General features: G+C 47.1%; 4 protein-coding genes, 1 long non-coding RNA gene and 1 pseudogene across 15 annotated transcripts; 4 read left to right on the forward strand and 2 right to left on the reverse strand.

Moving 5' to 3' along the window:
* The first annotated feature begins 886 nt into the window (after positions 1-886).
* LOC308252273 lies at positions 887-20,107 on the forward strand. Its single transcript, XR_013961013.1, has 4 exons — positions 887-1,080; positions 14,466-14,592; positions 15,002-15,182; positions 15,810-20,107. It is a non-coding gene; the product is annotated as an uncharacterized lncRNA (long non-coding RNA).
* Positions 20,108-31,822: 11,715 nt separating this feature from the next.
* On the forward strand, positions 31,823-37,361 carry LOC308252275 (zinc finger protein 77-like). The gene is made up of 4 exons (XM_080676640.1): positions 31,823-31,934; positions 34,263-34,389; positions 35,259-35,439; positions 35,835-37,361. The coding sequence occupies exons 1-4, from the start codon at positions 31,932-31,934 to the stop codon at positions 36,940-36,942; spliced, it is 1,419 nt and encodes a 472-aa protein (XP_080532766.1). The 5' UTR covers positions 31,823-31,931; the 3' UTR covers positions 36,943-37,361.
* On the reverse strand, positions 32,307-67,538 carry LOC308252274 (zinc finger protein 77-like). Of its 7 annotated transcripts, none has more exons than XM_080676638.1 (6): positions 67,413-67,528; positions 57,027-57,165; positions 54,599-54,725; positions 53,368-53,557; positions 52,617-53,029; positions 32,307-32,377 (listed from the first exon to the last, which is right to left on the reverse strand). In XM_080676638.1, exons 1-6 carry the CDS (start codon positions 67,505-67,507, stop codon positions 32,322-32,324), a joined length of 1,020 nt encoding a protein of 339 aa, XP_080532764.1. In that variant the 5' UTR covers positions 67,508-67,528; the 3' UTR covers positions 32,307-32,321. The 7 variants fall into 7 exon arrangements, with proteins under 7 accessions (XP_080532764.1, XP_080532765.1, XP_080532761.1 ...); XM_080676639.1 differs by lacking the exon at positions 32,307-32,377 and adding an exon at positions 43,449-43,541; XM_080676635.1 differs by lacking the exon at positions 32,307-32,377 and adding an exon at positions 61,747-61,816 and having other exon boundaries at positions 49,646-53,029; positions 54,599-54,833; positions 67,413-67,538.
* Positions 67,539-96,301: 28,763 nt separating this feature from the next.
* TLE6 (TLE family member 6, subcortical maternal complex member) lies at positions 96,302-108,920 on the forward strand. Its single transcript, XM_080673882.1, has 17 exons — positions 96,302-96,433; positions 97,043-97,136; positions 98,111-98,184; positions 98,563-98,608; positions 99,838-99,879; positions 104,277-104,339; positions 104,451-104,739; positions 104,857-104,879; positions 105,149-105,209; positions 105,344-105,408; positions 105,523-105,560; positions 106,629-106,881; positions 106,977-107,227; positions 107,527-107,665; positions 108,067-108,217; positions 108,479-108,555; positions 108,701-108,920. The coding sequence occupies exons 2-17, from the start codon at positions 97,068-97,070 to the stop codon at positions 108,803-108,805; spliced, it is 1,746 nt and encodes a 581-aa protein (XP_080530008.1). The 5' UTR covers positions 96,302-96,433; positions 97,043-97,067; the 3' UTR covers positions 108,806-108,920.
* A 1,659-nt stretch (positions 108,921-110,579) lies between these two features.
* On the reverse strand, positions 110,580-133,192 carry TLE2 (TLE family member 2, transcriptional corepressor). 4 transcript variants are annotated; one of them, XM_080676516.1, is made up of 21 exons: positions 133,115-133,192; positions 132,559-132,666; positions 132,389-132,486; positions 131,957-132,020; positions 131,475-131,519; positions 127,787-127,849; positions 126,420-126,494; positions 126,037-126,220; positions 125,661-125,680; positions 124,576-124,683; positions 122,998-123,042; positions 122,285-122,434; positions 120,418-120,556; positions 119,428-119,588; positions 117,833-117,909; positions 116,768-117,017; positions 116,054-116,301; positions 115,775-115,922; positions 113,345-113,495; positions 112,600-112,676; positions 110,580-110,950 (listed from the first exon to the last, which is right to left on the reverse strand). In XM_080676516.1, exons 2-21 carry the CDS (start codon positions 132,580-132,582, stop codon positions 110,843-110,845), a joined length of 2,235 nt encoding a protein of 744 aa, XP_080532642.1. In that variant the 5' UTR covers positions 132,583-132,666; positions 133,115-133,192; the 3' UTR covers positions 110,580-110,842. The 4 variants fall into 4 exon arrangements, 3 of the variants coding, with proteins under 3 accessions (XP_080532642.1, XP_080532644.1, XP_080532643.1); XM_080676518.1 differs by lacking the exon at positions 133,115-133,192 and having other exon boundaries at positions 132,559-132,760; XM_080676517.1 differs by lacking the exon at positions 133,115-133,192 and having other exon boundaries at positions 126,037-126,217; positions 132,559-132,714.
* LOC308250589 (transmembrane and ubiquitin-like domain-containing protein 1) lies at positions 128,291-129,304 on the forward strand (annotated as a pseudogene). Its single transcript has one exon. The product of its transcript is annotated as a transmembrane and ubiquitin-like domain-containing protein 1 (transcript).
* Positions 133,193-140,581: the final 7,389 nt, after the last annotated feature.

Raw genomic sequence — 140,581 nt, forward strand, 5'->3', positions numbered from 1 at the left:
TACCAGTTAAAATAGGAATTCAATTGCCTTAGGGGTAGCATTGCCTTTTTAAAAAGAAAAACTTTTAAAAATTTGTGGTAAAATACACATAATATAGTTCAACATCTCAACCATTTTTAAGCGTACAGTTCAGTGATATGAGGTACATTCATACTGTTGTGCAGTACCAGAGCTCTTTCATTTTCAAAATTCTCTTGGAATACACTGAAAACCTGATCTGACAGAAATTTCCTTGCAGCGTAAATGCATTCTGAGAATTCTAACATCTCATCTATGGCTGTGCTGAGAGGAGCCCTGTGTGCAGGTTGGGGCCACAGGGTCCCACTTCCTACTTTGGGGGCAAAGGAACCGGGGCCTCGGATTGCTGACCTCAAGCCCCATAGTGAGGGCAGAGGGCGGGGTCTCCCAGTGTCAAAGGTCACAAGTCAAAATCTAGCGGGACCCTGCTGTGCACTCGGAGACGTCACTATTGTCTTTGTTTTTAAACAAAGCGCACAGATCAACGGTGCTCCGCCCTGGGCTGACCCCAGATCATGAGACCCTCCTGTTCTGTCCCAGCTCCGCACCGAGAACGCTCCAAGAAGATACTGAATTAGAACTTCCCGATCCAGGAGGAGGATTCAGACCGGGCTGCGGAGCTGCGGATAGATCCCATACCCACAGGAAAAGGATCCTACTCTGAACCCACGTCCTGGGCTGTGGCCAGCCGAGTGTCCTGACGGCCTGTCACTCAGACGTGGGGGCGGGGCCTGAGAGAACTGTCCAATCAGAGCTATTAGGGCGGTGCATAGGGAACAATCAGGATGCAGGGGCGGATCCCGGAGAACTGTCCAATCAGAGGTTCCAGGGCGGGTCTCGAGTACTGTCTCGTCAGAGGCCCACGGATGTGGGCGTGCCAGAACACGGTCCACTCAAGACGCAGGATCCCGAACAAGATCCAATCAGAGATCCCGTGGAAGGAAGAGGGCGTAGACGTCGCTCTCCGCAGATTGCGGCGTTGGTGCGCACCTGCCCTGCGCAGCCCCAGGTAGCTCACACCTGCGTGGGCCAAGGAGAGGACCCCTTGAGAGCCCGGAGATGGTGAGTACGTAGGGCCGGGCCGAGACTCGGAGGGGCTGGAAGCGGCCGCCGGCCGGATCTCCCCGCACGCCCCGGGTCCCGACCTGAGTCTCCTCCTTCGGCTCGGGGTGGAGCCTTGGAGCCCTGTCCGGCCCCTGCGCTGAGTCCTGGGTCTCAGAATCTGGGCTTCGGGAGACTCAGATGCACATTGCTGCATCCCCCCGGGGGGCGGGGAATATCACCCCTGGTCGGCTTCTCTCAGAGGACAGCCAACGGGATGGGCGGCGAGTCTGGGGAGAACTTGGGTGTGGGCCCCAAATTAGGACGGATCTACTGACCCCGACCCCAGTTTTTAATCCTTGGAGGACTGACAGGACTCTGGTATCTAGGAGAAAGATGGAAATGATTCGGGCCCCTGAAGGGAGAGAATCTAACCCAGAAGACTGGGAAAGCTCACCCAGTGAGGTGTAGCAGTCACCTGCAAAGCCACCTGTACTTGGGACTCATTGTGTCCTTTGTTCAGGGATCACATGCGGGAGGGGTCTCCCACGTGATAGGATGGATCATTGAAATCTTGAGTTTTAAGTCATCTGTGTTTATGTTCCAGTTAAGCACTGCCCCTACCTGGGCTTGTCCCCTTGAAAAGTTGTACATATTCACTTATTGGAGCCTCAGTTTTTCAGCAAAATATAAAATACTTTTAATTAATAGAACAAGAAAGTTAATATTTCCTAAAAGATGAATTTCATTAGGGGGAGTGTCTTTCTTTCCATTTGTTAAACCTTCTTCTGTTCCTTTGAGTTATATAAGAAAAAGAATTTGAGGGCTTAGCCTTGAAAGTCCTACTGGGGAAATGACTGTCAGAGAAACAGAAAACCCCTTCCGTTAGGGTCTCCGAAAGAGGAACGCCCGAGGCCAAAATGGGTAAAGAATTTTAAATTTATTATTACATCTGCTAGCAGGAGGGCTGAGACCAAAACGGCATCAGCGGGGCAGAGTAGGGGGAGCAGGATATTATGTCACTTGTAAGGGTCAGAGTAACCGGTGGGACCAGGTGCAGGTGGAGGCCAGGTGGAGGCGGTCCCCTGGAAACTGGGTGAGGTAGTTCACTGGAAGACAAAGGCCGTTAATCATGAGACCTAGAATGAGAATAACAGGACAATCGTGGGGAGGAGCAAGCAGAGCATAATGGAGTGCAAGAATGTGCCTAACACCTTCCAATATGGCAGCAGAGAAATGAATACATTTCCACATAGTGTGGTAGGTGAATTGATGAACTATAGAGACTCACCAAAGTATCAGTTCTTTTCCTGGGCCAGGTGGAGAATTTGTGACAGTAGGTACACTGTTGTTTACTGTTATCGGTAATACACTTTGCTTTAATCTACAGCAAATTGATATTGTCTGTGGAAGAGATGGGAGTAAAGCATCCTTGTTATTTAGATAACTTTTGTCACTGTCTCATGTATTAGTTTTTAATTTCTGCCACTGTTCTGTGGCTGCCCTGTTGTGAATTAACAGACAAGGGCCCACTTCAGGTTGTTCCTTTCCATGGATTTAGTTGTCCATTCCTCTTCTAATTCCATCATGTCAGGATTACTATGGCTTTAAAATCCTCACTTTATGATAAGCAGGCCCCTGCCTTGTTCTTCAGAACATTTTGGCTCTTTTTGTTCTTCCTGTTAGGTTTATAAAATTAGTATTTTTCAAGTCCTAAAAAAAAAAATCTGGCTTGGGGATTTAATGGAATTTTTTGAAGACTTTAGATTAGGCCTTTTTTCGGAGGGTTATTTTGCTAACACTGAGTTCTCCATGTTAAGAACATGTGCAATCTTTTCATTTTACTTTGTTATTTTTCTTAATGTTTTTCTTAACCAAATTTTTCCATTTGGTTATTTTGATAGCCTTCTTTATACTTGTTTAGTACCAATTAAATTTTTTTATATTGAATTTTTATTCTTGTTAAAAATCTTATTCTGTGATTACTTTTTTGTTCTGTTGGTGTCCTACACATACAATTGATAGAGGTAGGCATAAAGACACGGTGTTTTTCTCTTTTAGTTCTTGTACATTTGTTTTCTGCTGAGTTTGGATTGAGTCCCTAGTATGTTGACCAGGAAGGAGGTCCTGAGCATACTTGTTTGTCCCTAATTGTTTGGAGAAAACAACATTGTACCATTTATATGTTCTTTGTTTTTTTAATATTCTTTTTTTTTAATTTAATTTTAATTTTTTTTATTTTAATAAATCTTTATTCAGATTATTACAATTGTTTCTCCTTTTTCCCCCCATAGCTCCCCTCTACCCGGTTCCCACCCGACCTTCTGCCCTTACCCCCCCCCCCACTCTCCTCATCCATAGGTGTATGATTTTTGTCCAGTCTCTTCCTGAATCCCCCCATACCCCTTTCCCCCTGAGAATTATCATTCCACTCCCTTTCTATGCCCCTGATTCTATTATATTCACCAGATTATTCTGTTCCTCAGGTTTTTAATTCACTTGATTTTTAGGTTCACTTGTTGATAGATATGTATTTGTTGTTCATAATTTTTATCTTTACTTTTTTCTTCTTCCTCTTCTTTAAGAATACCTTTCAGCATTTCATATAATACTGGTTTGGTGGTGATGAACTCCTTTAGCTTTTTATTATCTGTGAAGCTCTTTATCTGCCCTTCAATTCTGAATGATAGCTTTGCTGGGTAGAGTAATCTTGGTTGTAGGTTCTTGCTATTCATCACATTGAAAATTTCTTGCCACTCCCATCTGGCCTGCATAGTTTCTATTGAGAAATCAGCTGACAGTCGTATGGGTGCTCCCTTGTAGGTAACTAACTGTTTTTCTCTTGCCGCTTTTAATATTCTCTCTTTGTCTTTTGCTCTTGGCATTTTAATTATGATGTGTCTTGGTGTGGTCCTCTTTGGATTCCTTTTGTTTGGGGTTCTGTGCACTTCCTGGACTTGTAAGTCTATTTCTTTCACCAGGTGGGGGAAGTTTTCGGTCATTATTTCTTCAAATAGGTTTTCAGTATCTTGCTCTCTCTCTTCTTCTGGCACCCCCATAATTCTGATGTTGGTACGCTTGAAGTTGTCCCAGAGTCTTCTTACACTATCTTCAACTTTTTGGATTTTTTTTTTTGCTTTTTGCCTTTTCGGTTGAGTGTTTTTTGCTTCTTTGTATTTCAGTTCTTTGACTTGATTCTTGTGTTCCTCTAGTCTGTTTTTGGGTCTCTGTATAATATTTTTTATTTCAGTCAGTGTATGTTTAATTTCTAGTTGGTCCTTTTTCATATCTTCGAGGGTCTCGTTATATTTATCGGCCTTTTCTAGGATATTCTTGAAAAGCCTTATAACCGTGGTTTTGAATTCTATATCCAGTCGTTTGTTTTCCTCCATTTCTTTCGTTTGTGATCTGTTTCTTTGACGTCGCATTTTCACTGCTTCCCTGAGTTGGTAGGGTAGATTTGTGTGCTAGGTTTTCTATATGGCCCAGTGGGTCGGCCTGCCCAGTTAACCTGAGGTGGACACTCTTGGTGCACCCCTTTGTGGACTGTGTGTACAGCCTTGTTGTAATTAAGTCTTGATTGTTGTTGGTATCACTGGGAGGAATTGACCTCCAGGCCAGTTGGCTGTAAGGATCAGCTGTGTCTATGCTTGGAGAAGTTTGGTGCTGGAGACAGCCTTATAGGATTAGACTTGCCAAATTGCAATAGCCTCTGTGCTCAGCTTGGGTGGGGTGGAGTCTCAGGGCGGAGCAGACAGTCTTGGCTTCCCGTCAGCCTTGCCCTTGCACGCACGCGCGCCCCTTCAGACCTCTGACTTCCCCGGCTCCCGAGTCTCCGCCTGAGAGTCCAGATTCCCCCCACAAGAGCGTGGGTCCCCAGGGGCTCGCCTGGAACTGGAGTTCAGTGCAGTCAGAACTGGAGCTCAGTGCAGTCAGGAGCTTCTGACTCCCTTCCACTAGGGAAAGCCTGTGGCAATCTCCGCAGCCTTTGTGCGCACTGGCACGCGCGCGCCCCCAGACCTCTGCCTTCCCCGGCTCCCGAGTCTCTGCCCGAGAGTCCAGATTCCCCCCATAAGAGCGTGGGTCCCCAGGGGCTTGCCTGGAACTGGGGTTCAGTGCAGTCAGAACTGGGGTTCAGTGCGGTCGGGGGCTTCCTTCCCCCTTCCGCCAGAGAAAGTCAGCCAGGCTCTCAGCCGCCCTTCCTCTCTGCGCGTACAAAGACCCTTTGCCGTACCTCCAATTCTCTGTGAGCTTTTCTCTTTCCTTCTAGTTGTAGAATTTTCACTCGGCAGCTTTCCTGTGGTTCTGGATGGTGTCCGTTCTGTCTTTTAGTTGTAGTTTTGAAATTGTTGTGCGAGGCAGCAGTTTAGGTGCTTACCTATGCCGCCATCTTGGTTTTCCCTTTTAATATTCTTTTATCAGTTTCCTTTATCAGGTTATGTACATTACCATCTATTCCCCAATCATGTTAGGAACTGCTGAAAACTGTTTTATAATATTCAACATTCTGATGTATGAATGTTGAATATTATAAGAGTTTTCAGCAGTTCCTAACATGATTACAGGCAAATCATATGAATTGTTTTTAGAGTTTTCTATTGTATAAGATAATATCAGTGTAGGAAAATGTATATGACATATGTACAGTCGACAGATATTAAAAAATAATCATCTGTGAAATGAAATTCAGCCCTAAATGTAGAACAAGCTTTCACACCAGGTACCCCACTTGAAATGAACCCCAATGGCAGGTTCTCTCACTCTGATGTGTGTAACCAATATGTTGGCATAAAGATACATATATATATGTGTGTGTATCTATAATACATATATGTAATATACGTATATATTTTTAAGCAATTTAGGTATCAATCTGCAGTGTTATTTCAAAGGGTTATTTTATTGTTCTTTACCTTTCAGTCAGTCATTCATATTTATATTGATACTGATATATACACACATACACAAAGGAACATGTGAAGATCTATATCTCCCTCCTGATCCCCTCACTATGCCACATTTTCCTTAGTGCTTATATTTGATTTGCTCATTTGTTGTTTTCCTCTGAAGGAATTTAAGATCCACATGATTCAGAATTTTTTGGTCAGTGCTGTAGCCCAAGTGCCTGCAAGTACTAGGATCCAGGTCACTGTAACCTAAATCAACTTTACTAAGTGAAAGAGCCAGAGGTCAGATCTTCAAACAAAGCAGGGGATCGATACCAGGCTTCACCAGGGAAGGACCATGAGGATGTAAGCATGGAGCAGGATGCTTCTGTTGGCTCAAAGTGCTGGGGAAAATCTAGCTTCTCTCCTTACCACACTGGGAACAAAACAGCTGTAAGATGCATGTGAAAGACATGCACGTGGTAGGAGTTTGTGTGATGTTATGCATGGACTGTTCTGTGTTTCCTCTATTATGAACCAGTTTTAATAATGTCTGCTTTACAGAGTTATTATAAGGCTCTAGGAGCTAATGTATGTGTATAAAAACTCTTTGCAACGTTTTTTGCATATAATGAGTGCTCAGTGACACTTTTTAAAAAATATATATTTTATTGATTTTCTACAGAGAGGAAGGGAGAGGGATAGAGAGTTAGAAACATCGATGAGAGAGAAACATCGATCAGCTGCCTCCTGCACACTCCCTACTGGGTATGTGCCCGCAACCAAGGCACATGCCCTTGACCGGAATCAAACCTGGGACCCTTGAGTCCGCAGGCTGACGCTCTATCCACTGAGCCAAACCCGTTAGGGCATCAGTGGCACTTTTTAAAAATGAATGTTGTAGAGTGTTAAAGTATTTGATGGTTTCAAGTAGGGTGTATTGGGAGTTCCTGTTTTAGTCAGCTGGGCCGCTATAACAAAAATACCACAGACTAGGGTTTTGTAAACAAACGTTTATTTGTCACAGTTCTGGAGGCTGGGAAGTCCAAGATCAAGGTGCTGACAGTTTTGGTGTTTGTTGAAGGCCAGCTTCCTGGTTTATAGATAGCTGCCTCTTTACTGTCCTCACATGGAGGAAGGGTCCAGGAAGCTCTCTTGGGTCTCTGTTACAAGGGCACTAATTCCATTCATGAGGACTAGGAGGACTCCCAGGACTCAGCCTGTAATCTTGCTCATGGCCATGATTTACTGCAATGCAAGAGTAAAGCAGTCAGTCCAGAAGAAAGGTGCCCAAGGCCCAGTACTAAGGAGAATAGGTCCAGGGTCCCCTCTAGTGACATCACAAAGCAGCCAGGTGTGACAGCACATTTGAAAAGCCGACCAGGATAGTTAACGAGAGACTCAGTAACAGGGTTTTTACTGGGGGCTAGTCATGTAGACAGCTTCTTCCTGGCCCGAACAAGAATTCAGACTCGTAGAAGGAGAGCAGGTCTTTGGCAGAAGTCTGATTGTTTGTATAAAAAGGCCGAGGGAGCTACTTGTATCAGGGTGCTGGGAACTCTCCCTACATCCAAGTTCTCACATGCCCGCCAAGGGCCAACCTCGCAAGCAGGACTTCTGAGGACTTTCTCAGGCCAGCTCGGCTAACACTTCAGCACAATCTGTTCCCTTGGCCCTTGAACAAGGCATCTTTAAAAACACACACACACATTTTTATTGACTTTTAGAGAGAGAGGAAAGGAGAGGGAGACATAGAAACATCAATGAGGGAGAAACATCAATGGGCTGCCTCCTGCACGCCCCTACTAGGGATCGAGCAGGCAACCTGGGCATGTGCCCTGACTGGGAATTTAATGAACGGTGACCGCTTGGTGTATGGGTTGACACTCAACTACTGAGGCACACCAGCTGGGCTGCACAAGATATCTTTATAGCAAAATTATTAGTAGGATCCTCTACAGTAGGGTGAGAACCACCTGCAGTATTGGTTTTCATTATGCCCTTTAGGAGTCCTGGACTTAGCCAGTTCAAGTAAATCCCATTAACCGTAAAGGTCTTAGAAAGCTGGGAGTGGGGGTGGCAGTGGTCTTCCTCAAATATCTGTATTCTGTTGTTTTTAACCTGGCTTCAGGTCAATTCCCGCACCGCACAACTCTGGCCAGTAAGTTGAAGCTGACCTGAGTGCCTTATCCACAAATAAGACAGTGTCCTGATGGGACACACACCCTAGAAGTACAGTCCCAGAGGTCACACTTGCTCCCCCGGAAACTCTGAATTTACAGTAGTCAGGGCACCCCAGCAGGACATGCTATTGAACTGGTGACCTCTTGGTGCATGGGTTGATGCTCAGGCAGGCAGCCAGGTCAACAGGCCCCCACTGTATCCTCAGAATTCTCAGTGCAGACCCAATAATTCAGTCTAGTCCTTGTTTCAGAGGGACTGCTGAGGTGGTCCGTTTCAGACAGTTTTGTTTAGCCACGGCACCCGTTCGTCCACCTCAGCAGTGCAGATGGCATCTGAAGGTGATCTGCCAGTGTGGAAGCTAACAGTTGTGACATGAGCCACAGATGATCCTATCGTAGAACAAAGCCTTTGTCATAGACAACGGTAAGTGATCCCACCAGACCCACTTGCATCCATGAGGTTTTCACAGTTTAGGACCTCACAGAGACCTGTTCAAAATCTTCCACGTTCCAGAGCTGAAGTCCTGTTCATGGAGCTTCTACCTGCTTTCAGGCCAGTACAGTGTGTACGGAGGCCGAAACAGCCCATCATGGACACTGTTGGGTTTTAGCTCACAGTCAGGTCCAGGAATTGTAAATGCAAGTGTTGTGAATTCAGAATGCCATCAAACACCAGGACCTTTTCTTCTCAGTAGGAAGGCTGAGACACTGAAGGGGCAGACAACTGTGGCCCAAGTGCAAGTAGAAATGAGACGGTCCTAAGCCCTTTTTGTTTTGTCTGAGAGTCCAAATTGACTGCTGGACAATTGTCAGCCTCTACAGGTCATCAGAAATAGGTTTTTATGCCCTGACCGGTTTGGCTCAGTGGATAGAGCATCGGCCTGTGGACCAAAGGGTCCCAGGTTCGATTCTGGTCAAGGGCATGTACCTTGGTTGCGGGCACATCCCCAGTAGGAGGTGTGCAGGAGGCAGCTGATCGATGTTTCTCTCTCATTGATGTTTCTAACTCTCTATCCTTCTCCCATCCTCTCTGTAAAAAAATCAATAAAATATATATATAAAAAAAGAAATAGGTTTTTATAAGAATTCTTTAGCAAACTGGAAACTTTTACTTAACACATTGCGCACCAGTAGTCTTATTGCTAGCTTTACCCAGTGGCGAGATAAGTTTCTATTGAACAAGTACAAAAACGTTTTACGAAGTATCATACTTTAAAAAGATATTAGCTTGTAAGAACATGTAATAAATAACTTCAAAATGCAATGGGTATTTAATTTTAAGGCATACCTTTAACATTTATGTAAATCACTATGTAATACGAAAGCACGAGAATGCTTGTGATCCGCCCGCAATGTGTTAAAATTCCAAAAGTCTACCTCCCATTTAGTGATTGCCTATCTTTTCATTTTCATTCTTTCTTTTTTGAACGTAGGTAAAAATCATAGTAAAAAGTCATCAGTTATGGAGACCTAATCTTGTTTCTAATATTTAAAGTTTACATTCCAACCCATGCACAGTAAGTAGCAAAAAGCAAGGAAGTTGTGTCTCACTGATACTTTTTTCTTTGTACAGATTGGGGTGATCCCACTAGCACTGGTGAAGTTATATGGATATACCATTTGCATCAGTTTTTATCATACATGCAAGTGCAGGAATCACACATTTTAAGTAAAAAATCTCCTCCCCCTTTATTCTCACTGCAAATTCACTCACACCCTGTATGAGTTTCCTAGGGCTGCCATAGGACGCAACCACAGTGTGGGGGCCTTAAAATTTTGTTCTCTTACAATTCTGGAGGCTGAAGTCCAAAATCAAGTTATTGATAGTATCATGCCCCCCAGAACCCTTGTTCTAGGAACATTCCTTGTCTGTCACAGCTTCTGGCATTCCAGGCTTGTGGCAGTTCCAGTCTCTGCGTTCCTATTCACGTGGCCATTTCCCCTGTGCTTCTCTGTCCTCATATGTCATTTTCCTCTTCTAAGGACATTGGATTTGGACCCATTGTAATGACCTCATTGTAACTTGATTATACTTGCAAATACCTTATTTCCAAGTAAAATTACATTCATAAGTACCAGGGATTAGTATTTCAACGTATCTTTTTTTGGGAGAACATAGTTCAATCCATAATAAAGCCCTAGTTATAAACTCAGCGTTTACAGAGATAAAATTACAGCTGTCAGGGAAGGTCCTGGCCAGAATGCAAGGGTGGGTCAGGAGGCTACAGCAGTCCCGGCTGGCTGAGTCTCCTACCCCCTTCCCCTTGGTTTATCTAAAGTTTTGCTCCAACTCTGGGAACTGATTTAACTTTTCTTCTCTCTTGATATAATGCAAACTTTTAGCACTTTTGCCCATCCAAAGGTCACCTTTGGGAACTCAGGGTTTTTGGTTTTTTTCCTTGCTAAAGGAGAGAACAAAATCAAAGGCCTCACCAAGACTATCTTTTTTCTTTTTCTTTTTCTTTTTCACATAGCCAGCAGGGCCAGAAGCAGCCTACCTATCCAGTGAGCTAGCCCACCTGGAGTCAGATCTGCCTTTTTTACCTCTGTGAACTTTATCTCCCATCAGACAGCAACTCAGCAGTTCTTTCAGACCACGGACAGCTCCAAAGCCACGCTGGCACCAGAGTACCATCCCCTCCCTCTTCATCCTTCCTCCCCAGACAGTGCTTTTACCATATTTCAGTGAGTTGGGGTTTTCTGGCAAATCTACTTGTGTGTCTCAAACACAACCCCCAGGCCCTGTTGGTGGGAGTCTCCCAACTCAGCCTATAGTTGCACTCATGACTATGATTTGTGACCACAAAAGGACATGGACAAATCTGCAAAGGGAAAAGGTGCATGGCGGGGAAAGCTGGAGGAAACCGGGGGAAGTGGTTAAGAGTCCTTCCCCAGGAGTCACACAGAGTGCACCCAGCAGCAGTGAGTTGTGACAACATGTGAAATGTCATCTACCAGGGAGGCTCACAGAGACCCAGTGCCTAGGAGTTTTACTGCAGCTGATGATAAGAGCTTCGTCTGCTAGCATGTCTCCAAGCTCCAGACTCCTGGAAGGAAAGCAGGTGTTCAGCATCAATGCTGTTGTCTGCACAGTCAGTGTAGAGTAGACAGTGTGAGGGATATCAGTTCGGGTGGTATGAAACCTCCGAGTCCGAGGTCCCAGACACAGCCGGGCCAGCTGTGCCTCAGTAGTTTCTAAGGATAAAAAGCTCAGGCCTGAGCTGTCAACCTCTTCTTCTGCACAGTGTGCAAGGGAATCAATTAGAGGAAACACTACTGATAACTAGTGTTCTAACAGCAGTTCAGCTGACTCTGGGACCTCCTGTCATTCCCTGTACCAACAACAGGGATAGTCCGACTATGCTGTTACTCTGTTGAATAGGTAAGTACTGGCAGCAGAATTGACTGAGAGTGTTTTCTGTCTCCTGTTCATGGGTGGCAGTGGGTTAATACTCTTTTTTAAAAAAAACAAGGGCTTAGCCCAGCTGGCATGGCTCAGTAGTTGAGCATTTACCTAGGCACCAACACAGTCAAGGCATAAGTCCAGGTTGCGAGCTTAATCCCCAGTGTGGGACGTGCAGGAGGCAGCCAATCAATGATACTCTCTCATCGTTGATATTTCTCTCTCTCCCTCTCCCTTCCTCCCTGAAATCAATAAAAATGTTTTAAAAAATAGATAAATAAGTAAAAAACAAGGGCTTAAAGAAAGTGCAGCACTGGCCAGCATGGCTCAGTGGTTAGAGTGTTGGTCTGCTCACTGGAGGGTTGTGGGTTCAATTGCCAGTCAAGGGCACATACCTGGGTTGCATGTTTGATCCCTACCCCTGGTTGGGGCATCAATGTTTCTCTCTCTTTCTCTCCCTCCCCCCTCCCCTTCATCTCTCTCTAAAAATCAGTGGGGAAAAAATAACCTCACTCCTCAGATGAGGATTATAAAATAAAATAAAGGAAGTGTGTAGCTCAGTGGTTCATGAGCTTAGGGGTTGACCTGACATACTCTTGGGCTCAGAGGGGGGGATATGAAAATGAGAGACATTGGAAGTGCAGCCTCTAAATTGTGCAGGGAATCAGCTTTCTCCTGGAATCTGAGATGAGGAAGTGTTTCCTTTGTAGGAAGGCACTGGCGAATCTTTTATCTGTTTTTTAATCAAAGGCAGATTTACCATTGGATGTTTTTTACTTCAGTTAACTCCTTGGCAAAAAGGGACTCTTAACCTTGCCCTCAAGGTCAGCAAGAGTACTCTTATGAGAAATCCAAAACACTAATTCAAAATGACATATGCACCCCTATGTTCATTGCAGCATGGTTTGCAGTGGCCAGGATATGGAAGCAATCTAAGTGTCCATTGACAGATGAATGGGTAAAGACATGGTACATAGAGACAATGGAATATTGTTTAGCCATAAAAAGAATGAAAACTTACCATTTGTGGCCATATGGATGGACCCAGAGGGTATTATGCTAAGTGAAATAAGTCAGAGAAAGACAAAATACTATATGATCTCACTTATATGTAAAATCTAAAAAACAAAATAAGCAAACACTCATAGATACAGAGAACAAACTGACAGTTGCCAGGTGGGAAGGGGGTTGGGTTAAAAGGGGAAGAGATTAAGAAGTGCAAATTGGGCCCTGGCTGGTGTGGTTCGGTAATTAGCGCAGGGGTGGGGCCCTTCCAGCCTGTTTAAGGTCCAAGAAATCGTTTGGTCTGGCCCTGCCAAGGCATTAGGGGTGAGTTAATTAAATGTTTGACCAAATATAGCAGGCTAATTTTTTTTTTAAATATATTTTATTGATTTTTTACAGAGAGGAAGGGAGAGGGAGAGAGAGTTAGAAACATCAATGAGAGAGAAACATCGATCAGCTGCCTCCTGCACACTCCCTACTGGGGATGTGCCCACAACCAAGGTACATGCCCTTGACCAGAATCGAACCTGGGACCTTTCAGTCCGCAAGCCGACGATCTATCCACTGAGCCAAACCGGTCAGGGCAGCAGGCTAATTTTTAAGTTGATAGTTTCATATGGCCTACAAATGATGTTATAAATATCCAAATGGCTGGTGGCAGAAAAAAGGTTCCCCACTCCTGAGTTAGAGTGTTGGCCCACACACTGAAGGGTCTTGGGTTCTATTCCCAGTCAAGGGCACGTACCTGGGTTGCAGGTTTAATCCCCAGCCCTAGTTGGGGTGTGTTCAGGAGGCAACTGATCGGCATGTCTCATCAATATTCCTCTCTCTCTTTCTCCCTCCCTCCTCCTCTCCCTCCCCCTTCTTCCCTCCATTCCACTAAAAAAATAAAATCAATGGAAAAATATCCTTGGGTGAGGATTAACAAAAACAAAATTAAAAAAATAAAAGTACAAATTGGTAGTTACAAGGGAATGTAAAGTATAGCGTAGGGAATCTATATATATATAAGCCTAAGCAATTGGCTGACTGGCCAGCGTGCAGTGACCACCAGGGGACAGATGCTCAACACAGGAGCTGCCGAGCAACAGCAACTTTGTGGAGTGCTCTCTCACACTCGGGGACCCCTTGGGGGACGTTGGACTGCCGGTTTTGGCCTGATCCCCGCAGGCCAGGCTGAGGAACCCCACCTGCCAGAGGGACCCCGCTCACTCCACAGATGGCCTTCAAGCCTCGGTGCTGCCCCAGGTGCAGCTGGCCGGGGAGGGACTGCAAGAGGTTGGCTCCAGCGCATGTCTGGCCTGTCTCGTCCAGTCCCGCCCCGCCGGCCACCTTCTAATCAATGTGCACAAATCCATGCACCAGGCCTCTAATTTAGTCAATAATATTGTAATATAACTATGTATGCTGTCAGGAGGGTACTTATCAGGGTGATCACTTGGTAAGTTATATTAATGTCTAATCACTATGCTGTACACCTGAAACTAATATAGTATTGTATGTCAACTGTAATTGAAAAATAAAATTTTTTTTAAAAAAAATGTAAGCCCTCATCTAGGTTTTACTTTGGGCTTCACATAGTACTGAGTGATATGGTATGCAGTAGGGAAGGAGCTGAAGCTGTTTGTGTCACATGGGATTGGTGGTTCATAAAGTCTGAATATTTGTTTAATTTGCATAGAATTTCTTTAATTTCCTTAATGTGGTCTGAACCCTTTGGTTAGAGAATAAGTTTTGATGTGAACACAGTAAAAATGTAGACGTAGGTTTATTGTGTTAGTGGCACTTTAAATCTATGAGAAGTTGAGTGTGGACATGGAGTATGAGGTTCTGATGATGAGTCATAGACTAGATGTTAGGTGAATTGAGCCCAGATGCTCAGGACTGTGAGTCTCACTCATCCTCCTGCACATATATTGGATGTTTCAGGACTCAGTGGTCTTTGAGGATGTGGCTTTGGACTTCTCCCAGGAGGAGTGGGCTTTGCTGGATGCTGCCCAGAGGGAGCTCTACAGAGATGTGATGCTGGAAACCTTTAGAAACCTGGCATCCGTGGGTAAGAATGACATTGTTCCTTCCCTTAGTCACTGAGGAAACATGCATTTTTTTTGCATATCAAGACTGTTCCCAGATTTGGAATGTGGAAAGGGAATACATTAATTATTAAGAAAGACATTGTCATAACTGTCATAGAGCTAGAATCTAATAGCTCCTCTATGAAAATAAGAATCTGTGTATTAGACTGAGTTTTTCTTTTCCTGTAAGAAAAGTGTTATCAGTGGATATAGGTTTCATGGGTTATTAGGCCGCCCAGTAAAGTTTGTTTTTGTAACTTTGTGAGAATTTTACTGTTTATTAAATTGCTTACCATTTTGACCTCTTGTACTTGTTATTGATGAAGTCCTGACACAGCTAACCTCCTCAGTGTCACATTTGACTAACATTTGTTCCCTTTCTGTTTTCAGATGATGAGACTCAATTTAGGTTCAATGGGTCAGTTTCTCAGCAGGATATTTATGTGAATAAAATGTCCAAGGAAGATAAAATAGCAAAGTTCACCAGAAATTCTTGGGTCTCCATCTTAGGAAAAATTTGGGAAGAACTTAGCATTGAAGATCAGCACACAAACCAGTGGAGAGATCTGAGGTGAGTTGCATTCCTGGAGGAATCTTAGTATGTCTTGAAATTTAAAAAGCAAACAAACTAACAACCCACATAAGCCTAGATGAAATTTGTTTATTCAGATTTTCACACACAAAAGAAACACCTTTATTAAATATGACTTAGATGTTGTTAGAAACAGTTGAAAAGAATTAGGAGAAAAGCCCATGTTTAGGAAACACTGTTTTCATAATGGCTGTGGGCAATCCATTCTGTTCATTCCACTTTAAAACAAATTACTTAGGGTAGAAAACAACATATTTACTGAAATTGGTGAGAATGTAATTCTAATATTAATAAATATTAATTATTATTTATTTTTATGTTTTGTTAATCCTCACCTGAGGATATTTCTTCCATTGATTTTTAGAGCGAGTGGAAGGGAATGGGTGGCAGGGGGGAGAACACTGATTGGTCGCCTCCCACACGTGCCCTGACTGGGACTGGGAATCAAGCCTTTGAGCCTGTAACTGAGGTTTGTGTCCTTGACTGGAATTGAACTTGAGACCCTTCAGTCTGTGGGCCAACGCTCTAACCATTGAGCAAAGCCCACTAGGGCAAGAAATCATTATTAGTCAAACTATTGATAACACGTTTCTCATTTTTTAATAGAAATTATGTGGTGGAGAGACTCTGTGAAAGTAATGATCAATGTGGGGAAGGCTTCAGTCAGACTTCAAATCTTAATCTGTACCAGAAAACCTTTACTGACGTAAAACAGAATGAATGCAGTGCATATGCAAAAGTCTTCATGCATCATTCATCTCTACAGAGTCACATTGCCATTCACACTAGACACAAACCGTATCAATGTCAGGAATGTGGGAAGGCCTACAGTTGTTCTTCAGACCTAAGAGTGCATGTGAGAAGCCACAAAGGAGAGAGGCCCTATGCATGTAAGTTATGTGGAAAAACCTTTCCTCGTACTTCTTCCCTCAACCGGCATATAAGGATTCATACTGCGGAGAAAACCTATGAATGTCAGCAATGTGGGAAAGCCTTCATTGATTTTTCAAGTCTTACTAGTCATCTGAGATCCCACACTGGAGAGAAGCCCTATAAATGTAAGGAATGTGGGAAAGCCTTCAGTTATTCCTCAACTTTTCGAAGACATATGATCACACACACTGGAGAGAAGCCCTATAAATGTAAGGAATGTGGGGAAGTCTTCAGGTATTCCTCAACTTTTCGAAGACACATGATATCACACACTGGGGAGACACCACATAAATGTAAGGAATGTGGAGAAGCGTTCAGTTATTTCTCAGCTTTTCGAAGACACATGATATCACACACTGGAGAGAAACCCTATGAATGTAAACAGTGTGGGAAAACCTTCATTTATCTCCAATCCTTTAGAAGACATGAAAGGATTCACACTGGAGAGAAACCCTATGAATGCCAACAGTGTGGGAAAACCTTTATTTACCTCCAGTCATTCCGAAGGCATGAAAGAACTCACGGTGGAGAGAAACCCTATGAATGTAACCAATGTGGGAAAGCATTTAGCCATCCCTCATCCTTTCAAGGACATATTAGAGTGCACACTGGAGAGAAGCCTTATGAATGCACTCTATGTGGAAAAAGTTTCAACTGGCCCGTATCCTTACGAAAACATATGAGAACACACACTAAAGAGAAGCCCTATGAATGTAAACAATGTGGAAAACCCTTCAATTTGCCTGCTTGCTTTCGAGAACATGTGAGAATGCATCCTGGAGACAAACCGTATGAATGCAAACTATGTGGGAAAGTTTTCTATTGTCATATATCCTTACAAAAACATATGAAAAGGCACACTGCCGAAAAACTCTATAAATGCAAGCAATGTGGGAAAGCTTTCAGTTGGCCTGAACTTTTGCAACAGCATGTGCGAAAACACTCTGCAGAGAAACCTTATGAGTGTAAGGAATGTGGGAAAGTCTTCAAATGGCCATCATCGTTACCAATACATATGAGAATGCATACTGGAGAGAAACCTTATGAATGTAAGCAATGTGGAAAAGCCTTCAGTTGTTCCTCATCCTTAAGAAGACATACGAGAACACACACTACAGAAAAACACTGCATATATAATGTGGGAAGTCCTCCTGCAAGTGAATTCATGCACAGTGCTTCAGAAAATTCACACTAGGAGGGAAATCTTATGAAAGCTGTAAATATGGTGTTGCCTTTATGAGTATCTCATTATTAAAATGGACCCATAGGTATTATATTTCCAGTTCTTTTGCAAATAAACATTTTGGTGAAAAATAATTCTCCAAGTACTCTTAGCTATAGTACATAAAATTTGCATGTGTTTTTTTCTTACATTTCAGCAAACAAAACTTTTATCTTTAGTTTGTGGACTTTAAATGGTCCTCTAAGGGGTTATTGGAACAATGACACTTTGTTATTTGTTGGATGTTTTTTACTGACTTAATGTGGCAGATACGGATATCAACCATCATATATTTTCTTTCTTATTGAGAGTCTTTATTTCTTTTTGGCCAGAGGAGTCTTCCATTTTTCTTGTAACTAGTTTTTGTAATTATGAAATTATATGAATTGTTGTTTTCAGCTTTTGCCTGTCCCTGTTGTTCTTGCTCATGATTGGGAATTGGACAGTAGGCATTTACTTAAGAAACGCTTGTAATACCACCATGAGAGAGAGAGTTTGAGATGGTTCTGTTGGTTTGTGCTATGTCACTGTGGCCAATAGGAACTGCAGGTCCCAGAATCCTTTATGATTTCGTGTTCTAATTCACCAGTAGCCTAATTTGGCATCAGATTTGGAAGGCAGAAGTGAAGAAGCCATTACTTTTTGGAGCCACTTGAAAGTGTGATAGATATATAAGGACTTCTAGATCCCAGCTTTCAGCCCCTCTCCCTGGTTTCTTTGCCCGACTGATAGAGTATCATCAAAAGAAACGCAAGTGCTTGACTTCCACTTTCCGCAGAGGTACAGGCTTCCACAGACACCTCCGTGAGCTCTCTCGGTATCAAGGATCCAGACACTTGTGTAGTCAGGTACTCACAACCTGTATTTTCCCAGAAACTGTAAGGTGTCCTTCAGACCACTAATCCACTCATGGTTAGTGACTCTAATACTATGATTCACCCTCTTATCTAGATGGTAACATAGTTCATAAAGTCTAATTTGTATAGCAAACACTGTTATTAATACTTTCAGTGGTTCTCTGATCCTGCCTCCACCACAAAAACTACAGTGTTGCAGCAAAATGAAACACTTGGGGCTTCGTTGATCTATTGAATTTTTAAGTGTGCTGACCCAGCTCTTTGTGAGAACAAACACCTTCCTCATCTAGTAGCTTTGGGGAGATTTCTGTTACACAGAATTAAGTGCAGTTCTTTCATATGAGTTTAATTTTTAAAAATGTGTATTTTATTTTCAAGAAAAATTAACTGGATGGCTTGGGACAACAGAAAATTTTGTCTCCTCGTTCTGTAGGCAGAAGTCCAAAATCAAGGTGTTGGCAGGACCAGCTTGCTCTGAAAGTGCCAGGGAAGCATGTGTTCCAGCTCTTCCCAGCTTTTGGAAATTCATTGGCTTGAGGCAGCTTCACTCGAATCTTCACAGGGCAGCCTTCTCCCTGTGTGCATGCCTGTCTTTTCATATGGCCTAGTTTTTGTAATTATTGGATTAGGGCCCACCTTTCTCCAGTATGACCTCATCTTCTACAACAACCCTGTTTTCTTCCCATGACCCATCCAAGGCTCCAGAGCCACCTGCCACTGCCCATGTCCACTTCTAACGCCTGTGCTCTGCATAGTCTCAACCCCAGTGGCCTGTGGGAAATGGAGATCTCAGAGTCTCCGCAGACACCCCGCAGCCTTTTAAGAAGTTCTGCAGAGATACCTAGGGGCTCAGCCTTATTGGAAGTATGCAGGGTAGGTCAGGGGGGCAGAGACTCGGAGAAGAGGCTGCATAGGGAAAAAGGGAAGCTCAGTTCCTCCCCTGGGTCCTGCGAAAGCCACCTCTGTGGCTGAGCTTCAGAAGTGGCCACCCGCTGTCTCACTAAGGATTTGGGGCCGCTCAGGGCAGATGGAGCCAGCACATGAGACCAGCAGGCGTAGGGGACTCAGGGAGGACAGCAAAGTGACAAAGGGTCAATGTGATGAGTGCATTTCTAGAAGACTCCTAAAGCTGCAGGGGTAGCCTGGAACATCAGAATCCCAGCCACAGTGGGCCCCTGACACTTCTCGCTCAGGTCCGCCTCCTGTGGTTCTGATGAAGAGAGGCTTCTTGCACTGTTGAGGTTCAGGAGTGTCATGTCCCATTCCAGGAGGAGAGAGAGAAGTACATGATGTTGGCTCATTAAGAGGAGATAAGTGCTGTCGCATGGGTGCTGCAGAGGGCCTGGCTGTGTGTCTCTGGAGACATCACCTTTGTCAGTGTGTCTGTCTGTGTCTGGGTGTGCCCACATGCATGCCCCGTGACAAAGTTTGTGTCACGTCACCCTGTGTGTATGTTTGAGAGAGTTTGGGTGTTTGAATGGTGGTTCCCTTGTCCTGGCAGGAGCCTTTGTGATTGTCTGTGTGTTTTAATGCAAGACTGTAGTATTTCCTCAGTGTGTTTCCTGAAACCCAAATATACAGTAAGCCCACAGAGATTTACAAGTGACTTGTATTTAACTTTTAAGATGTAGATAGTTATTAGAATATTAAATTCTGATGAATTATTAAAAAGTAGAAAGTTTCGCCCTAGCCGATTTGGCTCAGTGGATAGATAGAGCGTCAGCCTGTGGACGGAAGGGTCCCGGGTTCGATTCCGATCATGGGCACATGCCAGGGTTGCAGGCTTGATCCCCAGTAGGGGGTGTGCAGGAAGCAGCTGATCAATGATTCTCATCATTGATGTTTCTGTCTCTCTCTCCCTCTCCCTCTTTGAAATCAATAAAAATCTATTTAAAAATAATTTAAGTAGAAAGTTTGTTATTTTTAGTGGGTTTTCATGAATTCCAACATTTCAGAGTGCTTCCTTTTACGGTAACAGAATGACACATGCTGGCAGTAATTTGAACCTCTCTAGTTTTTCTCACAATCTAAATTTCTTTCCAAATATTGCTTTTTTACTCTAGTTTTCTAACCTACAGTAGTTCCACCAGATGAACTCCTGATGGTAATTGTCATATGAAATATTTTCGATTGTGATAATTGTTAAAGGAAAAGAACAGATGACACCAGAATGGCTCCCAAAGTGGATATAATGTAATGTAGTTAATACAATGCCATCTTGTTTTTCTGTAAAACACCCAAGTGAAACTGCTATGTAGCAAGAGTATGGACACAATTTACATTTCAATTTGGATTTATTCAATCTTCCTATCATTTCAGTACAGTTTTGTTTCCAAATATTTAAATTTACATCGTCTTGTTTGCATAAACTAAAGAAATGCAAGCACCCACTGACCATTCCTGCATGAAGACTTTCTTGATCCTTTGTCAGTCTTATAAATTCTCGACTTTCTCTGACCTACCAGATCAGTAGTGGAGCAGAAAGGGAAGAGCAGAGCGCACAGAAAATTTCTACTTAATAAGCAGCATGTTTTGCCTGACATTAACTTGTTGATTGTGTAATTGTTAAATTAACTGTAATTGTGTAAATGACTATTAGTCCAATTTTGTTTCTTACATGCTGCAATAAACATTTCTGTTCATGCTCACAGTTTGGCCATAGGCTTGGGTAGGTTACCCAAGTGATGGGTCTTCAAGTCCTTTCTGGAAGCTGAACTGGCTCTGATCCAAGTATGTCCATTTTGGGGCTGAAGCTTAATCCATAGCACCTTGGGGAAGGTTCCTCATGACAGGTCACTCGAGGCACAGAGGGAAGCCAAATGCACAAACACATTTCAGGATTTTTTCCTTATAACATTTGCTCACCTAGCACTGACTTAAGCAAGTTGCATGGCTCACACTGAAAGGGAGAAGAATTAGGGCCTTGCTGCCATGAGCAGACCATTTCCTGGGGGATTAAAAATCAATAATGAATCCACAACATCACCTTTTAGAAAAGAAGTTGCATTACACAGCATCATTATAGAGAATTTAAAGATCCATTTGTAAGTAGTTCTCCATTGTTTATTTTCAGTATTTTATTTTGGGAAAATTCATACTTTGTGTAAATAGAGAGAATGGTTTCAGAAAATCTCATAATATCTATTACCAGCCTTCAACCATTTTCCATCAAGTGTCTTCCCTACAACACCCAGTTCCCTCTGGATAATTTTTGAGACATTTTTAAGCATATAATTTTATCCTTGAATATTTGGAATATATCTGTTTGCTTAACATAACAGTAACCAATGCTATTATCACACCTAACAATTATCCTTTAACATATTCAAATATATAGGCAGTGGCCCATTTCCCTAATGGACGACATAATTTTAAAACCTTTGCTGTTAAGAGTTTTTGCATTGGGATCCAATAAAATCCATACATTTAAATTTATTCTCTCCTTTATATCTCCTTTAAAAAAGTTTCCTTTTTTTTTCTTTGTAATGTAATTGTGGAATATAATAAGTCACATGGACATTTTCATAGGTTTTCTAATTGCATCTCTCTGCTATTATTTAACACTTCCTTCTGTTCCTTATATTTGCAGATAATTGTAAATTAGATCTGGAGGGGTGACCATATCCAGATCTGATATTTTAATGAGAACAATCCAAAGGTTGTTTGTATATTCCAGCAAGAGGCACAAAGAATCTGGAAGTGTTATATGCATGAGACAAAAACAGCCTCTGTATATTGGCCCTGTGTGGTTCATTCTTTACCACAAAGCATTGGTTCAAAAGCCCACTGGCGCTAAACTCAAAATTTCACACATCTAGTTGTTTTCGACATAGCCCAAATGAGCAGATTTTAGCTATTTGAAGCATGCTTGCTTTTCATACCCATAGAACTGTGCCCAACAGCTGCTAACCATAAATAAGATAATCCCTGTAGCCATAAAAGAACCAGGCTGCTGCTGCCCTTTGGAGCTCTCTGATCCAAAGACTTCCCTCTGGGCTGCAGAGGGACATCACCTAAACATGTAAGCCCCTCTCTGATTCCCTTCTCCCCAGAGAGTTTCCTTTCACCCCTCCCCTTTTGGGCAGCGTGGTCCCCTTGCCTTTGTCTCTGGACAGTCTCATGCTATGGGGGACTTCCCCCCACATGCCAACCTGTCAAAGTATTGCCTGAAAAGCTCAGGTGTGCTACTGCCTCCTGTGCTCTTATCTTTTTCCTGGATCAGCCTGAAAGTCTCAAAAAGGAGGTGATTTGCCCCAGCTGGTGTGACTCAGTGGTTGAGCTTCGACCTATGAACCAGGAGGTTACAGTTCAATTCCCAGGCCAGCACATGCATTTGCTTGGGTTGCGGGCTCAATCCCCAGTGTGGGGCATGCAGGAGGCAGCCGATCCGTGACCTCTCTCATCATTGATGTTTCTCTCTCTCCCTCTTCCTTCCTCTCTGAAATCAATAAAAAATACATTTTGTTAAAAGGAGGTGATTTATTCTTTTGTGATGTAGCTGGCTTTGATGATCATTACCTGGAGCATTTATAACTTGTGAAGAGTTACATGGAAAAGAGGGCATGTATTTCTAGAATGTGGTGCAAATCACTGAACTAGGTGGCTTACATTTACTCTCTCACAGTTTTGGAGGCTAGATGCCTGAAATCAATGTGTCAGCAGGGCCACGCTCCCTCTGGGACTCTAGGTAGAATCCTTCCGTGCCACTTCCTGGCCTCTGGTGGGGGCCCTCAAGCCTTGGCATTGCTTGGCTTGGCTTGCATCACTCCAGTCTCCGCCTCTGTCATCACATGGCCTTCTCCCTCTGTATCTGCCTTCACATGAAATGATCCTCTCCTTATAAGGACTTAATTCCTGTTGGATTAGAACCCACTTTAATGGCTTCATCTTAACTTGATTACCTCTGCAAAGATCCTAATTCCAAAAAAGATCACATTTTTTATTGGGATGTTTTCATTATTGTTTCCTTCATGTATTCCTGACACAGTGTTTTATCAGATATATGATTCGAGAATAGTTCTTTGGGTTCCATGGCTTGTCTTTTTCATAGTCTTAAATGGTGTCTTTGGGAAAGCAGTTTTTAATTTAGATGGAACAGTCTTAGAAAAAGTTATGGCAAATGTTTTATGCCTTCAGAATATAGAGGATTTTCTTATATAAGAAAAAAATAGTAACCTACCAAGGAAGAAATTGATAAATTTAACTCTTAAAACTAAGAGCAATATACTGAATGAAGAATAAAGGGACAACAGATAAACCACAGTCTGGGAGAAAATATTTACAGTATCTACAATTGAAAAATATCCATATCCAGACTATGTGGTATGGAGAAATGAGACAGAACCAATAAACATACAAATGAAATAAAAGGAGTGATAAGTATTTCATAGGAGATGAAAGACATATAAGAAATGCTAAATAGCTTTGGTACTTAGTAAAAAGCATAATAAGGCAATTCCATTTCACACATACTAGAAAAGGCAAAAATTACTAAGTTCAGCAATTCCAATGTCAATCATGTAGAATAAATAAACTTATGCAGGAATGGTGGGAAGATGAATTCACACACTCATTTGGCATTTCCTGTAAATTTGAAATTATCCATAGTCTACAACTTAGTAATTTTCCTACAATGTACAGAGAATTTGTTACTCATGGGCACTGGAAACTGAAACAGGATGGATAGCAGCAGTGTTTTTCACAAGAGCAAAAAACAAAAAAACACCCCAAAACGTGAAACATCTCCCAAACCATGATCACTGGAATGCATGAGTAAACTGTGTGACCCACAACCTCAGACACCAGCATGTGTGAAACACACTGAGGAAAATAAACCAGTGATGTCCATGTTGAGGTAATTTACATCCTTTCATAAAAAAAATCTCAAAAGGGGCAAAATTAAAACACTACTTGGTGACAAATAATAGATGGTAAAGCTATAAAGAATGGCCCTAAAACTCTCAACAGTGTTCACGTGGGAGTAGGATGGAAATGAAGTCAGAGTGGACACACTGGGGAGTCTAATATGTACCCAAAGTCTGTTGATGGTTCGTGCCCCGTCTACAGAGTTTATATAAGAGGCCCGATGCACGAAGATTCATGCAAGAATGGGCCTTCCTTCCCCTGGCTGCCAGCACCGCCTTCACTCTGGCCCAAGCTGCCTTTTTGTTCTGGCCCGGAGCCGTTTTTCTGCCTTCCCACGCTGCCCAGAGGCCCGGAGTGGCTGGGGCAGTGCGGAGTGCCTGCATCGTCACCATGATGACGACACAAGTGTCCTGCCCCGCCCCGGCCACTCATCGCCTGTGTATGCAAATTAACCCACCATCTTTGTTGTGTTAATTTGCATACTCACTCCTGATTGGCTGGTGGGCATCGCAAAGGTACAGTCAATTTGCATCTTACTCTTTTATTAGTGTAGATTAATATAAAATGTTCAATTCTTTGTATATATAATATCTCACTACAGAAATTTAAATAATTATGTGATTTACACTTTAAAAAATGTACACTTAAAAATATTTATTTTACCATATTATCTGACTACCTACCCAGTTTTTATTTCAGTTTGGAAGTGATGCTCAAGTCTTTTATACTGGATCTATTTACATTTACCATTATCTTAATTTGAGCAGGATTTGAGCAGCAAAAGATTGGGGATGAATCCAGTATCTACTAAGATGGAACTAGTTACATAAAAGTATCATCATTTACATCTTTATAAAAATTAAGGACGCCACTTATTGATATAAGAGCTGCAGGACTTATTTCTAACGGAACAAAGTGTATATTGATGTGTAAATGATGTTGCCTTGGTATGTCAAAGAGAAAAACATGGAATTGAAATCGCTTTTTTGCATAAAGGAACATGGGCCATAGGTACAAGACACTGACATGACTGGAACTTAGGGGATCGTGGAGCAAATGGACATGAATGCTAGATAATATGCTAGAGCAAGTTTTAATGTAGACTTGTAAATCTGAAGCTAATTTTTTTAAAACTTGGCATTCATTTTTTAAAAACAACAAGAACGTGTTAGCTGTATTTTTTTTTTTTTTTTTTTTTTTTTTTTTTTTTGTTAGCTGTATTTTTAATACTTTATAAACTAGCTCTGGCAGGGTCGTTCAGCTGGTTAGAATGCCATCTGGATACACCAAGGTTTCAGATTTGATCCCAGTGAGGGCATATACAAGAAACACCAATGAATGCATAAATAAGTGAAACAACAAATTAATGTCTCTCTTTTAAAAATCAATAAACATTAATTTTAAAAAGTTTAATTGATTTTAGAGGGAGAGAGAGAGAAATGAGGGGAAGAAACATGGATGTGAGAGAGAAACATGGAACGTGGATCCATTGCCTCCCACATGCACCCCAACTGCGGATCGAACCCACACCCGGATATGTGCCCTGACCGGAATGGAACCTGCCACCTTTTGGTGTATGGGAGGACACTCTAACCCAGTGGTCGGCAAACTCATTAGTCAACAGAGCCAAATATCAACAGTACAACAATTGAAATTTCTTTTGAGAGCCAAATTTTTTAAACTTAAACTTCTTCTAAGGCCACTTCTTCAAAATAGACTTGCCCAGGCCATGGTATTTTGTGGAAGAGCCACACTCAAGGGGCCAAAGAGCTGCATGTGGCTCATGAGCCGCGGTTTGACAACCACTGCTCTAACCAATTGAGCCACACTGGCCAGGAGTGGGGGAGAGCTTTCAGTTATTCTTCATCACTGCAACGGCACATGAGAAACCACAGTCAAGACAAACCCATGAGTAAGGAACGTGGGAAAGCCTTCTCTTGTCATGTCTCCCTTTGAATACATGCAAGTGTGCACACTGAGGAGAAACCCTAGTATACAAGCAGTAAAGGAAAGTGTCTGTTCTCCCCCGCACCTTTGAGAACATGTGAGAATACACACTGCAGAGAAAAATCTTATGAATGGAAGGAATGTGCCAAAATCTTCAGTGTCTCAGTTTGTACGTGAAAACTCAGCAAAAAAGTAATCTTATAACTGGTATAAATAAGGTCTTGCTTTTGTAAGTGCCTCATCATTAATCGGGATCCTAGTCCATTTCTAGTTCAGATTCTTTTTTAAAATATATTTTACTGATTTTTACAGAGAGGAAGGGAGAGATATAGTTAGAAACATCGATGAGAGAGAAACATTGATCAGCTGCCTCCTGCACAACCCCTACTGGGAAATGATCCTGCAACCAAGGTACATGCCCTTGACCAGAATCGAACCCAGGACCCTTTAGTCCACAGGCTGATGCTCTATCCACTGGGCCAAACCAGTTAGGGCTCTAGTTCATATTCTTGATTGAATATTTAATGACTGTGCTTCAATATCCCCTCTCTTCCGTGCTAATGTTTTGTTTAAATAATTGTATAGTCATATAAAACTAGTCTCATTTTTATTGATCTTGACGACCTCTCATCCTGTTATCCCCTTCATCTCCCATCTGCTAATTACATGATATCTGTAGGCATCTTGGGTTTCTATTGGTAGATTTGTTTCTTTCATCCACCCTGATGTTACAGAAGACTGGAGAAAAACCAAGCAATGTGTAGAGAAAGGGGAATTACATTTTATTATAATTATGCACAGGCCCAGAGAAAAATGGGTCTTTCAAATTCTGAGCCCCCAACATGGAGGAAGCCCTTCCTATTTATACTTTTTCCAGTTCTTTGTCTTCCAAATTTGGAATGAGACTTCCGGACCTTTTGAGAAAGAAGGCCTGTGTGCTGAGAAGGGGCCATGAGACCATATCTCAAGACCTGGCCTGGTGCCAGCACTGACAACTCTGTCTGGGGCATAGTTTATGGCCTCTCTGGAATGGGAGTAGTCTTATTTTCCTTATTTTAAAGCAAGCAAGCATTTATAGAAGCTAAAATAGCAGGGTTAAAATTTCAAACAGCAGTTTTTTTTTTATCTAAGATGGATGCTTCACTGATATATTTAATGTTGATAAATGCAGCAAATTCAGTTCCCAGGTTGCATTGCCGAGAGGCTGCACTGAACCTGCATTTCTTCATTCTGGGTATTTCCAGGACTGAAAAAAGCATTGTGACTACATTTGGCACTTAGTGGAAGTTTTTCCTACAGCTGACTGCTATCTAAATGATAAACCCAGTATGTTTCATTACATTCAATTTATACATGTGATTATCCAGTGTTTCATTTTTTAAATGTAATTCAAACAATCTCTGTTTTTGGTTAAATGTTGTTTTCTACATTGCTTCTGAAAAACATGTAGGTTTCTCTATCAGTTGTATCCTTGCAAGTATTATTATGTTTCCTTAAAAGGATATATTCAAATATCCCATTCTGAAGGATTAACTGTTCATATAATTGTGTCAATATTCTGTATATGTTCTAGTGTGGTAGTACTAAAGACATACACCTTTTGGCACTTTTTCTTTTTGGTGTATTTTTCTTTAATGTCTATGCAGCTACCATTTTCTTTCTCTAAAATGACTTAATTATCCTAACATAAAAACCTAAATATTGCTTATATCAATGGTCACCAGGCAAAGAACAAGAGGACTCATGCTTCTGCAGCTCCACAGAGTGGAAGGGAAACTGGACATGTGTCTTCCTCAGTTGTCTGGGACAATTAGGACAAAGGTTTTCTAGGCCAGGTGAGCACCTTAGTTGTGGTGGGAATGAGTTAGGAGATGGACTTTCAGTTTATAGGTGTAAGTGCTTTGAGGAAACTCTCCTAATTTCTGAAATGCTGCTTCTAGGTGTTTTCAAATACCTCTTAGATAATTAATTGAAAATCAAAAATAGAATGGAAATATCTTCCTGTCTTACATCTTGTTGCTAGTAGTTTTGCTGAATATTGACAAGATGATTCTTCCTATATTGTATAGTAATTGATTAATAATGTTACTGCTGCCCTTGCTGGGTGGCTCAGTTGTTTGGAGCATTGCCTGCTACACAAAAGGTTGCGGGCTCAATTCCAGGTCAGGGCACATACCTAGGTTGTGGGTTTGATCCCTGGTTAGGGCACATAGGGGAGGCAACCAATTAAATGTTTCTCACATCTATGTTTCTCTCTCTCTCTCTCTCTCTCTCTCTCTCTCTCTCTCTCTCCCTCCTCCTCCTCCTCACTATCTTCCTCTATCCTTTCTTCTCTCTAAAAACATATCCTTGGGCCGAAGCCGGTTTGGCTCAGTGGATAGAGCGTCGGCCTGCGGACTAAGGGGTCCCGGGTTCGATTCCGGTCAGGGGCATGTACCTTGGTTGCGGGCACATCCCCAGTGGGGGGTGTGCAGGAGGTGGCTGATCGATGTTTCTCTCTCATCGATGTTTCTGGCTCTCTATCCCTCTCCCTTCCTCTCTGTAAAATATCAATAAAGTATATAAAAATAAATAAAAATAAATAAAAACATATCCTCGGGTGAGGGTTAAAAAATTAAATAATGCTACTGTCCACTTATGGTCCCTATATTTCCACTGGATAAAGAATGGACCGATCTTTTCTCTTCACTCCATTCATTTATGTTTCTTTGTTCTGCCCCCAAGTGGCAAAGCTCAGTTTTTGTCTGTGTCAGATGTCCTCCAGTCTACTTCTCTGTCCTTGTGCATCCTGGGAGTAAGGTGACTGGTCCCTGAAGGACTTGAGAGGAAATGGTCGGTAAAGATCCCTGTAGAGCCAGCCTTTCCAGAGTGGAAGCTTGTACCTAAGCAATTCCACCCTTTGTCAGAATGGGCCTTGCTGTCTAGTGTCATCGACTCACCAATGAATATAATTATTCACAGGGACACCAACACACTAATACTTCGTATAGTTTCACTGAACTTTCACAGCATGGAAGGTGTGTATCACAGCCATATACAGTGGGATTCCACCATGAGCAGAAAAGAGTCCATCCTTGACCTTTTCATGGGATTCTTGCTTTTTCATATCAGAACCATGAAGTCCCCTCTTTTGACCATTTTCTACACACAGTTAATTTTTGTGCACACACACAGGATGTTTTCTTCTGCAGTTGAGGTGTTCTGCCTGCAGTGCTCTTCGGAATCTGAAGTTTTGGAGGGCTGAGGGTCTGGAGATTATGAATAGGCATGTGTCCCTGTGCAAGTAGGAGACGGATATGCATGTGTCCTGTGTTCTTTTAGGGTATGGCCAGTCCTGCAGGCACAGGAAGGCTCAGGAAACAGTCGATGACACTGAGGTCCTAGAGAGACATGCACTATATGCACAATAGGGGAGATGCTGGGGGAATGTCAAAGGAGCAGGTGTGAACAAGCTGATTGCGAGTGGAGGGCAAGGACCCATGGCAAGTGCCTGCAGTGCTTGTACGTGTGGAGAGTAATCATTTGTTTTGAGCCTAAAGTATAAAGCACATAAGGGATGCTCAGAAGTTAGCATCAGACAGTGAGTGTGGATTCTAAGAAAGGCTTGATTTGAAAAGTGGTCCATGTTGGATTCTTTTTATTTTGAGGAATTACCAATATTTATAATCAACAGTTAACTCATCCAAGGAGACAATAAATTATGTACGTTATGGAGTTTGGTGAGGAGGAATATTTATAAACAGGGTGTGGCAAAAAGAGCTTTACAGTTGTGAGTATGCAAAACACAGTTTCTTATATTATTTACTAGAGGCCCCATGCACAAAATCCGTGCAAGAGTAGGCCTTCCTTCCCTGGCTGCCGGCACCGGCTTCCCTCTGGCATCTGGGACCCGGGCTTCCCTCGCAGCCCCAGCTTCATCTGGAAGGTTGTCCGGAAGGATGTCTGGTCTAATTAGCATATTACGCTTTTATTGTTATAGAAAATTGTATTTTCCATACAAACTGTAAACCTACTTTTGCCCAACATTGTCTCTTAACTTAGTTACCATATATAAAATATTAAAATGGTGCTTAATACACAGTAAGAAATATTTCAGTGTTTACATAGTAATGAGAACAGCAACGCAGCCTCAGACAACTGGAAGCTGGCCTGGCCCGCACTGCTGGGCTGTGATTTTTTTCACATCAAAACAACTTTTCCCACCACCACCAGATGCAATTCCCTGAGTGATACAAAGGGAAAGCATGCTATCATCATGTCTTTAAAAAGATGAAATATGGAACAGAATCAAATCACAACGATAACTAAAAATGCACCAATTCTTGCTAATGTGAGTGGTGTCTCTTTTCCAATCACTGTTAGGTACACTTCACTCTGCTTTTAGACAAGAACAGTTAAGGTATTCAATCATAAAATTGCTCACATCCCACAGCATCTACTCCAGTATAAAATGACACTCTTTTTAACACTCAAGTTCTTTAACACAAGTTTAAATGCTGGACATATATCCAAATCTGTCCAAAAGCCCTATGTCCTAATATGTTCTTACTGACACACCCTACATCTCCAATGCTCTAAAAGCCAATACCCCACAGTTTCTTTTTTTTTTTAATACTCACCTGAGGATATGTTTTTATTGATTTTAGTTTGTAAGCCCACCATGCAGGCCTCCCCTGAGCTTGTCATGTTTAGTATGTGGCCCCTTTTCGTGCACACCATTTATATAAAAAATTCAAAGAGACAAAATATTTTAGTGGTAGCCAGGGGGTAGGGTTATTTATCATGGCTATTATGGCCTTAAAAATTTGTAATGGAGATATACTAATTCACATACCCTAACATTCACAGTTTTAAGCGTAAAACTCAGTGGTGTTTGTACATCACAAACTGGAGAAATATCACTATATAATCTATATAAGGAAATACTGCCTTTTACATTTCAAAATTCTCTGTGGGCTGACAGAACCTGATCGGACATAAATTTCTTTGCAGCAAAATGTACATAAGAATTCTAACATGTCACACCAGTGTCTGTGCTGAGAGGAGTCCTGCGCATAGACCGGGGTCGCCGGGTCGCCCTTTACACTGGGCAAAGGACGGTCACCACCTACCTTAAGCCCCAACTGAGGGGTACAGATGCAGAGTGGGGGCCTCCCAGTGTCAAAAGTCATGCATCAAAACCTGTAATGGACTCTGTTGCACTTGTTGACGTCACTAGTGTGTTTTTGTTCTTTAAAAGCACAGAACTAAGGTGAACTTGCCCCTGGACGGATCTCTGATCTCGAAGGTCAGCAGGACAGTCTGCCCAGTCCTGCCCAGTCTCGACTCCGTGCAGGGGATGCTCCATGGAAAACTGAGTCAGGACGCCCCGCTCCAGGAGGAGCGCTCAGTCGCGGCCACCGGCCCTGTGGGCGGACGCAGGGTTCATCCTGCCGGGAGCGCGTTCCGCTGAGAACTAAAGTTCAGGGCGGGCAGGTCCGGATCAGCAGAAGAAGACAGGCAGGGAAGGGCTGAGGCCCAGAACTGGCAGTTCCGCCCGGCTCAGTCACGTGACCCCAGCCTCCGCCTATGATTCGGGTTCAGAATGTAGCGGTCCTATCAGGGAATATAGAGGCGGGGGCGGGGCCTCGGAATTGCCCACTCCAGGGACAGTAGAAAGGCATGGCCCCCTTTCCATTCCGCGAGCCAGGAGTTCCGTCCAATCAGGCAGCGGGAACCCGAAACATGGTCCAATCAGGGCACGGGGCAGGTCCTCTCGCTGGCCTCGTGTGACTTCCCTCAGTGTGACGCAACACTTGCCGGTAACCGCTCCTCCGGGCTCCACGGGTTGGACGTGCCTGTTGCTCTCGCCTGCCCAGCCTGCGGAGCCGCTGGTGGACTCTCTGGACTGTTCTGAGCCCCGAGATGGTGAGCGCATTGGTCTTGTCCCCAGTTCCGGGAGGGCCTGGTTCATACGACCCGATGCGAATGGAAGCGGCGTGGGCCGGGTCTCCCCAAGTCCCCGGGAGGTCCTCGCCCTCGGCTGCAGTGGGTCCCGGCGTCCAATCCCGTCCCCCGGTGAGAGTCCCAGTGTCCCTACCCGAGTCTGGCTGTGGGACGGACGGAGGGCGAACGATCACCAGCGCCGCGTGTCGGGCTGGGGGCTGGAGGTGGAGGGGAGCCTGTTGCAGCAGGGTCAAGTCTGAGATCTCTGGTGTGCCCGAGTCTCCAATCAGACAGAAAAGGGCTTTTCTTTCCTGTGGAAGGAGGGTGAGCAGGAAGGGCCTCTTTCTGGTCAACTGTCTTGTCTGCATGTCAGTGCTTGTTCACATAGGGAGGGAGGCAGTGTCTGGGCCTGTGAGAACAGAAGCCTGGATAAAAGATAGGAAAATTTGAACACTGGGTCAAGCCCGTGGAAAATTTAAAATCCAAGCTTTGTAACCAGAGACTTTCACTCAAAAGAATTATCCCAAGGGGTGGGGGAGAAGGGATTGTGCACTCGGGCATGGGCTGTGCAAATAGGGAGAATGCTCCGACCATGCCATCCAGAAGCTTTCTAAGTTTTGCTTTTAAATAGGAGTAAACAACACACACACACACACACACACACACACACACACACACGCACACCTTTCCTCCCTGTGTATTTTCTCCACATGTTTGCCAGCACTTAAATCATCTAACTTAATTTTTGTCCATGTAATGTGTGATCCAGAATCTCCTTATGGTGACATAGGGTTTTACTGGTCATCACTGAGGCATATCATGTGGTGTCCCATCTTCTGTGAATCAGTTTTCAGTCTTGTAGTCGCCTTTAATTCATTTCCATGTTTATTGATGTCTGATGTTTTCTTAGATCCTTTGGGCAGGAATCCACTTTTCATGTGCAGGTGGAGTACATATTTTTTTCAAGAGTGGTTTATCTTTTCATTCTCTTTATTCTGTGTTGGTGAATGAATTTTTAATGTTACTAGAATTGAATTGTTTCCTTTCACCCTTTTGTATTCCTGAATTCTGTTGTTTTTGAAGAAAAATTGCCGTTAATTTAAGAATATATTTTCAGCTTGTCAAAACTATTTTTCAGCAGCTTTGAGATATCATTTAAATACCATAAAGTATACCTGTTTAACATAACAGTATTTCATTCATTTACAGAATTGCACCACCACCCCCATAGTCTTCTTTGAAACATTTTTGTCATGCCATAAAGAAACCTGTGTCTATTGGCAGTCACTCCGCATCCAGTCTTCCCCCTGCCCCTCATGCTTCATCTATTTTCTGTCTCTATAGTTTGGCTTCTGTACCACACTATCTGTGGTCTTCGTGAAGCCTGGTAAAAATGTACTTACGGGTCATTGATTTTGTGCCATGAATCACAACTTTATTTCTCTTATTATCACATATATTGCATTGCATGAATATTTCCACATTTTGCTTATCCGAATCACTTAATGTTGTTTCCACTTTCTGGCTATTATGAATCAACCTGGGCATGTGCCCTGACCTGGAATCAAACCAGTGACCTCTTGGTTCCTGTGTCAATGCCCAACCACCGAGCCACACTGGCTGGGTTCAGTGACTCTTCTTTGAATGACCATTTTCCTTGAATTCAGGCACTGCATTGTTGATCTGAGAGGCTCCGCTGGCCTGTCAGATCCTTTAGGAACTTGGCTCATCTCTTACCCGACAGGTATCCCAGGCCCTGAGCCCTGGCCTATGTCAGTGCCCACAGTGTCCACCTCCTCCTGGAAGGGGTCTTGTCTCTACCTCTGTTGGATATAAAAGGACTAGATCAGGCTCCTTGGCGCTGTTGACTTCCAAGGCAAGAATTGTTAAGATCAAGCAGCTCTGGGAATCTCGAGTGCTCATGACTTGCTGACATGCTGGTTTCGGGTCTTGGAGGCCACAAGGAAGTCACCTTTGAGCAAGCCCAGTATTCATTTCCACTTATCTGAATGATAATTTTATTTTTCAGTCTTCAGCTTACCGTAGAATCTGTTCTACATTAAAATCCTTCTTTTTAATTATGTGTGTATAAATTCCTATTAGTTGTTGTCACACTTGGCTTCAATGTTCCAAGCATTTACCATCACTGAGTGTACTGCATTTGGTTTGCTTACTGATTGTCATTTCCCATGAGAATGTGAGCTCAGGAGTCCTAGGAATGGAGTTCTGTTCCCTGTCAGCCTCCCCCATCCTCCTGCACATGCTGGTGAAGAGATGCCTTGTTGAAATAGAGCACATGGGATGTTTCAGAACTCAGTGGTCTTTGCGGATGTGGCTGTGAACTTCACCCGGGAAGAGTGGGCTTTGCTGGATGGTGCTCAGAGGGAGCTCTACAGAGAAGTGATGCTGGAGACCTGCAGGAACCTGGCCTCAGTGGGTAAGGATCATCCCTTCCCTTAGGGAAGAGATATTTTGTACAATATCCATGCCTTATTGGGGCCAAAGAATAGGTTGAAAAGGAGGATAGACACAGTTCAAGCCTTCGTGGACCGTACCTAGAGTCAAATGGCTTTCCCATGAGAAAGTTTCATGTATGAAATGGATGTTTTATTTCTCTTAAATAAAAGTCTGAGGTTCTTGCCTGTTCAGTTTAGCTCATGTCAGTGCTTATTTAGTCAATAAAAGTATTTTTTTGTAAAAAAATGAAGTTTGGAGGTCATGGTTGGATTCCTGGTCATGGCACATGCCCAGGTTGTGAGTTCAATCCCTAGTCCGGGGTGTGTAGGAGGCAGCTGATCAATGATTCTCATAGATGTTTCTATCTCTATCCCTCTCCGCCTCTCTCTCAAATCAATAAAAACATATTTTAAAAAACATGTGGCTCCGTCTGTTGAAGCATCATGCTGTACACCAAAAGGTTGCAGGTTTGATCCATAGTTGGGATGCATATGGGAGGGCAACTGATCAATGTTTCTCATATCAGTGTTTCTCTCTCTCTCTTCCCCTCTCTCTAAAATCAATGAGCATGTCTTTTAGTGAGGATTTTTAAAAGTTAAATTTATACTATACTGTAGTCTATTGAGTGTGTGATGACATTATGTCAAAAAAATCCACAAAACCTACATGCTTCAGTTAAAAATACTTTATTGCTACCAAATGCTAACCATTATCCCAGACTTCAACAAGTCATAATCTTTGCTGACGGAGGTTCTTGCCTTCAATTTGTAGAAAAGGCAGTATCTGCATAGCACAATCAAGCACAGTGCAATAAAACATGATATGCCCATGTACTATTCATTGTTGCAGCTTGTTGCACTCAAGTCAAAACCAGTGAATCAAGCCCTGGGCAGGAAAACCTGGAGACTGAAATATCCAGTGAAGACAATAGAGTAAGATTGACAAGAAATGATCCCTGGTCTGTTTTTGGAGAAAAGTGGACATTTCGTAATATCATAGATGAGCACCAAACCCAGAAGAGGTATTTGGGGTGAGTACCATTCCCACAGGAGAAGGGGGATCTAGGCAGAGTGTTAGACTAAATTGAAATTAAAGAAAAAGTATAAACCTAGCTAGACAATTTGTACTTAAAGAATGATCGCCAGGCAGTATTTTCATAAACGTGATGTAGATATCGAGTGTCTAAGCAGAATTCAGTTGGAAACAATGATAGGGAAATGCCAGATGTAAGACACACTAAAAATTATTGCTCTGAGCTTAGCCAGAGCACTAAGCTTATGCCACAGTGTAGACAGCATAGAAAACATACCCATTTGTTGAAGATTGTAAATATATACTCACCGTAACCATTAACAACCATCTATAAATTATGAGTAGAGAAATCCCTTATTATATCCCTAATTATATGCTTTTTCTTTTGAACAGAAGTCAGGTGCTGGAGACTCCCTGTGAGAGTAATGAAGGAAGTCAAGGTGGAGACACCGGGAACCAGATCACAGATCTTCCTGTGCATGAGAGACATCCGACTGGAGTTAAGCACTGTGGGTGTGCTAAGCGTGAGAATGCCTGCACGGATTGTTCTCTCCTTAAGAATCTACAGAGATCTCCCATTAGACACAAACCTCATCCATGTGAGGAATGTGGACAAGCCTGCAGGTGTGTGTCATGTCTGAGCACTCAGGTGGAAACAGACCTGGTGGAGAAACCCCATCGATGTCAGGATACGGGGACAGCATCTGAGAGAGATGTACAGAGTCTGAGTAGTGAAAATTCTACCGAGTGTAAGAAATGTGGAAAAGCTTTCACTTGCTACTCATCCTTTCAGGGACATATGAGAGGTCCGTGTGGACAGAAGATCCACATGTGTGAAGTGTGTGGGAAAGCCTTTGTGTTTGGGTGCCACCTCAGACGACATGTAAGAACTCACACTGGAGAGAAGCCCTACGAATGTAAGGAATGTGGGAAAGCCTTCAGCTGTAACTCCTACCTACGAGAACATGTGAGAATGCACACTGGGGAGAAACCCTATGAATGTCAGCACTGTGGGAAAGCATTTCGATTTTACTCCTACCTTCGAGAACACGTGAGGATGCACACTGGAGAGAGACCTTATGAATGTCAGCAGTGTGGCAAAGCCTTCCGGCACCTACCATCCCTGCGATCACACGAGAGGACGCACACTGGGGAGAAACCGTATGAGTGTAAGGAATGTGGGAGGGGCTTCCGTTGTCCCAAATACTTTAGAAAACATGTGAAAATGCACAGTGAAAGGAAATGCTATGAATGTACAGAATGTGGGAAAGCCTTCCATTATTCCTCATCCCTTCGAGAGCACATGAGAACACACAGTGAAGAGAGGCCCTATGACTGTAAGGTGTGTGGGAAAGCGTTCAGGTGTCCCTCAGCCCTGCAAAGACACATGCGAATACACACCGGGGAGAAACCCTATGAATGTCCAAAATGTGGTGAGGCCTTCAAGCATTACGCATCCTTGCGAAGACATGGGAGGACACACACTGGACCGAAGCTCTGAATACAGGGACTGTATTTATTTTTCCTTAAAACCTCATAACTGAGGAAACACTGGAGAGTGGGAAGTAGGTGGGAGATGTTTAGATCTTTACTTACCTTGTGCATGAAAACTCAGGGCAGTACAGAAATCTTTTGTTACAAATACGGTTTTCCTTGTAAGTGCCTCACCCTGAAGAGGGATTCTTGTGTGTTAATTTCTAGTTTGTGTTACTGATGTGAACACTTAAGATACAATTACCCCCCTCTGTCCCCTTCATCTGTACTGCATGCATTTTTCTACATTTGAGTTTAATTAATTGTACAGTTATATGAAACTTGTCGCACTTCTTTTGACTCAGGGGTGATAGGTGTTTTCTTGTTTTGTCCTTTTTAGTGCAACTTGATATTTTTTTAATAAAAGTTTTTTTTATACTTTCCATTATATTCCTAGTATGAGATCATGAGACGAGTCTTACATTGTTGAAATTTCTTCTCTGGTTTACTGCTGCAGATACTGGAATTCTCTGACTCGGTATCTATGCTCGCCCTCAGTCTTTATTACTGAAAGATGTATCTTCCACATGTGTTGCTAGTGGCTGCCACACGTGTTCTACACAGAAATTACAAGTGTAGGAAGAAGACAGTCTCATCTGATTATGTTCATAATTTGACCTCTGCTTATCATGCTTAATCTTGGTTGGAAACTGGACACAATGCATTTCGTTAAGAAGAGAGACCTTGTGCCACGAAGATAAAGATGGTGTCCGATGGTTCCACTGAATTGTGTGATCCTCTGGGTGAGGTGGGAAACCAAATCACCTTGTCCTCTGGGCTAGCGGTCACAGGAAGGGGAAGATGCATGAGGTTTGGAGGCAGAAGTGAAGAAGCCATGACTCTCAGATCTGTACCATCAGGAGACATGCCTGGGAACCCAGTGGGCCCGAGGTACAGCACATTCGTCTGACTTGCTCTGCCCACCTGGAAGAGCCCCACCCAAACACATACATGTTTGGCCTTAGTTCCCTCATAGGCAGAAGATTCCACAGACCGTTCCCAGGCTCCCACGTCATGGACCCTCTTAGGTGTCCATCAGGCCACTTCAGCTACAGGCCCTACTGGTTGATCATTCATATGTATTAGATCACAGGACAGTATTAAGTCCACCGGACAAGGTGGTGTTACTGTTCATTGGATCAGCTGATCCAATATTCCTTTTTTCTTTTTCTAACGGTCCTGCTGCTTGGGGGTTATATGATGGAACCTCCATTCAATGTCATGTTCTTTTACTAGTTTTGAAGTATGACCCCTGTCACTGTCTATTCAACAAGGGAATTTATACATAGTATTCAGCTTTTCCAACCCCCTGATGGTGGCGTTCTGGTTTGTGTGGCTACAGAGGAAAGTGTGGGTTGGGCCAGACACAATGTGCACACAAACCCAGGCATATTTAGAACCCTCACTCGCAGGACGGGGCCTGACATGTCCATTTGTCCATCCTTCACCAGTTGGGAGCTCTGGTTCTGGACAGCTGTTCTTTTGGCAGTTGTCTAGGGTGTTGTTAGGACACACAGGAAATGTGTTGCTGTGTTAGGTCACTGTCGTTCAAAGGCAGTTGGCATCCATGGCGATACGCCATCCCACCTGGGCACCTCGGTGGCCACCCTTTCCATGCACCTAATCTGTTGTATCTAGTGAAGGGTCGACTGCAGGGCTCATAGCCGGGCCAGAGCATCTGCTTCCAAAGGTCAGGGGGTGTCAGTGCCTCATGAGTCTGGATGTGGGAGAGTGAGGACTACCTCAGGCTCTTGCAGGTGAACCCAACTGTGTCCCCACACATCCTGACCCCACAAGTCACGCTCATGATCGTCCACCCCTCGGCTTCCCATTGTCCAAACCACTGGATTGATTCCTTTAAAGCTGCCCAGTTGTCAGTGCAAAGGGTGAGTCTCCAGAACTCTTGATGAGTCACCGCCCAGACAGCTCTGCCTTCTGCCCAGTGAGCTGCGGATCATTCCTTTGTGAGAGGCTCCACCTGCAGGAGGACTGTGGACACTGCCAGAGGCTGTTCCTTTGTGGGCGCGTCAGGTTTCCATCCGTTGCCTCCAGAGCTGGGACCCATCTGAGGGGTACTGTCTCCTGTGGTCTCTGCCACAGTGCCCGGCCCATATCATCCAGAGTCCCAGACAAGTGGGATGGTAGCCCTGCTTGCAAAATGCCTAGAGCTGTAATCAGCTTTGCCAGTATTCCTTTTCTTCGCAGCGGTGGCTTGTAGGCTGATCTCTTGTCCCATGTGTGCTCTTTCTTTACCAGGTGGCATAAGGGACAGAGGCACGGTGCCAGGTGGGGAATAAAGTCTTCCCAGGCCTGGCCAGTGTGGCCCAGTTGGTTGGGAATTGTCCTGTGCACCAAAAGGTTGCTGGTTTGGTTCCTGGTCAAGGGCACATGCCTGGGTTGTGGGCTCTCTCCGCTGCAGCTGACTGATGTTTCTCTCTCTCTCTAAAAATCCATAAAGTGCCAAATCTCTAAAGGCTGGCACCCCTTTCGCATTTCCAGGGGCTGGATAGGCTTGCACCCCATCAAACACAGCCTCTGGGGCAGCACACATCTCACCCGACCAAGGACACCCAAACCTCAGGGCGGTGCCTGGGTCTTGAATTTTCTGTGTTCACAGCCCTTCTCCTTCCCAGATGGTCCAGCAAAGCCTGTAGCACCCTGCAACAGAGGCCTGTCTCCCATGTTAACGTGACTTCTTCCATGTTACAGGCTGTGTATTGATGCGGGCAAGATCAGGATAGGCCTGGGGCTACCACCTGGGCCATATTGTGGGGCTGTGCAGGGAGCCTTGGGGAAGCTCTTGGAAGATGGATCATTGTCCCTCCCACGTGAAGGCAAATTGGCCTTAATTATTAGAAGCCTGTACTTGTCAAAGTCTTTATGAATCTCCCTGAAGAGGAAGCACTGTTGCAGGAACAATTCTTGTCTAAATATCAAAGTAAAACAAACAAACAAAAAATATCAGAGTAAAACTAATTTTAAAAGACTTAGAACTGGCCAAGATCTGATGACAGGGCATTATAACGCAATTGACAATGAAATTTTGTTATTTCTGTAACATGCATTTCTAAATGTCGACTAATAACATACCAGAACATAACAGATTTTTTTTTAAATAAATCTTTATTCAGATTATTACAATTATTTCTCCTTTTTCCCCCCATAGCTCCCCTCCACCCCTTTCCCACCCCACCTTCTGCCCTTACCTCCCCCTCACTGTCCTCATCCAAAGGTGTATGATTTTTGTCCATTCTCTTCATGAACCCCCCATACCCCTTTCCCCCTGAGAATTATCAGTCCACTCCCTTTCTATGCCCCTGATTCTATTATATTCACCAGATTATTCTGCTCCTCAGGTTTTTAATTCACTTGATTTTTAGGTTCGCTTGTTGATAGATATGTATTTGTTGTTCATAATTTTTCTCTTTACTTTTTTCTTCTTCCTCTTCTTTAAGAATACCTTTCAGCATTTCATATAATACTGGTTTGGTGGTGATGAACTCCTTCAGCTTTTTCTTATCTGTGAAGCTCTTTATCTGCCCTTCAATTCTGAATGATAGCTTTGCTGGGTAGAGTAATCTTGGTTGTAGGTTCTTGCTATTCATCACATTGAAAATTTCTTGCCACTCCCGTCTGGCCTGCATAGTTTCTGTTGAGAAGTCAGCTGACAGTCGTATGGGTGCTCCCTTGTAGGTAATTAACTGTTTTTCTCTTGCTGCTTTTAATATTCTCTCTTTGTCTTTTGCTCTTGGCATTTTAATTATGATGTGTCTTGGTGTGGTCCTCTTTGGATTCCTTTTGTTTGGGGTTCTGTGCACTTCCTGGACTTGTAAGTCTATTTCTTTCACCAGGTGGGGGAAGTTTTCGGTCATTATTTCTTCAAATAGGTTTTCAGTATCTTGCTCTCTCTCTTCTTCTGGCACCCCCATAATTCTGATGTTGGTACACTTGAAGTTGTCCCAGAGTCTTCTTACATTATCTTCAACTTTTTGGATTTTTTTTTTTGCTTTTTGCTTTTTCGGTTGAGTGTTTTTTGCTTCTTTGTATTTCACTTCTTTGACTTGATTCTTGTGTTCCTCTATTCTGTTTCTGGGTCTCTGTATAATATTTTTTATTTCAGTCAGTGTATGTTTAATTTCTAGTTGGTCCTTTTTCATATCTTCGAGGGTCTCGTTATATTTATCGGCCTTTTCTAGGATATTCTTAAATAGTCTTATAACGGTGGTTTTGAATTCTATATCCAGTTGTTTGTTTTCCTCCATTTCTTTCGTTTGTGATCTGATTCTTTGACCCCACATTTTTACTGATTCCCTGAGTTGGTAAGGTAGATATTTGTGCTAGGTTTATGGCCCAGTGGGTCTGCTTCCCCAGTTAACCTGAGGTGGACACTCTTGGTGCACCCCTTTGTGGACTGTGTGTACAGCCTTGTTGTAATTAAGTCTTTATTGTTGTTGGCATCACTGGGAAGAATTGACCTCCGGGTCAGTTGGCTGTAAGGATCAGCTGTGTCTATGCTGGGAGAAGCCCGGTGCTGGAGACAGCCCTATAGGATTAGACTTGCCAAACTGCAATAGCCTCTGTGCTCAGCTTGGATGGGGTGGAGCCTCAGTCTTGGCTTCCTGTCAGCCCCGCCCCTGCGCGCACGTGCGCTTTCAGTCCTCCGCCTTCCCCGGCTCACGAGTCTCCGCCGGAGAGTCCAGACTCCCCCCACAAGAGCGTGGGTCCCCAGGGGCTCGCCTGGAACTGGGGTTCAGTGCAGTCAGAACTGGGGTTCAGTGCGGTCGGAGGCTTCCTTCCCCCTTCCGCCAGAGAAAGTCAGCCAGGCTCTCAGCCGCCCTTCCTCTCTGCGCGCACAAAGCCCCTTTGCCGTACCTCCAATTCTCTGTGAGCTTTTCTCCTTCCTTCTAGTTGTAGAATTTTCACTCAGCCTGCTTTCCTGTGGTTCTGGATGGTGTCCGTTCTGTCTTTTAGTTGTAGTTTTGAAATTGTTGTGCTAGGCAGCAGTTTAGGTGTTTACCTATGCCGCCATCTTGGTTTCTCCCAGAACATAACAGATTTTTTAAAAATATATCTTATTGATTTTTTACAGAGAGGAAGGGAGAGGGATAGAGAGTTAGAAACATCGATGAGAGAGAAACATCGATCAGCTGCCTCCTGCACACCTCCCACTGGGGATGTGCCCGCAACCAAGGTACATGCCCTTGACCGGAATCGGACCTTTCAGTCCGCAGGCCGACGCTCTATCCACTGAGCCAAACCAGCCAGGGCAACATAACAGATTTTTAGAAATTTCATACAATATACCCTAAAGAGACTAGCATTTTTATGTAAAAAAAAACAAACCCTAATTTTAATAGATAATAATAGCACAATAAAAGACACCATATTCCGAAGAAACTCTAAAAGTTATGAGATTAAAGCTCTAGCTGGTTTGGCTCAGTGGCTAGAGCATCGGCCAGCGGACCAAAGGGTCCGGGTTCGATTCTGGTCAATGGCATGTACCTCAATTGCAGGCTCCTCCCTGGTCCGGGCCCTGGTCAGGGCTCATGCAGGAAGCAACCAATCAATGTGTCTCTCTCACATCGATGTTTCTGTTTCTCCCCCTCCCACTCTCTAAAAATCAATGGAAAAATATCCTCAAGTGAGGATTAACAAAAATAATAATAATAAAATAAAAATTATGAGATTAAGAATGGGGGAAGTTCAGCCCTGGCCAGTGTGGTTCAGTGGCTAGAGTGTTGGCCCAGTCACAGAAGGGTAGTGGGTTCAATTCCCAGTCAAGGGCATGTACCTGGGTTTGCAGAGTCAATCCCTGGCCCCATTGGTGCATGTGGGAGGCAACCAATCGATGTGTCTCTCTGACATTGATGTTTTTCTCTCCCTCCCCATCTGCCTCCCTCCTTCCCATTCTCTCTAAACACAAATAGAAAAAATATCCTCTGATGGGGATTAACAAAAAATAAAAAAGAATAGGGGAAATTCAGGTGTTCTACAGTATCCATTTCCTTGAAACTGCAAGAGACAAGGATTCCAACCCACAGGTTAACATTTACATACTTATGAGTGGCTACATTGATGACTTAAAAATAATAACCGCCAATTCTCAGTCAGGGCACATGGCCAGGTTTCAGCTTGGTCCCAGGTGTGGGGTGTGCAGGAGGCTGCTGATTGATGGTTCTCTCTCATCATTGATGTTTCTCTCTCTCTCTCCCTTCCTCTCTGAAATCAATAAAAATATATGTACTTTAAAATAACAATCAGGAATTAGATATGGAGAGGGGTGGGAAAGAACAGCTTTGAACAGTTTTGTGGGGGAAAGAACTCTGTCAATGCAGAAAAAATTTACTGACTATCAAATTAAAGAATAAAAGAAGTTCCCATAGCAAACACTAGAGGGATAAAAATAATCAGTAATTGAGGATTTGATGCTCTCAAATGAAGAAGCTTTTCTGATAATACTTATATAAGCTGGTAGCTTGAGATTTGCTCATTGGGTCTATAAGGAAGATTTACAAATGCCTCAGCAAACCCCAAAAGATGATCAGGTTGGTGTCTCCGAATAAATTTCTAGGAGGTAAAAAAACAAACAACAAAAAAACACGTTAGATACAGATGTTTTATGCATGCTCAGGGCCAGCTTAAAAATACTCCAGTGATGTCTTAACAAAGAAAAAAAAAAACCTGTCATAATCCACCTCTTGCCATTCAACTTGTCAGATGGTGAAAATCAAAACAGAATGTTTCATCAGTTTTAATTTCTAAATGTTATTGTCGCAGTGGGAAAATGAAATAAACAGTAAAATAAATTGTACAAAGGCAAAGTAGAATGTTTTACTAAAATATAAGATTTACAAAAGTTTCCAGACAAGTTATACAAAATGGTCACAAGCTTTTTCTTTTTTTTTTTTCTTTTTTTTTTTTTTTAAATATATTTTATTGATTTTTTACAGAGAGGGAGAGGGATAGAGAGTTAGAAACATCGATGAGAGAGAAACATCGATCAGCTGCCTCCTGCACACCCCCCACTGGGGATGTGCCCGCACCCAAGGTACATGCCCTTGACCGGAATCGAACCCGGGACCCTTCAGTCCGCAGGCCGACGCTCTATCCACTGAGCCAGACCGGTTTCGGCGACACAAGCTTTTTCTTGAAGGGAGGATTCTACATTTGACAGCAAAGTCACAGTGCTATTAGTGAGGGCATCGATGTTTGTTTAATGTTCCCATTTTGGTTCAAACAATCAAGCTTGTCCATCCACAGCATCTAAATGAAGTTAGACTTGGCCAGGGAGCATAGTCTGAAGAACTGATTAGCTGCTTTTAATCAATGCAATTAGATCGCCATAAAAGGGGGTAAAGGAGCCCATAGAATTAAAACTGCCTCCCCTGTGCTGCACTGGCACCGCCACCGCCAAGGGTGAACCTAAGTGGGGGTGGCTGAAAGGCTTAGAAAAGACAGACAAGAAAATGAAAGCTGGGTCGCGGTGGGACGCTGCTTCTCTGGTGGAGAGAGAGCCCCACGCGTGTCTTTATTTTATAACCAGATGCCAGAGGCAAAGTAAGGGCGTGGTCAAGATGTTTACAACATTCTGGTGGGTTTCAGTCCTACTCAACTACATGCACCTGATTAAGCTTTGTTTACCTGCAGCCTATCTCACTTAGGCACGTGGGGCCACGTGTTCCGACCATAGGTTCAAGCTTACAACTATAGCTGTTGGCTATAATTGTGCTGGGAGGGCTCTGCCCTCCAAGCTGGGACTTGCACATGGCCATAAGAGGACTGTGCCCTCTCATCAGTCCAAGGCTTGAACCTGTCCAAACACTGTAGCCACGCCCCACACTCCCCCATCAAAAAATAATAAAGGAAAACACACCCCTGCAACTAATCCTAACGACTACCTTCATTCACAGTGCTGTTTACCTAAACCATGATGAAGCGGAAAGAATAAAAGCAGAGGGAAAGAGATCAACCAAAGGACTTGTATGCACGCATATAAGCCTAACCAATGGACACAGACAACAGGGGGGTGAGGCCATGAGTGGGGGAGTCGGGGGGGGGGTGGGGAGGCAATGGGGCAATGACATATGTAATACCTTAATCAATAAAGAAAACAAAAGAATAAAAGCAGAGAGGGGCCAGGCTTTTAAATGTTTTGCAACAATCCAGATGATACCTCTACCCTCTGCTCACGCGTCGCAACAGTGAATCAGGACAAGACACAGAGTTGCTAATGCGCGTTTATTTATTTTTAATCGAGTTTATTGGGGTGACATTGGTTAATAAAATCACAAAGGTTCTAATGTGCATTTAATCACCAAAGGACTGAAGATGTGTGGGCTTTTATTCTGTAATGTCTCTAAGACTGTGTCCATTAAATGCAAACAAAAAAGGAGAAGTGGTGCACACCTGATGGTCAGATTGATTTAAATAGTATTCCTGGCATAGAGCCTTGTCCATGTCTAGGGCTTGGGCTTTGTTGGTCTTCCGCTGCTCAGCTGTTTCATCTGTTAGCAACGCTGGTGCTAATGGGTCGTCTGCATCGGGAGCACGTCACAGAGCCTGGGTCGATGGCAGCACTGTGCGCATCTGCAGTGCTGGGGACCACTTACCTTTCAAAATGTCTAAACATATTCTTCCCAACTTGTCTACATTAGGATAAGTTTTGGTCATGAAGTGGACTTTAGGGGCTGCCACTGGGTATTCTTCTGGAAGGAATAGTTCAACTCTAAAAGTCCCTCCCTCTAAGTGGGAATCCTGGGGGCCAGTATGACCACATGAAAATAGCAGGTATTGCTCTCATCAGGTTCTGCTTTAATCCCGAGAACCTGTTTTACCAGTAAACGCTGGGTTTCCTTGACAATCCTATGGGGCAGCCCTGCCATCTTGTCATATACTAAATTCGGCCTCTGGTCTAGTCTCGGCTGGAGGGTATCTTCCTTTAAAAATGTATTTTTTTAAAAACTCATTTCAGAGAGGAAGAGAGAGGGAGAGATAGAACCATCAATGATGAGAGAGAATCATTAAAGGGCTGCCTCCTGCACGCCCACACTGGGAATCCAGCCAGCAACCCAGGCATGTGCTCTGGGAATCAGACCAATGATCTAGTAGTTCATAAGTCCGTGCTCAATCACTAAGCCAAGCCGGCGGGCAAGGGTATTTTTTAAGTGAGTAGAACACGTTCCAGGTGTTTTGGCCCTATTTAATCAGTGTATTAAAAGTTTCCAGGTACAATCGTAATTTAAGTTTTGAGTGCTTTTTCTTAAATGAGTGAAAATGGGAATACAACCACCTATTATACAGTATTACAAAATTCTCTAGGCACACTCAAAAACGGATCTAAAAGACATTTCCGTGCAGTGTAATGCGCACACCTGAGAATTCTAACACCTCACACCTGTGGCTCAGAGAGACTCGGTTCTACAGAGGCTGGGGTCTCTGGGCTTCATCCCCAGGAGGAGAAGAAACGGGAGCCCAAGATTTCCCGACCCAAGCCCCAACCTAAAGTGGGAGGGGGACGGGGCCTCCGGTTCAAAGGTCCTGAGTCAAAACCAAGCGGAACTTTGCATACTCGCTGTGACGTCACTGTTGAGTGTCTTTGTTCTTGATTAGGGGCACAGAGCCACAGTGAACCCACCCCCAGGGCAATCCCTGACACCAGAAGTGATCAGTCGTGTTGTCCTGCCCCGGGTCCGGATCAGGGACGCCACGCGGGAAAACTGAGTCAGTACTTCCCGTTATAAATGGAGGACAAAGGCGGGCGCCCAGAAGCGCGGAGTGGCCGCGACAGCCAGCTGAGCTGTTTTAGCCAGAACCCCATGCAGGGCGGTGGGAGTCAGGCAGGGAAGGGCTGAAGCAAACAGCCGGCCTTTCCGCCCGGCTCGCTGTGGGACCTGCTCCCCCGCCCAGCACTCCAGCTCCAGAGGTCTGAAACGCTGTCCAATGGGAGGCCACGGGGGCGGGGCCAAGAGTAACGTGCCGGGGGCAGGTCGGAGGCTTGTTTATTGTGGAGATGCGGTATCACCGTCCAATCAGCGTTCCCGAAAGATAATCAGCATCTGGTCCAATCAGCGTTCCCGAGAGGAGGAGGACCTGGACCACTGTCCATTCAGGGTGAATCGCCTGGACAACCGTCCAATCCTGGCCGTGGGCGGGCGGGCTCGCAGCCTGCGCCTGAACAGCTCCCTCTGGCTTTTGTGCAGGTGCTGCGGTGCCGTCAGGGACTTCCAGCGACCCCTTAGGGCCGTGGTGGGCAAACTGCGGCTCGCGAGCCACATGCGGCTCTTTTGCCCCTTGAGTGTGGCTCTTCCACAAAATACCACGGCCTGGGCGAGTCTATTTTGAAGAAGTGACGTTAGAAGAAGTTTAAGTTTAAAAAATTTGGCTCTCAAAAGAAATTTCAATCGTTGTACTGTTGATATTTGGCTCTGTTGACTAATGAGTTTGCCTGACCACTGCCTTAGGGTGAGTTCTTGGGGCCCGGTCCCGAGTGGGGGCGGGGGGGGGGGATGGGATGTATTCAAACCATCCCGAACATGTTGTAAGCGATGGGGGGGAGGCGGGGAGGCGGGGAGGCGAATGGAGCGGCTTCTCCACCGACCGGAGTCCTTGGCGGGGTAGGGGATGGAGGGAGAGCGGACATAACCCCGTTGCCAGCCGTCAGGGTCTGGGAGATGAGTGGGCGTTGTAAGGTAGGTGCGGCTCCTCCCGGACGAGGTTAAGATTTTATTTCAAAGCCTGTTCCATTAGGGACAATGCTTGGATCTCAGAGCGGCGTCCTCGTCTTAAATCAGACAGAAAAGGGCTTTTCTTTTCAGTGGAAGAAGGTGAGCAGGACTGGGTATGACAGGACCCGGCCTCGCAGTGGTCAGCGCATTCTCGGCTCATGTCAGCTGGGCCTTGTTCAGACGTCGGGGGCGGGGATGGGGCGGTGGGGGGGGTGGTTAATGTCTGGACCTGCGGGGAAGCAGGAGCCTGAAAAATGTTTGGGTATGAAATGGGCAATTGCGATCATTTGGTGAAGCATGTAAAAAAAAAAAAGAAAAGAAAAACCCGAACTTCCTAAGGAGAGACTTTACAAAGAAATATTACAAGGAATGGGGAAAAGGGACTGTGCACTCAGGGCAAGAACGCTCTGACCATATGATATGCAAGTGTCTCAAGAGTTGGGCCAAATAGTTTTTCTTTTTTTTTTTTTTTAGAGCAGAGTGAACAAATGCAGAAAGAACCAGGTGTAGTTGGGATGGCAGGTCCCTGAGACCAACCTGTCCTCAGGAGGGCTGTTGTGTAGCGGCTTAGGTTGAGGATAGGCCAACTGCAGGGGCCTGGGGGGTAGGAGAGAAGCTAAACCAAAGTCTGGCCAACAGGCATTTGCTCTGCTTGGTCAGTGGAGATGAGCAATTCAGTTCATCAACAATGAAGCATGGAAGGGGATTTGAGGCGTCTGCATCCAGCCTTGTCCTGGATAAAAAAAGTGAAGGAGGTTCTTGCATCATGCCCTTTTCCAGAACAAATGGATTGGGGAGGGGGGTAGTGCTTCCTCACACCTGCCATGGATGTTACCAGAAGCACAGGTCTGGGAGGATTCAGCTCTGTCACCTGACACGTGTGAGCAGCCTGTGTCCAACTCAGCACTATGTTTCCCCGTATTCAAGCCTCAGGTTTCAGTAGATGTAGAATGAATGAATTTTTTTTTTTTGGCCTGTTTTCCTTATTAAGACTCTTAGTAGTAGAGTCTCAGGTCTTTGTTGTCATGGGGCTGAACCATGGACATCTCTGGGAGAAACTGTCTCAGTACAGGAAATGTCCTCTCTTCCAGTATAATTTTGGGGCAAATACATGGAATTCCACATCTTTATGAGGTGGGTGGAGATAAGGATCTAAATGTTCATAAAAGTGGTAGTGAGTCCAGCTGGCGTAGCTCAGCGGTTGAGCGTCCACGGTTGGATTCCCAGTCAGGGCACATGCCCAGGTTTCGGTCTCAGTCCCTAGTGTGGGGCATGCAGGAGGCAGCCGATCAATGCTTCTCACTCATCATTGATGCTTCTCTCTCCCTCTCTGAGATCAATAAAAATATATTTTTTAAAAGTGGTGGTAGTAAAAATAAAAAGTAAGTGGTAGTGATTCTTTCATTCAGGATGCAGTTTGTGACACCAACTGATCCCACTTGCTGTTAGTAGCTGGCCATGAATTGATCTCCCTTCCCCCACCTTTAGTTCCTATGTGTTCATTTCTTTCATGTGGTTTCTACCACCTAAATTGCCTTAATTTTTGTCCATCTAATGTGTGACCCAGAATCTCCTTGTGGTGACATATGAATTTTACTGATCAACATTGAGGCAGGTCATGTTGTTTAAACTTCTGTGAAATAATTTTAAGTCGTTTGGTCGCCTTTTATTGACTTATGTGTTTATTGATTTCTGATGTTTTCTTAGATGCTCTGGGCAGGAATCCTGTTTCATTTGCAGATACTGTATACATTTTCTCTGGAATATGGTTTATCTTTTCACTCTATTCTGTGCTGGTGAATAGAGTGTTCATGTGAATAGAAATGAATTTTTCCATCTCTTCCGTTGTAGCTTGTTCTTTTCCCCCTTATATTAGAAAACTCTACTGGGAAGTCATAGTACACGTGATTCTTGTTCTGAAAGTGTTCTATTTAAATTTGCATCAAGTTGGTTATGTTACATCAAGTCGATAAAAGGACCTTCATTGTCCCCTTTGGATAACCATTTCTCATCCACTGTGTGTTAAAATGTCCGTCATTTCCCCCCTGGGGCCATGCCTGCTCTGGCAGAGACTCATGTCCCACAAATAGTCCAGTGTCAGTGACCTCCGTGGGTCCCTCCTTCGGCTGCACTGTGCTGTCCCAGTTACTGTTGTGACTTAAATGGCTTCATGTGTTTCTGGGAAAGTTCTTCCACCTTGTTCTGTAGAAATGTAGCTCTTTAGACATTTGCATTTTGTCATTTTAGTTTTAACAAGTAGTTTTCCAGAAATTAAAAAAAAACAACCCTACCGAGTTTTAGATTTAATGGAAGTTTATTAAAACTCTGCATCGTTTGGGAGAGTTGCTATCATGGTGGCATTGAGTTTCCATTCAGAGAACATGCACCTTTTCCATGTCTTTCTTTATGCTTTGATGTCACTGAGTCTGTTTTATAATTTTTTCATTATGATCACTGTATATCCGTCAGTAGACGTTGTACTGGAAAAGCCTACAGTTGTCCTCCTATCTTTCTCCTTTACTTTCACACCGAATACTTCACTTCTGACACATTTGGCTACCAGATAAAGGAGCATTTCCACTCAAGAAGCAATTCTGTGACACCAGCCAGATGTCCTGCAGTCTAACTCAATTCTAACTCTCTGTCTACCTGGAGATAGGACATATGTAATACTTTGAACAATACATATATTTTTTAAAAAGTACATATGTTGTTACTTAATGTGATCAGTAGATCAGTGAGTAAAATAAGTAAAAATAAAATTACATCATTTCACATAAAAAAATAAAAACCACTTAATCTAATCACTATGCTGTTACATCTGAAACTAATACAAAATAATATTGAATGTAGACTGTAATTTAAAAAACTTTTTACATTTTAAGTATTTTAAATAATATAAAAGGGATAATATGTTTAACACTAAGAATTTACAAATATAAACAAAATTTTGCCATTTTATTTTAATTTTTTAAAATATATTTTTATTGATTTCAGAGAAGGGAGAGGGAGAGAGAGAGAGAAATTTCAATGGTGAGAGAGAATCACTGATTGGCTGCTTCCTGCATGCTTCAGACTGGGGATCAAGCCTGCAACCTGGGCATGTGCTATGACCAGAATCAAACCATGCTCAACCACTGAGCCAAACTGGCCAGGCAAAATTTTGCCATTAAAAACAAAAGTGGGGGTTGCCAAAACCGGTTTGGCTCAGTGGGTAGAGCGTCGGCCTGCGGACTGAAGGGTCCCGGGTTCGATTTCGGTCAAGGGCATGTACCTTGGTTGCAGGCACATCTCCAATAGGAGGTGTGCAGGAGGCAGCTGATCGATGTTTCTCTCTCGTCGATGTTTCTAACTCTCTATCCCTCTCCCTTCCTCTCTGTAAAATATCAATAAAATATATTAAAAAAAAAAAAAGTGGGGGATTCCCAGCAATTCTTAACTGTTGTATGATATTCAGCAAATCACTTTGGCTTTCTGGGCCTGTTTTCCCAACTGTAAATTTGACTAAAAAATCACTAAATTATGAAAAAAAAAGTCCAAGATAATAAAATATGTGTAGTACTTTAGGGACAAAGAGAAATATTTCTTGTCTCAAGTTTTCATATCAGCAACATGAACCAGAATAATCATATTTACAATAATTAAAAGATTTCATTCCTGCTCGGAATTTTCATGTACAAAATAAGTGAAGTACTATATCTGAAGACCTTTCCTTATTCTTTCCATCCATACAGTTTTATCTCCAGTGTGTTTGCTCACACCACAAATTTTAAGGGAAGAATGAAGGCATCACATGGTTCTTGTATTCAGAATTTCTGTTCATCGTATGTCTTCACATGTGCCTGCAGATATCAAGATACGTGAAGTCCTTCCCACATTGCTGACATTCAGGTATTTTTTTCACTATGCGTTCTCACATGTTTTCTCAGGGATGTGGGATACCTGAAGGCTTTCCCACATTGCTGGCATTCATCAGGTTTCTCCCCAGTATGTGTCCTTGCATGTACTCGCAGGTTGTCAGGATACCTGAAGGTTTTCCCACACTCCTTACATTCATAGGGTTTCACCCCAGTGTGTGATCTCATATGTCCTTGAAGGGAGCAGAGACGACTAAAGGCTTTCCCACATTGCTGACACTCAAAGGGTCTCTCCCCACTGTGCATTCTAACATGTATTCGAAGGGATGAGAGAAAACTGTAGGATTTCCCACATTCTTTACATTCATAGGGTTTCACTCCACTGTGTATTCTCATGTGACCTTGAAAATGTTGAAGCTGCCTAAAAGCTTTCCCACACTCCTTACATTCATAGGATTTCTCCCCACTGTGTGTTCTCACATGTTTTTGAAGGTAAGAGTGACTAGTGAAGGCTTTGCCACACTGCTGACATTCATAGGGTCTCTCCCCAGTGTGTGTCCTCACATGTACTCGCAGGGATGCAGCATACCTAAATGCTTTCCCACAGTGCTGACATTCACAAGGTCTCTCCCCAGTGTGTGTCCTCGCATGTACTTGTAGGTTTGCTGGAAACCTGAAAGCTTTACCACATTGCTGACATTCATAGGGTTTCACTCCACTGTGTGTTCTTACATGTCCTCGAAGGGAGGAGTGACGACTAAAGGTTTTCCCACAGTGCTGACATACATAGGGTCTCTCCCCACTGTGCGTTCTTGCATGTTCTTGCAGATTTGTGAGATACCTGTAGACTTTTCCACACTCCTTACATACATAGGGTTTCATTCCACTGTGTGTTCTCACGTGTCTTCTAAAGTATTTAAGACTACTGAAAACTTTCCCACATGCCTTACACTCATAGGATCTCTCTCCAATGTGAGTTCTCACATGTCCTGTAAGGTAAAAGTAATACATAAAGGCTTTTCCACATACTTTGCACACATGAATTTTCTGTCCACACTGACCTCTCACATGTCTCCGAAAGGATGAGTGGCAGGTGAAAGCTTTTCCACATTTCTTACATTCAATAGAGTTTTTATTATTGAGACTCTTCACATATTTCTTAGATGCTCTCCCAGAATCCTGACATTTATAGGGTTTCTCCACAAGATCAGTTCTCTCCTGAGTACTCAGGCATGAAACCAACCTGCAGGGTTGTCCACATTCCTCACATGGATGAGGTTCATGTCCAGTGGGAGATCTCTGATGATTTATAAGGAAAGAACAATCCACGAAGACTTTTCCACACTTAGTGCATTCATAGTGTTTCACTCCAGTGGTATGTCTCTCATCCACAGGAAGATTTGTGATCTGGTTCAGGGTGTCTCCACATTGATTACCTTCCTTAGTTTCACAGAGACTCTCCACAAAATGACTTCTATTCAAAACAGGAAACACACTATTAGTGATTAATGATCATAAATGGTTTCTTTATTAATGATTATTGATGGTTCTAATGACCACATATTTACCATTTTCAATGCACAGGTATGTTTTTGGTACTGTCTGCATTATTCCATCATGAAACAAGCTTATTGCTCTGGCTAAGCTAAAATAGGGCCATAACTTACATACAGGGTCTCCTGATCATTGTTTCCATCTGAGTTCTGTTTCAGACACTCAATAGCTACATCACATTTAGGAAAATAGTGTCTCGTGAAAATTCTCTGAGTACCCTATTGATTAGCTAGCTAGGTTTGTACATTTTCTACTCACCTGAGATGCCTCTCTTGAGGTTGGTGCTCATCTGAAATGTTATAAACTGTAAAGTTTTCTCCAAAAACAGACCAGGAATCACTTCTTATGAATCTTAGTATTTTCTCTTCACTGGATATTTCATTCTCCAAAGTATCCTGCCCAGGACATGATGCTTGGGTTTTAACTTGAGTGAAACAATCTGTAACAACTGATAGCATAATTCAATTAAATTCCTGGGAAAGAAATGGTGAAATAAAGAAAAGAACAATGTATGGATTTATTTTCATATACTGATCCAAAAGTATAAATAAATTTTATAAGGAAGAATAAGTTTGTAAGCAAAGAAAAACTCTAAGGACCTTTGCTATTTGGGACTTCAGCAATAATAGGAAAAGTGAGTCAAAATGGCAGCCTTGTCACTAAGAAATACTATAAAAAAGATAAAAGACCAAATATAAATATTATAAAAAATGCAAAGTAGGGAGGAACGCCAGAATGCACATGCCCTAATGTTCCCTTTACAGGAGGAGATGCCAAAGTCTTCCCAAGTGAGTGAGGATACATAAAAAGTCCAACAGGAATGCAGGGTAAATGTAAAACGTCACCCTCTCAAACAGACTGAGTCACGTTTCTAACAGATTTGTCCAAATATCAATCCCTTTTCCAGAATCTTTTCCTCCTGCAGGTTGTTCTCTGGAGTTCTCAGACACACAGGCCCTTAAATGAAGCCTTTCTTCACAGTCCCCAGCTGCCATTAGGAGATTGATGGTGTGTTTGGCTGATGCCCTGCCCCTGGAGAAAAGGTCCTCATGATGGAGGATGGAGGGCAACATACAATCTATGAGAAGGGCCCATACTTGGGCTTCATGGCCAGTGATGATGTACAGTGTGGATTTAATTGTAGCATGACCATGTCAAATATGCATTAATCACAGTGTAACTGTTTCAAGGGTGAGAACCATAAAGCTGTTTTCACAGCAAACTGGAGACTATGCTCATTCTTATAAAAATTAGGGAGCCTCAGACTTGTTCAAGAGAAATAAAAAGTCAATTTAATATATAAAACTTTTTTTATCATGAAAAAGATATTTGACTCTAGATATGTTCCATGAAGGCTTGGATTGCATCTGTCTTTTTTTTTTTTTTTTTTTTTTCAACATATTGCCCTTCTTGGGCCCAATAAAAAAAGAACAATTGTAAGAAATACTTTTTCCTTAAAAGACTAAGTGAGGGATAAAACCATCCTTACCCACTGAGGCCAGGTTCCTGAAGGTCTCCAGCATCACTTCTCTGTAGAGCTTCCTCTGAGCACCATCCAGCAAAGCCCACTCTTCCCGAGTGAAGCACACAGCCACATCCGCAAAGACCACCGTGTCCTGAAACATCCCACATATTCTATTTCAACAAAGCACCTCTTCACCAGCATGTGCAGGAGGATGGGGGAGGCTGGAACGGAACTTAATTCCGACACCTAAGCTCATGCTCTTTTGGGAAATGACAATAAGCAAGCAAATAAAATGCATTATAGTCAATAGTGGTAAGAGCTTGGAACCATGAAGCAAAGTACAAGAACAAGTGATATAAACTTATCCTATACTAGAGGCCCGGTGCACGAAATTCGTGCACGGGGGTGGGAGGGGTGTGTCCCTCGGCCCAGCCTGCACCCTCTCCAATCTGGGACCCCTTGAGGGATGTCTGACTGCCCGTTTAGGCCCGATCCTGGTGGGATATCCCTCTCACAATCCAGGACTACTGGCTCCCAACCACTCACCTGCTTGCCTGCCTGATTGCCCCTAACTGCTTCTGCTTGCCAGCCTGATCACCCCCTAACCACTCCCCTGCCAGCCTGATCATCGCCTAACTGCTCCCCTGCTGGCCCTGCTGCCCCCAACTGCCCTCCCCTGAAGGCCTGGTTTCTCCCAACTGCCCTCCCCTGTTGGCCTGATCGCCCACAACTGCCCTCCCTGCTGGCTATCTTGTGGCGGCCATCTTGTGTGTTGGAGTGATGGTCAATTTGCATATTACCTCTTTATTATATAGGATAATAAAAGTGTAGTACACAAATTGTCCCCGCAATCAGGAGTTCCTCCAGGAGTTTGACCAGGGGGCGTGGCCGACCAGGGGAAGGGAGGGAGGCCCTGGCCAGCAGCCGGCAGCTGCTAGGGACTCTACCAGTGCACGAATTTCGTGTATTGGGCCTCTAGTCCATACATAATTAAAAAGAATGGCTTTTACTGTTATATAGCAGATTCTGAGTATGTTAAAGACTGAAAATGAGTCCTGGCTGGTTTTTCTCAGTGGTTAGAGCATCAGCTCGTGGACCTAAGGGTCTCAGGTTTGATTCCGGTCAAGGGCACATGCCCCGGTTGCAGGCCTGATCCCCAGTAGGGGTTATGCAGGAGGCAGCCTATCAATGGTTCTCTCTAATAATTGATGTTTCTATCTCTCCCTCTTCTTTCCTCTCTGAAATCAATAAATATATATATTTTTTTAATCAATAGAAAAAATATCCTGGGGTGAGGATTAAAAAAGACTGAAAATGAAATCATCGTTCAGATAATGTAGAATCAAATACTACTTGGCTTGCTCAAAAGTTATTCTCAGCTCCAAGACCTGGAACCAGGATGTCAGACAGTCATGAACACTGAGATTTCCAGTGCTGCTTGATCTAAACCAGTGGCAAACTTATTCGTCAACAGAGCCAAATATCAACAGTACGATTGAAATTTCTTTCGAGAGCCAAATTTTTTAAACTTCTTCTAACGCCACTTCTTTAAAATAGACTTGCCCAGGCTGTGGTATTTTGTGGAAGAGCCACACTCAAGGGGCCAAAGAACCGCATGTGGCTTGCGAGCCGCGGTTTGCCGACCACGGATCTAAACAGCTTTCACCTTGTAAGTCAACAGTGTTCTGGAGCCTGGTCTAGTCCCCTCATATCTGACAGAGGCAGAGACACAACCCCTCCCCCGATGAGGTGGACACTGTGGGCACAGGTGTAGGCCAAGCTTGGGGCCTGGCACACTGTTGGGTAAAAGGGGAACTTGGTTCCTGAAGAAATTTTCAAGCCAGCAGGCCTCGCAAATAAACAACTGAGTGCCTGGAATTTGAGAAAAATCGTCCCACAAAGAAGAATCACTGAGGGATCTAATGGTAATAGAGCTAAAGGCGACTTTAACAGAGAGAAAAAAAACTACCTAATGTGTATTTTAGAGCAATGTTGAGTTGGATGACAAACACCAATAAAATAAAGGGCAAAAAATTATTTTAAAAGTTGAAATTTTTAAAAACTGTGATCTCTCAAAATTTAAAAAAACACAGCAACCCCCCCCCCCCCCCGCCCAAAACCAAACCCACAACAAACCCATAACTATATCAGGTAGGGAAAAGGCAACACTACATCAAACCAGGGTTACAACTAGGATTTGCTAATCACATACCTGATACCAGACATATATAGAAAACTCATAGGACCACAATTTTTAAAAAGGCAACAAGATAAATACAAATAACTAAATAATGGGCAAAGAATGTGAGTAGATACTTCTTAAAAGGAAAAATTCATACGGCCAATAAGCACCTAAACTAGGATTCTAGCCATTAGTCATCAAGAAAATGCAAATCAAAACTAAAGCAGGTATCTGTTCACACTACTAAGATGGCTATGAAGACAGACAGACCAGTACTGGTGAGGATGTGAAGAAGTCAACCCGCACATATAGCTTATGGGAAGTAAAGTAGTGAAGCCACTTTGGAACACAGCCTGGCAGGTCCTCAAAATGACGAACATGGTTATCACAAAGCACAGCAATTCCACTCCTGTGTGTTTACATAACCAAGAGAAGGAAAAACAAATATCAGCACAAAACTAGTACAATCATGTGCCAAATAACATTTCAGTCAAGGATGCACTGCATATATGAAAATGGTCCCATAAGATTATAATGGAGCAGAAAAATGCCTATATTTGTAGCCATCGTAGCACAACGCATTACTCCTGTGTTTGTGGTGATGCTGCTGTAAACCTGTGCCACCTGTCATATAAACACATAGCACATACAATAATGTACATATTACTTGATGATGATAATAAAAGACTATGTCACTGCTTTATGCATTCCCCGTGTGCCAAGAACCAAAGAAAGAGGCTGGCAACTCCAGCATTAAGCAGAGTTTATTAAGGAAACTTAGAGACAGAAGCAGAGTCTGTGGTGGCACCAAGACTGTATGGCTCACCCTAGCCAGTTTGGCTCAGTGGATAGAGGGTTGGCCTGTGGACTGAAGGGTCACAGGTTTGATTCCGGTCAAGGGCATATGCCCAGGTTTCTCTCTCATCATTGATGTTTCTATCTCTCTCCCCCTCTCCTTTCCTCTCTCTGAAATCAATAAAAATATATTTTTTAAAAAAGACTATGTCTCTGCAGCAAAAAGGGGATGTGGGTATGATATATAGGGTGTCCCAAAAAAATGTATATACCCTTTAATAGCTGATAACTCAATTTTCACTCCTTTTCAGATTTAACTGATTTAAAATAATGGGTCTTTGAACAAAGAAAATTTATTCTAAAGTGCCACTAGACTTTTTTAATGGGGATACATAAAAGATAAAGTTTACAGTACAAAACTGGCAATAGTCAACAAATTGAGGGCACACAAATACCGAACGAAATAATTCCTAATGTTTGCAATCATTGCTTGGCATTATCAGCAGTGCCTGGATCAGAACAGTCATCAGTTTGAAAACAGGCATGGGAAAAAGAAATTATTAATTTCTGTATATTCTTTTAAAATTTGAAAATGAGCTATCCTATCTAATAAAGAGGGAATATGCTAATTGACCATCACTCCATCACAAAGATGGCTGCACCCACAGCTGAGGCCAAGTTCCCATAAGGAGCCTTAACGAGCAATCAGCAGGGACCTGAGGCTACGCCCTCCCCCGCCCCGTGGGGCTTGACAGGGGACCTCAGACTGTGCCCTCCGCCCTGGTGTCAGGCTGGGGGACCTCAGGCCGCACCTCCCACCCCAGTGCCAGGCCAGGGGACCTGAGGCCACGGCCCCCGCCCAACAAGGCTTGACAGGGAACCTCAAGGTGCACTTCCTGTCCTGGTGCTGGGCTAGGGGACCTCAGGCTGCTCCCCCTGCCCCAGCACCAGGCCGGGTGACCTGAGGCTGTGCCCCCCTGCCTGGCTGGGCTTAACAGGGGACCTCAGGCCGTGCCCCCCACCCAGCGGGGCTTGACAGGGGACCTCAAGGTAAACCCCCAGTGCTGGGTCGGGGGAACTCAGGCCATGCCCCCAACCAGCAGGGTTTGACAGGAGACCTAAGGCTGTGCCCCCCTCCCGGTGCTGGGCCGGGGGACCTGAGGCTGCGCCCCCCTGCCTGGTGGGGCTTGACGGGGGACCTCAGGTCATGCCTCACACCCAGTGGGGCTTGACAGGGGATCTCAGACCATGTCCCCCACCTGGCGGGGCTTGGCAGAGGACCTCAAGGCACGCCCCCAACCCCATTCTGGACTGGGGGACCTCAGGCCACACCCCCAGTCCTGGCACCAAGCCAGGGGACCTGAGGCTACACCCCCTGCCCAGCAGGGCTTGACGGGTGGGACTGGCCGGGTCTGGATCTAGCCCAATGGGGGAGTGGTGGGGCTGGCCAGGTCTGGGTGTCACTCGATTTTGAGGTGGTGCATGTGGGTGAGTGGGGACTTGACTCTGGGTCCCGTGGTGTGCCCCAGACTCTGACAGGAGGAAGGTTTTCATATACATTTTACTAATTTTCTTTCATCTCTGACACTTCTATTATAGAGAAAAGACAAATAGCAATATTAAATTATTTCCTCTAATTAATCCCCTTTAAATGTGCACGAATTTCGTGCACTGGGTCACTAATATGTTAATAAACACTGACTTTATAATCACTCAAAGTGCATCTACATTTTTTGGGGATACCTTAAGAGAAAAGAAGAGGCAGGTGCTAACACAAGTAACCTGTAGCCACGTGGCATGTGCTTGTTAAAAGCAGTAAATAACTAATGGGCCCACTTGACTATACAATAACATTCCTTTCAGGTGATAGGAACCCACTCATCGAGAGGTGAATTGGTACTCAGCTAGCTTTGTAATGATGGACTGGCCATGTTAAGTAATGAGAAAAATTTTGGCTAACAACTATACTTTTTATCGTTATGTTAGACTACTTTTTATACTTGTTTTTAAAAAGTTAGCCCTGGCCTGTGTTTCTCAGTGGTTACACCAAAGGGTCTCGGGTTCAATTCCTGATCAAGGGCACGTACCTGGTTTGCAGGTTCAATCCCTGTCTTGGGTCAGGGCAAGTGTGGGAAGCAACCAATCGATGTGTCTTTCTCACATCAGTGTCTCTCTCTCTCTCTCAAAATCCATAAATAAAAAATTTTAATGTCCTAATATAAGAATAATTGCACAATTCTGTAAATATGCCAGATACCAATGAGTTTTATAAATTAAATAGGTAAACTTTATAATATGTAAATTATATCTCATATAAAACTGTTGTTAAAAAGTTCAGACAGCCCTGGCCTGGTGTCTTAATTGGAGCATCATCCCATACACCAAAGGGTTATGGGTTCGATTCCCAGTCAGGGCTTGATTCCCAGTCAGGGCACATACCTAGGTTGCAGGTTGGAGCCCAGGTCAGGAGGCGTACAGGATGGATGTTTCTCTCTCACCGGGAATCGAACCTGAAACCCTTTGGTGCACGGGATAAAGCTCAATCATCTGAGCCACTCCAGCTGGGCTATTGTATTATTTTCCATATGAATAACTGTAAATCTATTTTTGCCCCACCCTGTATATCCTCCTTAAACTAATGGCATTTTCATTTAAATTACATAGAATTTAACCAAATAAATTAAGAGTAGGAAAATGGAATAAAACTTCAGATGTTTCATAGATTAAACACATTGAGGAGATCTTACCACTTATGGGAAGAGATTTTTTTTAATATTAGATGTAATAGGATAAATGTATAGAAATCAGTAAATATACCTGAGACAACACAAGAGAACACCTGAGAATGTCTGTGATCTTTAAAGAAACAAAATCAGCTGATTCTATCCTCACATACTAAATGCAATTCTCAAAGGATTCCTAGGCCAGGTACTAAATATTCAAAAATCAGTGGTTCAGGGGCAGGGAGTGGGATGGAGGAGGTCACTGAAGGGGAAAGGTGGGGAGGAATCTGTAATACTTTCAACAATAAAAATACATTTAAATAAATAATCAGTGATTCCAAATTGTAGGGGGAAAAAACAGAGTAACACCAAGACCAGAAAGGGACAATTCAAAAAATATTCAAAGGCAACGACAATCATAAATATAGAGGCAAAAGGAGTTTTAAAAGGCAATCTAGCTGAAACCGGTTTGGCTCAGTGGATAGAGCATCAGCCTGCGGACTGAAAGGTCCCAGGTTCGATTTCGGTCAAGGGCACGTACCTTGGTTGCAGGCACATCCCCAGTAGAAGATGTGCAGGAGGCAGCTGATCGATGTTTCTCTCTCATCGATGTTTCTAACTCTCTATCCCTCTCCCTTCCTCTCTGTAAAATATCAATAAAATATATTTTTTAAAAAAAGCAATCTAACCCGGCTGGTGTGGCTCAGTGATTGAGCATCAACCTATTAACCAGAAGGTCATGGTTCAATTCCTGGTCAGGGCACATAACAGGGTTTCGGGCTTGATTTCCAGTGTGGTAGGTGTGCAGGAGGCAGCCAATCAATGATTATCTCTCATCATTTATGTCTCTCTCTCCCTTCCTCTCTGAAATCAGTAAAAATATACATTTTTAAAAAAAGACAGTCTAGCCCTAGTCTGTTTGGCGCAGTAGATAGAGCATCGGCCTGCAGACTGAAGGGTCCCGGGTTCGGTTGCAGGCTCCATCCCCAGCCTGGTCAGGGTGCGTTCGGGAGGCAACCAATCAATGTGTTTCTCTCTCTGTGTCTCTCCCTCTCCCACTCTCTCTAAAAATCAATGGAAAAGTATCCTTGAGTGAGGATTAACAAAAAATCTAATAAATGAATACAAAGAATACTAACTCAAAACCAAGGTCATTTCATTCCAGAAAGGCAAGATGGATTAAATATTGTTTGCCCTAGCTGGTTTTGCTCAGTGGATAGAGTGTTGGCCTGCGGACTGAAGGGTCCCAGGTTCAATACCAGTCAAGGGCACATGCCTGGGTTGCGGGCTCTATCCCCAGTATGGGGCATGCAGGAGGCAGCCAATCAATGATTTTCTCTCATCATTGATATTTCTATCTCTCACTCCCTCTCTGAAGTCAATAAATATACATATATTAAAAATGCTTTTAAAAAATATTGATTGTTCAATGAGTACAATTTATCCCATTAATGAAGAAAAGGCACACTAACCATAGGCTTCCAGTATATAGATGCTGAGGACATGCTGGTCTCATGTCACTGCTCACTGATGACAATAAAACTTAAAGACAAGAAGGGAACAATCAGAAAGAAATGGTATCTACATAAAGCCCAGAGACAACTTCCTATTTAACAGTGAAATGTTACAACTATTCCCTCTGAGATCAGGAACAAAAAGGTGAGGGTGGGCATGTAAACAATTGTACACCTGTGAAGACCTGCCAGTGCAGCGATGGAAAACAAGGATATGGAAAAAGATTTACAAAGGGAAAACACTAAACTTCACTAGTACCAGATGAAAAGATTTAGTATTTAGAAATCCCCCAATCCTACAGACAAATTATTAACTTAAAACTGATCATAGCAGGGGTATTGGTTAAAATTATAATATTAAAAAATCAGTATCACCACCAATAGTACATCTGATAACAGGTTAATATCCAAAATTTATAAAGAACTCCATATAACTCAACACCAAAAAAAAAAAAATCCAATTAAAAAAATAGATGCCCAGGTGGCGTGGCTCAGTGGTTGAGCATCAACCTATGAACCAGGAAGTCACGATTTGATTTCCTGATTGGGGCACATGCTCAGGTTGTGGACAGGAGGCAGACAATCAATGACTCTCTCATCGATGTTTCTATCTTTCTCTCCCTCTCCCTTCCTCTCTCGCAAATCAATAAAAAAATTTTTTTAAAAATGGGCAAAGGACCTAAACAGACAGTTCTCCAAAGAGGACATACAGATGGCCATTAGACATGAAAAGATGCTCAAAGTCACTAATCATCAGAGAGATGCAAATTAAAACCAAAATGAGATATCACCTCATACCAGTCAGAATGGGTATCATTTTTAAAATATATATGTACTAGAGGCACGAAAATTCGTGCACTCGGGGGGGGGGGGGGGGGGAGTTCCCCTCACCTCAGCCCAACCTGCGCCCTCTTGCAGTCCGGGAGCCGTCAGCTGGACATCTTTAGTGTTGCCAAGGAGGCGGGAGCCCCACTGCGCTTGCAGCCATCAGCCCAGCTTGTGGCTGAGTAGAGCTCCCCCTATGGGAGTGCACTGACCACCAGGGGGCAGCTCCTGCGTTGAGCATCTGCCCCCTGGTGGTCAGTACGCATCATAGTGCGTCATTCAGCCATTAGGGTCAATTTGCATATTACCCTTTTATTATATAGGAATAGAGGCCCGGTACACGAAATTCGTGCGGGGGGGGGGGTGTCCCGATTCTGGTGGGATCGGGCCTAAACGGCAGTCGGACATCCCTCTCACAATCCAGGACTGCTGGCTCCCAATCACTCGCCTGCCTGCCTGCCAGATTGCCCCTAACTGCTTCTGCCTGCCAGCCTGATCACCCCCTAACCACTCCCCTGCCAGCCTGATTGATGCCTAACTGCTCCCCTGCCAGTCTGATTGCCCCTTACTGTCCTCCCCTGCCAGCCTGGTCACCCCTAACTGCCCTCCCCTAAAGGCCTGGTCACCCCCAACTGCCCTCCCCTGAAGGCCTGGTCACCCCCAACTGTCCTCCCCTGCAGGCCTGGTCCCCCCAACTGCTCTCCCCTGCAGGCCTGGGTCCCCCTCAACTGCCCTTCCCTGCAGGCCATCTTGTGGTGGCCATCTTGTGTCCACATGGGGACAGCCATCTTTGACCACATGGGGGCAGCCATCTTGTGTGTTGGAGTGATGGTCAATTTGCATATTACTCTTTTATTAGATAGGATAGGATTTTTTTTATTGATTTCAAAAAAGAAGGGAGAGGGAGAGAGAGGTAGAAACATCAGTGATGAGAGAATCATTGATTGGCTGCCTCCTGTACACCCCCTACTGGGGATCGAGCCCGCAACCTGGGCATATGCCCTTGACTGGAATCGAACCTGGGACTCTTCAGTCTGCAGGCTGATGCTCTATCCACTGAGCCAAACCAGCAAGGGCCAGAATGGGAAATCATTAATAAATCAACCAATAAACAAGTGTTGTCAAGGATGTGGAGAAAAGGGAACCCTTATGCACTGTTGGTAAGAATGCAGATTGGTGTAGCCAATGTGGAAAACAGTGTGGAAGTTCCTCAAAAAATTAAAAATGAAACTGTCTTATGACCCAGTAATTCCACTTCTGGGTATATATCCAAAGGAACCCAAAACACTAATTTGAAAGAATATATGCACCTCTATGTTCATTGCAGCATTATTTACAATAGCCAAGCTATGGAAATAACCCAAGTGCCCATTAATAGCTGAGTGAATCAAAAAGCTGTGGTACATATATACAATGGAATATTACTCGGCCATTAAAAACAACAAAATCTTACCATTTGGGACAGCATGAATGGACATAGAGGGTATTATGCTAAGTGAAATGTCAGTGAGAGAAAGATAAATACCACATGATTTCACTTGTATGTGGAATCTAAAGAACAATATAAATGAACAAACAAAACAGAAACAGACTCATATAGAGAGAACAGACTGAGGGTTGCCAGAGGGGAGGGGGTTGGGGGACTGGTGAAGGGATTGAGAAGTACAGACTAGTAAGCTACAAAAGAGTCATTGGGATGTACAGTACAGCATAGGAAATATAGTCAATAATCTACACTAATAAAAGAGAAATATGCAAATTGACCGTCACTTCACAACACCACCAGCCAATCAGGAGTGAGTATGCAAATTAACCCAACAAAGATGGCAGCGGTCCCACCCCCCAACCACTCCGGGCCTCTGGGCAGCACGCATGCAGGCGCGGAGCGGCTGGGTGGGGCAGGATGCCTGCTATGAAGAGGAGGGTGGGGGGCGGAGGGAGCTACAGGAGCGGCACTCCGGCTGGAGTGAAGACTGAAGGCTCCGGCTGGAACGAAGACAGAAGGCGGCAGCCAGAGCAAAGGCCTGGGTCCCAGGTGCCGGAGGAAAACCGGTGCTGGAAGCCAGGGGAAGGAAGGCCTATTGCACGAATCTTAGTGCAATGGGCCTCCAGTATTGTAATAACTATGTGTCATGCCAGCTGGGTACTGGAAATTTCAGGGAGAACCGTTTATAAAGTGTACGATTGTCTAACTACTATGTTGTACACCTGAAAGTAATACAAAATAATATTGACTGTAAACTGTAATTTTAAAAATGTTTAAAATCTATTTCAGTTCTATGTACCGTGATAGGAAGAAAATTACATTTTATTTTAGTCCAAAGCCCATGCCAGACCCAAGGCCAGTGAAATCTCTGGGGTGGGACAAAGGCATTGTTAGCTTTTTGTTGTTGTTAATCCTCACTGGAGGATATTTTTTCCATTGATTTTTTTTAAGAGAGCGAGAGTGGAAGGGAGAGGGAGAGATAGAAACATCAATGTGAAAGAGACACATCAATTGGTTGCCTCCCACATGCACCCCAACCAGGGCCAGGGACTGAGCCTGCAAACGAGGAGCATGCCCTTGACTGGAACTGAACCCAGGACCCTTCAGTTTGAGAGCCAACGCTCTATCCACTGAGCCAAACAGGGCATGAAAATGACATTTTAAAAGATACCACTTAGTCAGTTTCCTTCTCCCTAGGTGCCCAGGTGCCCCACCTGCCTCTGCCACCAACTGTCAAGGACTGGATGAGTGGCAACAAGAATCAAGATGGAACTGGAAGCATTGTGTTCTGTTTCTGGAAATTTTCTGGTTTCCTTTCAATATAGGATGAAAATGGTGATCCCAAAGTCACCTTAATAGAAATTTCTATCCTCTCCAGGAAAATAAAGGGAAGAGTGGCCCAGTGGAGCCAGCTCAGATCCACAGCCTGCTTCCCACAGTGCACAAGGGAACCCAAACACCTTCACCTTTCGAGCTGGGGGGCCAGGCTCTCTCTGCTGACACGTAGTCTAGGATGGCCCCGTCCAGGAAAGGAGTTCGGGGACCCTGAGCCCCTGGAAATCAAACTCTGGATCCCACATACCCTTCTCTCCCTCTTCAGTGTGGGAACAATGCCCTCTCCAGAGCCTCAATGCTTACCAAGGACGTAAGCAATAAGATCTGACTCAAATTAACTCTCAAACTCATCAATTTCCCCCCAACAGTAAAATCCAAAGATTCACTCCCTAAGTCTGACCTTCAGTCTTGCTCAGTTTGCACAAATCATACTTAACTCCAGCAACTCTGTGAATGATGCCAACCCAACCATAAAAGTCACAATTCACAAAACTTGCATTAATCTTTAACATCAAGTGTCACAGACTGTGCACCCTGAATGGAAGAGTCACTATGATTTTTTATGAATCTTTTTAATGTGGATCTCCACCAACCTTGCATGAAGGTGTGAAACTGCATTTTCCCCACAATCTTAATAAAAGAGAGGACATTTACTGTATCTGAAACACTTTTCCTCAGAGGCATCTCTGGTTAAGTGGGGGAATAATATGAGTCAGCAGGACAGACAAAGACCTGAGACACTTACCTACCCTCACTAACATGAAGAAACGAGGCAAATCTGCCAAAACCTGAGGCTGGACTAAGGGAAAGCTCCTAGTGCTCAGCTGGGCACAGAAGAGGCTGTGCAGGCGTCAGGTGACAATGCTGACTCCTCAATCCTTCCTGACCCTGTTCGCCTGGAAACATCCACGGAAGGTGAAAGGAACCACCCCAACCGTTTGTTCTGGGAAAAGGCACATTGCAGGAACCACTGACTTACATAAGGCTCTCAGATGTCTCCCACGTTTACCTCTGACAAAGTCAGAGGCAGACACCCCACATCCCCATTCTCTGGGTCCTAAATGATCGGCTGTACTGTTCCTCCAAGCAGAGCTTGGTTGGGCTTCTCTCCTAACCCCAGAACCCTGAACTCAGGCCTGTCCTCAGCTTTAGCCCACAGACACCCTCTCCTGAGAACACGATGGCCTCCGGGACCTGCTCTCCCAACCACACCAGGTCCCTCCTACATTTGTTGACTCCTCTATAAAAGCAAAACTCAGAAAGCCCAGCTCTTGAGACACTTGTAGATGGAATGGCCTGAGTTCTCCCTGCTGCACAGCCTCTGCCCCAAGTGCAGTCCCCTCTCCTCACCCTGTGCAGTAACTCTTTTGAATGAAAATCTCTTCTTACAAAGCTTGGATTTTTTCAAACTTCACAGGCTTGACCTAGTGATCACAATTTCCCATCTTTTATCCAAGCTTTACTAGTTTATGTCCTCCTGACAGGCCCAGACATTGCCCCTATCCTGTCTGGACAAGCACTGAGGTGTAGACAAAGCCCGCGGACCCGCGCCGAGAATGCGCTGACCACAGGGTGGCAGGTTGCTGTCACGCCGCCTTCCCGCTCACCCTCTGCCACGAAAAAGAAAAGCCCGTTTCTCATTGGAGACGGGCACAGCTCTGAGATCCCAGCCTTGTCCCCACTGCAAGAGTCTTTGAACCAAGTCCGATCTGACGTTATCTGTCAGGTGCAGCTCAGGTCTTCCCACCCGCGTCCACCCCGCCCCCATCCCCTGACCGCCCGCGATGGCGGCCGTCTGGTCCTTCCTCGGTCCCCCAGCTCGGCCAACGCCTCGGAGCCGGGACACGACGCTGGTCAACCCCGCAACCGAGAAAGGACACTCAGAAGGATTGGGGAGTGGGGGGCACGGGCGGCTTCCAGCCGGTCTCGGCCGGTTCGAACCAACACATCCCGGCCTCGGTCCGCTCCGGGCACTCACCATCTCGCGACCGTGCTCCGGGCTCTCGTCCCCTCCGCGGCTCCGCAGCCCGGGAAAGTGGGACAAGATGACAGGACACCCAGGGCCCCTCGCATAGACACCCGAGAGCGCCTCCGCCGGCGGAGATGCCTCAGCGCAGGATGGGAGCGCCCGCCTCCAGCGGTGAGTGCGCGGTTCCCCCGCTGATTGGACAGCGCTGCAGGCACGCGACGTATTGGACGGAACTCCAGGCTGCCCCTTCCTAAGGATTCTGATTGGGCATAACTCCATCACGCCACCACGCCGTAATAGGACAGTTTTTGAGACTCCCCCCTTCCCATGTCTTGATTGGTTAGTCCCTCACCCCGCTCCTGTTACCCTGATTTTGCTCTGGGCCCCGCCTCAGTCTCCCCTCATTGGACAGTCGCAGACCGGGCCTGAGTCTCAGGTGTGGTTGGGAGAGCGGAGATCGCAGGCTGGACCCTGCGAAGTATGGGTTGTGGGCTTCATCCTTCCCTGCTCAGCCCCAGCCCTGCATTCAGTTTCTTCTTCGCAGCATGCCCTGTAAGCCTTAGCCCTTCCCCTTGCTAGTCATTGACCCCCTAACACAACCAGAAACAATGGCCATTCCTTGACTAAAGGTCACAAGGTTTGAGTTTCTGTTAAGCTAAAGATAAAATCATGGCCTAAGTTGTGTTTCAACTCCTGAGCCCTAAAGCAGAACGACACTGGCCACGTCCCCAGTAAACTGAGGGACACCGATGCTGACCTAAAGATCTGAAATTATGATTTACTGCCCTTATCTCATTCTTGACCAACCAGCAAGACCCATGACCCCAAATCCCTTACTCATTAGACTTGTGATTTTGCTCTATACAACCCTTTGTCCATTAAAAATTCAAGGGGGCCTTTGAGCTTCAGCTTCCTGTTCTCTTGGGTGGCCCCATTCATAATAAAAATAACCAATCTTTCTTCACTACATTTCTTGGTGTTTAGTATTTGGCTCTACTAGTGCCAGGTGGTCAAACTTTCTGTTTGGTAACATTCATCCACTGATAGACATGTTCACCTTTTGGCTATTTAGAATAGTGCTACAAGGTACATTCATGTAACCTTTTTGAGTGTCTGTTTTGATATAGGTAAGAGGGAAACAGTAGGGTCATATATAATGCGAGGTTTAACTTTTTGAGGAACCGCCAGCTCTTTTCTATAATGGCTGCATCATTTCACATTCCCACTGGAAGTGTACAAGGGTCCCAATTTCTTCACATCATCCCTTTTTTCTGAATTGCTTCATTCTAGACATCTTAATGGGTAGAAGTGGTATCACCTTGTGGGTTTGATTTGCATTTCCCTGGTGATTATGATGTTGAGAATCTTCTCATGTATTTATTGCCATTTGTATATCATCTTTTGAGAAATGTCCATTCAAGTTCTTTGCCCATTTTTTATTTTGTTTTGTTGTTAATTCTCACCTGAGGATATTTTTCCATTGATGTTTAGAGAGAGTGGAAAGGAGGGGAAGAGACAGAAACATCAATGTGAGAGATACATTGATTGGTTGCCTCAAACATGAGCCCAGGGGTCAAGGGCCAGGGGTCAAGCTGCAACCTGTAGTGCCCCTGACCAGAATTGAACCCAGGACCCTTCAGTCTGTGGGCTGATGCTCTATTCACTGAGCCAAAATAGTTAGGGCTCTTTGCCCATTTTTTAACTGGGTGTTTGCATTTTTGTTGAGATGTGTTATTTTTGTATTCTGGATAATAAAACCTTATCACCTATAGGATTTACTAATGTTCACTCTGTGAGATGTCTTTTCACTCCCTTGTTGGTGTCATTTGATATACAAAAATTTTAAATTTTGCCCAGCTGGCGTGGCTCAGTGGTTGAGCATCGACCTATGAACCAGTAGGTCTTGTTTCGATTCCTGCTCAGAGCACATACCCAGGTTGCAGGCTCGATGCCCGGTGAGGGACATGCAGGAGGCAGCTGATCAATGATTCTCTCTCATCATTGATGCTTCTTTCTCTCCCTCTCCCTTTTCTGAAATCAATAATATATTTTTTTAAATTTTGTATTTTGATGGAGTCCAATATATATCCTTTTCTTGGGTTGATTGTGCTTCTGCTGTGATATTTTAAAAATCATTACCAAATCTGAGTTCATAAAGATTTTACCGTTTCCTTCACTCTTGGGTTACCCTGGACAACCTGCTGGTGCAGTAGGTACTCTCAGAAGAGCTACCTTCATGTCCTAGAACAAGGAAGAAGCTCCTGATAAAATACACGCCCCTAAAAAATTATTAATGTGAAAGGCCATGGAATTTAAATGAATGAAGTTTCCACTTACATAACTATTAATAATCCTAAACAGCTGTTAATATCTATTTGCCTGTGGTTACCTACATATAGTTTTGAGGTTTTATATATCCAATTGTGTCAACTCTGAAAAAAAAAGTGACTTTTTTCTTCCTTTATAAAACTTACACCTATTTCTCAAGGCACTGGCTAGGATATCTAATCTACTGCTGCAGGGATTGAAGTAATGGGTATTCTTGTTTTGTATATAATTATATCGAACAGGTGAACTTTGACCACTTATATATGCATTCTTTCATAGACACTGCTTTTGCCAATGCCCTTCAAAAAGTTGTGGGAGTTCTTATCTATTCCTAAACTCCTAAGAAATTTGTCGTGGATAAATGTTGAATAGTATAAAATACTTTTTCTGCTCTCATTGAAATAATTTGAGATAGTTTTTTTTTTTTTTTCAGTGTGGTATGGTGATGAGTTATGTTAATTGATAATGTCAACCTTCAATAAATCGACACAATTACAAGTAAGTTAATTGTCCAGAATGGGGCATTTTAACATATCCCCTTAGTTAATGAAACATCTATATATATAAAACCCTAACATGCAAATAGACTGAATGGCAGAACAACTGAACAACCGGTTGCTGTGATGTGCGCTGACCACCAGGGGATGTGCATGGAACATGGCGGGTGTCCACCACAATGGGATGGGGAGCAGATAAGCGGGGGCACCAGACCAAGGCGGGGCACTAGTCACTGTCATCAGGGCGAGCCTCTGGTGGTTACTGAAAATTCTTTGCTCCCACATGCCATGGTCCTGCAGGGTGCTCATACCCACTGATGGTGCCGGCCCCAATCGCCCCGCGCCATCATTGGGTGTGAGCGGGGCTGGCACTGTCAGCGCATGGGAGCAGTGGTGGTGGGAGCAGGGCTGCTGGCAGAGAGGGGACCAGAAGCCACAGCAGGAGGGGCCGGGCAGGGGTGTGGAGGATGGGCCGAGACCCACCCCTGTGCCCACCTCAGCCTCGTGGCCCACAGTTCCTTTCAAGGTGCACAAATTTGTGCAGTGGGCCCCTACTAATATATAATAACACTTGTTAGTATATAGTGGATTTAAAAATCTAGGTAATAATCTATATATATAAAAGCCTAAGCGACCGTTCTACTGGTTGCTATGACATGCAATGACCACCAGAGGGCAGAGGCTCAATGCAGGAGCTGCCCCCTGGTGGTCAGTGCACTCCCACAGTGGGAGCGCCGCTCAGCTGACCAATGGGCGCCAGATGCCAGGCTCACATCTGGCAAATGCTGCTGCAGTGGCGCGAGCCTCTCCTGCGGACACTCCCCCTGTGTGCCCCTTCCCCATCCAGACCGGGACCGGGACTGGGATCGGCATTGGGACTGACTGGGCACAAGCCTGTGGCCGCTTCTCGGTCATGGGGGCGCCGGTATCGCCCTAGGACAGGTGCGTAGAGACCACAGCGGAGCGGCAGCAAGCCTACTGAACAGCAGCAGTGGCAGGCACAGTGGAGCCAGGATGAGCAGGAACAGCACGGCGCCTGGCCTGGGCTTGGGCTCCTCCCTGGCCGCCTGCTGCTTCACACACTACTACATCCCTCGGAGGATGTTGGACTATTGGTTTCGGCCCCATCCCCGCAGGCCTTGCCGCGGGACCCCACAGGTGCATGAATCTATGCACCGGGCCTCTAGTCTATATATATAAAAGGCTAAGCAACTGGCCGACTGGCAGCTATGACACGCACTGACCACCAGGGGGCAGATGCTCAATGCAGGAGCTGCCAAGCAACAGCAACTTGCAGAGTGCCCTCTTGCACTCCGGGACCCCTTTGAGGATGTCAGACTGCCAGTTTCAGCCCGATCCCTGCAGGCCAGGCCGAGGGACCCCACCTGCTGGAGGGATCCCGCTCACTCTAAAGACGCCCTTCAAGCCCCAGCGCCACAGGTGCAGCTGGCTGGGGGAGGGACCATGGGTGGTTGGCTCAAGGGTGTGTCTGGTCCGTCTCACCCAGTCCCGCCCCACCGGCCACCTTCTAATTAATTTCCTTTCAATGTGCATGAATCTGGCCTCTAGTAGCTTCATAAGAAACAATGTAGAAAACTCTATTTGAAAAAAATGCATTGTTTTGAATCACATATTAAAAAAATGAAAAAAGTGTGGGTAGGCCTGGCAGATGTGGCTCAGTTGGTTGGAGAGTTGTCCCATACACTGAAAGGTTATGGGTTCCAATGTTTCTCTCTCTCAAATCAATTTAAAAAAAAAATATTTAAAAAAATTAAACATCGTGGGTAGCCACATATAAATATGGAAAGTAATTAAACATATTGGGTTTATCATTTAATGAGAATTCAGCTGTAAGACAAAAATCTACAAACTAACAAATGTTCACAAATTTGTATTTCAATCCTGAAAGTATCCAGAAACAAGAAATTCAGGGTCAGTGCAGTCCCTCAACAACATAATCAGGGATGTAAGTGTCTAGCATTTAAGTGTCAGGGTGAAGGGAGGAACCAGTACTACTATTAGAGGAACAAGATACTTCCTATAGAAATCATATTAGCAAAAGCAAAGAAAGGTGGGGCGGTTGAAAATGAGAGATCACTAAGAGTGATACTTTGAAGAAGTGGCCTGATGAAAACCAAGAGCTACAGCCCTAGGCAGTTTGGCTCAATGGATAGAGCATTAGCCTGTGGACTGAAGGGTCCCAAGTTCGATTCCAGTCAAGGGCACATGCCTGGGTTGCGTGCTCAATCCCCAGTAGGGGGCATGCAGGAGGCAGGTGATCAATGGTTCCCTCTCATCATTGATGTTTCTCTCTCCCTCTCCCTTCCTCACTAAAATGAATACAAATATAAAAATAAAGTTAAAAAATTGATTATTTAAAAAAAAGAAAAAAGAAACCAAAGAGCCACAGGAAAATGCAACGATGTGTAAACCTCAAAACCTCAAAGAGTTTCCATGATGGGAAGCTTGTGCAAAGGTCTCTGGGATCTGTTGCCTAAGAGGGACCTAACATCAAATGTTTGTGTTTGGTTGTAACTGTTCCAGATGGGCAGAGCCAGAAATCAGAATTCACTATAAGTCAGGCCCATCTCACACATCTGTCTCCTGATGGTACAGAAGACCTGAGTGATGACTTCTTCATTCTTCCTCCAAACATCATGCACCTTCCTCTTCTCACGATCCTTCGCTGAGATCCATAACTAAAGGACAATGGGATAAACTTTCCCACTTCACCCAAGCTGACAACACAATTCAGTGGAACTACGTGGACAGCAGCTTTCACCTTCACACCGCAAGGACTCTCTTCATAAACTTAATGCATCATGTCCGATTTCCAACCAAGATCAAGGACAATGAGCAGAGGCCAAATTATGAGCATAATTAGATGAGACTATTTTCTTCCAAAATCTTTCAACAAGTACTAATTTCTGTGAGAACACATGTGTGGCATCCACCAGCAACAAATGTGAAAGATCCATCTTTCAATAATACAGACTAAAGGGAAGGGTATATTATCAGGTCAAAAAATTCCAGTGTCTGCAGCATTGGACCAGAAGAGAAATTTCAACAATACAAGTGATCACATACTAGGAACATAATGGAAAGTTGGAATAAAAAATTATTTCATAGAATTATATTAAGTTGCACAGAAAAAAAACAAAACAAAACAACACAAAACAAAACACTATCACCCCTGGCTCCAAAAGACATAGTAATAAAAATGAGACAAGCAGGACTGCATTTGAACATTAAGAAGAGAAAAATTATGACTGCAGAATACTTTAACATAGACAATGAGGACACTGAAATTGTTAAAGATCCTGCTTACCTTGCTTCAGTCATCAATTCAAATAGAAATCACAGCCAAGAAATCTAGAGAAGGCTGAGGCTTGGAAGGGCAGCTATAGAAGAATTAGGAAAAAAACCCAAGAGCAAAGCTGTGTCATTAGAGACCCAAGGCTAAGTATCCACACCTCACATTCCCAATTACTATGTACGGATGCAAAAGTTGGAGAATGAAGAAAATGAATAGGAAAAAAAATCAATTTGCTTGAAATATGGTGTTGGAGGAGAGCTCTACTGATACTCTGAACCATTGATAAAATAAACAAGTGGGTCATAGTGCAAATTAAGCCTGAAACGTTGTTGGAGGCAAAAATGACAAAACTGAAGCCCTTCCTACTTCAAGCACATCATGAGAAGACAGGGTTCTTTGGACACCATAATAATGCTGGGAAAAAAAACAGAAGGCAGCAGGAAAACAGAGACCAAATATGAGATGAATTGGCTCCATAAAAGAAGCCACAGATATGAGTCTTTAGGAGCTAAGCCGGGCTGTCCAAGACAGGACACTGTGGATTCATTCATAGGATCACCAGAGTCAAAGCCAACTCAATGACATGTAACATACACACACAGAGAGACAAAATCATATTAATAATTAAAAGGTCCTGTCCTGCCCTGAGTTTGCATGTACAAAACATGTGATGTGCTACATCTGAAGACTTCCCCACATTCTTTCCACTCATAAGGTTTCTCTCCAGTATTTGCTCGCATTTACAAGGTATTAAGGGAGAACAAAGGCTTCCCACAGTCCTTGTATTCAGGGTTTCACCCCACTGTGTATCCTCACATGTGCTCACAGGTTGGTGGGATACCAGAAGGCTTTGCCACATTGGTAGAGTTTCTCTTCATAGTGCATTCTCGAGTGTCTTTGTAAGGATGAGGATCAACGGAAGGCTTTCCCACATTGTGTACATTCAGATTTCTCCCCACTGTGTATTCTCACGTCCTCACAGGGGGGGCGTGATGACTGAAGGCTTTCCCACATTGCTCACATTCGAAGGGTCTCTCCCCAGTGTGCATTCTCACGTGTTCTTGAAGGGAGGAGGAACAACTGTAAGCTTTCCCACAATCTTTACATTTACATGCTTTCACTTCACTATGCATTCTCACATGTCTAAAAATATCAAGAATGCCTAAAAGCTTTCCCACACACTTTACATTCATAGGGTTTCTCTTCACTGTGAGTTCTCACATGTTCCTGAACGGAAGCAGAACAACTGTAGGCTTTTCCACATTCCAGATATTCATAGGGTTTCACTCCACTGTGCATTTTCACGTCTTCTAAAGTATTTGGGACAACCAAAGGCTTTCCCACACTTTTTTTAAAAAATATATTTTATTGATATTTTACAGAGAGGAAGGGAGAGGGACAGAGAGTTAGAAACATCGATGAGAGAGAAACATCGATCAGCTGCCTCCTGCACAACCCCCACTGGGGATTTGCCTGCAACCAAGGTACCAAGGTACATGCCCTTGACCGGAATCGAACCTGGGACCTTTCAGTCCGCAGGCTGACGCTCTATCCACTGAGCCAAACCGGTTTCGGCAGGCTTTCCCACACTTTTTATACTCATACGGTTTCTCCCTGGTGTGTGTTCTCACGTGTTCCTGTAGGTAGGAGTAACAACTGAAAGTTTTTCCATAATGCTTACATTCATAGGACTTCTCTCCAGTGTGAGTTCTTACATGTGTAAGGTAGGAATAGTATCTAAAGGCTTTCCCACATACTTTACTGGTGTAATTTTTCTGTCCACCGTGACCTCTCACATGTCCCAGAAAGGATGAGTGGCAAGTGAAAGCTTTTCCACATTTCTTACAATGAAAAGAGTTTTTACTACTCAGACTCTTCACGAAGCTGTCAGATTATCTCCCAGTATCCTGACTTTGATAGTGTTTCTCCACAAGATCTGTTTCCACATGCGTGCTTAGACACAAAACACACTTGGAGGCTTTTCCACATTCCTCACATGGATGAGGTTTGTGTCCAGTGCGAGATCTTTGCTGATTCATAAGGAAACAAAGATCTGTGAAGATTTTTTCACACTTAGTACATTATAGGGTTTAACTCCAGTCAGATGTCTCTCACGCACAGGAAGATCTGTGATCTGGTTCAGGGTGTCTCCACATTCATTACCTTCATAACTTTCACAGGGAGTCTCCGGCACATGACTGTTCAAAATAGGGAGCACACTATTAGGGATTAAAGATTATAAATGTCACCCTGGCTGGTGTGGTTAGAGTGTTGGCCCGTGCACTAAAGGCTCAAGGGCATGTAGCAACCAATCAATGCCGGTCTGTCACTCTGTCTCTCTCTTTCTCCCCTTCCCTTCTCTCTAAAAATCAATGGAAAAAAATATCCTTGGGTGAGGATTAACGACGACAACAACAACAAAGATTATAAATGTCTTGATTAATGATTTATTCATGGTTGGTCATGACTATATTGACTATGTAGTTGCCATTTTCAACAAATGGGTATGTTTTTTGGCACTGTCTGCATTGTTACTATGTGGAAGAAGCTTATTTCTCTGGCTGAGCTCAAATAGAGCCCTAACTTCCAGTGTTTCTTACATCTGGGGTTTCCTGATCATGATTTCCAACTATTTGAAACAACTGAATTCTGTTTTAGACAATATCTACATCACATTTATGAAAATGTTATCTTGTGAACATTCTCTGAATACACTGTTGATTAGCTAGGTTTTTTCATAAATTTCAAGTTAGCCTGACATCTTTCCAAGAATCCCCTTCCTCCTGCAGGAATGCCACTCACCTCAAACACCTCTCTTGGGTTTAGTGATGATCTCCAATGCTGTGAAATGTCCAGCGTTCTCCAAAAAACAGACCAGGAACTATTTCTTGTGAATCTTACTATTTTCTCTTCACTGGATATTTCAGTCTCCAAAATACTTCACTGAGAACATGATCTACTGGTTTTGTGCAGGAAACAACCTGCAATAATTGGTAGCATATAATTTCCTGGGATCAAGATGGTGCAATAGAGGAAAGTAAAGAGACCATACGTGGATTTTTTTTCATACACTGCTCCCAGAATAGAAACAAATTTTATAAGAACAACTGGACATGTGAACAAAGAAACACTCCAAGGACCTTAGCTATTTGAAACGTAGGCAATAAAAAAAAGAGTCAAAATGGCAGCCTTTTCACTAAGAAATACTTCCAAGAGATGAAGATTAATGTTGAGCTAAATATTATCAGAAAATCGAAGTAGGAAGGAAATGGGCAAAATGCACATGCCCAAATGCTCCCCTTTATAAGAGGAGATACAAAAAGTCTTCCCACATGAGTGAGGATAAATGAAAAGTCCAACAGGGAAGCCGCATGAAAGACAAAAGTCACCCATCTCAAACACAGACTGAGTCATGTTTCTGTTGGACGTGTCCAAATGTCATGCCTTTATCCAGAACTTATTCCTCCTGGGGTTGTTGTTCTGCTGTTTGCAGGAAGGGAGATGAAGAGAGAGATAGAAACATCAATGATGAGAGAAAATCACTGATCAGCTGCCTCCTGCATGCCCCACATTGGTGATTGAGCAGGCAACCCGGCATGTGGCCTGACTGGGAATCGAACCATGATCTCCTGGTTCATAGGTCGACGTTCAACCACTGAGCCACACCGGCTGGGCAATGAAGTCTTTCTTATGGTCTGCAGCTGCCATTGGGAGATCAGATGATATGTGGCCACTACCTTGCACCTGGACAAAAGTTCATCAAAGGGGAAGATGGAGGGCAACAAACATTCTATGATAAGGGCTGATACTAGGACCTTAAAGTGACGTTGAGTAAGTATAGGTTTAATTTCAGCAAAATTATCATGTTAAATGGGAGGAGAAGGAGGAGGAGGAGGAGGAGGAGGAGGAGGAGGAGGAGGAGGAGGAGGAGGAGGAGGAACAAAATTGTTCTATTAAACTATCTCCACACTCTAAATGCAATCCTCAAACAGTTCCTAGGCCAGGTATCAAATATTCAAAAATCAGTGATTTCTAATTGTAGAAAGAAATTGCAGAGTATTACCAAGACCTAAGAGGGGCAATCAATCAATATTCAAAGGAGAGTCTGATGGAGCTCCAGGATGACGCTGCTGGGCCCTGTGCTCCAGCTCTGGCTCCCACCAGGCCTGGCCACCCCTGCCTCTCCAGACCCTGCACTGCCCTGGGGGCTGCAGTGCCCTGTCTCTGGTGCATGTCACAGAATGGGACCTCTAGAATGAAGGAAGACAGAGCTCATGGGCAGAACTGCACTTTAGCAATAACAGGAATGGGAGCAGTGTTCCAGCCTCAGTTTCTATTTATAATGGTGACATGGAAAAAATCCTGCTGCGTGCCCAGCATGAGTCTAGTGGATCAGCTCCAAGAGATGTCACTGTGACAGCCCACACGGCTCACAGACCCAACAAGATAGTCACAGAGCATCTGAAACAGACACCCAGAACACTGGAGAAAAAAACAGCTTTTATTTCTGAGGATTATATGAAAAGAATAAATCAGGCTCTGGCTGGTATGGCTCAGTGGGTAAAACGTGGGAGACAACCAATTGATGTGTCTCTCTCATAATGATGTTCTCTCTCTCTCTCTCTCTCTCTCTCTCTCTCTCTCTCCCTCCCTCCCTCCCTCCCTCCCTCCCAAAATCCTCCCTTCCACTCTCTCTTTAAAAAAATCAATGGAGCCCTAGCTGGTTTTGCTCAGTGGATAGAGCATCGGCCTGTGGACTGAAGGGTCCTGGGTTCAGTTCCAGTCAAGGGCACTTGCTCAGGTTGCAGGCTCGGTCCCCAGTGTGGGGCGTGCAGGAGGCAGCCGATCAATGATTCTCTTTCATCATTGATGTATCTCTCTCTCTCTCTCCCTCTCCCTTCCTCTCTGAAATCAATGAAAATATATTTTAAGAAAAAAGAAAGAAAAGAACCTTTTTAAAAAAATCAATGGAAAAAAGATCCTCATTCCTTGGGTGAGGATTAAAAAAAGAAAGAAGTCAAAAGCATCGTGTGTGTGTGTGTGTGTGTGTGTGTGTGTGTGTTAATCCTCACCCGAGGATACCTTTTCCATTGGTGTTTTTAGAGAGAGTGGAAAAGAGGGGTAGAGACAGAGAGAAAGAAACATTGATGTGAAAGAGACACATTGATTGGTAGCCTCTTGCATGTGCCTCGACCGGGGCTGCAGCTGGAGCCTGCAACCGAGGCATGTGCCCTTGACTAGAATCGAACCCAGGTCCCTTCAGTCTGAGGGCTGACGCTCTAACCCAGGGGTCCTCAAACTATGGCCCGCGGGCCACATGTGGCCCGCCGAGGACATTTATCCGGCCCGCCGGGTGCTGCTGCCTGTCCTGCTTAGCAGCCAACTTGTCCCGGGCCCGCAGTGCACATAGGAATTTGTTCATAGTTTTTTTTTTTAACTATAGTCCGGCCCTCCAACGGTCTGAGAAACAGTGAACTGGCCCCCTGTTTAAAAAGTTTGAGGACCCCCCCGCTCTAACCACTGAGCCAAACCAGCTAGGACCTAAGCCAGCAGGCAGACATCCCCCAACGGGTCCTTAGTGCTGCTGCAGAGTCGAGAGAAGCTCCCGCCACTGCTGCTGTGCTCGCCAGCCATGAGCCTGGCTTTTGCCTGAGGAGCGCTCCCACTGTGGGAGCACACTGACCACTATGGGGCAGCTCCTGCATTGAGTGTCTGCCCCCTCATGGTCAGTGCATGTCATAGTGACCAGTCGTTCTGCCGTTTGGTCGATTTGCATATTAGCCTTTTATTATATAGGACAGGCGTCCTCAAACTATGGCCCACGGGCCACATGCGGCCCGCCGAGGACATTTATCCGGCCCGCCGGGTGCCGCTGCCTGTCCTGCTTAGCATCCGACTCGTCCCGGGCCCACAGTGCGCATAGGAATTTGTTCATAGTTTTTTTTTTAAACTATAGTCCGGCCCTCCAATGGTCTGAGGGACAGTGAACTGGCCCTCTGTTTAAAAAGTTTGAGGACCCCTGATATAGAATATTTTTATTGATTTTAGAGAGGAAGGGAGAGAGAGATAGAAACATCAATGATGAAGAGAATTATCAATTGGCTGCCTCCTGCACACTCCACAATGGGGATGGAGCCCACAACCTGGGCATGTACCCTGACTAGGAATCGAACTGTGACCTCCTGGTTTATAAGTCAACGCTCAACCACTGAGCTATGCGGGCTGGGTGTGACTCCTGTTTTTATGGGGTTGAACTAGATATGTTGCTGGGAAAAAGTATCTCAATACAAAAAACGTCCTTTCTCCCAGTAGAATTATGAGGGGAATACACACAGTTCCACATCTTCATGTGAGGTGGGTGGAGATATGGATTATCAGTGGTTGAGTATTGTCCCTCACTGGGTCTAAACATGCTCAGGTGTGAGGTGAAGGGGGTCAATGGAGGAAAAAAGGGAACATCTATAATACTTTCAACAAAAAAGATAAATAAATAAATCCTATAAATAAAAGCCTAATATGCAAATTGACTGAACAGCGGAACAACCAGTCACTATGATACGCACTGACCACCAGGGGGCAGTTGCTCGACACAGGAGCTGCCCCCAGACTGCAAGCCACAGGCCAGCCAAGGCGGATGCCAAGCAGGGGCCCCCCGATCGCCCCACCAATCGCTGGCCAGTTGCCCCACAGATTAGCCCTGATCGCCAGCCAGGCCTAGGGACCCTACCTGTGCACAAATTTTGTGCACTGGGCCTCTAGTGAATAAATAAAGTGTGGCTCAGTTAGTTGAACGCAGTCCCATGTATCAAAGTGTTGCCAGTTCGATTCTGGATCAGGGCACATACCCAGGTTGTGAGTTTGATTGTTTCTCTCCCTCTCTCTTTGTCTCTTTCTCTCCTCATCTCCCTTCCACTCACTCTAAAATAAATAGAAACACACTTTTAAGAAAAAGAAAATGCACATCCATGACAAACCCACATGGAAAATTTAACTTTAAATGACCACATATCAGCCCAGCTGGTGTGTCTCAGTGGCTGAGCATTGACCCAGAAACCAAGAGGTCACAGGTTCGAATCCCAGTCAGGGCACATGCCTGGGTTTCAGGCTCGATCCCCAGTAGGGGCCATGCAGGAGGCAGGCGATCTATGATATTTCTCTCACATCAATGTTTTTATCTCTCTATCCCTCTTCTTTCCTCTCTTTCTAAAAATCAATAAAGGGAAAAAAAAAAGTAAATAACCACATACCAGATGTATCAAGGATTTTAAGTATCCTTAAAACAGTGGCTTCAGGCCCAGCCAGCATGGCTCAGTGGTTGAACATTTACCTATGAACCAGGAGGTCATGGCACATGCCTGGGTTTTGGGCTGGGTCCCCAGTGTGGGGCATGCAGAAGGCAGACAATCAATGATTCTCATCATTGATGTTTCTCTCTCTCTCTCTCTCTCTCTCTCTCTCTCTCTCTCTCTCTCTCTCTCTCTCTCTTCCTCTCTGAAATAAATAAAAATATATTTTAAAAACAAACAAACAAACAAAAACCAGTGGCTTCAAGAGGAATTTTTATGGTAATGAACAGATTTTGGTGGCAGTGTCCATAAATCTACATCATAAAATAGTTCAACACACACACACACACACACACACACACACACGTGTACACACACAGTTGCGTGTAAAACTGCCAAAATATGAATAAACCATTTGGATTGTACCAATGTTGACCGCCTGTTCTTTTGTTTTGTTTTTAGTTTATTGATTTTTAAAGAGAGAGGGAGAGAAACATCGATAGAAGATGCAAGAGAGAGAGAGAGAGAGATTAGAGCGAAACATCAATCAGCTGCCTCCTGCAGATCTGCTGGGAATGAAGTCTGAAACCTGGGCATGTGCCCTGACTGGGATGACACCCAACCAACTGAGCCACACTGGCCAGGGCTCTATCTCCTGACCCAGGCGCCAGAACCCTACCCCTTGGCCGAGGGTGGACACTCCGGTCAGGACCCGCGGGCCCCCCAGATGGGGACAGAATAGGACGCTGCGACTTCACCCCAAGGCAGAAGGCGCATACTCCCGTCGGGACTCGTGGGACTTTCCCACCGGGGAAGGGACAGGACGCCAGGCGTCCACTCCGCGGCAGAGGAAGGAGACTCGGTTCGGGACCGGAGGTTAGGGGTGGTGCGCGGGGACCCAGGCCCCCAGCCGCTTCCAGACGATTATGCTGGTCAAACCAGTCCCGGCCCCGCGCACTCACCATCTACCTGTTGTTTTCCAATACGGTTCCTGCGCGTCTTCTCTGCGCCCCGCGACTCCCGCCTGTGAGAGCAACGTCCACGCTGCGGGCGCGCCCGCCTCCGGCCCTGATTGGACGATGCTCGGAGCCCCTCACCCTGATTGGACAGTTCTCTGAAACCCGCACAGTCACTAGGCGATTCTTCCAGGTGCCCTCCTTCTCCATGACTATGATTGGACAAGCTCTGGCCTCACGCTGGGGCCCCGCTAGAGTCCTGCTCTTGGACCAGAAGTCCTGACTCAGTCTCTCTTCGGAACGCCCCTGGCCCGGAACCTGGACCGGACAGGAGGGCCTGGTGACCTGCGGCATCAGGGGTCGTCCGGCGACAAAGTCACCGTTAGTCTGTGCCTGTTTTTAAGAACAAACCTCTCAATAGTGACGTCACAAAGCAAGGCAGGGTCGTGCTTGGGTTTGACCTTTGACACAGAAGCCCCCCCCCCCCCCCGCCCCCGACTTCCTCCCCTAACCCAAGGTCAGCAACCCAGGGCCCAGGGTCTTTGCTCCCATGGGAAGCGGGGCTCTGTGTCCCTAGACTGCACGCAGAACTCGTTTCAGCACAGCCACTGGTGTGAGATGTTAGAATACTCGGGTGTGCATTTCATTCACACTGCGAAGAAATGTCTTTTGGGTCAATTACTAAGTGTCTCTACAGAATTTTGATATATAAGGCTGTGATATTCCTAAGGTATTTGCATTCCTATTTTAACCGATTTAAGAAAAAACTGAAAAAGCCTAAATAAATTTGGGTTGGACCTGAAAACTCTTAATACGCTATTTAAATGGGTCTGAAATACCTAGCGCATTTCCTATGAATGCTCATTTCAAAAATACCGGCTGGCAGTGGATAGAGTATAAATACAAATTCCAATATCATGACCATTTTTTTATGAACATAATTATAAAAATGCATTTTCTAAGATCTGCAAAAAAATGTTTTAATCATTTTCATAAAATTAGTGTTTAGTGGAACAAATTTAGCAATGGTTTCCCGCCCTGGCCAGGTAGCTAATTGGTTAGTGCATCATCCAGCTATGCCAAGGTTGTGGGTTCCATCTCCCGTCAGGACACATTATAGGAAGCAACCAATGAATGCATAAATGGGTGGAACAACAAAAAATTATACTTTCAAAGACTTCTGGATGTTGATCTATATACAATTTCTAAATCTGTATGCTCCTAGTAACTTGGCCTCAAAATACTGTAAACAACAACAAAAAAAGACATAATTAAAGGAGCAGCTTTATATGCATGTATGCATAATCCATGGATACAGATAATAGTGTGATAAAGGCCTAAGGGGGAGAGGGTTTGAGATAGAGGGGGCCAATGGGGGGAAAAAGGAAACATCTATAATACTTTCAACAATAAAGACAAATAAAAAAAGAAGAAGCTGCAAAATTCACAGTCAAAATGGGAGATTGGGGCACAAAATTTGTTACCAACGGTGTTTTTCGAGTTTTCTCAGAGCTTGATCTAATGAACTTACATGAAACTCTTAAACCAACAATTAGAAAATACACATCCAGCCCTGGCTGATGTGGCTTACTAGTAGTTGGTTGAATGCTGACCCATGCATCTAAAGGTTGCTGGTTCAATTCCCAGTCAGGGCACATACCAGGTTGTGGGTTATATAGTTTCTCTCTCTCTTCCTCTCTTTCCCCATCTCCCTCTCTCTCTCAAATCAGTAAAAACATAGATTTTTTTAAAAAGAAAACACACATCCATAACAAGCCCACATGGAAAATTTAATTTTAAATAATCACATATCAGCCCGACTGGTGTGGTTCAGTGGTTGAGCATCGACCCAGGATCCAAGAGGTCACACAGGTTCAATTCCAGGTCAGGGCTTGGATCCCCAGTAAGGGACATGCAGGAGACAGCCAATTTATGATGTTTCTGTCTCTCTATCCCTCTTTCTTTCTCTCTCTCTAAAAATCAATAAGAGGGACCCTAGCCAGTTTGGCTCACTGGATAGAGCCTGCAGACCGAAAGGTCCTGGGTTTGATTCCTGTCAAGGGCACTTACCTGGTTGCAGGCTCCTCCCCAGCCTGGGCCCTGGTCTGGGCTCATGCAGGAGGCAACCAATCGATGTGCTTCTCTCACATCAATGTTTCTCTTTTGTCTTTCCCTTTCTCTTCCTCGCTCCATAAAATCAACAGAAAAATAGCCTTGGGTGAGGATTAAAATAAAATTAAAAATCAATAGAGGGGAAAAATTTTAATAACCACGTATCAGATACATCAGGGATTTCAAGCATCCTTAAAACAGTGGCTTCAGGAGGAATCTTTGTGGTAATGAACAGATTTTGGTGGCAGTTTGCACAAATCTACATCATAAAAGGGCAGAAAATTATACACACACATACACACACAACACACACACATGTAAAACTGCCAAAATCTGAATAAGCCTTTGGATTGTACCAATGTTGACCTCCTGGTTTGTTTTTGTTATTTTAATAGTTTATTGATTTTTTACAGAGAGGAAGGGAGAGGGAGAGGAAAAGAGAGAAACGTTGATGTGAGAGATAAACATCAATCAGAGTGAAACATCCATCAGCTGCCTCCTGCACATCCCCAGCTGGGAATCAAATCTGAAACCTGAGCATGTTCCCTGAACAGGGACAAAGCCCAACCAACTGAGCTACCCTGGCCAGGGCTCTATCTCCTGGTTTTGACATTGTACTAAAGCTCTGTAAGATGCTACCACTGGAGGAAGATAGGGCAAGGGTACACAGGACCTCACTGTGAAACTCTAGTTATTTTTAAGTTTAAAAAGCCCTAGCTTGTTTGCTCAGTGGTTAGAGCATCGGCCATCAGACTGAAGGATCTTGGATTTGATTCTGGTCAAGGGCACCTGCCTCGGTTGCAGGCTCGCTCCCTGGCCCCGTGGCACATGCGGAAGGCAACCAATCCATGTGTCTCTCTCACATCCATGTTTCTCTCTCTCTCCGCTTCCCTTCCTTTCTTCCACTCTCTCTAAGAATCAATGGAAAAATATCCTGGGGTAAGGATTAACAACAACAACAACAAAAAATTTAAAAAATGAGTGGCTGAACCATCCCAGGGTTCTTTTCCTCACATAAAGATGCTCAAAGTTAACCACACCGAAGTGGAGTGGCTGACTCAGTGTGCCACTGCAGGCCCAAGCTCCTGGGCCTTGCTTCAGCTGGTGGCTGTGACCTTCATGGCTAAAGGGGTCCTCCAGGCCAGGCGCCCTGTGGAGGTTTCAGGCAGGCATAAACGCAAAGGGAGGTGGGAGACAGCAAGAGGTAAAGGGTGAGGAGTACAAGCTGGTCATCTCTGTCCCCAGTGACTTCTCTCAACCTCTCGTTGTCCAGGACCATGGGGTGTGGCAATCAGAGGATGCAATGAAGAGTAGGAGGTGGAGAAACCAAGATGGCGGCTTAGGTAAACACCTGAACTTGCCGCCTCGCACAACAACTTCAAAACTACAACTAGAAGACAAAATGGACATCATCCAGAACCACAGGAAGACTGGCTGAGTGGAAATTCTACAACTAGAAGGAAAGAGAAAAGCACACTGAGACTCAGAGGAGGTGTGGAAGGCAGAGGTATGGAGGTGTGCACAGAGGGCTGGCAACTGAGCACACGGTTGGCTTTTTCAATCTGCAGGGAGACACAAGCTCCCAACTGCTCTGAACTCCAGTTCCGGGTGAGACTCTGGGGACCCAGACTCATACGGGGAGAAACTGGACTGTCTGGCAGCGGGCAGAACTCGAGGGCAGCTTTCTCTCAGAGGTGCTTGCAGCGATTACCATGGGACACTGAGACCCCAGGGCATCTTAGGGCAGGGCTGACGGGAAGCCATTGCTGTTGGCTCTGCCCTGAGTCTCCGCCCCATTCAAGCTGTGTGCAGAGGCTTTTGCATATGAATGACCTGGTCCTTTGAAATCTAAACTTACCTATTAAACTGTAGCTGAGTCAGAGAGACCCAGAACATCCAAAAGAAGGCCCAAGGTCCCACATCAGCTTGCATTGCTTCACAGCTGGGCCTCATCTGGGCACCTCCAAAACTCAAACAAAGAGGAATCTGCAGATCTCTCTGTAGCTCCTGCTGGGTGGCCTCAGGCAGAGGCTAAATTAGCACCTCCTTGGAGATCCAAGAGCCAGTGTACCCAGGGGTCAGAGTGGGACCATCCAGATTACAACTCCTCAGATCCATAAGGGACACACTCAGGGGGCAGACTCAGTGAGCACCAAAGCCCCACTGAGGCAAGTCTTGCCTCATAAGGGTGTCTCCAGTACAGAAGTTCTCCCATCGTAGACACAGCTGATCCTCACAGCCAACTGGCCTGGAGGTCAATTCCTCCCAGTGATACCAACAACAATCAAAGCTTAACTACAACAAGACTGTGCACACAGCCCACAAAGGGGTGCACCAAGAGTGTCCACCTCAGGTAACTGGGGAGGCTGAGCCACTGGGCCCTATAGGACACCTAGCACACAAAGCCACTCTATCAACACGGGGAAGCAGCCAAAATGTGGAGACAAAGAAACAGGTCACAAATGACAGAAATGGAGGAGAGCAAACTACTGGATATAGAGTTCAAAACCACAGTTATAAGGTTTTTCAAGAATTTTCTAGAAACCGCCAATAAATTTAGTGAGACCCTCGAGGATATGAAAAAGGACCAACTAGAAATTAAGCATACACTGGCTGAAATAAAAAATAATATACAGAGATCCAACAGCAGACTAGAGGATCGCAAGAATCAAGTCAAAGATTTGAAATACAAAGAAGCAAAAAACACCCAACCAGAAAAGCAAAAAGCAAAAAGAATCCAAAAATATGAAGATAGTGTAAGGAGCCTCTGGGACGACTTCAAGCATACCAACATCCATATTATTGGGGTGCCAGAAGAAGAGAGAGAGCAAGATACTGAAAACCTATTTGAAGAAATAATGACTGAAAACTTCCTTCACCTGGTGAAAGAAATAGACCTCCAAGTCCAGGAAGCGCACAGAACCCCAAACAAAAGGAATCCAAAGAGGACCACACTAAGACACATCATAATTAAAATGCCAAGAGCAAAAGACAAAGAGAGAATATTAAAAGCAGCAAGAGAAAAACAGTTAGTTACCTACAGGGGAGCACCCATACGATTGTCAGCTGATTTCCCAACAGAAACTATGCAGGCCAGATGGGAGTGGCAAGAAATATTCAAAGTGATGAATAGCAAAAACCTACAACCAAGATTACTCTACCCAGAAAAGCTATCATTCAGAATTGAAGGGCAGATAAAGAGCTTCACAGATAAGAAAAAGCTAAAGGAGTTTATCACCACCAAACCAGTATTATATGAAGTGCTGAAAGGTATTCTTTAAGAAGAGAAAAAAGAAGAAAAAGGTAAAGATAAAAATTATGAACAACAAATACATATCTGTCAACAAGTGAATCTAAAAATCAAGTGAATAAAAAATCTGATGAACAGAATAATCTGGTGAATATAATAGAATCAGGGGCATAGAAAGGGAGTGGACTGACAACTCTCAAGGGGAAAGGGGTGTGGGGGGTTCGGGAAGAGACTGGTCAAAAATCATACACCTATGGATGAGGACAGTGCGAGGGGGTAAGGGCATGGGGTGGGGTCGGGTGGGAACCGGGTGGAGGGGAGCTATGTGGGGAAAAAAAGAGGAACAACTGTAATAATCTGAACAATAAAGATTTTTTTAAAAAAGAGTAGGAGGTGACGTTTTTGTTCATTATTGTGTGTTTCTGGTTTTCTTCCACTCAGAGCACATCACTCCCCTAAACAATACCCGGGTTCTGTAAGTAAAGCAGGAGAGCTGACTACCCGACCACCTCACTTGGCCTCTGCAATTGAGCCGATAGCACACCCTCACAAAGACCAAAGAATTGTTAGAAAGGCCACACACTCTCATCACAACGCCATCAACTGAGCAATCACTTGTGACAGGTAACTGAAAATAGCCACGTTCTGAATATTAATACATATTGGACAGTATTTAGAATTTGATTGTGGTGGCCTGGAGGGAGATGGGGAGAGAGGGGCCAGGGGATCCCAGGCCTCCGCACGGCCCACTGGAGTTTTGCAGATGTGGGAACTGTAGCTCAGAGAGATCCGGTTGTTCACTTGGCCAAGGTGGCAAATGAACTCGCAAACAGGGTTCGGGAGTCACTCTCCCAGCAAACTCTCCGGGTCTCAGGCATCAACCGGCTGAGCGCCTAGGCCTTCGTGTGGCCAACCTCTGGTGGGACCACAGGACGTCCCCACAGTCGGACAATGCCCACACCGACACCAGGAGTTCGCCGTCCGAGATGTGCCAACCTGCAGATCTCATCTGGTGCGAGTGACAGGAGAGTGACCACCCTGGGCCCTGGGAACCTTGATACCCGCATTTGCTTCCGGTTCTGGCGTTGCTGGGAGCGGAATGGAGGCGGGTCTTGGTTTGGGGTGGGGAGGAGCTACCTCCTCCAATCGCTGAGCAGAGCTGGGACGCGATTGCGCCCAAGGGCTGGGTCGAGTCTGAAGCAGGAATGGCACCGGTGCTGTGGGCGTGGCTTATATGGGCCCCGCCCCAGGGCGTGGCTATGGTCAAAATACGGACCAGCTGTGTGGCTGGAGGCGCGGTCACCGTGCCAGTCTAAGGCGCCCAAGTCACCCTAATTCACAATAACTACTCATAAACGCTTATTTCCTCCAACACTTCCTTCACGCTAACACACTCGTATAAAAAAGATATTCCCATTGTTAGAATGTTTCTTCCTTGAATCTCATTTCTTCCAGAAGTGGGGTCAAATTTTGTGCATTTCTTACATGGGGCTTTTCTTACTTATAAATTCCTTGTGATAGCCTGTCCTGGATGGCGACCTAGTTCATATTGTCACATTTGTGAATATTTTGTTTTGTGCATTGGGTAGACCCAGGAAAAATGCATGTGGATTCCTCAAATACGTTCTCATTAAGCACCTTCCATAGCCCCCACACTGTTCTCTTCACTGAACAGAAAAATCCTTGCCCTCATCTTTTTTAGATTCTGGTTGGGAGGAACCAAATTAACCATATTAATAAATAGCATGTATAACAAATTTAATATGTCACAGTGTGACAAGGGACTGGCTCAAGCACTGGTCCCTTCTGGTGTCTTTCCCAAGCCCCATACAGCTGTTTGATTGGCATCATATACAGGAAGCCTCTAACCTGCCCTAACCATTCTCACTCCTCCCCTTCTGAGGACCAAGCCCCAGCTTTTTCCAGTTTCTAGGCAAGATGCTTCTGGTATTGGTGGGCTGGCCCAAGGTGACTGAGGTGGGTCTGGGGCAGGTCTAGGACTTTGTGGGCAGTTTCTGGCTGCAAGCTGCCATCTCAGGCACCTGGAGAAGGTCATGTGTACAGTGGATGGCAGGCGGGATGAACTGGGACAGCTGGTTGAAATTGCATTAACAGGCTCAACTTAGAGAGAATTGAAAATTCTTGCAGGTCTTCCATTTAAGGACATGTCTGTATTCAGAACTGATAACTTCATCATACTATAGTATACAGAAATCAATTCAGAGTGAATCATAGACTTGAATGGAAGATTATAAAATATCCAGAAGAAACACAGGGGAAAATAATCTTTGTATACCTTAGGTTAGGCAGATTTCTTTGATAGGACAGAAAATGGGACAAACACACACAAAGAAAATATCAAGTGGGTCATTAAAATTGGTTAATATTTGCTCTTTAAAAGCCACTGTGAAGAAAACAAATGACAACAAGGAAAAAAATTTGCAAAACATACTGACAAAGTCATTATATCCAGAATAGATCAAGAATTATTTCAAGAGAGAAAAAGCATGACCACAAAAGGGCTGCCTATCACTCTCAAAACCTCCTAGCTCAGTATTCTTAGGAAATGCCCACTGACTTGGGATAAAGGGGCACAGAATGCAATTAACTCTCAAAATTAAAGGGGAAAACATGCATAATTTACACGTGCACATGCATATATACACACAGAGAGCACATACCTTGGTTGCAGGTTTGAACCCCCACCCATTTAGGATGAGAACAGGAGGCAACCAATTGATGTATCTCTCACACTGATGTTTCTCTCTCTCTCCACCTCCTTCCTCCCCTCCATTTTCTCTAAAAACAAACAAACAAAAAAGCAATGGAAAAAATATCCTTGGGTGAGGATTAAAGTATATATATATTCTCAGTGAAAGCAGCCAGGAACAAAAGACCACATATTTTGTGATTCCATTCATATGACATTTCTAGAAAAGTCACACCTACAGAGACAGAAAAATAGGGATGGGAGGAAAGGATTGAGTCAAAAAGGACAAGAGGGACATTTCAGCGACAATGGACATTTTCTAAAATCGGATTCTGGTGATGGTTGTACAATTGTACAAATATACTAAAAATCATCAAACAGTATGCTTAAAATGGATGACCTCATTGTTATGTAATTATACTTCAATAAATCGGTAATTAAAAATTCTACCAGAAGAGGGTGCCAGAGACCACGAGTTCAGCTCAGAACCAGCGCAGGGCAGCAATTTTCAACCTTTCTCATTTTATGGCACACAAAATTAATTACTAAAATTCTGCGACACACCCAAAAATAGATTTTTTTTTAATCTGACAAAAAATAGGTATAATTTTGATTTCTTTATATCGGACAGCTATTGTATTATTGGCTGTCATTTTTTTATTTGACAATCTAAGGAAAAAGAAGGCAGTGCCCATGACTAAATAATTAGTTATTGCATATTTTAAAAATTTTTGTGACACACCTGTGTGCTGCAGCACACCCAGTGTTTCTCAGTTGGCTGGAGCCTTGTCCGATACACCAAGTTTGCAAGTTTGATTCCTGATCAGGGTACTATACCAAAAAAATTTAAAAATCCCTAGCCTAGCCCGCCTGGTGTGGCTCAATGGTTGAGCATCGACCCATGAACCAATAAAGAGGCCACCAGTTTGATTCCTAGTCAGGGCACATGCCTGGGTTTCGGGCTCCATTCCCAGTGTGGGGCATGCAGGAGGCAGCCAATCAATGATTCTCTCATCATTGATGTTTCTATCTCCCTCTCCCTTCCTCTCTGAAATCAATAAAAATATATTTAAATAAATAAATAAGCACAATAAAAACATATTTTTAAAAAATCGCAGCCCTAGCCAGTGTGTCTCAGTGGTTAGAGTAGCGGCCTGTGCACCCGAAGGGTCTCAGGTTCAATTCCTGGTCAAGGGCGCCTACCTGGGTTACAGGTTCAATCCCTGGCAGCTATCTGGGTGCATGCAATCAATCGCTATGTCTCTCTTACATCAATGTTCCTCTCTCTGTCTCTGTCTCTCTCTGTCTCTCTCTGTCTCTTCCCTCCCTTCCCTTCCACTCTCTGTAAACGGCAATGGAACCCTGGTGGGTGTGGCTCAGTTGGTTGGGTGTCGTCCCATGCACCAAAAAGTTGCCAGTTCTATTCCAGGTCAGGGCACATGCCCAGGTTGTGGGTTCTATCTGTGGTCCCGGTGTGTGTGGGAGGCAACCGATGGATATTTTTCTTTTCTTTCTTTCCCTCTCCTTTCCTCTCTCTCTAAAATCAATAAAACCATATCTTTTTGAAAAAGCAATGGAAGAAATATCTTCTGGTGAAGATTTTTTTAAAAATCGGGTGTAGCCGAAACCGGTTTGGCTCAGTGGATAGAGCGTCGGCCTGTGGACTGAAAGGTCCCAGGTTCGATTCCAGTCAAGGGCATGTACCTTGGTTGCGGGCACATCCCCAGTAGGAGGTGTGCAGGAGGCAGCTGATCGATGTTTCTCTCTCATCGATGTTTCTAACTCTCTATCCCTCTCCCTTTCTCTCTGTAAAATATCAATAAAATATATTAAAAAAATAAATAAAATAAAATAAAAACAACTTAAAATTATTTTTTTAAAAAATCGGGTGTACTCTCTCTCCAGGGAGCACACCGGGGCCTTTCCCTTTCCCTGGTCCCACTCCCTCCCCCCCCCCCCCGCCCCGCATTACAATTAGCTTCCTCACTCCCAAGCTCCAAGGGCCCTTCCTTTACCTCCATAATTCATTTCCTAAGCCCATTTATTCTAGAAATTACTTCTTCTACTTCTGTAATTTACCAAATAAATGTTCTCTTACCAACACACACACACACACACACACACACACACACACACACACACACAAAATCACTGGCCTAGGGGATTATGTCTAATTTGCATAGACTACCTACTCCTCCTCGCACCTCATTTAGGAAATGAACGACGCTCAAGAAGGTATTCTGCAGCCTCTCCAGCCCCTGCCTCATTCACAGGACAGCATGGGGATCGGCCAACTGCAAATTTGCTGGGAAGCCTTCAACAATCTAAAACAGCCTTAGCTTGACTGTCAAAAAAGCAACCTCAGCACCCCCTCCCCGCCCCGCCCTAAAGGATCCGAGTGTCAGACGTAGCAGGGCCCCCTGGAGGGCACGAAGCCACCTGAGAAGCCACGGAGACCCAGCACCGGGGAAATCGGCACACAAAGAAATGCACGTGTGTGGACACAAGCGTCTCCCCTGCAGCCATCCTTCCAGCAATGCGTAAACACAGCAGACAGGGGAGAGTTAAATAAAACAAAAAACATCACAGGGCGGTGAGAGGAAAAAGAAAGACTGGAACTTGGATCATTGCTCATCAGTGACCCCATGTCAAACCAGCAAAGCCACCCCCAGGTTCCTGCCCACCAGAACCCGTGAGAAGATAAAGGTTTATTGTTTCAAGCCACCAATTTTGGGGGCAATTTGATCTGTAACACTAGCTAAGACATCTCGATTTCTTCAAAAGTGAGAGCCGGGTCCAGGAGATCTGAAATCCACTTCTGGAATGGATGTGCCTTCCTCCAAGCTTGGGTTCTGGTGGAGGTCCAACCTAATGCCACTACGTGGGCAGTTCAATGGCAGAACCCTAATTTAGATATGACCATTATAGTGTAAGGGTCATAAGGCTACATCCCCCTGGGAGCAAGATGACCTGGGTTCAAATCCTAGCTTAGCCATTTAGTAACTATGTGACCTTGGGCAGATTAGGTAACCTCTCTGGTAACCTCAGTTTTCTCCTTTGCAAAATGGGGATATCAGGCTTCCTGGAGGATTGAATGAGTCACTATGGTTACTTCATTTCTCTTTTGAGCCTTGTAGAGAGCAGAATTGTGTCCCCCAAAAAGATACATTCAAGTCCTAACCCACTACCCCACCCCGCTCCCCTCACCTATCCCCTCACCACCTGAAAATGTGACATCATTTGGAAATGGATTATTACAGATATTAAGGTGAAGTCACGCTGAAATAGGGTGGGCCCTAATCCAATGGCTGGTGTCCTTATAAAAAGAGGGAAATTTTGACACAGAGACACACAGGAGAGAAGGCCACATGAAGACAGACACAACAATTAAAATGATGTGTCTACAAGCCCAGGAAGGCCAAGGACTGCTGGCCATCCCCAGAAGCTGGAAAAGGCAGGAAATGCCCTCCCTGCAGCCTTCAGAGGGAGTGTGGTCCTGCTGACACCTTGATTTTGGACTTTGGGCCTCCAGAATGTGAGATAATAGAATTCTGTTGTTGTAAGCCACATTTTGTGGTCATTCGTTACAGAGGCCCAGGGGAAAGGAATACAAGCCTCTTTCCACCAGGTGGCAGAAGGCAAACCTCCAGCAATGCCAAGTAATTTGATAAATTCACTTTTCCTGGGGCCAGGTCTAAGTTCAACAGTGGTCATGTGGTGTCTGAGAGTGGGGACAGCTGGGGGGCATCCTGCCCTTGAGCATCTCCCGGTCTGGCCAGTGTCTTCAGAGGGTCCTTGTCCCATTGGGCTGCTCTTGGTCATTCATTCGCTGGCTGGACACCAGAGTCCTTCTACCTACAGGCTTTCTGCAGCTTCTTCCTCCCTTCTGACACTTGGCTATTGTTTCTTGCTCACGTGAGCCACTGGGAAGTTCTGGGGATAGAGGAGAGAGTGGGACAGGTGAAGCCCATCTCCATCTCCCTGCTGTCACTTCTCTGTGGCCACGCCACAGCCCCATCTCCACTCTGGGCTTTTTCTTGACTCCTTTGAATGGCCCACACTCAATCCAAGTGACTCTGGGGTCCCTAAGGTAACAGGTCTGAGGTGTCCAGGACAGGCCTGGGAAATGCCAAAGCTTTGGAAATGCAAACCTCTTTCTCTCAAACTTTCATCCAGACCTTGGATTTCCACCAAGTAAAGCACAGCTCAGAAGCCAAGAAGGAAATCTGTGCTTCCTCCTTTCCTCTCTGTTGTGTCATCCATCCCCTTCCCCAGAGCTCAAGGAGGCTGCATATCTGGCTGGCCAGGCTGGGGCAGGCAGGGGACAGTGAAAGAAAGAACCAGCAGGGAACACATACCAACAAAATGTCCAAATATTACCCAACCCCACACACAGGGCTTTCAACAAGTGAGAATGGAATGGCTGCCATCAAATGCTTCCCATTTCTACATGGACCCAGGATTTCTGTTTTCGAAGAGCCTCAGGTCTGTGCCGTTCAGTAAACTTTCTGCAATGATGGGACTAGTCTAGATCTGTGCTGTCCAATGCGGATAGTTCCCAGCCACATGTGACCACCGAGCAATTGACATGAGGCCAATGCATCTGAGGGACTGAATTTTAAATTTTATTTAATTTTAATCGTTTCGAGCAACGACAGGTACCCAGCAGAAAGCAGACAAGACAAGCCAGCTCTGGATGAATTAGTGTGCTCAGCTGAAAGTCTACAACCACAGAGAGAAGGAGAGCCAAGCGCACAGAGGGAGGCAATTAGCAGGTTGGACCATAAATAAAATACACTTCAATTAAGGGCCGGTTAAGGGATCGTGGGTGAAAACCTATTTTGCGGTTCATACATGGCAGCCCTCGCTTTCTCTCCCATAGACCAGCCACAAAACCCAAGTTATGTGTTTACATCAGAACCTCTCAGGGCTATGTCCCAAGATCTGAACTCTCGGTTTCTCCCTGTAGCACAGATCAGGGGAAATGGGAAATCTCTGGATCATGTGGATCCCAAGCCAGCACACCTGCCCAGGAGCCTGTGGCTCCTTGTGAGAATGTGTTGGAGTCCTGTTGGCATTATATGAATTTTGAACACAACAGGGCTTAGAGCCACTAAGATTAAAACAAGATTGACTTGCATTCAAACCACATTTGGAGTAAATAAAACAAGAAAGGGAGAATGGAGGTCTCACTGAGGTGGTGACCTCTCAGGCAGAGCTGAAGGGGAGGGAGTGAGTCAGTGGCTGTCAGACTATCCCAGGCAAGAGGAAATAACTAGTGCAAAGGTCCTGGGGTAGGCAGAAACTTGGCCTCTCACTCCAAAACTCCAGACTGACCACTTCACATCTTGAGTAGGCATTTCAAACCAGGCCAAAACAGAGCTTTTTTAAAAATATTTTTCTTGATTTCAGAGAGGAAGGGAGAGGAAGAGAGATAGAAACATCAATGATGAGAGGGAATCATTGATCAGCTGCCACCTGCAGGCCCCACACTGGGGATCAAGCCCAAAACCTGGGCATGTGCCCTGACCTCCTGGTCCAAAGGTTGATGCTCAACCACTGAGCCACGCTGGCCAGGCCCAAAACAGAACTCTTGAATCCTTCAACAGCCCCCCACACACCCCCACACCCGCTTTTCTCTGACATAGCCCTAGGCCTAGATACCCACCACTCTTCCCACCTTGGCCTTGAACCTGGAAAAATATGTATCAGCCTCAAGGCCTTTGCAGTAGCTGCTTTCAGTTCTCAGATCTGCAGTCCCTGGGCTTGGAGGGCAGTTGGGAAAATTCCTGATAAAATGCGCAGCCTAGGGCTTGGCTCATGGGAAGCACTGGATAAAAGGGAGCTGTTACGTTTTCTTCAGAAAGGGGGCTTGAAGCTTCGTTTGCATTGCACGTTATTTAATATCACGAAAACATTATTAGCCCATATCTAAGGATTAGAGTGAGAGTGTTAAAGATTCCCCTCATTCCAAGTGCCACCTCCCAACCCCCATCTCCAGCGCTAAGCCACTCCTGGGCCTCACGAAAAATTATCAGGCTTCTCACCAAACAATGAAATTACACGCCGCCCAGCCCCTCCCAACTGGCACCTTCCGACCCCAAGCCCCATGCCCTTCTAAATATCCTCGCCCTCCTCCGCAACCCAAACTGCCTGCGGCTTTGCAAGCACGCCGCTTGTCCCCGCAATGGGACCGCAAGGGTTAAACCGCGGCCCCGGGTGAGCTGATTGACAGCACGACCAGCGGCCCAGGCAAGCCGACCAATCAATGATAGCGGTCGTGGCCCACGTGGGCAAGTGGCCTTACGATTGGTCAGAGCTGCCGACTGCCGCCCCCGGAGCCCGAACCCACGTGCAGCTGCTGATCCTTCATTGATCCGCTTTGCGGCGCAGGTGGCGGCGGGGCGGGGCGGGGAGGGGGCGGGGAGGGGCGGGACCAGGGCGGGCCGGGGCGGGGCCCGACGGGTCAAAAGGCTCCCCCGGGTGAGGGTAGGGGAGGGGGTTTTCTCTTGGCCTGAACTTGGCTGACCTCGGTAGTTTCCTTCTTGCTCCTCTGAGCCTCTGTTGTAAAGGAGGTGAGTAGGCCCCTGGCCTTTTGGAGGACTCCAAGGTCACCGGGCTGGGGAGGAGACTTGGAGGGGCATTGAGGACAGAAACAAAGTAAAGAAGGGACCTGGTGCAACAAGAGTGATTGTGGTAGAGAGGTCTCTTTCCTCCTACCTGAGAAATTCCTCCTAATTCACCTAGCCAACTCTTACTCATCCTTCAAAACCCCTTTCCAATGGTGTTCTCTCGGCCTTTGGGAAATTGCCTCAAAAAACTGAGGTTGAGCCTTGGTGTTCTTTTCTGGGTTCCCTAATTTCTGACTGCCCTCCCCAAGCCCTGATTTTCCCAAGCCCTGATCTTTCCCCGGGACACCTCATAGGGCGAGACCTCAGGGGCCCTACTGTTAATCAGCACAGCTGCAGGCACCAGAGTGTTTGATGAATGGACATAAACTGTAGGGAATGCAGTGGGGTGCTGGACGTCAGGGATGGGGTTGGGGGCCAGGACTGCGGTCTGGGTCCTGGAGGGGAGACCATGGTGAGTGGTGCAGGAGGCCCAGGCATGATTGGGGCTGGTCTGTCACTGTCACTGCCTTAGCTTTCTGCCCTCAGGACCTTCCATTTCCTTGTTGCTTTTAGAGTCCTTTGTGAGTACTACCTGAAGATGACCTCTTCTGGCCATCTCAGCCCCCAGGGGCACCTTCCAAGGATGGTGAAGCCCCCAGGAACTTTGGTGAGGAGGGGGAGGGTGTGATATGGCATTAACTTCTGGGGGGAGGGGAAGAGCCTGGGGGCTGGGCTCATATCTAATTCTCCTGCTTCTTTTTTTTTTTTTTTTAATCCTCACCAGAGGATATTTTTTTCCATCGATCTTTTAGAGAGAGAGTGGAAGGGGGGAGGAGGGGAAGAAAGAGGGAGAGGGAAACATGGATGTGAGAGAGACACATAGACTGGTTGCCTCCCACACAGGCCCCGACCAGGACCAGGCCAGGGATCAAACGTGCATCCCAGGTACAAGGTATGTGCCCTTGACTGGGAGGCGAACTCTTCGTCTGCAGGCCAATGTTCTAACCACTGAGCAATGGGCCAAGGCTATTTCTCCTCCTTCTGATGAAGGAATATGGGGTGACTGGCCAGGCCTTTAAGTTGGGGTCACTAACCCATCATACTTGACAGGTGCAAACGTACTTGCTTTTTACATTTTTTAAATGATATTTAGAGAGAGGAAGGGAGAGGGAGAGAGAAACATCGATCAGCTGCCTCCTGCACACCCCCTACGGGGGACTGAGCCCGAAAGAAACCTAGGCATGTGCCCTGACCTGGAATCTAAGGGGCAAACTTTCTGTGCATAGGATGACGCCCGACCATCTGCGCCACACTGGCGAGGGCGGCATTTGCTTTTTAAAAATTAAACTTACTTCTTATGACCCAGGTGTAAAACACATAGCTATATCATCTGTTCTGTTAATATTTTACAATCAAAATTTCCCACCCTCCAGATGTTACTTCCCAGAGATGACCATTGCTAACAGTTGAGGCCAGGAGTGGGCAAATTTCTTCCATAAAGGGCAAGAGAGGGAATACTTTAGATTCTTAAAGCAAGATGCAAAATGAAAGGTATTCTATGGGTCCTTAAGTAACAAGAGAGAAGGCAAATTACCTTCAGGTTTTAGGATATCCCATCTCACTCTCCATCAACCTTTCCAGGCTCATCATGAGGCTGACTATCCAGGCCTGAACTCTCAGGGCATCCTGGATCAACTGAAGAAGCAGTTTCCTAGGTGAGGACAATTCATGGGGGGTCAGAAGTCCCTCTGTGGTCCTAGACCCCACGGAGGGAAAGAATCCTATCTGGTCTCCTGATGGCTGACCCAAAAGACAGGACCAGTAACGGGGAAGCCTGAAGCAAAAAGGAAGCCAGTAATACTAACCCTGGCTTTTATTTAAATGTTTCATCTTTGTTGTTGTTTAGTGTGAATTTGCATGCATTTAATTTTATATATGTATTTAAATGCTGCATTCAAACTGTATTCATCTTGACACTGCTTTACAGTGGTCCCTTGAAGGGGACCCTCTTTCCCTCCCAGCCAGGGTCTCATTCTGGGGAAGGGTCCTTTCCCCCCCCCCGCTCCACTCCAGCTGGTCTTTCTTCCCCACAGGTTCCCTCCTCACTTACGGGCACAGGTGGACAGCCTTTACTACTTGGTGAGCCACAAACCAGGCATTGCCTCTGGGAAGCCCCTGGAAAGGCTGTTCTGTTTGTCCTCAGGAACAGGGGTTTGAGACAAATTTATTTTGCTAACTTTGGGCAAGTGAGTTACCTCATTGAACCCCAGCTTCATGTGAGTTTTTCTTAATACTCTTGTGTGAAAACTAGAAATTCCATTTAAAGGAGGGGCTTCTTTAACTCACAGCACATGACTAGAGTCCCTGCCCTTGAGGCGTGTATGTTCTAGTGTGCTATGTTTTCTAGAACTTTCCATGATGTTCTATATCCACAATGTCCAATATGACACCTGCTAGCCACATGTGGCAATTGAGCACTTGTAAGGACCTGAATGTTTAACTGGTTTAATTTTTTTATATATATTTTATTGATTTTCTACAGAGAGGAAGGGAGAGGGATAGAGTTAGAAACATCGATGAGAGAGAAACATCGATCAGCTGCCTCCGGCACACCCCCTACTGGGAATGGTCCCCCCAACCAAGGTACATGCCCTTGATGGAATCGAACCTGGGACCTTTGAGTCCGCAGGCCGACGCTCTATCCACTGAGCCAAACCGGTTAGGGCTAACTGGTTTAAATTTAAATAGCCGCACTTGGCTAGTGGCTACCACATTGGACAGGGCAGCTCTAAGGGGATGAGAGGGACAAATAAGTAAATAGAAAAAACAAAATTCAAAAAAAATGTCAGAATTAAAAGGGAAATAGAAAATGATGAGCTGAGAATGAGTAAAGATTTTGAGCTAGGGTAGTCAGAAAGGGCTTCTGAGAGGAAGTGATGGTCACAGAGGATACGGGCTCCTGTTACCCCTAGAGAGAACAAGGAAAGGTGTTCCAGGCAGTGGGTACTGTATGTATAAAGGCCCTGGGGCAGGATTGTGTATGATGTGTTGGAGGAACAGTAAGGAGGCCAGTGTGCTTGGAGCAGAGTGAGCAAGGGGGTGAGGATGGGACAGAGAAGGGGTGGGGAGAGGTCTCTGGGAAGGCCTTTGACCTTCACATCTAGAATAAAATCCAGGGGTCTCCCTAATTAGCTCTCATTTTGAGGGTATGAAGTGCCATCCTATTTGATGAGAGTAGGGACCAGAGAGGTAAAGTGACTTGCCCAGGGTCACACAGCTGGGGAGAAGCATGCACAGCATTCAAATTCCAGATCCTTGCCCACTTCCATTGACCACTGCCCGGTGTGATCCCTGTTTTTCCTTTGCAGTTCCAGAAGATTCGGCAGGATCTACAGGAACATCACAGGCAGGTGAGTCACCAGGAGCTCTGGGTACAGCTGCCTCTCCTGGAAAGGCAGGGTAGAAGGGGAAGAGGTGAAAGCAGGGTTGGGGTGGGGGCAGGTCATTCAAGGCTTTTTGGGCCTCGGTAGGACTTGTGCTTTTTACCCCAGGGAGGTGGGAGCCCTGGAGGGCTGTGGGCAGAGAAGGGGTGGGGCCTAGAACCCCCCAGGATATCAGTGGATCCACACATCTTGGGAGTATATCTCCCATCCTCTCTCTGAGCCTCTTCTTCCTGGCCTGCTCCCTGGGTTCCTGCGTGGCTCAGATGAGTCCAGGAGTGTTTTTCGCACTTTGCAGGTCAGTTGCTTCAGCTCTGAAGGGCCTGTTATGTGTGCCAGACATACCTGGATTACCATCTTCCTTATGTCTGAGAGTTCTCAAGGGCCTGGCTCACATCTGAGCCAGGGACAGGTCTGCACCAGAGGCCCTGGCTCCCTTCACAGGGCGCCTTGCCCAGGCTGAAGCATGACTTCCACCCCTGCCTGTCCTCTTGCCACCTGGCCTCTTTCTCCTGGGTGCTGGCAGGACTTTCTGCCTGTGCCAGATGTGACTGGCAGAAGGCCAGGCCCATGTCTGCGATTTAGCAGGGACTGGGGTGGGCAGCTCAGGGAACTGGGAGAGACAGATGGGGGAGAGGCAGGAAGCAACCAGAACAGTTATTCATTCAACAGATATTTATCTATCACCTTGCCAAGTGCTGTTGTAGGCGCCAGGAAAATAGCAAAGAAGAACACAGACAAACCCTGGCCCTTGGGGTGAGAGGAGCTGGGTAAATAGAAGTGTCAGATGGTGAGGGCTAGGCAAGGTGGACGTGGAATTGAGCAGCCCCCGGGGGACGTGGGGGACCAGAATGGGAGTGGGTTGCAATTCAGGGTGGTCAGGAAAGACTCATTGAGAAGGTGACATTTGAGCAGAGAACTAAAGGGGAGGGGCGTGGACCATGAAGGTACCTGAAAAACAGCACATGCAAAGGACCTGGGGCAGTACCAGGCCTGGCATGCTGGAGGAACAGCAAGGAGGCTCTGGTGCCTGGAGCAGAGTGAGAGGGAGAGGCAGTGAGGGCAGATTGTGCAGTGCTGTGTGGGCCACGGTGAGGACTTGGGCTTTTACCACAGTGGGGATGGGAGCCCTGGAGGGCTGTAGGCAGACATAGGATCTGACTCAGGTGCTCACAGGCAGTTTCTGACGGCTATAGGAAGGATTGACGATAGCTGGGCAGGAGCTGTGTGGGGGTTGGGGGACCAAGTGATGGATGTGTGTCACTTAGAACAGTTATGTGGTGAGAAGTAATCAGATAGTGGACCGTGTTTTGGGGAGGGGCCAGAGAGCTCTTATTGAGCATCAAGACTTAGGGGGGGGGCAAGGCCCCAAGATGGGCCACTTCTGTTGTTGCTCAACCCAGGAGCGTCCTCCCCACCCCCAGGTGATGATTCTAGCAGCCTTGATGGCCTTTTGGTCCCCAGTAGACCACTTCCCCCTCCCCCTCTTCTCTATTTCTTCCTCCTTGTTTTCCCAGCCTCCTTGCTGTGCATTTAAAATCCCAAGCAGCAGCAGCAGCAGCAGCCAGCCGCTACTCCCACTCCCACTACTCCCCACCGTCTGCCTGAACACAGCTTTCCCCGGGGAAGGCCAGCCAGCAGGCAGGAGGGAGCAGCACTTTTCATGCTGAGTGCATTAAAGTGCCAGTAAATTGCGCATTAACGAGCCAGGGCGAATTGGGGAAGGCTCCCCTGGGCCTCATGCGGCTGGGAGGCCCAGCTGGGGAATCCATCACTGATGGCCCCAGGAGGCAGCAGCCCTAAGCTCTGATGGCTCAGAGAGGGGCTCCCACATCCCAGACCCTCCCACCACCACCCTGTTGGCCCAACATGCAGGGGAGGGACCAGGCTGTTCCAAGAGGCTGGTAAACACTGCCTGGCTGCCCCCCTCCCCCCAACACCCTCCTCCTCTAACTTTGGGAAATTGGCTTTGCTTCTCTGGGCCTTAGTTTTCTCGCCTGCAAAATGGGAATGGCAGTAATGCCTGTTAGACAACTGACTGCCATGAGTGCTTATGCTGCATTTCCTTATGATCTTTCTTTGTGAATCAGGACATTTCCCCAGTATTTTGGAGTTTGCCCTGGGCCAGACGGCTTGGGGAGCTTCTGGAGGGGAGTGGGAGCCGTAGGCCAGCAGACAATGGTGCTATCCTAAACGGTAGCCATGGGCCCGTGTGGCTATTTGACTTAAACAAGTGGTACCCGTCACATTTAAAGTGCTCAATAGCCACATAAAGCTGGCAGCTACCCCATTAGACAGGCAGCTCTAGAACAATTTGCTGGCACTATGTTTAGTCTGGTACTGGATTAAATATAGCTGCACATGCGCACATTTCCAAATGCCAATTCTTGGGAATACTGGCTAGGAGGTCCCAGCCTTGTTTGCTCTCGTCCTCAGCTGGAGGCATGTTCTAGGAATCACTGTCCTTGGTTCTAGGCGCTTGTGCCATCTGGTTTGCAAGCCACTGGCCCCACGTGGCTGCTGAGCACGTGAAATGTGCCTATTGGAACTGCAGGAATGTCCTTTTTCATTGTACATAGCTCTGTTTAAATAGCCATCTGTGGCTGGTAGCTACTGTGCAGGACTGCACAGTCCTATGGAGGGAGAGGTTAAAAACAAACCCAGTATCTGTGTCAGATCAGTGCCATGGAGAAAAGGGAGGAGGATATGTGGTAGGGAGGAGCATATTCTAAAAGAACCCTAGCTAGTTTGGCTCAGTGGGTAGAGTGTTGGCCTGAACACTAAAGGTCCCGGGTTTGATTCCGGTCAAGGGCACGTACCTTGGTTGCAGGTCAGGGCGCATGCGGGAGGCAACCAATTGATGTGTTTCTTGCACATCGATGTTTCTCTTTCTCTATCTCTCCCCCTCCCTTCCACTCTCTCTAAAAATTGTCGGAAAAATATCTTCCGGTGAAGATTAACAACAACAAAAAAGAACAGACAGGTAGGCTGGTGGGTAGGTAGAAAAAGGAAACTTAAAGATAGGTCACTCTGTCCCTTCCATGTCCATAGAACCTTTAAAAAATATATTTTTATTGATTTCAGAGAGGAAGGAAGAGGGAGAGAGAAAAGAAAGATCAATGATGAGAGAGAATCATTAATTGGCTGCCTCCTGCATGCCCCACACTGGGGATCGAGCACACAACTATGTTGGGAATCGAACTGTGACCTCCTGGTCCATAGGTCAATGCTCAACCACTGAGCCACGCCTGCTGGGCTCCACAGAACTCTCTTTTTATTTTATTTTATTTTTAAATAAAGCCTGTTTATTTATTTAAAATTTTTTTTGTTAATCCTCACCTGAGGATATTTTTCCATTGATTTTTAGAGAAAGTGGAAGAGAGAGGGAAAAACAGAGAAATATCGATGTGAGAGAAACACATCAATTGGTTGCCTCCTGCACGCAGCCCTGACCAGGGCCTGGGCTGGGGAGGAGCCTGCAACCCAGGTATGTGCCCTTCACCAGAATCAAACCAGGGACCCTTCAGTCCGCAGGCTGATGCTCTATCCACTGAGCCAAACCAGCTAGGGCTATTTTCTAAAAATATATATATTTAATGATTTTAAAGAGGAAGGTAGAGGGAGAGAGAGACACACACACATCAATGATGAGAGTGAATCATTGATTGTCTGTCTCCTGCATGCCCCACACTGGGGATCGAGCCCGCAACCCAGGCATGTGCCCTGACTGGGAATTGAACTGTGACCTCCTAGTTTCTTTCTTTCTTTTTTTTTTTTTTTTTTTTAATATATTTTATTGATTTTTTACAGAGAGGAAGGGAGAGGGATAGAGAGTTAGAAACATTGATGAGAGAGAAACATCTGTCAGCTGCCTCCTGCACACTCCCTACTGGGTATGTGCCCACAACCATGGTACATGCCCTTGACCACAATCGAACCCGGGACCCTTCGGTCCCCACGCCGACGCTCTATCCACTGAGCCAAACCGGTTAGGGCCCTCCTAGTTTCATAGGTCGACGCTCAACCACTGAGCCACGCCAGCTGGCTCAGGTTTTAGTTTTCAGACATTCCAAGAAAACAGTTAGGATGTGAACCCGGATCTGACTCCACTGTCTACCATCCTATAGCAGCACTGTCCTAAGGATAGATTTTTATCAGCCACTGCCGAGGCTGGCTTCTGGGTTCCCGAACTTGCTTTGTGCTATGTAGTGCAGAGGGCTCTGTGTTATTGGTAACCACCCCAGGATGTTCAAGGTAGATGGTGTATCCCCATTTCACACACAGGGAAACTGGCTTGCAAGTGGGGGTTTGTACCCAGGTCTGTCCAATTACAAAGCTTTAGCTGGAATAATGTTTCCCCCCTCTAGACAGAACATTTTCGACAGTTCATGGAGACATGCAACCAGTCCCAGGGCTTCCAGCCAGGGGAGGTAGGTTTCTGGGTCCTCCGGGAGGGAGGGCACAGGTGCAGGCACATCCTCCTGTCCCTCACAACCCGGTGCTGGCAGTACCAGGTAAGCCAGGTCTCCTTTGATGAACAGGCTGACCAGGACTCCTGGGGACCCGCCAGTACCAAGGTTTCCCAGCACCCAAGGGTCAAGCCCCCACAGCCCTCTGGTCTTCAGGGGCCAGACTTCAAAGACGTCATGGCCACAAGGTCATCCGACTGGTTCCAGCAGCCCTCTGGAGCGGGCGGCTCCCCAGCTCACCAGCTAGACACATGGTCGTCTTGCGACTCTGAGCCCCAGTTTTGGCAGGATGTTCTGACCCAGCAACTCTGGCAGATTTTTGCTGGGACCCACGATAAGGTGGACCCATCGAGACACAGGCGTGAGTCTCCCTGAGGTTGGGAAGTGGGCGGCCTTGGAACGCGTGGAGGGCAGCACAGGCTGAACCTTGCCTTTCTACTGTCTCTCCCCATCCCTTTCTCCCCTCCCACCGTCACAGTGACAGAACAGATACCAGGTAGGGTAAGTGAATGGGCTGGCTGTGATCCTGGCTGGGCCCCAGTGGGGGTGTTCAAGTTTCTGTGGGATTGGCCCACCTCCTCCACCCTCAGCCCTTCTGTGCCCTCCAAGGAGTCGGGACTCTGTCCTGAGGCTCTCTCAACTCTGCCTGGATCAGAGGACTTGGGCATTTGCCTAGTCCCATCCTCACTGCCTGCGCTTCCCTAAGGTTTTCTGGTTCTAAGACTAACCTTGGGCAGGTCCTTTGGTCTGACCCTGTTTCTTGCTGGCAGGAGAGCCAGAACGTAGGACCATTCTACTTTGGAGCAGAACCCTATATCGAAGATGCTTTGGGTAATTCCAGTGGGATTGGAGGGAGGGGGCGGGCGGAAGGGGAGAGGGCAGACAGCTTATTCCAGGGGGGCCATATTTGCTGCTAAACTGCTCTGGTCTCAGCCCACCTGTGCCCCTCCACATCTCCCCTCCAGGTTTCCAAGAAGGGAGCATGGGGCCAGGCATGGCACCAGGGGTGATGCTGTCCGGTGTGGCCCAGGTGAGACCCAGGCAAGAGCCAGGCATGAGTTGGTCCTCCCCCTCCCTTGAAAGTCTGGGGCTCTGGGGCAGAGAGAGCCAACATGGCTTAGCTTTGATCTCGGTCCACCCACAGGAGCCTGCTAGGAGAACCTATCGCTTTCTGAAGCCCATGTAAGTGTTAGACCTGCCTCTCCTTTCTGTACCTCTGTCCCCAGGAGGTGGAAGAGCCCAGAGGTACAGGCATGCCCTCCTCTCCCCATCACCACTATACTGTCTTCAATAACTGGAGAAGAGGGGTCTGGGTAGGGATGTGAAACTCGAGTTACTTTCATACCAGCATCACTATCCCTACCTACATCACCAGCCCAGGTTCAAGGGATCTGAGGAAGCAACTCCCATGGAATGGGGAGGGAGAGAGGCTGTTTCAGAGCAGGATGCAGGCATCCCCAACCTTGTAGCCTGAAGCTAGGGGAGCCCAGATATGGGAGAGACAGTTTGCCTGGAAGAAGGGGCATAATGGCTGGGACCTTGAGGGATGAGCAGGAGTTTTCCAGGGGGGCAAATCATTGCAAGCAGAAGGGAGCAGTATTTAGCCGAAACCGGTTTGGCTCAGTGGATAGAGCGTCGGCCTGCGGACTGAAGGGTCCCGGGTTCGATTCCGGTCAAGGGCATGTACCTTGGTTGCAGGCACATCCCCTGTGGGGGGTGTGCAGGAGGCAGCTGATCGATGTTTCTCTCTCATCGATGTTTCTGACTCTCTATCCCTCTCTCTTCCTCTCTGTAAAAAATCAATAAAATATATAAAAAAAAAAAAAAAAAAAAAAAAAAAGAAGGGAGCAGTATTTGGTTATGGGACAGGGAGAATACTTGGAGGGATGTGGGTAACAGGGGTGGGCAAACTTTTTGACTCGAGGGCCACAATGGGTTCTTAAACTGGACCGGAGGGCCGGAACAAAAGCATGGATGGAGTGTTTGTGTGAACTAATATAAATTCAAAGTAAAGGAGCGGAGGGGAGAGCAAGAGAACCGGATAGAACAGCCGGATCTGGCCCGCGGGCCGTAGTTTGCCCAAGGCTGGGGTAGGAGATGGGGATAGGGTAGTGTAGCAGGGAAAGAAGGCCTGAGAGAAAATCCCCACATCCGAAAAAGAAAAAAGTCCCTGTAGGGCTTGATGGGTGCCTCCCTTTGGGCAAAGGGGCTCACAAGCAGGCCAGTGACCCCAAGGTTTCCCCTCCTAAGATGCTGGGACCCTGAGGACTTCGAAGTCACATGGAAGAGGCCAGATGCCTTGCCCTGGCAACCCAAGAAGTTGGCCATCCCACACAGAATGAAGTTGATGCGGATGCTAAAGCACGGGGAGTCCGTACTGGCCACAGCGGTGAGCAGCTTCACACGGCACGTGTTCACCTGCGGCAGGAGTGGCGTCAAGGTGTGGAGCCTGGTCGGCCAGATGGTGGAGGACAGATTCCCTGTCAGCCACCTGCGTGTACAGGTGAGAGTGGGGCTGGTTCCAGGGGGTGAGGCTTGTGGGAGCAGGAAGAGCTACCGGGAGGGGAGGAAGCTCACCTTTGCCTCTGCCCATCCCAGACCCCAGGGGCCTACCTGCGCACCTGCCTACTGTTCTCTAACAGCACTACGCTGCTGACGGGTGGCCACAACTTGACCAGTGTGAGCGTTTGGGACCTGATGGCACCCTCCCTGCACATCAGAGATGAGCTACCCGCTGCAGATCTCACTTGTCAGGCCCTGGCTGCCAACCTGGAGGACAGCCTGGCCTTTGCCAGCTTCACTGAAGGCAACATCAGGATCTGGGACTTGCGGGACCACAGTGTGGTCAGGTGTGGCCCCAGGGTGGGCGGGGTCACCCTGAGAGCCCCTTCAGACATCATCTGCTGAGCAGGGATTCAGCAGTCTCAAGGTTAACGCCTTTGCCTGCTTGAACTCAGATCTGAGGGGGTTGAAGACCCGGGTTCAAATCTTGGCTGGGCTGGGCTGTTTCCTCAAAGCCGATCCTGGTACTTTTTGTCTATCTCAGTTTCCCCATCTGTCAACTGGGGATGGTTGAGTGAGTGATGTTCCTTGGGCCCAAAGCTTAGAGTCTCAGTTCCAACCCCCTTCTGCTGCTTCTCCTGGCCAGGGACCTGCCGGGCCCTCCTAATGGAGCCAAGAGCATTGTTGTCAAAGACAATAACATCTGGACCGGGGGTCTCGATGCCTGCCTGCGGTGCTGGGACCTGAGGACCAAGGAGCCCCAGGAATACCAATTTGAGTCTCAGGTATGCAGGCTTGGGTGGGGCCTGCGTGGCCAGGTAGCAGCTGGGTCTCAGGCTAGAGAAGGAGGTGGATGCTGTGAGGTCGGGTGTGTGTGTGGGGGGGGGGGTAGTGGTACCCCAAGTCTTGGTGATGCTAGGAGGAATAGGGGCCATTAGAAATGTTCTTTCCTGTTGCCCAAATAGCATTGGATGCTTTCATAGTCTTTGTGATAATTTCATAAAGTAGAGAGGACCAACCCATTCTACAGATGAGCAAACCAAGGCTTCGAGATGTGAAGTTGCTTGTTGGGGCCTTGCAACCAGGAAATGGGCAGGTGGTCATTCCCTGGGGTTGGTTTCCATACCGTTGCCCACCTCATGGGCCAGGCTGGGCCCTGACCAGGTTCTTTCCTGCCTACCCCCAGATAATAAGCCTGTCCCCCAGCCCCCGGGAGGACTGGGTTCTGGTGGGCACAGCCAATGGCCAGCAGTGGCTGCAGTCCACCCTCGGGGGCCAGAAACACATGGTGGGCTGTAAGGACAGCACCATCCTCGGTCTCAAGTTCTCCCCTCTCGGTGAGTGGCCAGGAGTGAGTGGGGGAGGACTCTGTGGCCCCCAGCCAGCCACAGGGCCCCACCCCACTCTGACTGGGCCCAACCCTCTCTGACCTTCCCTGAGCCCTATCCTCCCCTCTACCCTTCATCAGCATGAACCTCTCACACTGATGCTATCCTTGGGGACATGTTGGAGGTGGGGGTTCCCTCCATTTCCCAGATCCCCAGGAGTGTGGCCCTCAGCTGCCAGTTTTGACTTGGTACCCCTCTGCCTCCTTCCAGGCCAGTGGTGGGTGAGCGTGGGGATGGACAACCTGGTCAGCATCTACAGCATGCCCACAGGAACCATGCAGTTCCAGGTACCATGGAGGCCTGGGGGGCAGGCAGTGCTTAGCCCAGGAGTCCCAGTGCAAAGGGCCCAATGGGGACCACATTTGAACTGACAGGCATGGATAGGGGCAAGGGTGAGTGAGCCCCCCATGCTGTGCTCTCTGATCCTCCCAGGTTCCCGAGAGAACTTCTGTCATGTGCTGTGACGTTTCCCCTAACAACCGCCTGATCGCCACGGGGTCCAGGGACCATGCCTCAGTGTACCAGATCATGTACTGAGGGGCTCACTACTGCCATCTCAATTCAGGGTCCTTTCCCCCCAGTGAGGGGGGTAGCGGTGGAGGGTCATGATGGGTGGGCCAGTGATCTTTGTCACGTGTAATAAAGCAACTGGAAAAAGCAGAGCTTCCCTGATACCCTGTGTCATGTACCCTGGCCATCTTGTGAAGATTTGGAAGGACTTTGTCCAGCCTGGGTCTCTGAGCCTTTGCGTCCACATTCTCTGAGAATCTGATCAAAGCCACTAACCCCTAGCCCGAGGTGGTTTGGCACAATGGATGGAGCGCTGGCCTGTGGACTGAAGGGTCGCGGGTTCGATTCCAGCCAAGGGCATTTAAAAAAAAAAAGCCACTAACCCCCACCTCGGGGGGTGAGGGGGGATATAGAGCACTTCCTCCTGTTCCCTGAGCTAATCTCTCCTCATCTCACAGAGCATTTTTCTGCCACTTCCTGCACAATTCCAGGGATGGAGTTCTGGGTCCTTCCAAAAACACCCTGTCTGACTAGACCAGAGCTTCTCACCCTCCCAGTAGGACTCCGATATCACCATTTGCTCACCTGTCCTTCCAGGATAAGGAGTCCCAAATGGCACCAACAGGCCTAGCTCCCTCAACCAACCACAGAATTCCCTTCCTCCATAAAGAATCCTCTGAAACCCCACCTGGGTGTGGCGTTTGTTTCCAGCAGGGATCCTGTCACCCTGCCAGCTCCCGCCAGAAGGTCCCAGCAGCATCCCTCTTGGTCCCCCAGCCCCTTCTAATCCATGGTCCTTGTGGCAGCCCAAGGGAGCTTCCAACCCATATCTGATTATGTCACCACTCCTGCCAGCCCTGCCCCCTCTGGCTCCACTTCCGTGGCTTTCTCTGCTTAAGCTTGATCTGGAGACCTAACTCTTCTCATAGCTGAGGAGGAACCCCCTCGCCGCCCCCCCTCCTGGTTTTCACCAGGCCAAGCTCCTTACTTACCTGAGTCTTTGCACATGTTGTTCCCTTTGTCTTTGTGACCCTTCCTCCTTTACCTCTTGGCTTAGCCACCTCCTCTGGGACTGGGACTTTTGCTGTGATGATGACAGGGGGCCAGGCATCGTGTGCCAGGCTCTTAGGAGTTATCTCTGGGCCTCAAAGGAAACACGATTCCACCCCAAACAGCCACATGCTCCACTATAAACCCCAACTCTGTAAATGGGCAATGTCTTGGGATGATTCCATTCAAAAGGCTGGCACTAGCCCTATCCGGTTTGGCTCAATGGATAGAGCGTCAGCCTGTGGACTGAAGGGTCCCGGGTTCGATGCTGGTCAAGGGCACATGCCTGGGTTGCGGGCTCGATCCCCAGTAGGGGGCATGCAGGAGGCAGCCAATCAATGATTCTCATCACTGATGTTTCAATCACTCTCTACCTCTCCCTTCCTCTCTCTGAAATCAATAAAAATATTAAAAAAAAAAAAAGACTGGCACTAAAAGTGATTACATGAAACGTTTGGGCTAGGGGTTTAAAAGCCATGTATGACCCATCTTCCTGGTATGTTGGACCCTGAAGTTACATAACTGAGGTGGTGAAACCTCCGCCAGCCTGGAGCCCTGAGGGTACCTGGAGTTGAGCCCCAAATGCCACATGGACTTGCCCGAGAAATATCTATTGTGTTCAACCACTGAGACCTGGGGGCCATTTGTTACCTGGCAAGACTTAAGCCACATTGCCCAATACAACACAGTATTTCGTACATAATGAATTATCTCATCCAGATTAGGGAAAAGGAAGACACCCACACAGCTAGAAAGTGACCTTCCTTCAATAACAGTTGCCCAAAAAAAGCCACAGTACCCAATTCCCCAGCCCAAGACAGAAGGAAATTGTGACAAATACATTTATTTCCCCAAAGTCCCTCTGCCCATCTGGCCCCACATCCAGCAGAGGAAGATGTGAGGGGGTTGGCCAGAGAGCAGATGAGATCTGGCGCCCACAGGTACAACTAGAGAGGGGGGTGTTGGGGTCTCTTCTGCACACCCTTTCCCCAGGAGTGCAGGAAGGGGGTTCTCTCAGTAGACCACCTCATACACAGTGGCTTTCTTGTCCCCCGAGCCCGTCACGATGTACTTGTTGTTCCCAGAGATGTCGCAGCTCAGCACGGAGGAGGATTCCTTGGACTGTAGAAAGGAGGAGAGAAGGCAGAGGTGAGGCGTGGCTGACACGCACAGGCTGCTCAAGTTCCCAACGACCTGCACGATGTTCAAAGGGAAGAGGCAAGGTGACTGGGGCCACTGCCAGCCTCCAAGCATGAGCTTATAGTCAAGGTGGGGCCAAGACAGGACTCAAGATAGGAGAGCCCAGAGTGGGAGCCAGGAACAAGGAGGCGACCCAAGTTCCAGAGAAAGGTCCTTTCTGGACAAGTGATGATGCAGGACCTCTGCTATTGGGACACCAAGAGAGGTGGGGCTGGAACACTGCCCCTTTCTGGGAAGCTCAGAGAGTGTGCACCAGGCAGACACCCATGACGCAGAGGGCCGTGCTTAGGGCACCATGACCTCCTGCAGGGCGCAGCAAACTCTCTGTTCAGGCACAACAGTAAATTTCCAGGCTTGGCCTCAAGTCCAAATACGACATTAGCCATTAAATCCAGAGACTAAATAAATCAACCTCACTTTTTTTTTTACAGCCCTTTAAAAATGTAAAAACCTCTTCCCACCCACCAGGATGACTACAATACAAAAGACACAACAGCCTTAACCAGAGCGGTTCAGCCGGTTGAACACTGTCCAGTGTGCCGAAAGGTTGCTGGATTGATTCCTGGTCAGGGCACATACCTGGGTTCGGGTTTGATCCTCATTCAGGGAGCATATGGAAGGTAACCCAATCCATCTCTCTCTCTCTCTCTCTCTCTCTCTCTCTCTCTCTCTCTCTCTCTCTCTCTCTGTATGTCCTCAGGTGAGGGTTTAAAACAAACAAACAAAAAGACACAATAGCAAGCCTTGCTGAGGATGGGAGAATTTTGAACACTCCTATGCTGCTGATAGGAATGGAAAATTTGGAGAAGTCTTGCAGTTCCATCGAAGATTAAATTATCAGTAATTCCACTCCTAGGTATATGCCCAGGGGAAATGAAAATGTGTCTACACCAAACCATGTATATGAATGTTCATAGCAGCATGATTCACAATCAACAAAAGGCAGACATAACCAAGTGTCCATCAACAGACGAATGGGTAAAATGTCCATTCATACAGTGGAATATTATTCAGCCCTAAAAAGGAAGGAAATGAGACACCTGCTACAAAGTAGATAAACCTTGAGGACATGATACTCAGTGAAATAAGCCAGAGACAAAAGGTTAAATACTGTATGACTTCACTCACAGGAGGTCCCTAAAGGAGCCAGAGTCATAGAGATAGCAGATATAGATGGTGGGGGCGGGGTGGGGGTGGGGGGAGGGAAGGGAGAATGGGGAGTGGAAGAAGGAGTTAGTGTTTAATGGGAATAGAATGTCAGTTTGGGAAGATGAGAAAGTTTTGGAGATGGATGGCAGTGATGGTGGCACAACAGTGTGAATATACTTAATGCCACTGAATTGTGCACTTAAAAATGGTTAAGATGGCACGTTTTGTTATATTTTACCACAATGAAAAGGAAAATGGGCTGTGCAGCAATGTAGGCCATGGACTGAAGTTTGCTGACCCATCTGCAGGTGAGACGGAGGACTCAGGAGCCGCTCTTCTGTTTCACTGCCAGTGCAGCCACCCTGGGGCCCTGGGCACATGGCATCCTGCCAGCGGCTGGGCTCCAGACTGCCCCCACGTACCTGGAAAATGCTGGCACCATATGGCGTCCTCCAGGCATTGAGCAGGTTGTCCTTCCCTGTGCTCACGAACCACCGCCCTGGGGGAAGGAGAGCAGGAGGGGTTGGAGGAGGGAGGGACTGAAGAAGCCTGGGACTGGGGACTGCTGGCAGCAGTGGGCCTGGCCTCTCCCTTTAGGGAGACACAAGCCCCCTTAGGGAACTGAGGCTTGATCCTTCCATTTTCCAGATAAAGTCAAGGCCCCAGGGCTCCATCTGATCTTCAAGAAGGGGTGCCCCCAGGAGAGGGCTGGCCAGATAAAATGCACAGTGCCCAGTCATATCTGAATCGTGAGGAACCACAAATTATCTTAGTGCAGGTGTCCCAATGACTTCTTTCCTCTTTCTTTCTTTCTTTCTTTCTTTCTTTCTTTCTTTCTTTCTTTCTTTCTTTCTTTCTTTCTTATATATGTGTCCCATGCAATATTTAGGACATACTTATACTTAAAAAAAATTTTAGCATAAGTAAACCCCATACAATATTTGGGATGTATTAACTGCTTTTTAGTATAAGTATGTCCCGTGCATTATTTGGGACATACTTATTGTAACAAATTATTTGTTGTTTAAGATTCAAGTTTAACTGTTTTTTTTTTTTTTTTGGTTTGTTTTTGTTTTGTTTTTTTTGGTGAGTGGGAGGTGTTATTTTGTGTTTTGGCAACCCTGTCCCAATGCCCTGGAGTCCCACCCAAGCCCCAGACAGACACACCGCAGGAGGCAAATTTCAGGGACAGCACACAGCTCTCATGAAGGTGCAGCTGGTATTTCTCTGGCTTGCGGACGTGCAAGATCTCAACATTACTGCTCTCCATGCCAACGGCCAGCCAGTCTTGGTTGGGGCAGTGGCCCAAGGAAAAAATCTGGGAGGGAAGAGGGAAGGGGTAGGGTCAAAACCCCTTGGGACAGTGGGAGATGCCCAGAAGAAGGGGTGGGGGTGGGGGAAAGTCCAATGCTCTCCCACTGAGGCCCCTGCATGGAGTGCAGCTGGCCCAGGGCCTAGCAGCAGCAGGCAACTGCATGTCAAATCATTAATATTAATCAGCATTACACAGAACCCCGGGGCCTCACATCCATTATCTGCTTTGAACGCACAACAGCTCTGGGAGGGAGGGTAGGAGGGGGTGGTGGGTGAAGCCAGGCGAGGACAGTCGCTCCCCTTGAGCAGATGGTGGAAGGGAAGCTGAGGCCAAGTCTGGCTCAAAGTCACGAAGCAGGTCCAGCAAGTCTGTGAAGGACCAGGCCTTCCAACTCCCAGCTTGGAACTTTCCCTACTGCCAACACCTCCTTTTATTTTGATTTGAAAGGACTTGGTGGCCTCATCGTTCTGTGCCTTACCCCACACAAGGCACAGAGAGGACTAAGGCCCTGCTCCATCCTAAACCTGGCAAAGTCTTACATGTTTGGAAAGGACTATAAACATATAGAGAGAAGACTGAAGTTTTCACATGTTCTCTTCTGGCCATATAGAATGTTCCTGTATAGAGACAGGTGCCCACGTGGGATAGGAGACACTCACCATGGAATCCCCTGATATGTATGTAACTCATCTACGTTTTGGAGATAGAGGATGGACAACTATCCACCTGCATCCCTGATTTCTCTACCAAGAAAACATTCAAGCTGAAGAGAAGGTAGAATAGAAAAAGTTGGGGAACGTAAAGAGTTGGGGGCTTAGCCCTAACCGGTTTGGCTCAGTGGATAGAGCGTCGGCCTGCAGACTCAAGGGTCCCAGGTTCGATTCCGGTCAAGGGCATGTACCTTGGTTGCAGGCACATCCCCAGAAGGGAGTGTGCAGGAGGCAGCTGATCGATGTTTCTCTCTCATCGATGTTTCTAATTCTCTATCCCTCTCCCTTCCTCTCTGTAAAAAAATCAATAAAATATATTTTAAAAAAAAAGAGTTGGGGGCTTCAAGGAGGGGGGCAAATTTGATGGGGTTTGAAGGATGAGTAGGAGTTTACCAGTTGGAGAGAGGAAGGGAAAGGCATGTCAGACAGAGGGAACAATAAGTGAGGACTAGAGGTGTCCCAGGGCACAGTGTGTTTGAGACTAGAGCAGGGGTGGGCAAACTTTTTGACTTGAGGGCCACAAGGGTTCTTAAACTGGACCGGAGGGCCGGAACAAAAGCATGGATGGAGTGTTTGTGTGAACTAATATAAATTCAAAGTAAAGGAGCGGAGGGGAGAGCAAGAGAACCCTTCACTCTTTCGGCTCCGCGGGCCGGATAGAACAGCCGAATGGGCCGGATCCGGCCCGCGGGCCGTAGTTTGCCCACGGCTGGACTAGAGAATGGAAGCCTTAAATGACAAGCCAAGGCGCTCCCACCTGTCCCCTAAGCAGTGGGAGACAGGGTCTGGGCCAGGGTATCTGAAGGCCTGTCTTTAATTGACTCTTTGCTCAGCCCTGAGAAGCCCCCTGATTCTGTGCAGCTCCTTCACCACATCTTTCAGCCTGGATTCCCACAGGGCCCTCAACAGAGCCCTCTCTGTGCCCAGCTCCCATGTCAACCTCTACCTTTTCCCTCGGGTCCCCCATGGTAAGTCCTGAGGTGGGGGTGGTCAGAAGCTCTCAATAAGGTCAAGGGTTGAAGGCTGGGTGGAGAAACCAGCTATGCAAGGAGAGACAAAGGAATGGGGAAATGGCTTGGCCAGAGCATCTGGGAAAATGATCTGAGGGTCTTAACAGCCCCGCAGTGTAATATGAATCAGCTCCTTTGTGGTTCCCTGTGTCTGTCTTTGGAGAATAAAGGGAAAAGCCTTGCCCTTGCTGGTTTGGCTCAGTGGACAGAGCATGGGCCTGCGGACTGAAGGGTCCAGGGGTTCAATTCCAATCAGCAGCACATGCCCGGATTGCTGGCTCCATCCTCAGTGCGGGGCATGCAGGAGGCAGCCGATCGATGATTCTCTCTCGTCATTGATATTTCTATCTCTCTCTCCCTCTCCCTTACTCTCTGAAATAAAAATATATTAAGAAAAAAAATAAAATAAAGGGGAAGGCCTGCATCTGAAGGACAAGAAAGATGGACACAGGTAGCAGGCATTTGGTTCTGCTCCGCATCTGGAAGTGGGTGCCTCGGGGAGAGGAAAAGAGGCCAGATTCCTGGAGCTTCTACCCCGCCTCCCGCTGGACCCCTTCGGCACCTGGGAGCTGAAGTCATGCTGCTGCAGCTGGCGGCCCTCTCGCAGGTCCCAGCAACGCACGGTGTTGTCCAGGCCCCCTGTCCAGAGCCGAGTGCCATAGTCAGAAATGTCAATACAGCTGGCACCATCCGTGTGGCCCTGGAACTGCCTGGAGGGAGAAGGGCCCGGCATCCATCCTGGAGTTGGTGCTGCTCCAGCATCCTCCAAGGCCACTCCTCTGCCCCCACAGCACAAAAGGAAAGGAAGCTTGCCCAAGGTCTCATGGTATCCTCCACCCACCTGACCATGGTCTGGTTCTGCAAGTCCCACACCACGATGTTGCCATCGCTGCAGCAGGAAAAGCAGACCTTGGCGTCGGGGCTGACCGCCAGGGCATAGCAGGCAGGAGCTGAGGAGGTCAGCTCGGCCTTGATGCGGGGGGTGGGCGCTGCCAGGTCCCAAATGGACAAAGTACTGGCCTCACCGCCCACGATAAGGCTCCGGCCATCAGGCAGTAGCTTACAGGAACGAATGTAATTGTCCCGGTTCTGGAGGAGAGAGAAACAAGGGCGTGGGACTAACCCCCCTCGCCCCCTTGCCTCCAAGAGCCCAGCTGAAGAAGCTGCAGCCCACCTCTGGTTAGCTTGAAAGTCCTGCCCCAGGTTGGCTTGTAAGCCCCACCCATTGGGCTGTAAACTCCAACCCCACAGAATTTATAGCAGTTATGAACGCTGATGTTCTTAAGCCCCGCCCCATTGAACTTCAAGCTCCGCCCCTGATTGGCCTAAGTTCTACCCATTGGCTGATAAGCCCCGCCTGGTTGGCCTATAAGCTCCAACTTATTGGCCTGCAAGCCCCGCCCCTGATTTGCCTATAAACTCCACCCCATTGACTGAAAATCCCTGTCCCTGCTTGGCCTGTAAGCGCCCCCCTTCCTTGGTATATAAACCCCATACTGTTGGCCTTTGGCCGCAAGCCCCGCCCCCGTGCGTTACAGGCCCCGCCCCGCCTCACCAGGCAGTCCAGCTGGGCCACTGGTGTCTTGGCTCCAGGCTGGCCCACATCCCACACCTTCACGCAGCCCTTGCCTCCCGTGTACACGTGCTGCGTGGAGCCGCTGATGGTGACCGCGCAGACCACCTCGCCGTGTGCCAGTGTGTGCAGCTGCCGCGCGTGCCGTGGGATGCCTGCACCCACTAGCGCATCGGATGGGAAGGGCACTGGTTGCATCTGCCCGTCCGCAGACACGTGGAAGGAGTAGGCCCTGGACAGAAGATGGGTATGACCCGCGCCCCAGAGGGCATGGGGGAGGCCTCCGCACCCTCTCCCCAGAAGGCAGCATGGTGCCTCTGCTTGGCAGGTGCCCCGCCCCTGCCTCATTTAGGCAAGGGAACCACAGGATCAAAGGGGATGCGAGAAGGTAGGTGTGGTACAACAGAGAGAAAGGGGCCCAGGTGGTGGCCTGGTGCATGGTCAACCAACACTTAATACATGTTTGTCCATGAAGAGGCCTTGAGTTTCAGAGAATGCTGTCCAGTAGTGGCCACCAGCCACATGTGGCAAGTTAAATTTAAGTCAATTTAAATTTTCAGTTCCTTGGATGCACTGACCACATTCCAAGTGCTCAAAAGGCACAGGAAGCTGATGGCAATCAGACTGGACAGCAGCAGGTATAGAACGTTCCCATGACAGAAAGGTCTATGGATACTTGGTGCCAGGTCATTCTCTGTGGGGGCCGTCCTGGGCGCTGTGGGTATTGAGTAGCATCTCCGCCCCACCCCCACCAGAGGCTGGGAGCATTTGGCTGTGATAACCAAACGTATCACCAGATATTATCAAATGTCCTGAAACAGGGCAGCAAAATGTACCCCTGTTAAGAACCACTGATCTAAACTTTCCTGGTTACCTACCTCTCTCCAGAGATACGGAAGAAGGGAAAAGGGAGCAGGTAAACCTGAGGTAGGTGGGAGCTTCCATTATCTTACAGAAGAGACTTTCTGCAAAGGCATCAAGACACCCCACCTCCACCCCACCATGGAATGCCCTTGGAGGGAGCAGGGAGCCCCACCCTGTACTCACGGCTTTCCCCCAGAGATGCTGGGCAGGGAGGAAGAGATGGATGACCCCCGGAGATGTGGATGAGATTCAAAAGCCATCTGTCAAAATGCCAAAGGGGGTGTCATGGGGTAGGTGACTCAAACGCGCATGTGCCCTCTCCCATACCCTCCCTACTATAGCCCCTGTTTATCAGAGGACCCCAATGTGTTTATTAGCTTCTCCCCAAGAAAGCATAGATGCCCTCTCCTCTCCCATACTACAGATGGGAGAGCAGAGGCTTTCACATGAGGGAACCCCAAGATCACTGTCCAGGGAATCCTAGAGCCCCAGAGTTGTAAGGAACCTAAAGGATCTTCCATCCAGTGCTCAGAACAGGAGTCTGCAAACTACAGCCCCCTGCTTGTTTTTGTAAATAAAGTTTTATTGGCACACAGCCACATTCGTTCATTTATATTTTGTCTATGGTGGCTTCTGAACTATATAAAGGCGGAGTTGGATAGTTGTGACTGGTCTGCAAAGCCAAAAATATTTACTATCTGGCCCCTTACAGAAAACATTTGCTGACTCCTTTTTTTTTTTTTTTTCTTCTTAAATATATTTTTATTGATTTCAGAGAGGAAGGAAGAGGGAGAGAGATAGAAACATCAATGATGAGAAAGAATCATTGATTGGCTGCCTCCTGAACACCCCACACAGGGGATCAAGCCTGCAACCCAGGCATTTGTCCTGACCAGGAATCGAACCCTGATCTCCTGATTCATTGGTCAAAGCTCAACCACTGAGCCACACTGGCCAGACACTGACTCCTTTTCTATGGCATCTCTTGCAAGTGGCCTCTGGCCTGGGTATCTACAGTGAAAGGCATTTTATTGCCTCTGGAGGCACCTTGATCCACTTCGGGAGGGCTCACCCTAGCCGTCATCTGTCCTAGTACTGCCTTCTGGAGCCATGCAGACCCTGTCTGCTCCCTCCACTGCAGCTCAGGAGTCTCATGTCTCATTTCTTCAACTCCTCCTCATGGAAAATCACTTCCAGTTCACTCCCCAGGCTAGTCCTTCCTCTGCAATCTACCAGAATTGTCACTGGCTCTTAAAAATCAAGGCAAGCCCAGCTGGTGGAGCTCAGCGGTTGAGCATTGAGCCAGGAACCAAGAGGCATCTGGTTCAATTTCCGGTTGGGGCACATACCCAGGTTGTGGGCCCGAGCCCTGTCGGGGGTGCTACCTCCTGATGATGTTTCTCTCTCATCGATGTTTCTATCTCTCTCTCCTTCTCCCTTCCTCTCTAAAATCAATAAAATATATATATATTTTTAAATCAAGGCTAACAACTGACAGCATCTGCTAGGAAGTTGAATGGGACCCTCACCTTTCATGGCTGGGGCTCTCCATTCCTCTTTAACGCAGCACTCTCACAGTTGCTTTTCCACAATCACATGTGCTGATTGGAATTAAGCTTGTGGAACTACTGAGACCCTCAGGTTATCTTTCTACATGTAATTGTCAAGTCAGGGCCCCCTTTCCTTTCCCCAACTCCTTGTTTTCCGTTGTAAACTGACTTTCCCTCCCAGCCTCCAGCTTTGGGTCCCTGCTGACATCTCCCACACTGAGGACTCACCATGGGGGAGCGTCCATATACCACAGAGCCACTGACTTGGGGGGACAGGTGGAGGCTGACGTAGGAGCTGGGCACAGAGAGGTCCCCATTAAGTGCACTGTGGGAGCCCAGGCTGAAGGATGCGGTGAAGGGACTGGGCAGGGTCAGAGGGCTCCTCAGGGCTGAGTGAGAAGAGACAAAGACAGGTCTTCAGACACACTGGACCCAGATCCCGCCTCCCACTCCCTTGGGGCCAGGGCGCCAGCACTGTGACCTGTCATTCAGGACTCCCATGCTCCGCTCCAGCATTCACCATGCCCTGTCGTATCTCCAGGCATTTACAAATGTTGTTCCCTCTGGCTGACATGCCTTTCCCTTTCCTTCTTCAGTTTCTGAACTTCTACTCATCCCTCAAAACCTAGATGTCGTGTTTAACGACATTTCAGGAACACCCCTGAGCCTCTCCAGTCCACCCTAGCCTCCAACTTTGGGTTCTCCTTTTACCCCAAGTGTAATTACACAGGGCTGGGAGTTTTGGGGTCTGGGTCTCCTTGCCACCATCTGGGAGCTCCTTGAGGGCAAGTTCCAGGGCTGTTTTCTTTCTGCGACCCCGAAACCAGCACAGGCCTCGAAGAAGAGCCCTGTCACCCCCATATTACTAACAGGGAATGTGAGGCTCAGAGAGCTTGGGTCCGTTCCCCAAGGTCACACAGCTGGCAAGTGTCCAAGGCTGGTCTCAAACCCAAGCCTTTCTGACTCTAAAGCTTGTCTTTCCAGTGCACTAGGGAGAAGCCCCTGGGTAAGTCTGGGCCTCCGTTTGCCCACCTTTCAAACGAAGACAAGGAGAAACCAAGGCCCAGAGTGAGGCAGCATCCAACACAGAGTCATGGAAAGGATCAAGGCAATGCTAGGGCTGGCATCCAATCTCCTGCCTCCCTCACCCCCTACCACTTTCTAGAACCTCCCTCCCAGAGAGGAGACCTGCTCTGGCAGGCACCAGTGGGCACTCACCAATACTGTCCGTGGAAGGCGTTGGCTTGGCAGCGAGCTGGCGGAGGTGACTGGCCGAGCTGGGCCCGGGTGTGGATGCATCCTGGGGTGGGGAGGAGTCGCAGGACTTGGAGGCAGGGGTGCTGGCAGGAAGATCATTCTGGGGAGAAAAGGCAGGACAGAACACCGCCAGGCACCTGGCACCTTGCAGGCCAAGGATCTGGTCAGATATGGATGAGAAGAAGGAACAGGTAGACCTGGTAGGCCAGGGCTCAAGGGAAGTGACCACACATGGCAGTGCACCTCTGCAGTTACAGACAATGTCAGACATGTACTCACCAGGAGAGGGGGCCCCACAGCTGATCCCCTAGGCACAGGGGACACGTGAGTGTCCGCACACATTGGAATGCCAGGTGGGTACCTGGGCACATGCACACACATGCAAGGCAATGGGAACTAACACACACGTATGGTGAGAACCATGCATGCATATGATAAGGTATGCAGTGTGGATACACAGTCAGGAACACGATGTAGACAGAATGGTGCAAGGTGGGCCCTCAAGCAAGGTCACACCCTGAGGAAGTGGGAGAGAGACAAAGTTGGAGGCTGTCGGGGACAAGGAATGGGAAACTCTGGGATGGGCTCGAGACACTGGAGACTACATAGCATTCTCCCAGATAAAGGAACAGCACCTGGTACTGGTGGACTGTTCCTTCTCCCCATGGGGAGGGGAATATTCCTCACAGCCGTTCCTTCCACAGGAACACTGGAGAAGAGGGAAGCCAGACCTCCATATAGGAGCACGCTGTTGTCTCCTGTCCGCCATTACCAACTTTGCCTTTTAAGAGACTGATTCACATCTTTGTGTTGTGTCCGTTACATCTTATCTTCCCATCACAAAATGACATGTATTGTGACAGCCACACTCACCCACCCACGAGAGGGAGTGGATGGGGACAACATGTGTTCTAATGGGGCCTCTCCATTAGAACACAGCTGCTCCTCCCCCTCTCTGGTCTCTTGAGAAGCAAAGTGAGCCCTAACCTTGACGGTTGCCATAGCAACCTACTGGGAGGGTAAGCCTAGAAACTGAAGCAATCTCCCAAGTAAGTTCAGGGCAAGGGTCTAGGGGAGACCTGGGGGAGGGAGAGGGACAAATAGAGCTGAATTAAGAATTCCTTGGGGGGTGTGACTGGTAGGGTAGCTCAGTTGATGAGAGCAGCTTCCTGATACACCAAGGTGGCAGGTTCCATCCCTGGTCAGGGCACATACACAAATTAACCAGTGAATGCGTAAATAAGTGGAACAACAAATTGCTGTTTCTTTCTCTCTCTCTCAATCAGTCAATAAAAAATTTTTTAAAATTCCCCCCAGGAGTGTATGTAATCAGGTGGTCATATACCTGGCATTAAACCTGGGAGAGGCAAGGAGAAAGTTGTTCTGATATTGATCCTGGTTCCTGGTGGGAACAGCATTTCAGGTTGGGACTGGTGTGTCTTCATTGCCTCTCAAAGGCTTTACCACTCACAGGGCTGAAGTCTGCCTTGTGACTGGTCCATTCTACAGTTTCACTGCTTATTTTCAGAGGATTTCCTATTTATTGCAAGAGATACCTGACTTCCCCATAAGATGGTGAGTTGCCTCTTAATATGTATTTACAAAGTTTACTTACAAAGTTGCCTCTTACTGTTTATTTAGGTGCAACAGAATGAGTCCACTTGAAAAAAAATTACCTAAATAGGGTAGAGGGGGTTTTAGGAAGGTGGCCAAATAATCTGGAGGGGAATGCTGGACACACCAATCTGGCCAATTTTCCATCTCCTCATGTCAAATGGGTAGTATCTGGGTGAACAAAGTGAGTTTCAAGGCCTCCCCTACTTCTTACCAGAACGAGCTCCTTGGCTCTGGGGAGCGGTGAGCTCAGGCTGGAGGCCAAGGAGGCTGGACTTTCCACAAGGTCCCGCCGGGCAGGAACGCAGATGGGCGCCTTTCCACATGGGGTGGTAGTTGGGCTGGGGGGCTCAGAGGGTTGGTCCTAAGTTTGAGGTGATGTTGAGTGGGTGAGAAAGAGCGCCTCTCTCTTTACTCCTCCTGAGCCCTACCCCAACCTCTAGACGGGGCACTTGCCACCCACCTTGGGAGTATTATGAAACCTCCCTGTGCCTCAGTTTACTCATCTGTAAAAGGGTTTAATGTTGGGGCCTACTCTATAAGCCCAAACAGCAAGGACTCATAAAGGCTTGGTTTTGTTTTTCCCCACTGGACAGATGGGGAAAGAAGCAGCCAGGAAAGGGGGAACACTCCTCTAAAGTCACACAGTGAGCCAGTGCTTGAAGCCACTTCTGCAGTCCAACTCCAGTGTGCCCTGGGCCTCAGTTTCCCCACTGTGCTATGGAGAAGATGTCCACCTGAAGTGTCCAATAACCCCCACTTCCTTGGCCCCAGCCATCCCACAGAGAGGGGACCAGTAATCCCCACTTCCTCTGGTCCTCCCCCCCCACCTCCCCGCCCCCGACTCCAAAACCCACCACTTGCTCTGTGTCTAGACCTAGTTCCCTGCCTCAGTCCTGGAGTCAAAGAGTCTGGACCTCAACTCACCTCATCCACCACCAGGTTATAATCACTCTTGTCCTCGTCGCTCTCCTGGGAGGACATGGAGAGAGAGCTCACCCTGCCAGGCCCCTGCCTCCACACCCCCTTCATCTCCTTGGGAAGGGGACCATGCATCCAGCAGGCCCTGGGTTGGATAGGAATTCTGGGGCTACAGCAGCCCATTGGCTTGGTTCAGAGGCAAAGATGCATTGGCTCAGTGCAAGGGAGGGTTTGAGGTAAGGGGGTGAAGGGAGTGGGTCCCTCCTAGAGAAGGATGAGGGAGATAGTGCTGAATGCCCAAGACTTGCTGTGTTGCCCTTTATTTATGTGCAACAGAATCACTCCTGAGTGACTCCCAGCCCTCCCTGACCTCAGTTTCCTCCTCTGTGCAGAGACCAGGAGTCATCCATATTTCCTTCTCACTCATCCATCTGCGTCCCCATCCCCATGGCCCCAGCACAGACCTCATCCCCTCCTTGGTCTCCGGGCCTGCAACCTTGCCCCTTCCAAGTAGCTTCCAAGATAGTCCCAGAGAGATGTTCTTAAAACCTGTTCCCACATCTGCTCTGCATCCTCATGTGACTCCCCATGGCCCCTGGAGAAACACATGTTGGGCTGCCCTCTGGTTTGGCTAGAAACCAAGGCAAGACCAAAGGTTGCAGCCTGGAGGCCACATCTGCCCAGCAGGTGGGTTTTCTTTGACCTCCTTATCCCCAGTTTTCTTCTTTAACACAAAATTAGGCCCTAACCGGTTTGGCCCAGTGGACAGAGCTTTGTCCCACAGACCAAAGGGTCCAGGGTTCTATTCCTGTCAAGGGCACATACCTCGGTTGCAGGCTCCTCCCTGGACCAGGCCCTGGTTGGGACTCGTGAAGGAGGCAACCAATCGATATGTTTCTCTCACATCAATATTTCTCTCTGTCTTTCCCTCTCTCTTCCACTCTCTCTAAAAATCAGTGGAAAAATATCCTCTGGTGAGGATTTAAAAAATATATAGATTAAAGGCTTCTTTAAAAAAAAAAGATTAAAAGCTTCTTTGAGAAAGACTGGCTGACACTGGGCTCAGTAGTTAGTCAGGCAGGACCAGGTCACAGTTGCCCCTCTAGATGGGGCAAATGCCCCCCCAGCTGGCCACTGTCCCAAGCCTCACTTTCAACATGACCCCTGGGGCACTAGAGTTTGAAACTACAGGAACAGCAATTGTTCTGACAGTGAGAGAGGCGGCCCAGCCCTCCAGGGAGGGGTTCAGGGACAGCTTCCTGCAGAAGAGTACAGAGAGTTTGGTGCCTGAGAGGCAGAGGGAAAGAGGTTCTGGGGGTAGGGAACAGCCAGAGCAAAAGCCAGGAGGTGGGAAAATACTGCATGGTTCAGAGGCTACAGGGACTTAAGCGACTGAAGGTTTAAGCCTGACTCCACAGGGTCTCTTCTGATTGGCCAGTGCTCCGTGAGCAATGGGGAGTTATGGAAGGCTCTGGAGTGAGAGTCATGGGCAGAACTAGGCTCTGGAAAGGCTCCAAGGGGTGGGGTTTGGGGCAGGTCAAGGCCATGCATGCCCACCCCACTCTTCCTCTTGCCCCCACTCACATAAGGTCCCGACAGATCTTTTTCCTCAGCCTGCTGCTTCCCATTGCCACCCAGGCCGCCTGGTCGCTCTTCTTCCACCACACTCTCAGGGGGCGAGGGGGATGCACTCTGCAGAGATAGGAGCCAGGCAGGAAGAAGATCAGGGTCCTGGGCCCCCATCCTGCACCCCGGCCCAGCCAAGATGAGCATCCCCACTGCTGTTCTTAGGGTCTGCTCATCAAGCATCCCATCGGGGAAATAACACCTTCCAAACATCCCCAAACATCGCCCAGTGTCCCCTGGGGGGCACTAGTGCAAGTTGAGATGAGTTCTGAGTGCAAAATTCATTTGGATCTTAGAGTCCTAGTTCAATAAAAAGAATGTAAAATATCTTATTTATAATGTTTATGCAGATTACAAGTTGAAACGTTTTGGATACATTGCATTAAATAAAATATATTATTGAAATTAATTTCACCTGTTTAACTTTTCTAATGTAGCTACTAGGAAATTTGCAATTGCGGCGATGTCGGCACAAGGCTAAATGTGCTAGAGCTGCAAAGAACTACACACACACATAGCACACACAATGAATGCTTGCATGTGAAACTGTGAAATTTGAATAAGCTCCATGGCTTGTGCCTATGTCAGTTTCCTAGATTTGATATGTACTTTAGTTTTGTAAGATTTTATCATTGGGGGAAGCTGGGTGAGGGGTGCATGGGACCTTCCTGCACATTTCTTTGCAACCTCCTGTGCACCTTTAATTATTTTGAAATCAACTTTTTAAAAAATTACAGGGCTCACATGGAATTTCTATTGGGTAGTGCTCTTGTAGATAATAATATTGAATGGAGGATGGATAAATTAATGAATGGAAAGATGTATAGAATGCTCTCATGGGCATGCATTCATTTATTCAATTGCAAAAATAGCTCAAGATTTAAAAATTTAAATAAATAAAACTAGCCTATGGGCATCTCCCAGGCAACAGTTTGAAAGCTGGATGTGGCCCTTATCAGCTCAGAACAAGCGGCTTTAGCCACACATGAATACAAAGCAAGTGTTATATAAGAGGGCAAGTCCCCGGATGCCCCTCAACTTACCCTGCTTGGAGCTCTCTCCACTGGTGGGTTGGGGGCAAAGGAGAGAGAAAGAAGGAAAAAGAAGGAGGGTTGCATCTCCCATGGTACCAGACATGGCACAGCCCTCTACAGTTTATAAATCCCTCTTCCCGGCTCAGAATCTCCCTTCTCCTCCCAACACCATTGCACAGAGTGGGTTATCCCTTCCACATGCCAGTCAGATAAATGCCCAGAGAGGGTTAGTAACTTGCCCAAGGACACACAGTCAGTTGGAAGTAAAGGGGCCCTGCAGCCCCCTCACACTTACGTGAGTTTGGTGCTCTGGGCAGCACGGTCTGCCAGTCCTCCCCCAACCACCACAACCTCTGGCCAATGCCACCCTGCCCCATCCACTTACCTCTGGACCCCTCAGCCTCCACACCTGCCCGGTCCTCCTTAGTAGCCGCGGCCAGCTGAGCCTGGGCAGCCAGTGCTCCGGACAGGGCCAGCAGCCCTGTGGCACTGCCACCCACCAGCCCCGATGGGCGAGGAGTGAGGGGCACAGGGGGGATGTGGTGGGACAGCGGCTGGAGCTGCTGCTGCTAGAGAGGAGGAGGGGTGGGCCAGGGGCAGGTGGGGTGTTCGGGTACCCAGTAATACCCCTGGCCCAAGAGGTTGCAGAGTGGGGACAAGGTCCACTAAGACCAGCTGCCCACACAGCACCCCCAACTTTAGCACCTACTGGTGCAGGGACCTGGGGTAGGGTCTCCCCAGGACAGGGCAGGGGTCAGGATGACTCACCCCAATGAGGCTGTTCAGCTCCCCCACAGTCACCTGCTTGGCACGCTCCATGGCCTGTAGCACCTGCTGTTGATGCTGGGAGGTGGGGGATATGGAAAAGGGGTGCTCAGAACCCCCTGACTGCTTGGAAATCCCATTTGCCCAGGCAATTCCCTCTGTGACCCGCTCTCCTCTCCCACCCTCATCCATGGCATTTGGTATTTCTCTGTCTCTTCCTTTTTTAAAAAATAAAAATCATGAAATAGAGAAAAAGAAACAAAGCATATAAATGCAATTAATACTAACAATTATAAATTGGAGCTTATTAAGTAGGGTCTCTCCTCGGCGCTGTTGACATGGGGGCTGGATCATTCTCTGTGGGGCCGACCTGGATACTGTGGAGTACTGAGCCACATCCCTGACCCCGCCCACTCGATGCCAGGAACCCCTCCAGGGACAACCACAGGTGTCCCCAGACATTGCCCTGGGGCCTGATCACCTTCAGTAAAGAACCACTGTGTAAGTCAGCACCAATAGACCAACTACCCAGGTCAGAAAACACACACTGGCCGCCCTAGGGGGCCCCACGCACCCCGCCCTCTTGTCCTCTTGCCTCTCTTCCCTCCCCTCACCTTCCCACAAGAACTCTCTTGTTTTCTGTATCGTGTTCCCACCTACAGCTGCCTTCCCAAATCTGCCTGAATTTGTCCACGTGGAACTATTGCATGTCTCAATCTCTGTGTTCTCTTTTGTGTCTGACTTCCCTCACTCAACATTATGTGTTAACCCTTATCCACGATGTGGCTGGGGGCTGTGCTGTGTTCAGTGTGCAGTGCTGTAGAACTTTCTATGATGCGATGATTAAATTTTCTCGATCTGTGCTGCTGGATACAGAAACCATTGGCCACGTGTAGCCACTGAACACTTGAAGGAAACACTTCCATCGTTTTCCTCTCTGTCTCTATGAGTTTGACGCCTCTAGGGACCTCCTATGAGTGGAATCACATAGTATTTGTCCTTCTGTGTCTGGCTTATGTCACTGAGTGTAATGTAAGGGCTAACTTTTATTGGGAGCTTACTAAGCACCCAGCATCATCCTCAACACTCTGTATGTATCAGCTCTTCTAAACTTTACCACAGAGGCACAGAGAGGACAAGCAACTTGCCCAAGGCCACAGCACACAGCCAGAGTTCAGACCCTGGTGCAGGGCTTGAGCCCCACTCCTCCCCCTCAGCCAGCCCACCCTCCATCCCTGGAGCCCATGCCCCAGCCAGTGCCCAGACCTCTAAGCCACTCTGCAGAAACACTGCCTGCGGCACTGGCATCCAACCCTACCCACCCCCCTCAGGTCTTCCAGCTTCCTCCTGCCGCCACCAGGCCCACTCACCTCCTGAGTCAGGAATGGGATAATCTGAGCACAGATGCCACTGAGGCGCTTCACAATCTCGGCCTGGCAGGAAGCAATTGGGAGGGGCTTGGAGGGGGAGCCTCCACTGGGAGTCCCAGGTTTGAGCCCTGGCTGAACCCATGTCCCTCTCCGGGTGTCGTCTACAACCTGGGGCTGCAGCCAGGTGGAGATCCCAGTGCACCACACCCAGGCCAGGGCGTTGTGATGGGATAGGACAAGTAGGCATTTGCTTTCTGTGCCTCGTTCCTGGCATAGAGCTCCTAAAACCCTTGGGATTTCTGAGTGAAGGGGGGTATCTTTGGTTATCTGTAATAAGCCCCTTGCAACCGCACCTGAGTTTATTAAAGGGTTACAACTTTTTGCCCCATCCCTGACCTCCAGGGAGGGGAGAAAGACTGGGATTGAGCCAGTCACCAATGGCCAACGATTTGATCGATCCCGCCTGTAGCATGAAGCCTCTAGGCGGCAGGGGAGTGGGTGCTTTCAGGTATCTGTGACCACGGCCCGTGCCTCCGGCCCAGAGGTGCCCAAGGGTCTGCTATGGAGCCGGCCAACCCGGGCGCTCGGTAGTGCGGCGGGAAAGGCGGCTGCCATGGCCCTGGCTGAAGGGGTGGGTGATGAGATGAATGGTCGGGGTGCTTGCTTGCCTTCTGCTGTGGGCTCTTGCCTGGGTCTCAACATACACCTCAGAGGGCACTGACCCACTGCCCCGGGTGTCAGGGACGCCAGCACCGGCACAGCACAGCCAAGCAATGGTGGTCACCGACAGCATCAGAGAGGAGGCCCCAGGAGCCAAGACCTCCAGCCGGAGACACAGGTCAGGCAGCACAGCCAGAGCCTGGCATAGGGCTCCCAGCAACTCTGCGGCTCCTGGGCCACCCCTCCCCCCACGGGCCCCTAGTACTACTGCTGAAATGCCCCACTGGTTTTAGGCAGATGGCCAGGGCCTGGCCCCATGACACCGCTGGCTCCCGGAAAAGGACCCAGTTTCCCAGCTGGGAGCAATAGGCACAACTCATTTACCAAGGGCAACTACTGGGAGACAACACCCAGACCCTGGGCAGCCTTCACCTCCCTCCCAACTGTGTTCTCCACTTCCATGTGTCCACAGGGGCTGGCCTCCAAACCCCTCTGCCCCCCAGGGTCAGAGCCAGGCCCCTACAGGCTGGAAATGGGCAGCCTGCAGCCCCTGCTCCTGCTGTGATACTACCAGACCCAGGACCTGCCCTTCTTCCCCTGCCCGCAGCTCTGGGTCTGGATGGCGTCACCCTGCTCCTCAGTCTCCTGGCCTCTGCCATGTACCCTACAGGCTCTTGGCAGTATGGCTGGCCCCTCCGGACCTCGCTCCACAGGACATGGTGGGAGTTGCCGTCTGCCCAAGCCCAGCTCTCAGGCCTGCCTCTTCCCACTACCCTCAGGGGCAGGCGGCGGCCCCTCCCTGTGACCTCCATGGCTCTGAGCCATCTCTCAGGGCTGCTGGCCCTCAGCCCACACTGACAGTGGGCTCCTCCTCCAGGGTCAGGCAGCTGCTGTCCTTTCTTGGCCTTGGGCAGAGTGGGGCCCCACCCCTGGGCCCAGCTTAGTGTTCTGCCTGAGGACCTGGCACCTCCAGTCTCTAATTGCTCCTTGGGCTGATTTGGGGACCCAAGGATCCCTGGAACACGTGCAGATGAAAAACTCTGAAGTTTCTTTTCTTCCTCACCCGAGGATATGCTTTTTTAAAAATTTTTATTTGAGAAAGAGGAAGAGAGAGAGAGAGAAACAGCCATCGGTTGCTTCCCATAAGCGCACTGACCGGGAATTGAACCTACCATCATTTGGTGTACTGGATGATGCTCCAAGCAAATGAGCCACAGTGGCCAGGAAAAACTTTGAAGTTTTTAAAAACTCTAAAATACAGGCTATAGAAAGCTTTCGGGTGAGTGGGCACACAGAGGTGCTGGGAGGGTGGTGCCCTGGGGAGGGCCTGGAAGCTTCTAGCCCTTTCCCCATACCTTACCCTATGCATCTGTCCATCCAGCTGTTCCTTTATAATGAACATGTAATAGTAAGTAAGAGCTTTCCTGAGTTCTGTGAGCCATTTTAGCAAATTATTGAACCCATGGAAGAAGTGATGGGAACCTTCCCCCCCCCCCAATTTAAAGCCAATTGGTAATGGTGGCCCAAACCTGCAATTGGTGCCTGAAGAAGGGACTGAGCCCAGCACCTGTGGGGTCTGCACTAACTCTGGGCAGAGAGTGTCAGAATGGAGCTGAACTGCAGGACATCCCGCTGGTGTTGAAGTTGGAGAATCGGTTGGTGTGGGGGAAACCCACACTTAGTGTTGGAAGTATAGAGCAGAGAGAAAACAGAGTGGTTTTACTTGTAAGATTCATCTGGGACCAGGTCTGGGCTGGGAGTGCCTCATTAAGGCTGAACAGAGGGGAATCCTTGTGGATGGGGAAGGGGTGGCTATGGCATATCCAAGTGTGTGTGCAGTCAGCCTGTGCTTTGCCTCTGCCTAGGTGACAGGGGTGTTACGTGCTGTGTGCGTCAGGGGTGGGAGTGTTCCCACCAGGAGGGCAGAACTAGGCACTCAAGGCCTGAGTCCTACCCTGTGCCTGCCACCCCATAAAGGGGGGGGGGCTATTTCATACACCTCTGAGACCACATCATGCTCCAGACACTTCCCCTCCCACCCACCCCAGAACCAGCAGAGCCCATACATATCTGAAAAAGCATGCCAAGGCAGACACCCCCAGCACCCTACATTCCTAGCCCACCTACCCAGAAGACCCAGCACTAGGCTCCGACCATTAACTCTAATACTCTGATGGACAGAATCTAAGATTCCATCAGCCTCAGAATCTCCATCCTATTAGAAGCCATCGAAGAACTCTGAGTTCAGGCTCAGGATCTTGGGGTTAATCTTGGACAACTGAAGTCAATTTCAGAACCTTTGGTTCTAACTCAGAACCTTGAGATCACTCTTAGAAGTGTAGGCAGTCTCAGAACCTCGAAGCACTAGAGTCAATCTCAGAGCCCAGACCAAGTAACTCAGTTGGTTAGATACATCAAACTTGTGGGTTCGATTCTGGGTTCAATTCCCGGTCAGGGCAAATACAAGAAGCAACGAATGAATGCATAAATAAGTGGAACAACAAATCAATGTTTCTCTCTCTTTCTCTCTCTCACACACACACACACTCATTCGTTCTCTCTCTCTCTCTCTCTCTCTCTCTCTCTCTCTCTCTCTCTCTCTCTCCACCTCTCCCCCTTTCTCTCTCTCACAGACCCTCAGGATCCATCTCCAAACCTCAGATTCTCCAGGCTGAAAGGGACCTCCAAGACTGTCCATCTTGGGAGGGGTCCCAAGACAGAAGTCACATCCACAGACTCCCAGACTTGCTGTCGACCTCTGCTATGAGCCCTCCCTGACAGGGATGCCTGGCTCTGCTCACCAGTCCCATCTCTGCTGGATAACGTCTCCAGAGGCTGGACAAAGTCTCCTGAAGTTCAGAATCATTCTTCTATCCTGAGGCTAAAACCTGGCCCCCTGGTCCCAGAGATTTCAGGTTAAGACCCCTGTTCCCTGAATGTGCCTTGTCCCAGACTGCCCTGGAGCTATCCCTCCCACAGCTTCCTGACCCCCACTCTCCCTGCTGAACACCTTCATCCCCAACATTACCTGCTTATGCATTTCAACGTTGAGCCCATAGGACATCTCATAGTACTGCAAAGGAAAAGCCAGTTGGAATGTCCACGGTGCTGATGGATGTCCAGCCCTGTGCTGGGTGACTCTGGGTCTTCCAGGAACCCCCAGGCTGGGGGCGATCACAGCAGGACACAGATCATCCAGACCCATGGGACCCCCTAGAGGGAAGCAGGGCCCCCTCCACTCTCTCCAGGGAGGTGGGGCAAGTGGTGGTGCCCAAAGACGCTGACCCCTTAGAGATGCCCATGAGAACAGGGGACATCCTTGTCTTACTGTTCTTAAGAGCTGTGAGGGTCTCTGGAGGAACAGCCTGCAATCCCAACCAGCCCACTTTACAGATAGGGAAAATGAGACCCTGAGAAGGGAAGGGATGTACCCCAGAATGGCCCAGTGAGTCCGGATTCACACCCCGAGCCTTGTCCCACTCCCCCCACCTGGCATGCTAACCCCCTCACCATGACATAATGTCGCTGCATTTCAGTCTTCTCACTGGCCAACTTCTCACATTCCAGCTTGAGGCTGGGGAGGAGACAGGGCATGGGGGCCCCACTCTCCCTGCCTCCCCTAGGGGAGACCCACGCACACCCCATCTGGGCCAGCTTCAAAGTGATGGGTTTCACTCAGGCCTCCCCACTTCCTTATACCACCCCGTCCCAGCCCCTCTCACCCCTCCCCAGGCCCTCCCACCCCTTCCCAGGCCCCCAACACCAAGTGCCCCTATCCACCTCACCTGCGCTTCCACCTGGAAGGCCACCCCTCACCCCAAGCCAGGCCTGGCCCCGCCCCTTCGCCTCGCGGGCCCAGCCCCTTTCCCCCCGGCTCCCAGGTGAGCCGGCGGGTGAACTCCCCACGCCCCGGCGGGGCGCCCCGCCCCGCCCCCCCCTCACCTGTGGTACTGAGCCTGAAGGAACTGGAATTCCTCTTTGATGCGGTCGCAGATCTCCAAGATCGAGAACTTGAAGGGCTGGCCGGACTGAAGCGGGGTCTGGGGGGGACACCAGGGATGAGTTCCCAGGAGCCCGGGATCCCCACCCCCGCAGTCCGGGACCCCACTCACCGGGTGCCTTCCCTGGGGGTACATCCTGCCGATGCGGGGAGCCCACTTCGCGCCGGAGTGTGACAATGTGATGAGGGGGGTAGTGGAGTGGCGGGGGCGGGGGGCTTCCTGGAGAAAGAAGCGGGGGCTGAGGCGGCGTGGGGCAGGGGACCCCGGAGTCCCCGCGTCCCCCGAGCTAGCGCGAGGGGTAGCGGGTACTGAGGCGGGCGCCGAGGCCCTCCCTCGGGCGGGGGCGCGGGGCGGCGGTCGGGGAAGGTCGGCGAGCCGCGGCCGGGTGTCGGAAGCGCGGGCGGCGGGCCGCGAACGGAGCCGCCTCCCTCCGGCGGGGCTCGGCCGGGAGCCGCGGGCAGAGCCGCCTTAAGGTGGCGCCGCTGTCCCCCGGGCCCGCCCACCCGGCCCGCCGCCCCCACCCTGCGCCCTCCCAACCTCGTATCCACCCTCCCTTTTACCGGGGCCGGGCGGGAAACTGAGACTCGCATCCAATCCCACAAACATCGACCTCCCCTCTCTCCCTGCTGAAAGCACAAGAGAGAAAAACAAGGAAACAAATAAATACCTGGTGGCCCACCGTGGGGAGTCGCTTGGTGGGGAGGGGAGCTGTTTGCGGTCAGAAATGGCCTTTCTGAGGACGTGAGCTGAGGCTTAAGGATCAGGAGGAAGCAGCCTTGCCAAGTGCTGGCAGGGAAGCATCCCCCAGGGGAAAAGGGATAATAGTACATGCAAAGGCACAGAGGAGGGAAGGAGGTGCCGGGCAGATCCAGGCTCACCCCAACTCTGGAAATGGCAGAGTCAGGGGCTATTTTTAAATGAGAGGGTACATGAACAGTCCCCAGCCTGGCCCGGCACACAGTACGTTCCCAGAGATGGGAGTTGGTGTTCTGATCCCACCACCAGCAGACTGGGCTGTCTCCCCACTCAGACTATGGGCTCCTAGAAAGCATAGGTCCCAGTGAGAATGGAAATTGAATCTCTGCCGTCAGACTGAGGTCTCTAAGGACAGGGGCTCCATCCCCCACCACAGACCTCAGACATCCAGTGAGTGTTCCTCACACCCACCTGGGAAGTAGGCCATTCTTATTCCATCTTGCATATAAGAAACCTCAGGGTTGTTCATTAAGTCAATCAACAAATATGTATTGAGTGAGTGCCTACTGTGGACCAGACACTGCTCTAGGCAATGAGGCTCAGAAGGGAACAAAACAGCCCAGCCTGCGTGGCTCAGTGATTGAGCCTGGACCTATGAACCAGGAGGTCATGGTTCAATTCCCCATCAGAGCACATGCCTAGGTTTCCGGCTTAATCCCCAGTAGGGGACGTGCAGGTGGCAGCCAATCAATGATTCTCTCTCATCATTGATGTTACTATCTCGCTCTCCCTTCCTCTCTGAAATCAATAAAAATATTTTTTTTTAAAAAAAAGAAGGGAACTAAACAGAGAAAAACTCTTGCCCTGTGTTAATGACTGCTCCCATGTCAGTAGGTGAGTGAAAGCATACAAAAGTGTTTATCAAACTTAAAAGTATCACTTTCCAGCCAACAAATTTATTGAGCATCTACTATATGCCAGACATCCTTCATGCTCCAGGAATACAAGGGTGGGTGAAGGAGTCCAGATTGTGGCCTTGTGTGACAAGATCACAACTTGGTAATTATGGAATTATTTGTGTGCACAAAGAAAGTTTAGGGAGCAGTGATAGAAGTAGACAAGAGAGAACCTATTTATCTGGGGTATCTGAGGGAGGCCTCTTTGAGGAGGTTAACATTGGAGATGAGACCTAAAGGATAAAAATGGAAAGCCATGGGAGGGGAGGGGAAGAGATATCCTGAAAGTGTCTATGTGTTGAAGGGAGTATTCCATGGCTTCTTATTGCCATCAAAATAAAATCCAAATTCTTCCCACAAAGCCCTGCCTTCACCTCCTCCCTGCCTTCCCCTCCCTGATTCCAACTTCCTTCACCTTCACCCTCATTCACTCTGCTCCAGCCACACTGGCCTCCTCACTGTTCCTCCAACTCACCAGGCACAGTCCTGCCTCGGGGCCTTTGAACTGACTAGTCCCCTCTACCTGGAACACTGTTCCCTTGTTTCTCATCATTCAAGTCTCAGCTCAAATGTCACCTCCTCAGAAAGGCCCCTGCTGGCCACGCATTTAAGAGGCATGCACCTGCTATTTTTCAAACACTGCATCCTAGTCTCTCTCTTTCTAGGTCCTAACAGAGTTTGTTTTGTTTTTGACATGATCATGTTTCTTCCTGGATTGTTCTAGTCATTACTTGTCTCCCCCTAGTACTAGGCTATTTGGGGACAAAGCCTGTCTTGGTCCCTGCAGAGCTGGCACACAGTAAATGCTCAATAAATGAACAGGCAAGTGGGGTGAGAAGAAACAGCTGATGTAGCTAAAGGCAGCAATCACTGGCCACACTCCTGGAAATACTAAGAAAAAGGGAGTTCCAAGATTCCACAATGCTTCTGGTTGGGGTGGGGATGCGGGGGTGGTCTGTGAAGTCCTCACTTAAAAACTTTTCCAGGCATCTTTTCCTCCCCTCTCCATGTTCTCCTGACTACTTTTATGAAGATGGCTCCAAGCTCTGGCTCCATAACTAATCCCTACCCTGAGACCCAGCCACAAACCCCAGGTCTACAGACCAAACATCTTCCCCAGACCTGTTAGGCCCCACAGTCCACCCTGATCCCCCAAGACAGAGCATCAGCCTAGCCTCTTTTATTTTTCTTTTTTTAAAAAAAATATATTTTATTGATATTTTACAGAGAGGAAGGGAAAGGAATAGAGAGCTAGAAACATTGATGAGAGAGAAACATCGATCAGCTGCCTCCTGCACACCTCCCACTGGGGATGTGCCCGCAACCCAGGTACATGCCCTTGACCGGAATCGAACCCAGGACCCTTCAGTCCGCAGGCCGACGCTCTATCCACTGAGCCAAACCGGTTTCGGCAGCCTAGCCTCTTTTAAAATATATATACTTCAGAGAGAAAGGGAGAGAGAGATAGAAACATCAATGATGCGAGAGAATGATTGATCCTTTGCTTCCTGCACATCCCACACTGAGGATTGAGCCAGCAACCCCGGGCATGTGCCTCCATCGGGAATCAAACCCAAACCATGACCTCCTGGTTCATAGATCAATGCTCAACTGCTGAGCCACGCTGGCTAGGCTAGCCTAGCCTCTTCTCTCCCCATCACCTGCCATGCAACCCTGCTCCCCATCCCCACAGCCTCCTGCCTGCATCAGCCCTTCATCCTCTCCCATTGGACCTCAAGCCAGCTCCCTACTCTGAGCAGCCTTCACTCTTGTCACCTTCCATTTGAGTCTGCCCTCCTTCACTTAAAACCCTCTATGGCTTCCTATTGACCTTGGGACAAATTCCCAGATCTTCAGGCTAGCATGGAAGGCCTTCACCTCCTGGCCTGGCACAGCTTCACCTCCCTCCACCACTTCAAACAGTCCCTCTGCTCCAGCTACTCCAGCCAGATTGCTTAATCTTTGTTCTTTCCCACCTCTGGGCCTTTGCTTATCTCTTCCTTGAATTCCCTCAGATCTTTTTCTGCCTGAACAAAATCCATTCCTTCAAGGCCTAGCCCAAAAGGCATCTCCTCCAGAAGGCATCTTTTCCTCCACATACACATTGAACACAGACTGTCTAAAGTTGGTAGTAAGTGGATAATTACTCTATAACCACCTCCTCATGATAGATTCTAGGGCCCTAGAAAGGACCCAGCCCCAGGCTTTGCTAAGAGAATTCCCAGGGTGGATTTTGGGGGAGAGAGAGCTGAGGACACACTCCAGGGCCCACATAGTTGATACTAGGACAGAGGGACATACCCAGGGCCCAAGGGACCAGAGTTAGAACAGAGTCTGTGCCTAGTGTGTCCACAGGGACCTTCCTGGAGGAGGGGACCTTTACCCACCAGTCTTTAGATCTCTCAGCCAGGCACACTCCACAGGGGAGGATAAATACAGATTTGTGGATTGTCTGAGAAGCCACAAGACCACACACAAAGAAGAGACATTTTTTTTTTTTTTTTTTTTTTTTTTTTTTTTTTTTTTTGCTTTAAGCAGTAGCATCCTTAGCTTGGGAGCAGTTTAGAGAGTTTGGGGAGACTCTGCTGAGAGCAGTCTGTGAGATGGGGGGGACCACTAGGCAGCCTATTACTCCATAACTTGCCGAAATCCCACATCCAGCCAGAGCAGGAGGCTGGGAAAGGCCTCGCCATGTGTGAGTTACAGCCTGAGCAGTGTAGCATGACCTTCTCATTTCCCCAGCTAACTCTTTACCATGGTGGTGGTGATTGGGGAGGGGAGGGAGACTTCAAGCTCCACTTCTCTGGGCCTCAGTTTCCCCATCTGCAAAATTCAGGAAGAAGTTGCAAAATGAGGGAAGGGGCTTAGCTTCCAATATCTCCCCTCTCACTATACAGAAAGGCTCAGCCCTGTTTTCTGGCTGGGTTTTTAGGATGAGGATGTGTGTGTGTGTGTGTGTCTCACTGTACAGAAAGGCTCAGCTCAGATTCCTGGCTGGGTTTTTATGGTGTGTGTGTGTGTGTGTGTGTGTGTGTGTGTGTGTTGTATGTGTTTTAAAGGAAAAAGCTGAGAAGCAGCGGTGGGACCCCGGATTGCTCAGACCACCTTAAATCAGCCTCACAGCCTGGGCTACTGTGGAAATTCCTTTCTCTGCGGTGGTTGGCTGGGCGCGCCAGCCAATCCACTCGCGGTGCTCCCACATGGGTCCGTGACGACACAGTGGGGCTGGCGAATGGGGATCGGGGAACTAGCAACCAATGGCAGGAGGCACTAAGATTGGCTGGGCCAATCGCAAGGCGGCGAGGCGCTCCCAGCAGGGTGTGAAGAGTGTGGCTCTCCCCCTCGCTGGAAGCTGAGACCCTCGTGAATGCCTAACCTGGCGGGGTAGGAGGGGGAGGAGGCTCGATTAGTACCCTAAACACTGAAGGGAGCCACCCCCCGAGCCTGACAGGTCTCTATTAAAAACAAGAGCGTCTCATTTAACAACTTCTTGGAAAAGCCCGGCCAGCTGACAGGGCCAACTGGGCGCCTTTCGCCGTTTCACCGGTAGGTAAACTGAGGTAGACGTTAAGTCGCGCTAGACCCCTCAGGGAAGAGCTGAGACAATCACGGAAGACTCAGGCTTTTAGCACCGCTCAATTTTTGTCCCCAGGTCAGATGGGGGGACAGATGGATCGATTTATAAGCGGGGGTGTTGGGGGGGGGGCGGTTGTTGCTTGTTCCCGTGCCTCAGTTTACCCGAGCGCGAACGAAGGAGAGACCGGGAGCAGGGTTTCTTGGAAAGACTACGATCCCCAGAAACTCCCGCGCGGCGCCCTCCCGGGCTGTCAATCAAAGTAACGTGGGTACCTCTCTTGCCCACGCTCTCCCGCCCGCTTCCCAGCTCCTGCCAGCTCCTGCTCCCTCCCCGCCGGCTCTGGGCCCGGCGCGGTATAATTACAGCCCATTGATCCGACCCGGGCCGGGAAAGCGGCTCCCTCGGGGAGGCCAAGCCTTTGGCTTCCGACATCGCCAACCTCTGCCTACCGCCCTCCCAGCAGAGCTGCTGGGCCACCAGCCAGGCCTGTCCCCTCTCGCAGGCTAGGGCTCTTGGGTGACCTCAGAGCCTCGATTCCCTGCCAAGGTTGGCGGTGAGCCCCTACCCCTTGGAAAATCACACACGTGGTTTCTTCCATCCAGAAATATGGGGAGTCCCTCGCCATGTTCTAGCGCCCACTGCTTCATGTGACCTTGAGATTCTTGAGGGCCTCTCTCTGTGCCTCAGTTTACTTACCTATATAGTGAGATTGTTCCACAAGATTTATTCAGAAAACCAGTGCTGTTTTTTTGCTGTTCACTTGTGTGTAGCCAGGGCTAGACTATGCTGGGGACTCAAGAAGGGTTCCCAACTTGGGGGAATTTGGGGGAGACCAAGCAGAACCCTCTCAGGTCCCTGTGGTCAGGGCTGGAGTAGAAGGAGTGACCAGGGATGGGCGTGGCGGGGAGCTCATCCAGGAGTGAGGTCCCTGCCTGGGAAGTTGGAAAGGCTTCTTAGATGTCAGGTGGGGGTGTTTATACTGGGGTTCTGCAGAATGCATAGAATGTCTCATTTAAGCAGTGCATTTATATTACCCTAACCCAGCGATTTTTAACCAGTGTGCCTCAATAGTTTTTAAAACATGCAATAACACCTGACTATTTAATCAGGGGCACTGATCCCTTTTCCCTTAGATTGTCAAATTTAAAAATGATAACAGCTGCCCTAGCCAGTTTTGCTTAGTGCAGTGGTCGGCAAACTGCGGCTTGAGAGCCACATGTGGCTCTTTGGCCCCTTGAGTGTGGCTCTTCCACAAAATACCATGTGCAGGCGCACACGTACAGTGCGATTGAAACTTCGTGGCCCATGTGCAGAAGTCGGTTTTCAGCTCTCAAAAGAAATTTCAATCGTTGTACTGTTGATATTTGGCTCTGTTGACTAATGAGTTTGTCGACCACTGGCTTAGTGGATAGAGCGTCGGCCTGCAGACCAAAGGGTTCTGGGTTTGATTCTTCTATTCCAGTCAAGGGCACGTACCTTGGTTGCAGGCTCCTCCCTGGCCTGGGCCCTGGTTGGGGCTCGTGCTGGAGGCAACCAATCGATGTGTTTCTCTCACATTGATATTTCACTCTGTCTTTCCCTCTCTCTTCCACTCTCCCTAAATAAATAAATAAATAAATAAATAAATAAATAAATAAATAAACAAACAAATAAATAAATAAATCCTTGGGTGACGATTAACAAAAAATGATAATAACCAACACAACAATAGCCATCCAGTGTGAATGAATCAAAATTATATCTATTTTTTGTTAGATTGGCAAAAATATATTTTTTGGTGTACTGCAGAATTTTAGTAATTAGTTTATGTGTGCCATGAGATTAAAAAGGTTGAAAATCGCTGCCCTAACCCAAAGTAGGAAAGATGGGGCAACTTTAAGTCCCTCTTGGGTTTGAGGAGCCATGAACTCCTGGCCTTGCTGGGTAGACCTGTGAACATTGCCTGGCTGAGCAATGGAGGGAGGTGGATATACCCACAGACTATAGGCCCCTCTGCCTACTTTCACCAGGGTTTGTAAAGTCTCCATAGGCTCCGTGGCAGGAAGCACTCCAGACTCTCCCTGGGCAAGAACTGGGCAGCTCGGGAGAAGAGAGTGACAAGGAGTGCCCTATGTACCCTGGCTGGAGGAAATGAGGTTGATAACTTCAAATAAGTTAAGGCCTATAAAATACTTAATACAATTCATAGTAAATGTTCGCTAAGGGGTAGCCATTTGAACTCCCCAAAGGGCCCTTCTCTCCTACCCTGACCTCACACCCCACCGCTGGGGTCGACACTCATTCTTCATCCCTCCTACATCTTTAATCAACCATTAAAATGGTGAATCAGATACCATCTTGCCCTCTGCTTAAGAACTTTCCATGGGTCCTCCTCCTCACTCTCAGAATAAAATGCAAACTCCCCACCACTGTCTACAAGATCTGACCCTGTCCCTCCCTACTCTTACCTCCTCCCTCTCCCCTTCACTCACTCTCCTCTAGCCACATGGGCCTCCTCCTTGATCTTCCAACACACCAGGTCCTGCCTCAGGGCCTTTGCCTGTGCTGTTGTTTCCTTTGCCTGGACAATGGTTTCTTTTCCTTCCAGTTTTGGATCAAACACCACATCCTAGTGAGGCCTGGCCTAGGCAGCCTGTGGCTACAGTAGCCCCCACCTCTCTGCCTGATCAGCCTCTCATTTCATTTCATTCACAAGCCTCATCACTTTCTGAACACTTTCTATGTACTAGTATTTGCTTGTGTGTTTATGGTCTTCCCAGGCCCAACACAGTGCCTGCCCCTCGCATACTCAGGGAGGATAAAGGGGCAAGCCTAGAGAGGAGTAGAGCCTCACCGAGGCCACCCAACAAGTGGGGGAGGGCTCCAGGGCTGCTGAAAACCTGCTCAGTGCCAACCCAGCCTCCTG

The sequence above is a fragment of the Plecotus auritus genome, assembly GCF_963455305.1.
Source record: "Plecotus auritus genome assembly, chromosome: 6".
Lineage (NCBI taxonomy): Eukaryota > Metazoa > Chordata > Mammalia > Chiroptera > Vespertilionidae > Plecotus > Plecotus auritus.

Excerpts from the sequence above, each read along its gene's own strand:
- LOC308252275 (XM_080676640.1), top strand. Across the intron at positions 34,390-35,258 it reads CAGGAACCTGGCCTCAGTGG|CTTGTTGCACTCAAGTCAAA; the intron begins GTAAGGATCATC and ends TCATTGTTGCAG. Across the intron at positions 35,440-35,834 it reads ACCCAGAAGAGGTATTTGGG|AAGTCAGGTGCTGGAGACTC; the intron begins GTGAGTACCATT and ends TCTTTTGAACAG.
- LOC308252274 (XM_080676633.1), bottom strand. The coding sequence starts at position 67,507 with ATGCGAGGGGCCCTGGGTGTCCTGTCATCTTGTCCCACTTTCCCGGGC. Across the intron at positions 57,166-67,412 it reads CGGAGCACGGTCGCGAGATG|GAGTGGAATTGCTGTGCTTT; the intron begins GTGAGTGCCCGG and ends GTAAACACACAG. Across the intron at positions 53,030-53,367 it reads CCTCAAGAGAGGCATCTCAG|AAGTCATTTTGTGGAGAGTC; the intron begins GTGAGTAGAAAA and ends TGTTTTGAATAG.
- TLE6 (XM_080673882.1), top strand. The coding sequence starts at position 97,068 with ATGACCTCTTCTGGCCATCTCAGCCCCCAGGGGCACCTTCCAAGGATG. Across the intron at positions 105,409-105,522 it reads TGCTGTCCGGTGTGGCCCAG|GAGCCTGCTAGGAGAACCTA; the intron begins GTGAGACCCAGG and ends GTCCACCCACAG. Across the intron at positions 108,556-108,700 it reads CAGGAACCATGCAGTTCCAG|GTTCCCGAGAGAACTTCTGT; the intron begins GTACCATGGAGG and ends TGATCCTCCCAG.
- TLE2 (XM_080676516.1), bottom strand. The coding sequence starts at position 132,582 with ATGTACCCCCAGGGAAGGCACCCG. Across the intron at positions 124,684-125,660 it reads TGGAGAGAGCTCCAAGCAGG|AGTGCATCCCCCTCGCCCCC; the intron begins GTAAGTTGAGGG and ends CTATCTCTGCAG. Across the intron at positions 123,043-124,575 it reads AAGATCTGTCGGGACCTTAT|GAGAGCGACGAGGACAAGAG; the intron begins GTGAGTGGGGGC and ends ATGTCCTCCCAG.